Source organism: Sarcophilus harrisii, chromosome 2, assembly GCF_902635505.1.
Source record: "Sarcophilus harrisii chromosome 2, mSarHar1.11, whole genome shotgun sequence".
NCBI classification, from domain to species: Eukaryota; Metazoa; Chordata; class Mammalia; order Dasyuromorphia; family Dasyuridae; genus Sarcophilus; species Sarcophilus harrisii.
Window position 1 is genome coordinate 381,341,380 of NC_045427.1, and position 126,325 is coordinate 381,467,704.

The 126,325-nt window shown below is 34.5% G+C and overlaps 1 protein-coding gene and 1 long non-coding RNA gene across 6 annotated transcripts; both read right to left on the reverse strand.

Moving 5' to 3' along the window:
- Positions 1-4,770: 4,770 nt before the first annotated feature.
- LOC100933963 lies at positions 4,771-38,877 on the reverse strand. Its single transcript, XR_147300.4, has 3 exons — positions 36,320-38,877; positions 5,775-5,895; positions 4,771-4,793 (listed from the first exon to the last, which is right to left on the reverse strand). It is a non-coding gene; the product is annotated as an uncharacterized LOC100933963 (long non-coding RNA).
- Positions 38,878-47,683: 8,806 nt separating this feature from the next.
- On the reverse strand, positions 47,684-102,017 carry CSNK1A1 (casein kinase 1 alpha 1). Of its 5 annotated transcripts, none has more exons than XM_031953500.1 (11): positions 101,347-102,017; positions 100,480-100,586; positions 80,182-80,308; positions 77,496-77,594; positions 75,028-75,111; positions 70,052-70,191; positions 67,181-67,259; positions 64,431-64,505; positions 62,846-62,952; positions 60,123-60,235; positions 47,684-50,266 (listed from the first exon to the last, which is right to left on the reverse strand). In XM_031953500.1, exons 1-11 carry the CDS (start codon positions 101,467-101,469, stop codon positions 50,259-50,261), a joined length of 1,062 nt encoding a protein of 353 aa, XP_031809360.1. In that variant the 5' UTR covers positions 101,470-102,017; the 3' UTR covers positions 47,684-50,258. The 5 variants fall into 5 exon arrangements, with proteins under 5 accessions (XP_031809360.1, XP_031809357.1, XP_031809356.1 ...); XM_031953497.1 differs by having other exon boundaries at positions 60,087-60,235; XM_031953496.1 differs by lacking the exon at positions 47,684-50,266 and adding an exon at positions 53,942-54,140 and having other exon boundaries at positions 60,087-60,235.
- Positions 102,018-126,325: the final 24,308 nt, after the last annotated feature.

A 126,325-nucleotide genomic window follows, 5' to 3' on the forward strand; every position in this document is an offset into this window, starting at 1 on the left:
CCATATAATTTGCCCAATCTCCAAATATCTCCATCACTCCTTCCCTAAGATGGTGACCTTCCTCCCACCAGAATCCTACACGGCAATGATATAAGCACTACATTGGGAGGCAGGATATCTGAGTTCTACTCTTAGAAAAGTTCTCATGTGTCTTTCTCAAATCTCAGAATATCCTATTAACTGTATCATTCTTCTGCTCAATAAGCTTTAAGGGATCCTTATTACCTCTGGGTTGAAATATAAGAGCCTCTGTTTGGTATTGAAAAACCCTTGACCACCTGGTCTCAACCTACCTTTCCAGCCTTTCATTTCCATTTACTAGATTCCAGCCAAACTGGCTTGTTATGAGCCAGAACTTGAAACAAAGTGTTAAGTCACTAGAATTGATAGAAACAATGCGTAGGTTTATACCTTTGAGAGTTCACCCATTAGAGTTCACAAGTTTGGGAGATTCACAAGTCAGAAGCCCATAATCCCACTCTCTGAGAGGAGGAGTCAACCTTTGGGTTCACACCTTTAAGAGATCATATATAAGGAGCTCCTGGAGTCAGAAGTAAGTGAGTTGAAGAGACTGAGAGCCAGAATTCAGTCGGGAGATTCAGAGCCAGGATTCAGAGAGAGCTGGAGGCTGAAGCTTGCAGAGGACTAGCAACAAGAGCTCTTGGAACCAAGGAAAGCTGACTGGGCTATTTTGGAAGAGACAATAAAAGATTTGACCTTTTATCAGCTGGCTGCATTTGAGGTGATTATTACACGGAACCAAAACTAAGGTTGCCTCCAGAAACCTCCCCAAGAAACTGCTCCCAGAGAATGATCATATTTTTAGAGAAGAAGAACACCACACTGGCTTTTTTAGTTTTTTACACAGCACCCTGTCTTTAAGCTCAGTGAGTTTTCATTTGTCAGTGGTGCAGTGGATAGAACACAGTTAATCAAACCCAAGTTCAACTCCAATCTTAGACAATAACTAGAGCAAGTCAATTAACTCTGTTTACCTCAGTTTCCTTACCTGTAAAATGAGGTGGAGGAGGAGATGGCAAATCATTTCAGTGTTGTTGCCAAGAAAGTCTCAAATGGGAGCAGAAGGAGTCAGACATGACCAAAACAACAACAACTGAACAACATATACTAAAGGCTAATAATATGCCAAGAAGGTATCCCCTATGTTTATAATTAACATTTTCCTCATCATCAACTTTGAAGATCTCTAACTTCCTTCAAGGCTCAGTTTATTTAACTTTCTTCATGAAACTTTCTTGATTACTTCTGCTATGGCTGCCTCTCCCCATTCCCTCTCCCCTCATCCTTGTATCTCTGCTGTCAATATTTTGTATATGCCCATGTGTATAAATATATATACATATTTATGGGTTTATATATGTCTACTTAAATATATATATTCATTCAATTCCAGCTATTTCATACTAGCAGTATGATTCTGAGTAAATCACTTTATTTCTGTCAATCTCACTTTTCTCATTTGTAAAATGGGAATAATAATTGAAATTACATTGTTATTATGAGGATAAAATGAGAAAATATTTGTAAAGTACTTTGTAAACCTTGATGTGCTATATAAATATTAGCTACAAAATTAATTAAATTATCCAGGTTCCCTTTGGCTTCTTATTACTACCGTTCCTTCCCCACTGCTGACCAGCAATGAAACAAGTTAGGAAACAATCATATTTGACATTGGTATGGTGAAATATTAGCTACAAAATTAATTAAATTATCCAGGTTCCCTTTGGCTTCTTATTACTACCGTTCCTTCCCCACTGCTGACCAGCAATGAAACAAGTTAGGAAACAATAATATTTGACATTGGTATGGTGCTTTGAGGCTAACTAACTTCTTTACATCCATTATTTCATTTGCTCCTGACAAAAAACTAAGGTAGTCAGTGCATGAGATTATTGTAAACTTTATTTTATTTGATGTTATTGTTATAAGGAGAGGACTCCAACAAGCTTAGGCTAAGAGGTCTATTTCTCATAAAAGCTTACAGACTAAGACAGCCAAGGTTGTACTTTTCTATTACCCTGACCCTAAGTCAAGTAGTTAATGCTCTAAGCTTTTGATTGGATAAAAGCCTCGACGAGTTGCAAGGGTCTTGACTCATCCTTCTTGTTCTGACTTAGATAGTTAACTTGGTTTGTGGTCCTAGTAAAGAAACTCCCCCTACTAGAGCCTCACCCAAGCCTGGTAATGATAAGTGAGGCAGAAAACCACATCTGAGTCTGATTAGGAATGCCTGTTCCTGCATCTGTCACCAATTACCTGTTCTCAACCAAGCCCTTTATTAATATATACGATTTCATCACCTTTTTTTTTTTTTTGAGCATGTTTCCTCCTCAATATATCTTCCTCACTCTCCTGCCAGGTGAGTTTCATGCATCCATTCATTGGGATTAACCTCTGTCTGTTAGATGCCACTTTGTATGTGGGAGGATGAGGGGTGGGGAGTGTGCTTTTGTCTGACATCTCACTGTACCACATAATAATAAAGTTCTACCAGTTTCCTAGAAATTCTCCAACCCAGGTTTTTGCTTTAACCTGAGGTGAGAGGCCAAATAAAACAGTGCAGGTATTATTAGCTTCATTTCAAAGTGAAGAAACTGAGGGTTAGATTGGTTTGCTCACAGCTACATCCAATAAGGAGTAGAGCCAAGATTCAAATACTAACCTTTGATTCTAAACACAGTGTTCTTCCACCCACCATACTGTGCTAGAGATAGGGAAATCTCCATCACTGGAAGTGCTCACATAATCACAAAATTATATATATGGAAGGGACTAACCCATATCTAGAAAAAAGGAATTTACAATATAAACACTCAAAAGTTCATCCAGCTTTTTCATAAAGAGCTACCTCTGCTTGAAGATTTGCAACAAGGGAGACCCATTGCTCCCCAAAACAGTCTCTAATTATTAAGAAATTGGACTCCAAATTTGGCTCTTTGAAACTTTCAGGCATCATTCCTGCCCTCTGAAATGAGGCACAACAAGCCTGATTTTTCATCCATATAAATTTTCCAAATATTTTTTGGTAAATTTTTTATTTTAAATTTAAATACAAAATAAAAAGAGAAAAAAATTCTGTCATATATACAGCAGATACATGAGAGAATTCAATATAAAACAATAAATTTAAATTTCAAAAAAACCTATATAACAAATACTACATATTTTTTTCAAAGTTGCCCAGATTTTCTTTGCTTTTTGGTTTTCTTTTGTTGTCTGCTGTGCATTTTTTATTTATTTTTTCCTTCCCGTCCTCCCCCAGCTCTATCTTAAAGAAGGCTAAAATTAAGCCTGGATATATATATGTACATATATGTATATATATATATATATATATATATATATGTGTGTGTGTGTGTATGTGTGTATGTATATATATATATGTATGTATGTATATATGTATATATGAGACAGGCATATGCATATATAGATATAAACATATACATATGTACAAATATCCACTCATACACATGTATTTAAGACTACACTATGCTTATTTCCTCCTATCATCTGTTTCTTTGAAGGTGGATAGCATCTTCCTTCATAAGTCCAAGTCTTTCCACGTTTTTCTAAATCAACCAGTTCATCATTTCCTATACTACAGCAATATTTCAACCAATCATTTTCTATCTGTCAAAACAGACACAAGGATTTTATATATATATATATATTACACATATATATTCCCCTATCATATAAGCATGTAATTTATATATTGTGTATTTCTATATCTTATTTCTTTCTGAATTTAGAAGACTTTCATACTTTCCTAAATATATATATATTGTTCCCTCTTTAACCTATTTCCCATAAGAGTAAGATTTCAATACTACCAGCTCTTCTCACTACTAGATTTTTCTGAATCAATTTTTCCTTTTATGCATCATTTCTGTGAGTTAATTACTCCTTTTTATCTCTCCCTACACAGTTTTATTTTTTAGAATCACTCCATCATATTCAGCCCATGCCTTTCTTTCAAATTACCCAAATAAAGATGATAATCTTATTGTTAATATTTTCATATCTATGAAGTAAAACAAGCTGATCTTATTGAGTCCCTTATAATTGATCTTTAACGTTTACCTTATTCTCTTCTGGATATTATATGTAAATTTCCCCTCAAATTCTAGGGGTTTTGCCCCCAAACCTGAAAGGCTTTGAGTTTGTTAATTTTTTTAAATCTAGGTTTATATTTAACTTTGCTGGATAAATTATCTTTGATCATAACCCCAATTCTTTTGCTCTCCAAAATGTAGTATTCCACGGCCTTCAACATAGTAGCTGCTAGGTCTTGTGTAATCCTTACTGTAGCTCTGTGATATTCAAATCGGTGTTTTTGTTCCTTGTTGCTTCCAATATTTTCTCCTTCACCTGAGAGATTTGAAACTTGCCTATGATATTCCCATAAGTTTTCCTCCTGGAATCTCTTTCAGATGAGTAAATTTTTTCTAATTCTACTTTGCTTCTCGTTCTAGAACTTCAGAGCAATTTTCCTTGATAATTTCTTATAATATTGTATCAAGATTCTTTTTATCATAATTTTCACATAGAACAACTAATCTTATTTTTCTTCAATCTATTATTCAGATTAGTTGTTTTTCTAATGAGATGTTTCACTTTCTCTTCTATTTTTTCATTCATTTTATTTTATTTTTTGATTGCCCAATTCTAGTTTTCAAAAAATTATTTTCCTCTTATTTGATTTTTAAAGTCTGTTTTAAGTTCTTCCAAGAACTCTGTTTTTGCTTGGGACCATTTGATGTTTCTCACTGAAAAAAAAAAAAAAAAAAAAAAGAATAGCATTTTAGCTCCATTATCTTTCTCTGAATATGAACCCAAATCTTCTCTATCCCCATAGTCTATCTGTGGTTAGGTTCTTTCTCCTTTACTTACTCATTTTTATTTAACTATTTGTTGTTATTAGCATCTATTAGTGTAATGAACTTGTAGTCCTAAAGTGTAGGAAATGATGCCCCAAGACTCAGGTCATTCTTACTGTTATTTTCTGAGTTTCTGTCTCAGGGCCCAACCTTAGGCTCTCCTTTCCCCTCCTCAGCCACAGCTAGAGTCCCCAGCTACACGTCCCACAAGTGGTCTTGTTCTCTCTGGTCCTTCCTGTGGTTGCAAACTACAGTTGTCATCTCTGCCCTGGAATGAAACCAGGGACTCTGCTCTCCTGCAAATGTCCACAGCTAAGAGAGTTTCTTTTCCTAGTTACTGCACTCACCAGCTAACTCCTTCTCCCTGAAGCCACAGCCCAGGGTGCATCTGATCAACACAGTTGTGCTTGGTACTCCTCAATAGTGAAAAAGTCCTTCAATCTTTTTCTACTCAGCCATCAGACCCCCACAAATGAAAGTTTCCAAGACTAAGGTTGCCTCTCTATCCAGCTGCCCCTAGGGCTTCTTGTTTGTTGATTCTGCAGTCACTTAGAAGTGTTTGCACTTCACTCAGCTGGAGCCTCAATCCTCGGAGGTGAGGTCTTTCCTAGGATCTTCTAAAATTGTCTTGGGAGGACAACTGTTTTACCCCATTGCTAGTCTGAAGCAAATTTGGTCCTTTTTTTGTGTAGGAAATTTGGAGAGCTAAATTTTCTGACCTTCTTCACTTTCCTAGAATCCTCTCAGCCTTTCAAATTCTTGAAGATATTTGTCATGTCCCCACCCTACTGAATCCTTTCTTCTCTAAGCTAAGTGTTCCCAGTCCCTTCAACCAATTCCCCTAAGTCATGCTCCTCTCCAAATACTCACTTATTAGAAACAGAGGTATAACATGTTCACTAATACATGGTGATTCGTTAATACATGAATGAGAATCAAGACATCCATCCTTCTCTGCACTGAACAACGCATTCTGGTGCAGCCTTGTGTGCTGTCAAAAGAAAAAGAAAGCGTTAGACCAGAGAATAGCTCCTTTTGCATATCAACTCACTTCTGGCTCAACCAATTAAAAGAGGTTTCTATCATCACATTCTACCAGCCCCTCAACCACATGTGACTAGAAATAGGCTCCCAAAGTTCCACACGAGGCAAAAAGGGTTAAATGACTGGCCCAGTCACAAGAGGGAGGATTATCTTTATGTTCTCTGTTTAATCCATGAAGAAGGGCAAATCTGAATATAAAGTTGAAAAGAAGTCAATTTAGGATTGATGTCAAGAGAAAACTAACTAATAACTGAAATTACTTAGAGAAGTAATGGGTCCCCCCCATTAGAGATCTGTATCAGCTGGAGACCAGTTTCCAGATATACCAAATAGTGAACTATTTGCCATCTGTAAATATGACAGTGGGAGTCCCTAGAAGATCTTCTTCCACTTGCCTCGGGTATTTCTCCACAACTCTAATAGCTTTCTCCTGTTTAGGATTTATGTGAATCCTAGTGCCTCTTACCTCCTAATCCTGCAGTTTAACATTCCCTCCATTGTTATTGCACACCACTTCTGTCCTCTACTATCTCCCAAAGTCTGTCAAGCTCATGTATATTGCTTTCATGATACTATCCATCCATCTCATTCTTTGCCCTTCCCTTTTCTAGCATTTCCATTGACATCCAAATAGTCTCTTAGAAGACCAACCCCTAATTTGACAGGGAAGGAAATTAAGAATGGGAGAGGAAAAGTGTCCTATTAGAACCTTTGTTGCAAGATTCTCAGATCAGAGATATTTCTACTGGATACATATAGTTGGATCAGGATGGTAAAATAGTCAAGGTCAGGACATGATGGATCAGAAGAAAATGAATGTATCCAAGAGGAAAGTAATAGGCTGGGAGAAGCACACTTTTAGTGCATTGAGATGGCAATGATGTGGGAGTAATGACAGATAAGCAGGCTAGTGAGGATTGGGTCAGGTAGCCTGGAGGATAATGGGGGAGAGTAAAGTCTCTGAATTTGAGCGAAATAAGCTTCTATGAACTTTCCAATTACCTTGTGGGTTACTCATCAACTCAAAAGGAGATGGTAAGGCTAGAAGCTATTTGGATAAGTTCACCAAGCTTTCAGTAGGTTCCTAAATTGTTTAGTGCCACAAAAACCCATCTGTGTCTCAGTAACATATCCTGCCAGGAATGCTGGCTATGAATCATGGAACATCACAGTCTTTGAAGAATTAAAATAAGAAATTACCCAAAGAACAACAGAGAATCATAGGGTGGGAAGCAGCAGACTATGTCAATTATCAATGACATCTGTGTACAAGAAATGGTATGGAAAATAACATGAAAACTCATAGTTCATTTAATAAATGTTTGATGAAATGAATATATGAAAAAGATGGGGGCACATGACAAGAATGAAAGGAAACAGAGGGACAGCCTGGATGCCATGTTGTTACTCCCTGAGACACTGAGCTTGCAATATATGCAACAGATTTACTAATGAAGATTTAGGGGAATAACAATCACTAGCATTGGTATAGCACTTTTAGGTTTATAAAAGTCTTTACAAATATCTTATTTGATGTTCACAACAATCCTGGGAGGTAGGTGCTATTATTAACTTATTAATATAAAGAAATTAACATATTATTAATTTAATAAAACTGAGTCAGATCGAGATTAAGTGACTTGCCCAAGATCACACAACTAGTAAGGATCCGAGGTCACAGTTGTACTTGGATCTTCCCCACTCCAAGCACAACCTTCTATCCATACACTACCCAGCTGCCTATTTCCCTAGGAAACATGACAGTAAGATTGAACTGGAATGAGAAGGGTTATAGGATGATAGATTTAGAACTAAAGGGGACCTTAGTGGTCATCCAGCTCAAACTTTTTATTTTCTAGATGTTGAAGTGAAGTAAGGTAATTTTTCAAGGTCATAGAGATAACAGTAGCTAAATCAGAATTTGAACACAGCTTCTGTCTCTGACACCAAAGCTAATGTTCTTTCCCCCTACTATACCAACTGTAAGAGAGAGGAGCTCTGAGCTGCATGGGGATACAAAAGGAATACCTGCAGCAAGGAAAGCATAGATTCCTGAGGACATCAATGAGGAAGTTAAAATCTACCAGATTAATAATACCTATACATGGGTACATAGGTAGGTATAATCAGCATTACTGTACATATGCATGGGTATATGTGTATATGGATGGATGTATATATACACAGATATATATTATAGACTATCACAATATAATATATATAATATGTAAATGTATATGAATACTGTATATAAATATATAATTAAATATAAATATAATAATTATAGATTATGTATGTTAATATGTGTATCTTCAGGGTGTCCCCACAGTCTTAGTGATCAATCCATGTAGTTTGAAACTATTAAAACCAAATGTGTGTATAATTCTTCTATACTTATTTTTCTATGTCTATTTGTACCTAGAACTTCAAGATTTAAAAATCTGTTTCTTCACAATACTGTGATATAATGTCCATCATTTTATCTCCATTTTTATAGATGAGAAAACTGTGATCTGCATAGCTCTCTGACAGGGGATCATCCACTGTCTGCTTTAATTATCCCAGGGAAGGTTGTCATACCACCTGAAAATATTCTAGAGAACTTACAAACTATTCTGGAATCATACAGTTATCATAGCTCATAATTGCTCAGACAAAGCATTATTTTCCTCAAAAACAATATTTTTAAATTAATAATCTCATGCAAATACTCAAACTCTCCAACCCATCTGGAACAAAAGACATGCATCAAGTGTATCTTTGTCTCTGTCCTCTGAATTCTCTCCAATTTTCTCTTATCCTTCTTAAAATTCTGTAACCTACTGGGATTATATCCCAAAGAGATTATAAAGAAGGGAAAGGGACCTGTATGTGCACGAATGTTTGTGGCAGCCCTTTTTGTAGTGGCTAAAAACTGGAAACTGAATGGATGTCCATCAGTTGGAGAATGGCTGAATAAATTGTGGTATATGAATATTATGGAATATTACTGTTCTGTAAGAAATGACCAACAGGATAATTTCAGAAAGGCCTGGAGAGAATTACACGAACTGATGCTGAGTGAAATGAGCAGGACCAGGAGATCATTATATACTTCAACAACAATACTATATGATGACCAGTTCTGATAGATCAGGCCATCCTCAGCAACGAGATCAACCAAATCATTTCCAAAGGAGCAGTAATGAACTGAACTAGCTATGCCCAGAAAAAGAACTCTGGGAGATGACTAAAAACCATTACATTGAATTCCCAATCCCTATATTTATGCACACCTGCATTTTTGATTTCCTTCACAAGCTAATTGTACAATATTTCAGAGTCTGATTCTTTTTCTACAGCAAAATAACGTTTTGGTCATGTATACTTATTGTGTATCTAATTTATATTTTAATATATTTAACATCTACTGGTCATCCTGCCATCTAGGGGAGGGGGTGGGGGGGGGTAAGAGGTGAAAAATTGGAACAAGAGGTTTGGCAATTGTTAATGCTGTAAAGTTACCCATGTATATATCCTGTAAATAAAAGGCTATTAAATAAAAATAAAACAAAAACAAAAACAAAAAAACAAAAAAATAAAATAAAATAAAATTCTGTAACCACAGTCGAGCCTGGCTTTTTATTATTTTTTTAAAAGCAGCTCTGACTAATGCACAGACTACATTCCCTCATTCTTCCTGCTGTGCTTGGCAAGTTATAGAAATATATCCACTATAAAAATAGTGAATTATTATAGCTAGTACTCCATATCACTATCTCATTCTTATCTTTTTCCATAAAGAAAAATTAGATAAAAGAGACCAGAAGAAAAAAAACAACAATTCTGGGGAAAAGTTGCTATTCTGCTATTGTTCTATTTTGTATTTTATAGCAGAGGTCCTCAAACTACAGCCCGCGGGTCAGATGTAGCAGCTGAGGACATTTATCCCCCTCACCCAGGGCTATGAAGTTTCTTTATTTAAAGGCCCACAAAACAAAGTTTTTGTTTTTACTATAGTCTGGCCCTCTGACAGTCTGAGAGACAGTGAACTGGACCCCTATTTTAAAAGTTTGATGACCCCTATGGAGACTAATGCACAAGTAGATAAAAAACAATGTTTTTTTGTAATTGAAACATAATAATAGATGGCAGCAAGGTGGTAAAGTAGGTAGAGCACCAAGTTCAAAATCTGGAAGATTTATCTTCATGAGTTCAAACTTAATCTCAGACGTTTACTAGCTATGTGACTCTGGAGAAGTCCATAAAAATCAGTTTTTCATCTAAAAGGAAAATAACAAATCACTCCAGTATCTTTGCCAAGAAAATTCCAAATGGGGTCATGAAAAGTCAAAAAACAACAACAATAGCAGCTAACATTTATATAGTGCTTTAAAGCTCTTTAGAAATATCTTCTTTCAATACTCACAACACTGGCAGGTAGGTTTATTTTCCCCAATTTATAGAAAAGGAAATTAAGACAGAGCTTAAATGACTTTCTCGGAGTCAAACAGCTAGAAATTGTCGAAAATAGCTGATTTTGAACTCATATTTTCCTAACTCCAGGTCTAGCCCTTTATCCATTTTACCATCTAGCTGCCTCTGACAAAAATAAGAAAATATTAGGATATAAGCTTCTTTGACGAATCTCTGCAAGCATTCACAATTACAATAGCAGACAGGAATAATGGGGTGATGGGAACTTCATCCTGTTTCCTTGTGATTTTAAGCCTCTTACTCACATCTCTATCTCCAAAGTCTTTTGTTCCAGGTGGCTTAGAGACTGAATATTTGGTTGACAATCTAAAATATTGTTTTTGAGAAATAATGTTTTGTCTGAGTAATTATGGCCATAGTTAGAGCTATGATAACAGTATGATTCCAGAATAGCTTATAAATTCTCCAGAATATTTTCAGATCTCCATTTATCTATCATATTTGTCAGTCCATGAAAAAGAGAGATCCCAATATATAATTGGAATCACCACATTTTGTCTTGCCAGGAATATAGTAAGAACTACTTTTTTTTTTTTAACAGCGTGCTTTAAGGTGTGTTAAACACATATCTTATACAATTTTTACCATTTCTTTGTGTAATCTACATTCATTAAAAAGTCTGGGCTCCTTGATAATGCTTTGGTAATTGGGCCTGATGACCTGGTCCTAAAATGCCATCATAAATCCATGAACTTACAAACAGATCCTCATGACAGCCATTTGTTTGATGTTTCTTTATTGACATTCCCTAATTTGATGGCTGTTGCCCATGGATAGACTTTTGATTATACCCTTATTAGATTTGAACAATTTTATAGGTTCTGTTGAGTAGTAAAAGAGACTTTCAGGGGTCTCTGGAGTGTTCAGGAGGATTAGTACACCTCTGGTGGGAGGGTTTGTCCAGCCCTTTTCAAGGTTATCCATCTACCTTTGGGGTCCATCTGTCACCAAATTCTCCCTGTGGCTCCAAGAAGCTGTAGCATGTGTAGCAAACACTCCCTGGTAAAATCATCTCAGCAGACAGGATAAACAGGTTGAAGGTAACTGACAAAGCTTCAAACCTGTCATTGAGTTAAGTCTGTCCCCAAAATGAAAAGACTTTCCTTGGCAAAATGGGAAGATGAGAACAATGTGTTCCAGTGGCCATGAAGGCAGCTAAAGCAGGAGATGTGGAGTGCTTAGAGCTTGGTCAGAAATCAAAGATGCCAAGGTCATCCCCTGCATCACAGGCCATTGCCAATCATCTTGATTTTTCTCTTGCCACTGGACTTCTGGAAGAAAGACTGAGACAGATGGCTTTGCACAACTCCACTTCACATAAATCCAATGCACATGAGTCAAGACATCAACCCATGATGTCACTAGTCTTCTTTGAACATGAAGGAGAAATAACAACAATAAAATACTTTCAGCTACATTCAAATATTCAATAATATCAGCCTTTACTATTTCTTACTAAAGTTCTATTTTCTTGTTTAAAAATATTTCTGTTAATTTTTACCTGTTTTATCACATGATTTATGAATGTCTATCCTCTTCCTCTTTTTTTGTCAAGAATATATTAACTTTCTCTAGCCATCTTAAACCTGATAGACTTTCTGTTTCGTTAATATTAAAATCCAAATCCTTATTTGGATGATGTTCCAAATCTGTTGTGACTTACTTTACATTTCTGAAATTGTACCTTAAGATTGGTGCTAATTGCTTTAACAACATCTTCCCTTCTAGTTTTGACTTAAGGATGCCAGTAAGCCTCTTAACATATTTTACTAGAGACTTTTGTGATATTTTTATATTCAATGTGTTTTACCTTAGGGGAATCCAGGTATAGACATTGCCTTTATGCATTGGTTCAATATCACTTCTTGATTCAAACTCAAAGCTTATATTTGTCTTTCTTTGGAATATGATAAGAATTTTTCATAGAGTTAAAATGACTTTTTTAATATCATTGGGACAATCTCCTATAAAATAAAAGGGCTATTTAAAGTGTGAGTGGAGCTCTCTAACTTGATATCATCCATACACATCAAATGATTAATAATTATGTCAAGTGATTAATGATATGTCTCTTTTTTAATTGGAAAGTCATACTTAGTTCTGTTTAAGACAGATGATAATAGATTTAAGGCTAGATAGAACCATAATGGTCACAAGTTCTTCTTACATACTTCTTTGTACTTCTGAAAAACATCACATTTCATAACAATTGTCCTTAGCATTCCTGTGATGGTGGCATGTTTAATTGTTTTAGCATGTATTTTTAAGTTTATCTATTTTTAATAGTATTTTATTTTAAAATTTTGTTTTAGTTCCAAAATTTTTCCCTTCACACATTCTCCTTCACCCATGGAAAAGACAAGAAATATGATAGTCATTATACTTATAAAGTCATACAATACAAATTTCTACATTTACTATGATTTGCAAAAAAATAATAATAATAATAAAGTAAAAAAAAATATGCTTCAGTTTGCTTCTTCAGTTCTATCTGTGGAGATGGAAAGCATTTTTCACCATAAGTCCTATGGAAGTGTTAAGGATCATTGTATCTATCAGAGAAGCTAAGTCTTTTACAGTTGATCATTGATAAATATTGCTATTAACAAGTACAATATAATCTGTTCACTTCACTTTCATCAGTTTATATCAGTCTTCCCAGGTTTTTTCTGAAACCATCGTGTACATCATTTCCAATAGCACAACAGTATTCCATTGCACTAATGTACCAAAACTTGTTCAGCCATTTCCTAATTGATGGGCATCCTCTCAGTTTCTAATTCTTTGTGATGGTAACTTTTAAATAAAGAAAAGTTTTCCATACAGATGTCAAATACTCTTGCATTCTCACTTTACTTTTATATATTTCTAGTATGTGAATAAATTTTTGTATTCTCATTCTATTTTCATGTATTTGCAGTATATGAATAAATTTTTGAATAGAACTAAGCCAGAGCTTTGCATTATGAGTAATATAAATGTTATGGAGTTTTGGGGGCAACTTATCCAATAATTATCAAATCAATAATCAGTGGTTCATTATATCTCAGCAACCTTTTGAACCATCTTTTTTGCACCAATTTATTATTTTATGTCTACAGATTTTATTTTGTGTCTATAGATTTTTAGTGAAACAAATTTGTGAATATTTTATATAAAATATAGAAACTCAAAATTGGCCTATATTTGGAAAAAGTAAATGACATTTTCGTCTTTTAGTAATAAATGTGTAATGGCCCCATCAAGAAAGGAGGGATCAAATTCTGATGGATGTGGCTCTCTTCAACAATGAGATGAACCGAATCAGTTCCAACTGTTCAATAATTAAGAGAACCAGCTACACCCAGCAAAAGAACTATAGGAAATGAGTGAGCCACAACATAGCATTTCCACTCCTTCTGTTTTTGTCTGCTTGCATTTTTGTTTTCCTTCTCAGGTTATTTTTACCTTATTTCTAAGTCCTATTTTTCTTGTGCAGCAAAATAACTGTATGCATATGTAGACATATATTGTATTTAACATATACTTTAACATATTTAATATGTATTGGTCTACCTGCCATTTAGGGGTGGGGGTGGGGGGAAGGAGGGGAAAAGTTGGAACAGAAGATTTTGCAAAGGTCAATGCTGAAAAATTACCCATATCTTGTAAATAAAATATCTTGGAAATAAAAAGCTATAATTAAAAAAAAAAAAGGAGGGATCAGATTTTTTTTGTCTGAAAGGAAGCTGGTAAAACGCTTTACTGATTCCTCTGCTACTGCAAAACATGTAAGCCAATAATTATGGCTCTTATATGACCTTACAACTGTCTAGTTTGAAGAGTAGCTAGAATTTTAGTTATACCACTTGATATAATTATTTTGTCATTGTCATTCATTATACTAATGGCACACTTTGCTCACCATCTACAACTCTTTCAAACAGAGCCTATTGCATCAGATCATTTCCAATTATTCAAAATTATACACACATACATACATATATATCCATATCTATGTGTTTGTGTATGTGAATATATACATTAGTATAATATATAGCATAGTATGAGTACATAATGAAAGTATATTTGTTTTTATTCCATTTCATATGTACTCATGTTTTGTTGACTTTAGTGGTCAACTCCCTCTGCCCTGAAGCATTTCTAGTATGTGGCACATTGGTATTTCTAATGTTTTTAAATATATCTTCTTGGGGTACCAGAATATGAAGAACACCACTTACTCTGCTATTTAACATACCAAGGTGATCCTTACTTTATGTATGGCCCACCTGAACTCTGTCATACTCTATCTTTTTCTGAGATCCATGGGAGTCATTTCATCACACTGAAAGGGTTGCTAAGCCAATCGGGGGCATAGGTCAAATGGTCAGTGTTTCAGGGATCCTACCATATTTTCACAGCTACCATAAAAGTCTCAGGGATATAGATTCCACTATTTCACCCTGGCTGAAACCCCCTTACTTTTTTTTCCATTATCTTCCTGACACCTATATGACATATGATGGTTTGGGTTTTGGAGGGGTGTTCTTGCTGTTGCTGTTGCTAACTAGTTGATTAGGGTAACTACTTAGGTAATCCCACCAGAAATACCACCACAATTTAGTAGGAACTATCTTCCACAAATACAGAGTGATAACAATGAGAAGCTAGCAAAAGAGGGAGCACAGAATAGTGATAAAAGCACTGGATTTCTTCCTTTACTATCTTAGTGTAGTGATCTCAAGGATTTCACTTGACATCTCTGGGTCTCAGTTTCCTCATTTGTAAAATGAAGTCACTGAGTTAGATTTCATGAAAGGACCCTTTCAACCCTAAATCTGTGAATGGGCACGCCCCTGTCTTGTAGAGTTACCAGGAACACCATTTATAGATCTTCATTGACCCAGCTCCCAATCATAACAAATAGTTCACATTGTATTTAATGGTTTACTAATATTTCCCTCCCCATCAACCATGAGAAAGTACTTTTATTCCCACTTTAGAGATGAGGACTATGAGGCTCAGGGAGAGTAAATAACTCATTTAAGATCACAAAGCCTTAAGTTTCATAACTGGGATACACATCCAGGGTCTTAAATCCAACTTCAGTATTCTTTCCATTCCCCACCATATTTCTTAGACAACCTTTCCAATGCCATCTTCCCTATAAATGGATCCCAAAAGAAAAACAAAGTACAAGGCAATAAGGACTGTGGTTAACGCATGATAATTGAAGCTTTAAGAAGGAACACTTCAGAGTAATTGCCATGTTATTAGCATTGACTTTGAACCCAAGCTATTTCCTCACTCAGCAGATTTTGAAGTTCAATTAGTCTCTTAGCTCCAGGCTGAGCAGGACTTTCTGTAATAGAGCTCATGTCTGCACCCACGTACACTCCCACCTATCCCCACATCTGTACACCCCCCTACACCTAAACTCACTTATCCTTCCCACACCTACATACCCCTCTCTACCTGTACTGATAGCCACACCTGTTATCTACACTCTGACACTCCCCATGCTTATATTGCCCAACACATAGCCCTATACCACACCCTCATCTCTCACATATCTATTCCTGTACCTGTGTACCCCTTCACCCCCATTCTTTTCCTATACCTATACCTACAGGTCCACTCCTACCCCCAAAAAACAACCACGTCCATAACTAAGGCTTCTTTGCACTAGAGGACAGGATTAGAAAAAAGGAAGGAACAGCATGAGGTTCCTCTCTAATCAAGGTTAGGTTTTGCCTAGTACTTCCTTCCAGAAAGATCGACCTCCTATTTTAGTCATGAAAATGGAAGGGAAAAAGTTTCACGAAAGAGCTAACCTTTGAACTAGGGCTTGGAACTAAACAGAATCTTATCAAAAGAGATGATGGGGAACCTTCCCCAACAAAGAGAGCAAACAACCCAGCCCAGTTGAGTTTGATTGTGTAGTACACAAAGGCCATAATTTCTTGGGCTGGGCCGGAAGTCCCTAGAGACTTGAGTGATGCTACCTTAAACTATAGAGCAAACCTAAAATCAAGAAAGATTCATGATAAAAAGCAAAAATACACTTTTTCATATATATATATATATATATATGTATATATACTTTTTTAAAAGGAAAATAGCAAGAATGCTGACTCTTGAAAAGCTTCTCAGTTAGACAGCCTACATGACACAGATCCCACTTAGTGACTCAGAACCACCCCAGTGCTATGCTATGCTGCTCTTGTCAAACCTGAAACTCTAGCTTTCTCTATGACTAAGTACTCTGGCCCTGCGGGCCTGCAATGAGGTTTAGTAAGGGCTGGGCCAAGAATGAGGAGTTAGAAAATATAGGTATCCTCTCTAACTGGGCTCATATACATAGAACTAGATGGCTCCTCAGAGTTCACCCAGGTCAACACAACACCTTATTTTATAATTAAGGAAACTGAAATTTTAGTCAAGTGAATGATTTACACTGGTTACACATAGTTGAATGAGTGTCAAATACAAGATTTAAACCAGTGACCTCTGATTCCATAGCCAATGCTCTTCGTTCTATACTACTCTGTCTCCTGAACCTTTCAAGGTGGCAGCAGAAACTTAAATGGCACGAAATGTTGTTAGAACAGCAATGCTGCTGGAACATTGGACTTTTTTCTCACTTCCCCTGCTAAGCCCCTGCAATCCCACCATGGATGGACCAGGACAACTATTTGGAGAATAGGTCTGAAACACTGATAGTCTGGGGAAACAGAGCTATGATCAACAGCTTGCTTCATGAGAGTGGATCCCAGCAGGACCGCCAGGGAGCCAGCTGGGGGACAGCAGCCACCAGAAGATCCTGGGATCCTCAACAGGATCACACCAGGTTCTCCCCTTCTGAATGCCAGAGCTGAAGGCTTTTTTTTTTTTTCTTGCATTTTGAAAGACTTGTTGGGTTACCATAGGTTATCTGAAAAATATATCACTTAGATACACACATCATTGAGCGATGAATGTAAGCTAGGCAGGTCTAAGAAAAGCAGACACAAATTATTACCTTTTCAATGTAATAGAACCTGAGCTGAACTTCATTGGCACAAGCTTCAAGAACTGGGGTCACCTCCATCCCCTGGGGAGGACTTTGATGAAGATCCTGGTAGAGATCCAAACATTGCCCCAATTACCTATGTTGTCACTTTCACTTTCTGGGTCTCATCTTCCACCTCTGTAGTGATGGAGTTGAACATGACCCTCAAAAAGTCCCCTTCAATTCTGTCTGATCCTATGAGTTCTCCTTTATTGTACTTCCTAGAAAGCTGAACTGAAATCTCTGTGCTTATTGTAGAGCATATATATACAACTACATAAATCCCCTGCTTGGAGAAATGGTTTTTCTTAATGAGGTTATTTCCTTAAAGAGACTACTAAAATTTACAACACCCAGAAGTATAAACAAGTCTGACAGTCATAGAAAAAAACAAAATCACATGATAACTAGGGGACATCCAGTTTCAACTAGATATTGATACTAAAACCCATGTAGGGGTTCATTATCTATTTCCTATCTTTTATAATCCCAAATTTCTCTCCTTAAACTCTCTTAGAAATTTCATCAAGTCCTGTGAGTTTAATCATCATTTCTAAGCAGTTGATTTATGAGTGTCATCTCACAATATTGCAATTGCCTCAAACTATGTTAGTTTCCTATGTACTCATATGCATACATAAAGTCTTCCCAATGGAATATTAAGCTCCCTGGGAGCTATTTCTTTTTTATCTTTTTTTTTTTTTTGTCATCAATTAACACAATATATGATACATAGCAGATGCTCAGTATATGATTGTTTATTGATTGAATGAATGACATTTTCATTCCATAGGCAACTTGCACTCAACATAGGTAAAATGGAACTCATAATCTTTTCCCCTAAACCTATCTTTTTTTAACTTTCTTCTTTTTACCAAGGGTACTATGATCCTTCCAGACAATCATATTTACAACCCACACATCATCTATTCTCTGGATCATACTAAGAGATTTTTAATTGACTATTCTTTGGAAATTTTTAGGTCACATTCTAGGTCATTATTTGCAACAGCTTTTTAAAACAAAACACTGTTCTGCCTCTGCTTCTGTAATACTTCTTGCATTTATCTTCTTTTCACTGACATCCTAGTTCAGGATTGTGTCACTATTCTCCTAATTGGTCTCCCAGCTACCAGTCCCTTTTCTCTATACTACACCCTCTATACAACCACCAAATTGATCTAATGGAATTCCTAGCTCCCTTCAAAGTTCCAGTAAAGTGAACACTACTTTCAGCTTTTCCTGATATTTTTCAATAATGTCCATCCCACTCCACTACCTGAAATTATCCTGTATTTATTTGTCTTTGTCCTTGTTTTCTTTTAGCAAAATATAATCTACTTGAGGGCAAAGACTATTTTTCATTTTGCCTTTGTATCCCAAGTACAAAGCATAGAGCCTTACACTGTAGGTGTTTAATAAGATATTGAATTGCATTGCCCAAAGTCACATTTAAATGTCAGAAAAAGGATTTGAATCCACATCTTCCAATGAAGGATTCATTCCATTACACCACAATGTTCCAGAAGACTCTCCACTCCCCAAGACCCCATTCCATTCTCTATGTCTGAACTTAGTTTTTCCAATGCACAAAATAAGAGAGTTGCTGAGGTACCACTTCACACCTCTAAGATTGGCTAAGACGATGGAAAAAGATAATGATAAATGTTGGAAGGGATGTGGGGAAAACTGGGAGACAAATGTCTTGTTGGTAGAGTTGTAAAATGATGCAACCATTCTGGAGAGCAATTTGTAAGTATGCCCAAAGGGCTATAAAGCTATGCAATATACCCTTTGATCCAGCAGTATCACTAGGTCTATGTCCCTGAAAGATCATAAAAGAAAGAAAAGGAGCTTCATGTACAAAATGTTTGTAGCAGCCTCCTTTTTTAGCGTCAAAGAACTAGAAACTGAACAAATATTCCTCAATTAGGGAATGGCTGAAAAAATATGGTATATGAATGTAATGGAATATTATTGTCCTATAAAAAATGATGAGCAGGATGATTTCAGAAAAGCCTGAACTGATGCCGTGTGAAGTAAGCAGAACCAAGAGAACATTATATGCAATAGCAAGATTATGTAATGATCAATTGTGATAGACTTGGTTCTTTTCAACAATGAAGTGATCCATGATAATTCCAAAAGACTTGTGATGGAAAGTGCCATCCACATCCAGAGAGAGAATTATGGAGAATGAATGTGGATCAAAGCAAAGTATTTTCATCTTTTATTGTTATTTGCTTATTTTTTTTAGTGTTTTTTTCCCTTTTCATCTGATTTTTCTTGTGCAGCATGATATGAAAATAAGTTTAGAAGAATTGCACTTGTTTAAGCTATATCAAATTGCTTGCTGTCTTAGAGTAGGGGGGGGGAGATGTAGAAAATTTGAAACAAAGGTTTTGCAAAGTTGAATATTAAAAACTATCTTTGTATGTATTTGGGGAAAAAATACTATAATAGAAAAAAGAATATTTTAAAATGAAGGAATTGGACTCAGTTCCCTTTCAGTTCTGATATTTTATGAATCTGTGTTTTAGGGTCCTTTCCAAGGACAAAGAAGAGCTAAGCTAGGGGGCCAAAAACATTGTTCAATCGTCTCCATTCAAGGTTTTAAAATCACTCCAAGCTCTATAAGAGAGGCCCAAGTGCAAACCAATTCACCCACAAGTCTCAGTCTCATGGACATGTCTCCTTTTAGAAAAAAGAACCAAGATCTACCTTTTATTTTATCTGCCCCTTTCCTAACCCAAAACATTTTTCTGTTCCTTCCTTTTCTCAGAGGCATTTGTTAGTGAAGTGGATAGAGAACTGGCCTTAAATTCAGGAAGATCTGAATTCAAATCTTGTCTCAAATATTTATTAGCTATGTGAACTTGAGCAAGTCACTCAATCCTATTTGTCTCAGTTTCCTTGTCTGAAAGTGAGCTGCAGAAGGAAATGGCAAACCACTCCAGGATCTCTGCCAAGAAAACCCAAAATGGGGTCACAAAGAATTGAACACAATGGAAACAACTGAACAACAAACACAACAACCTGAGCAAGTCACTTAATCTCATTTTGCCTCAGCTTCCTCAGTTGATAAATGGGGATAACTGTGTCAAAGCCACAGGGTTATTGTGAGGATCAAAAGAGAAGACATTTTTTTTTTTTAAGGGGGTGGTGGTGCTGGTGGAGAAGAGTACTTAAGAGTACTAGGAACATACTAAGTACTATAAAAATGGTAATTCCCCTAGATGTTAAGCCCATTCATTGGCTCCCATTTTCTACCAAATAAAGTACAAAATCTTTAATTTGTCATTAAGGATCCTCCACAATTTGACTGTAACATCTTTTACAAGTCTTGTCTCTCTCTACTACTCTGCTTAATCTCTAATTTCCAGTCAGACTAGAATACTCCCCAATCCCTAAACACACTCAGCATTTTCCCATAGTCATTAAACTGTTCCTACTCTACCACCCCCATAAATGCTTTTGAAATCCTACTCTATCTTTATTTCCCATCTTTTCCAAGAAATATTCCTTAAGAGAGTCCTTCCTCCTTAGGGAAAACTCCCTTACACCCCCTCAAAAAAACTACTTTGTCATTCCTTTTCTTATGGCCCTGATCACATTGTCTTGTATTGCAATTATTTAGGGGTCTTACTTGGCTGAGAGCAACCTAAAAGCAGGATCCGGGTCTTGCTTCTTTGGGCCTCGCCTACAGCATGGACACTTGGGGGAAATTTCGTGACCTCCCAGAATCTCATTTGTAAAAATGAGGGGAGTTGAGGAGGTGGCTTCTGGGATTAGAAAATCAGATCCTATAATTCTTTCATTTCAACAAACATGTTTCCCAAAGTGAAGACATAGAAGCAGGAGGGGGAAAGGGAAGAGAGTGTTATTTGTAATTGTTTTTCTGAAGTGATCGGCTCCCTTCCCCCACCTCCTAATCCATCTCTGGGCTGGTCCTCCAGGAAAAAGAATTATTAGGTTTGGGCTTTGAGTTTCTTTCTTTCTTTTTTCCTTAAAAGAAAGGAAGCCAGAGACACCAGCAGCATTTCCTGTTGGGAAAGATTTTGGTGAAAGCAAGAGCTTCCAGGGAGAACTGCCCAAACTGGTAACTTCTATCTAGTCTGAGTCACGCCTACGCTGGGAACCATCTCCCGGGCTCCCCTCTAAACTGCTACAGATAGTTGTGGATGGGGAGAGGGGAGGATGGGACAGAGCTTCAGGCTATCAAGCCCTGCCGGGCCCAACTGGTTCCTCAGCTTTCCCTAACCCAAGTCTGGGGCCTGAGAGCATGGTTTAGTCATCGTTTAGAGAATGGGAAAATTTCATCTAGTCCAAAAGCAAGAAAAATTAAAATCTAAAGGGGGAAATCTAAGGTTACACAAGAGAGGAACAGAGCTTCTCTCATCTAGAGAATGGATTTAGATCATTTCCTAATCCTATCACGTGACTTCATAGGCTTTATGGTGCAACAAAAAGCCCTTTCACTACATTCCAAACTCCAAGACCTGCTGTTCAGATCTCCTGTTATGCCACAGTTCTCTTTAACTGTTCTGACTTGGTTTCCCTGAACTAGTTTCCTTTGTCTCAGTTTCCTTAACTGTTCTGTCAAATCCCCCTTAGTCGTAAAAACCTACTCTGGTCCTTTAAGATTGGGAACCGTTTACTCTAAGGTTATAAATTGCTAGCAAGATAAACAAGAAGAGCAGACCTCCTCCTGTCCTCAAGAATTTACAATATCCCTCTAAAATATTCCAAGATACCTCACTGACATCTTTATCTCTGGGTATTCAGACATCCTGTCTCTGGGCTTTTAGGAGTTATGGTCTCCCCCCAACCTGACAGAAGCCTTCCTGCTTTTTGGGGGTCGTTGTTTCTAGGGTTATTTAAAGAATGGGGCAGCTCCTATTCTTTGCTAGATTCTTTGAGATGACAGCCCTGGGACCAACATGGTTTCCTTGGTCCCAGTATATCTTTATCTCTGTCTGACTGGATAATTTGAGATAATTTGAGACGAGAGTCCTGTCCAGTCAATTATATTCTCCAATTAATAAACTATTGAAAAGCTCTCTAATCTCTATCCTGCCTCAGTTCCTCCGGCATTACACTCCCAGAGTATCATACACACATCAGTTGTCAGAACTGAAAGGAACTGAGAAATTAGATTTCATAAACATAAGATTCTGAGCAGGAGGAGACCTAATGATTCATCGAGTTATACTGTTACAGATAAGGAAACTGAAGCCTAGAGCGGGAACATACAGTAACTATCAGCAGGACTTAGCTTCAAACAAACCCAGTTCTTCTGATTCCAAATCCAATGTTTTTTCCACTCGTGAATTGTTTCTTGGTTCCCTTCCTTGACAAATGAATACTGAGGCTCAACAAAAAAAGAAATGAATTGTTTGGAGTCCCACAGCTGGGCTTTGGAAGGATCCAGCAGACCTAGGATGGGGTCTTTTGACTCCTAGACTAGAATTCTTTCCCTGGATCTGTAGGGGAAAAAAAGCATGACACTTATTTGCTAAAAGGTCAAAACTAGGAATTAATCAACCATCTCATCCAATATTTCTGTGGTTACTTTACTTCCAGTTATCAAGCCAGAGCTAAGAGGAAGCATGGTCATCAGCCAGCCCCTGTGTCCTGCAAGGGTAAGAGAACTTACCACATCCAGAAACAAGAGCAGAGCAGTGATTTTGAGCTAAATACTTAATGAAATTGAGAGAGTAATTTGTGGAGTTTTCTTTTCTTTCTTCTTTTAAAAGTGTTTTATTGATGCTATTTTCTTTGTCTAAATCTTGTTGCATATCAATTAATAAATCAATAAGCATTTAGGTGTCTAACATGTGTATTAGGAAAAGCAAAAACAGTCCCTGCTCTCAGAGAATTTGGTCTAAAGAAGACAACATGAAAACAATTCTGTATGTCCAGAGTCTCCAAAAGAATTCTCTCTTATAACAAGTAAATACAGTCAAGGGAAACAAATAATCACATTAGAAATGACTGCACTACCTCAGTCTACTTTGCTGGAGCTTCATCCATATAGTATTGTCCAAGATTCTATCTAGGCCCTAATCTCTTCTCACTATATACTGTTTTGCTCTGTACTATTTCATCAATTCCTATGGGTTCAATGATCATCTCTAACTGGATGCATCTGGAATCTATTTGTCCATCCTAACCTCTCTCCTAATCTCCAATCTTAAATCTCCAACTATTAGATATTGAAAAAATGATGTCTTGTAGATATCATTCCTTGAGATAATCAATCTAGGGATCGGTCATTCTCAATTCCCCACTCTCAGCTTCCTTCTCTTACCATATTCAACCAATTATGAGGTCTTCTTATTTCTGCCTTTATAACATCTCTCTTTCCACACCCTTCTCTCCTCTCCTTTAGCACCAGCTCTCATTATCTCATGCCTGGACCATTGTAATAAAAAGCCTATTGGTTGGTCCTCCTGCCTCAAATCTCTTCCCACACAAACTATGCTTCCCTCAACCATCACACTGATCTTCCTAAACACAGATGTGACTATGACACCCCATTCTTTTCAATAAATTCCAGTAGTTCCCTAGTATCTCTATGATCAAATAAGAAAAGGCAAGTGTTGGATTTGGTTTTTGTTTTTTAATTTTTTGGCATTTCTTTGTATTGCCAGGGCTTAGCAAATTATATGGTACATAGTAGGTGCCTAATAAATGGTTGTTAACTTGACTATTTTCTGAAACATCCTTCATTCTATCCTCTCTCTGCTGAGAAACAGAAAGTATGCTTTATTACTAGTCCATTGAAGTCATCATAGATTATTATATCTTTGCAGTTGTATATTCGATTAAGGCAACTGATCCAATTCAATGTCTTTTAATAAGAAGTCAATGCTATTAACTAAAGAAGCTGACTAAAAATCTATAACAAATCAGGTTCTTTAAAAGTCCTTCGTATAAATTTAAGACTTTTAATTAGCCAAATACTGACTATAGAAAGGGATTGTGGTTTCCTTATCTGAGGGATGTCCTGAAACTTTCAATCAATAATTTGGCTTTCCAATTTGGAATTATGCCAAAAGGACTATGAAACTGTGCATACCCTTTGATTTAGCAGTGTCTCTATCAAGTCTGTATCCCAAAGGGATCATAAAAGTGGAAAAGGACCCACATGTGCAAAAATGTTTGTGGCAGCCCTTTTTGTAATGGTCAGGAACTGGAAACTGAATTAATGCCCATCAGTTGGAGAATGGCTGAATAAATTATGGTATATGAATGTTATGGAATATTATTTTTCTATAAGTAACATCAGCAGAATGATTTCAGAGAGGCCTGGAGAGACTTACATGAACGGATGCTGAATGAAGAGAGCAGTACCCAGAGAACACTGTACACAATAACAAGATTATATAATGATCAACCAAGATGGACTTAGCTCTTTTCAACAATCAGGTGGATTCAAGGCAATTCTAGTAGAATTGTAATGAAAAGTGTCATCCACATCCACAGAGAAGTGGCTACAAATACAAGACTCAAGAGAAGCACAGAAATGTAAACAGGAAAGAAAAAAAAATGATGTTATTTAAGAGTTAAACTGTTTTACACTTCTACATGGGAAGGATGATACTTGTAACTTGAGAACTGTACCTTTATTAAGGCAGTTAGAAGAGGTAGACAGGGTGGGAATATAAATTGACTTTGTTGTAATATATATATATATATAAAAGACAAGGATTATACTTGGACAAGAGGAAAGGGGAGGTAAAAATGGAATAAATTAGATCACATGAAGAGGCACAAAAGACCTATTATTAAAGTAAAGGGAAAGAAGGGGACAAAATGAGCATTTTTGAAGCTTAATCTTATTGGATTAGTTTAAAGAAGGAATAACATACACTCTCATTTGGGTATGGAAATTTATCTTAGTAGGGAAGTAGGAGGAGAAAGGAGAAAGAAATGGTAAAGGCTGGATAGAAAAAAGGGCAGAGGGATAAAAGAAGGGAGGAAGGGTGATAGAATAAAGAGCAAATTGAGAGGAAGGGCTTAGCAAAACAATGAACAAAGTGAAAGGAAAGATAAAAAGTATAAACAAGGGAGAAAACAGAATGGAGAGAAATACACAGCTGGTAATCATAACTGTGAATGTGAATGGGGTGGACTTTCTCATAAAACAGAAAAGGATGGCAGAATGGATTAAAGATCAGAATCCTACAATGTTATTTACAAAAAACACATGTGAAGTAGAGGGATACCCAAAGAGTAAAGGTAAAATGCTGAAGCAAAATATATTATGCTTCAAATGAAGTTAAAAAAAATCCTGATCTCAGACCAAGCGAAAGTAAAAATAAATCTAATTAAAAGAGGTAAGGAAAAATGAGTAGAACCATGAGAACATTGTACACAGTAAGAAGATTATATAATGATCAACTGTGATTGACTTGACTCTTCTCAACCATGTGATGATTCAAGACAATTCCAATAGATTTGGGATGGAAAATGCCACCCACATCCAGAGAATGAACTATGGAGACCGAATATGGATCAAAACATAGTATTTTCACCTTTTTCAACCTTGGTGATTTGTTTGCTTGTTTATTTATTTTTTCTTTCTTTCTCCTGGTTTTTTTCCTTTTTGATCTGATTGTTCTTGCACAACATGACAAATATGGAAATATATTTAAAAGAATTGCACATATTTAATCTATATCAGACTGCTTGTTGGGGAGAGGGGAGGTAAGGGAGGAAAAATTGGAACACAAAGTTTTATAAAAATAAACAAAGAAAATTTAAAAATAAATAAAAGAGGTAAGGAAGGAAATTACATCTCGCTAAAAGATACCATACACAATGAAGTAATATCAATACAAAACATACATGCAACAAGTGGTATAGTGTAGAGAGCTTGGACTCTGGAGAAGTATACTTGAAACAAGGTGTTAACTCAATGGAATTGATGAGATAAATGCCCTTTGGGGCCCTGGAGCTGGGACCCCAGGCAAAAAAAAAAACACGGAGTATGATGGCAGCCGATGTTACACCCAGAGAGTCTTTAGAAGTTCAGTACTCAGACATGAACAATCAGCGAAGAAGCAACTTGATGGGAGAAAGGGATTACATGATCAATCAGCCAAGAAGCACTCTGATGGGAGAAAGAAATTACAATTGGGGAGAATAGAGTTGTATACAACTGGTACTACTGAGATAACCCCTGGAGAGTTCCTCTCCAGCCTATGGATCCCTTACATCCTGAAAGTGCTTACAAAACAGTGTTCATAAGAAATTGAAACTATTTCTAGTCATATGAAAAGATGCTCCAAGTCATTATTAATCAGAGAAATGCAAATTAAGACAACTCTAAGATACCACTACACACCTGTCAGATTGGCTAAGATGACAGGAAAAAATAATGATGATTGTTGGAGGGGATGTGGGAAAACTGGGACATTGATTCATTGTTGGTGGAGTTGTGAACAAATCCAACCATTTTGGAGAGTAGTTTGGAACTATGCTCAAAAAGTTATCAAACTGTGCATACCCTTTGATCCAGCAGTGTTACTACTGGGATTATATCCCAAAGAGATTATAAATAAGGAAAGGGACCTGTATGTGCACGAATGTTTGTGGCAGCCCTTTTGTAGTGGCTAGAAACTGAAACTGAATGGATGTCCATCAGTTGGAGAATGGCTGAATAAATTGTGGTATATGAAAATTATGGAATATTACTGTTCTGTAAGAAATGACCAACAGGATGATTTCAGAAAGGCCTGGAGAGACTTACACGAACTGATGCTGAGTGAAATGAGCAGGACCAGGAGATCATTATATACTTCAACAACAATACTAGATGATGACCAGTTCTGATGGATCAGGCCATCCTCAGCAACGAGATCAACCAAATCATTTCTAATGGAGCAGTAATGAACTGAACTAGCTATACCCAGAAAAAGAACTCTGGGAGATGACTAAAACCATTACATTGAATTCCCAATCCCTATATTTATGCACACCTGCATCTTTGATTTCCTTCACAAGCTAATTGTACAATAATTCAGAGTCTGATTCTTTTTGTACAGCAAAATAATGTTTTGGTCATGTATACTTATTGTGTATCTAAGTTATATTTTAATATATTTAACATCTACTGGTCATCCTGCCATTTAGGGAGGGGGTAAGAGGTGAAAAATTGGAACAAGAGGTTTGGCAATTGTTAATGCTGTAAAGTTACCCATATATATATATATCCTGTAAATAAAAGGCTATTAAAAAAACAAAAAAAAAAAAAACAAAACAAAACAGTGTTCATCCATACACTGATGTGGGACACTGGGGAATGTGTAGACAATATCCCAGTCACTAATACAAGTAGACAATGTGACATCACCCAGGAGAAGTAGTAGCATCAGATTTACTGATAGACTCCTAAAAAGCAATCTGGTGATTGTTGCCCAGATTCTGACTCCAAGCAGCAGAATCCAGGAATATTCTAGACTGCAGCTGTGACCTGGCCATCCTAAGCTCACTATCTATGTAAACAGTCTACCATTGGAAGGATTGGTAGACACTAGTGCAGATCGCACAGTCATTAGATGCCAACTGGCCCAGTCACTGGCCAAAGATTAAAGCAGACACTTATATGTCTGGTGTAGGAGGATCAATATCAGCTGAAGTTATATGCTACCCCTTTGAGATGGATTTTTGCGGGTAAAACAGGAGTTTTTACCCCTTTTACAGTTGAAAAAATCCCCATCAATTGGTGGGGAAAAGACATCTTACAATAGTTAGGATTACAAATAAGTACTTCAGTTTTTTAGGCAGGGCTGCTGTTGAGGCAGTGTGGATAAAACAGTGGCCCTTAGCTAGTGATAAAATTCAGGCCTTATTAGATATAGTACAGGAGCAATTTGACCAAGGACACACAACCTTCTCTAAGTCCCCTGTATTTGTTATAAAAAAGAAATCTGGAAAATGGAGGATATTGGCTGATTTAAGAAAAGTAAATGAACAGATGGAAACTATGGGAACTCTTCAGCCTGGACATCCATCTCCTACTCAATTGCCTAGGGAATGGCCTCCTTGGGTTATAGACATTAAGAATTGTTTCTATTCTGTCCCTCTTGATAAGGAGGATATGAAAAGATTTTTGCCTTTTCAGTGCCCAGTGTTAACTTAGCTGAGCCTTATAAAAGATATGAATAGACAGTTTTGTCACAGGGAATGAAAAATAGTCTTACTATGTGTCAAATGTATGTTGCTGCTGCTCTTACTCCAGTAAGAAAAGCATTTCCAAAAGTTATGTTATTACATTACATGTTTGATATATTGATAGATCAGGATGTGCACCTGAGGGACAAATGTTAGAAGCATGTCTACAAAAGACTATAGAAATACTAAAGAACTACAAATTGCATATAGCTCCAGAAAAAATTCAAAGATATGCTCCTTTTCAATATTTAGGATATGAAATATACCCTACGGTGCTTACAGTACAAAAACTTTCCTTAAGAACTGAGAAGCTAAACACCTTAAATGACTTTCAGAAATTGATAGGAGATATCCAATGAATGCCTCCAGTGTTAAGAGTTGACTACCTATCAATTGCAACCATTATATGACATTTTTAAGGGGAGACAGTGCTTTAAACTCACCACATCAGTTTACAAAAGAAGCTCAAGAGGATTTGAGAAAAGTTGAACTGGCTTTATCCAATGTAGTTGAAAGAGTTACTCAAAAACCCTTGGAAATATCAGTTTTTGCTACCAAAGAGACACTCACAATAATCCATCAAGGAGACAGCGTGATCAAGTGGGTGAACCTCCCAGCACAACCAGAACAAAGTTTACTTCTTACCCAATGCTTGTGGCTAGAATTTTATTAAAGGCCATTAAGCAAGAAGTACAATTATCAGGGACAAAACCTGACAAGATATATATTTTTTATACCAATGCACAAATTAATGTATGCTGTGAAACCATCCCAGAGTGGCAAATTTTACTGGCCACGGCTCCAAATTTTACACATGGGTCTTCATTAAAGATAACCCAACTATTACATAATTGGCAATGGATTATTGAAGAAAATGTTTCTAAAGTTCCTGTTAAAGGACCAACTATCTTTACAGATGCATCCAAGCATAACATTTGTGCTGTATACTCTCATGATTTAACTATAAAGAGAGTAGTCAGAACTTTTCAGTCCACTCAGCAGAATGAATTGTATGCAATCATTCTAGCTCTTACTTATTATCCAGGAGATATAAATATAATATCTGATTCAGCTTATTCAGTAGGTGTGGTACAAAGAATTGCCACAGCCCAAATAAAATTTGTAGCTTCCAATATATATCAGCTCTTTAAGGAACTTCAAGAACAAGTGAGAAAGCATCCAGGTAAGATTTATATCTTGCATGTCCATTCTCATAGTGGACTTCCAGGTCCTATTTTTCATGGTAATTCAAAGGCAGATAGCCTTCTAACCATGTTAGCCAATACTCCTTTATTTCAGGAAGCCTAAGAATCTCATTCTAAATATCATCAGGCTGCTCGAGCTTTACATTTACAATTTGGAATAACAAAGAGGAAGCTAGGAGCATAGTAAAAGCCTGTACAGCTTGCCTTCCTTTCCATGCTCCTACTCTCCTTCCAGAGAAGAATCCTCGTGGTTTGAGATCCAATGAAATTTGGCAAATGGATGTGACCCATTATAAATCTTTTTGTCATCTGTCTTTTATCCATGTTGTAGTAGACACCCTTTTTAGCATTCACTTTTGCAATACCAGCAGTAAAAGAGACAGCCCGAGGTCACTGAATTCCTTATCCAAACATTTGCAATTATGGGTGTGTCACAAGCAATAAAAACAGATAATGGACCCACATATACTTCTAAACATTTTGCACACTTTTGTGCATAGTATAAGATTTTACACACACTGGCATACCCTTTAATCCTGAAGGACAGGCCATAGTAGAGAGAAGAAACAGAGACATTAAGACACTCCTCCAAAAACAAAAGAAAGGGGAGCCACAGGTAACCCTAGAGAACTTTTATCTCATTGATTCCACTGAGTTAACACCTTGTTTCAAGTCTACTTCTCCAGAGTTCCAGCTTTCTACAGTATAGCAACCAAATTCTTGGAAGAAAAGTTAGTCAATTACAGGAAGAAATAGATAACTATACTAGTGGGGGATCTCAATTAAATAAATCTAATCACAAAATAAACCAAAAAGAAGTTAAGGACATGAATAGAATTTTAGGAAATTTAGATATCATAGACCTATGGAGAAAATTAAATGCAGATAGAAAGGAATACATCTTTTTCTTAACAGTACATGACACCCACACAAAAACTGACTGTATTAGGGCATAAAACTCTCACAATCAAATGCAGAAAGGCAGAAATAGGAAATGAATCCCTTTCCGATCATTATACAATAAAGGGCCATGGAAAGATAGACTAAAAATTACATAATCTACATAATCTAATTACATAATCTAATCCTAACAACAAATCATAGACACAATAAATAATTTCATCCAGAGAATGATAATAATGATACAACAAACTAAAAGTTATGGAATCCTGCCAAAGTAGTTCTTAGGGGAAATTTATATTTTAAATACTTACATGAATAAAACAGATAAAGATGAGATCAATGAAAGGGGCATGCAATTAAAAAAAAGCTAGGAAAAGAACAAATTAAAAATCTTCAATTAAATACTAAATTAGAAATCCAGAAAATTAAAAGAGATATAAAATTGAAAGTAAGAAAACTATTGAGCTAATACATAAAACCAAGAGCTGGTTTTATGAAAAAATCAATAAACTAAATAAGCCATTGGCTAATTTGATTATTTTAAAAAAGAAAACCAAATTACCAGTATCAAAAATTAAAAGGGTGAATTCACCATTAATGAAGAAGAAATTAAAACAATAGGAGTTATTTTGCCCAACTATCAATAAATCTGGCAATTTAAGTAAAACGAATGGATATTTACAAAAATATAAATTGCCCAGATTAACAGAAGAGGAGGAAAACATACTTAGTTAACTCCATCTTAGACAAAGAAACTGAATAAGCCATCATTGACGTCTCTAAGAAAAAAATCTCTGGGCCAGATAAATTCACAAGTGAATTCTACCAAATATTTAAAGAACGTTTCATTCCAATGTTAGATAAATTATTTGGGAAAAAATGTGAAAAAGGAATCCTATCTAATTCTTTTAAAGACACAAATATGTGGCTGATATCTAAACCAGGAAAAGTCAAAACAAGAAAGAAAATTATAGACCAATTTTCTTAATGAATATTTATATTTTAGATAATTTTAGATTAATTTTGGATAAAATACTAGCAAAGAGATTACAGTAATTTATCACCAATATAATATACTGTGATCAGGTGGGATTTACAACAGGAATGTAGGGCTAGTTCAAACTTAGGAAAACTAGCAGCATAATTGACCATATTTATAACAAAACCAACAAAAATCATATTATCTCAAAAGATGCAGAAAAAGTCCTTGACAAAAAACAGCATTTATTCCTATTTACAACAACAATAAACATTAGAGAACATAGTAATAAATGAAGTTTTCCTTGAAATGATAAGCAGCATCTACCTAAAACCACCAGCAAGTATTGCATATGATGGGGATAAATTAGAAGTCTTCCCAGTAAGATCAAGGGTGAAACAAGGACACTCACTATTTTTCAATATAATACCAGAAATGTCGATTTTAGCAACAGACAATATCCAGATGAAGAAATTAAATCTATAGTCACATGAAAAAATTGCTCTACATCCCTATTAGAGAAATGCAAATTAAAACTCTGAGGTACACTTCATACCTATCAGATTAAGATGACAGGAAAAGATGATAAATATTGGAGGGGATATAAGAAAATGGGAGCACTGATAATTATTATCTGTAGAGTTGTAAACGGATATAGCTATTGTGGAAAGCAATTTGGAAATGCCCAAAGAGCTATTGAACTGTGCATACCCTTTGATCCAGCACTACCCACTATTACTTCTATATCTCAAAGAAATCATAAGAGGGTTAAGGACTTATATGTGCAAAAATGTTTGTATCAACTGTTTTTGTAGTGGCAAGGAATTGGAAATTGAGGGGATGCCCATCAATTAGGAAATGGCTGAATAAGTTGTGGTATATGAATATTGTTCTGTAAGAAATAACAGGCTGATTTTAGAAAAGCCTGGAAAGACTTATGTGAACTGATGTTGAGTGAAGCGAACAGAATCAGGAGAACACTGTACACAGTAACAGCAAGATTCTGTGCCAATAACTATGATAGGTTTACCTCTTTTCAACAATACAGTGATCCAAGACAATTTCAATAGACATGAGATGGAATATGCTCCCCACATGTAGAGAATGAACTATGGAAATTGACTGCAGCTTGAAGCATACTATTTTTACCTATTTTATTGTTTTTTCTTTCTTATAGTTTTTCCATTTTTGTATGATTTTTCTTTCACAACATGACTGATATGTAAATGTGTTTAAAATTATTGTAACTATATCCTATTTCGTGTGTGTGTGTGTGTGTGTGTGTGTGTGTGTGTGTATAAAACCTATATCAGATTGCTTGCTGTCTTGGGGGCAGAAGGAAATGGAGGGAAGGAGAAAAACAATGGAATTCAAATCTTAACAAAAATGAATGTTGAAAACTATCTTTATATGCAATTGGAAAAAATAAAATACTATTAAGTAGAAAAATAAAAAATAAAAAAAGTGCAGATCATTCCCCATCTTCCATTTGTTTGCTAGTTCAATCCCAAGTACCCTTTTCTAAATACCGGGATGGACGATTTTGTTTGCTTAGGTTTTGTATCAAATTTTCTTTAAAAAAAATTTCCTCCCGTACAATGTTTTATGAAGCAAGTTTTGCTTCATAAAAACTGCTCATAATCTTCCAATATATTTTCCAAGTAATCAATCATATGAACAAAATTATATCGTAGTCTTTCCACTGATTTCTATATCTCTGTTCTTGGCAAAGAAGTCAAGAATTGTCTGAGTGAGTTTTAAGACTCTTGACTCCCTTGTTACGGCAACTGATTTAGATTAAACATATATATAAAAATTGCTAAAAATCAGTGCCTATGGTTTTTTTCCTATCCATTTTCTATTTAAAAAAAATAATCAATAGCTTGTTTAAATAGGTTAAGTTGCTAACTGTTTTCATTTCATGCCATTTCTTTTTCATTTTCTTTCAGCTCTCTGATTATTATATTCTTTGGTCTAAAAAGTCCATAGTACATAGACAAATGGTTCAAAAATGATTTTGCCATTAGTAATGAATCATTTCCTATTTGTAAGCAAGCAATTGTTTTAACTTGCTATAGTTTTTACTATCCAGTTCCACCTGATACTTTCTCAAAGAAAATAATCATGACACGTAGACATGAAGCTTCTAAAGAATCTGGAAGTCATTTTAGTCCTGAATCATATTTTTCAAATATTTCTTACTGTCCTTACCATTCTACCTTTGTTTTGAAGCCACCATGCAGCAAAAGTTTAGTTTGTTTAGATTTGTTTTAACCAGATTTATGATTTCACTGACATGGGGAACACCAGGATAGAAATTCCCTCCACCAATGCAGATCATTTTAAAGGAAAAACCACTTCTGGATTTCATTACTTTTAGGAATTATGTTATGAAGGAAGAAGAAAAAAAAAAGTTCAACAAAACTTATAAATACATCAAAAAGGCTGGAATTATATGCAATGTTAGACACGCACAGTCCCTAACTTCACCAATGAAAGTGAAGAAGGCCCGTTCTCTCCCCTTTGGACCCCATCTTGGTCATTATAATTTCAGTCCATTCCAGTTTTAATTGTGTTGTATTTTCCATTTTCATTGTCTTCATTGTACATATCATTTTCCTGGTTCCACTTAATTCACTTTGTATCAGTTCATCTAAGTCTTTGTATGCTTTTCTGTATTAATCATAATCTATTTTTTATTACACCAGAGTAATTCCATTATATTCACATACCATGACTTATTTAGTTATTCCGCAGGTGATCTGCCATGCTGTTCTTTTCATCTACACAAAGGGCCTGTTGTAGCACAGGAACTTCTAAATATCTTCAAAGTCCTATTCCAAGGTTTGATCCTGTTATAGAGGTTACCCAGGGTTCTAAAGCAATACCAGCCTAAGACAAGCTCTGGCATATTCTCCTATGCTTGAGAGGCTTTGAGTGCAGTGCTGGCAACAGACTAGATCTGTTTTTGGAGCACAAAACCTAGCTAAGTCCTGAGAGGCTCATCACTTTGGGATGAATTCTTTAGCCATAGCAACCTATTAAACAAAGAAAAACACAAACCATTCCTCAGCCCACTGTTAGCTCCCTTCTACTTTTGCCCTGACAGTGGCAGAAGGATGGGGCAAAGGGGAATAAGAATCAACATTTTAAAAACAATTTATAAACATTAACCTAGCTCCATTGCATCATTATATGTGAAATCTTTGTACCAACAAGTAGACATACTTGGAGAGCTAAATTCTATCATTCTCCACCTTTTTGCTATAAATGTAATTCAAAGACAGAGAGAAATTGTGTCTAAATGGAAGGATGACTCAGTCACTCCTTAGAGAAACAAATGAAATAAGTAGACTTGATTTTATTATGTGTCCCGAGGCAATCAAAAACATGATTATCATGGGTCATGCGGGGCTCATTATCAGCATAGGCAGAAAGACCACTAAGAAAATAATTGCAGATGAAAAAGCCACCTACCTCCCAACAGATATTTTTTGGATATGGTCAATATGGACATTTATTTTGCTTGACTATCCATACTTGTTTTGTTGTTCTTTCTCTTTTTCCAATGTTGGGGAGAGGTAGCAGGGGACAAAAATTAGATTTTTGTTAATTGAAGAAAATTTTGCTAATTTTGAAAAAAAAATAAGGAAAAGAATTGAAGCTTAAGTGGTAAAAGCTACTGCAAGTGATGAAGAGGTTAAAAAAAATCCATTGAACAATGGACATTGAAGGACAATTAATAGGCAGCTAGATGGATAAAATAGTGGTCTTGGACTCAGTTAAACCCTAGTTCTGATCCAATCTCAGGACACTTCTGGTTAAAAGGTCCTTTTCTTTAGAAACCCTGACCAAGCACATTGAAAACTTTGCTTCTAAACAAGAAGGTGAGGAATCTGACTCCCACATGGTAAACAGAAGCATACTTTTCACCTCATGATTCACTGTACTGCTACTTCAATCCCGTGAGCAACTGGGGATTATTGCTGTCCTGTCATCAGAGAAGCCGGGGAGAGACTAGTTATGCTATTGCCCCTCTCCATTCAAACAGCTAAAAAGCACCAGTTGCTAATCATTGAATTATCAAAAATGGGAGGAAAAGAGTACACACAGCCATAAACTTATTCTGGACACAATCTCAAATTAAAAGAAAAAAAAAAAAAAAAGCATTTCTATTCACATAGCTGAACATAAAAGATTCTATATGAAACTCTGATCTCTAATCCATTGACATATTTAACTGGCACTCTTGAGGTAAGTGGGTAGACATCAAGGTGGTCAGAAGACTTGATATCTTATCAAGGAATAGAGATTAAAGAAGACAAATATTCTGGATTCACTCAGAGGGAAGAATTGATATCTTCAGGAAGTTACAAAGACCAACACCCAGAATAGTATTCTTTCTAGGGTTTATTTAAGCCCCAGAAATGAAGCTTCCTTTCAGCTAGATGCAGAGGGCCAAGCTTTGGACCTTGCACTTGGAATGTTGAGGTTTCTTAAACATCTCTGTACTTGTCTCTAGGTTTCTTTAGCTAGGCCCTTTCTGATACTAAGGAGATAGCTATCTCTTCTCTATGCTACCAAGGCTTGTTACCTGAGGCTTTCTTCAGTAAGGGATCACTGGATTTTAAAGATTGTTTTTGCACAAGATGAGTATATCTTTCAAGCTCGAGCTGTTTTCCTCCTCTTCCTCCTCTCCTCCCAGCCTCCCACATAGATCAGCACTCATCTTGCAAAGGTCAAATAACTGTTGGCTTCTTATATCAATGTCACAATGCAAGCCCCATGGCAGATATTTCTTACTGTGTTGACATTTCCTAGCAACAAGGGGCTATTTGGATGATGTTCATCTGCTGAACATTCTGCCTGATGCAGAGTGGGCAATAACAGGCAGCTTTCTGATAGAGCACAGTATATCCCAGGCACTCCATGGGTGGCAAAGTTTAGAATGAAAGGTATAAAAATGGGGAGTCTAGCTATTTAGATGTGGGGCAGCATAGTATGGAGCCTGGCTTCTTTTAACTGTGGTTTGTACTCCAATACATATGGGATCTTATAAATGTACGGGTCATGAAATTATGACTTCTCATTAGTAAATGTTTGATTTATACCTATATACCTGGACTCATGTAAACATTTCTTGGGTGAAAAGGGATAGCAGATAGCAGAGAATGTTTAAGAAGCTCTAGTACAGAGCAGAGTACGAGGATGGAGGATTGAGTGACCCAGGCTCCAGTTCTGTTTAACTTTAAGCAATTTATTCTCAACTGCATACATCTTCACTTTTTCCCCACATCTAGAATTTTTTCCCTCCTCATCTGTACCACTTGGCTTCCTGATTTCCTTCATGTCTCAGCTAACGTAGCACTACATGCAAAAAGCTTTCCCTTAGTTCTCCTTATGTATTTACTGGGATTATCTCAGATTTATCTTCTATGTAATTTGCTTGCACATAATTCATACACCGTCTTATTAGATTGTGAGGTCCTTGAGAGCAGGGACTCTTACCGCCTTTGTCTCTCTAGTGCTTAATAGTGTCTCATACATAGTAAGCAGTTAATGTTTGTTCACAACTCATTTTCTTTCTTTGGAACTCTTTCCCTTCTCAATGAAATGGAGAAGTCAGCATTGATAACTTCTCAGGAGGACCCTTCCAGCTATGACATCCTATGTCCTCTTTTCCCCAAGAACCTTCCAGCTGTGACATTCTAAGTCTAAATTCCTTCTAGCTCTAAGGGCTCAAGACCCAATCAGATTAGTAGCTTAGTGAAAATAAAACTGATTTAGAGCCATTGCCTTTCTGACTCCCACAGACAGCCAAACATTTCTGACAATTCTAGGTGCCCTAATGGACACAAAGATTGGCTTTTAACAATTAACATAAAGGGCTCACCCGATAAAGGTACAACTGTTTCTTGGCCTGTGCCATGACTAGATGTAGAATATTCAACCTGAAGGGGCCTGAAATTAAGTTTAGTCTAGCAAAGCCACCATGGTGGCTTAGACTTACCAACACAGGCAAAGTCTTCCTCCAAAACATTCTTAAAATAATGCCTCAAGATGAGTTTTGGAGCAGCAGACCAAAGATAAGATCAGGGTGAGGTTTTTTTAAGCCCAAAACAACATAGGTCAGCAGAAGTCTGTGACATTGAGGTGGCGGCCAGCCCACAGAACACATCCATAACAGCACCAACAATGAGTCTTGGAAGAAGCTGCAACAGTGGTGATGGTGGTGGTGGCAGCAGCGGTATCAGCTGCAGTAGCTTTGAGTTCTCAGCCCAGAAAAAGATAACAGGGTTGGACAAGTCTGGAGATGATGGGGATCCTTTGTTGGCACTGGATAGAGCTGAAACTGACTGGTAACTCTATTACCCATACAATGCTGGATTGCAGTTATAGGGCAGAGAGGGGTACTGGTTGGTTTAAAGTTTCATTCATTTCAAGATCCAGGTTCACAACAAAGAAGTCACTTTTGATTTTTAATTTTCCCTGACCATCTTTCACAAATTACTTGCTACTATATTTTGCCAAAACTCTTTTTAAGCTTCTTCCTCTTTTGAGCTCATTCAACTCATACCATAACTATCCTGAGTTCAGGCCATCATGACGTCTCTTTTGCTCTATAGTCCTAGTCTCCTAACTACAGAATCTCTATACTCTCCAATACAGCTTTATTCAGTCACTAGGGAGCAGAGTATCTGGTCACAGTTCCAGGGCCAAGAGGGATGCAAGTGCCAATGGCTGCAGAGGAGCAGGGGCAAAAGCATAGACCAGAAGAATAGAGACTATATACCTCTCCTTGGATCACACAACCTTGAAAGCACTGAAAACTTGCAGACCCCAGAACTAACTCAGAAGACAGCAGCTTAAAAAAGCCTGACTCTTAGGACAGTTGCTCCCTACCTCCAGGTGAACAAAGCCAAACTTTAAAATAAAGTTCAAAGTCAAGAAATAGATTGGAGAAATGAGCAAATAACTTGACCACAAAAAGCTATAATGGTGGCAGAAAAGATCCAGACACAAACTAAAAGAAAACAATGTAAAAATAGTTATAGTTATAATCAAACCATCAAAGAAAAATGCCATCCTACATAAGCCCATCAAGAATTCCTGGAAGATTTTTTGTTTTTTTTAAGATGAGTGGCAGAGGGTAAAAATGGGAAAAGAAATAAGATGAGAAAATTTTGAAAAGAGAATTAACAGCTTGGTAAAAGAGGCACAAAAATTTATTGAAGAAAAGAACTCCATAAAAAATAAATCAAAAGAATGGAAAGATAACTCAGAAGGTCAATAGAAAAGATCTGTGGAACCAGTATGGGAGCTCAGCATGCAATCCCAGTGCCGGCCATGCCATCGTAACCCTAGCCCTGACAATAAAGCAGGAACCAATCCAGGGACCTCTGAAATTAGAAATGAGTGGTACAAAAGGAAATACAAAAAGCTAATCAAAAGAATGCCTTAAAAAGCAAATTGGCCAAATGGGAAGAAATATAAAAGCTGAGGGAAGTAATTCCTTCAAAATTAGAATTTGCAAATGGAAGCTAATAACTTAACGAGAAAACAATATACATAAAGCAAGAGCATTAAAAAAAATTTTTTTTTTTTAAAATGTGAACTATCTCAATAGAACCTGGAAAATAGACCCAGGAGAGAAAATTTAAAAATTATTGGTTTACCTGAAAGTTATGATCAACCAAACAAAATATCCTGAACATCATCTTTCAAGAAATCAAAGAAAAATGTCCCAATATTATAGAACCAGAGTTAAATAGAAATTGAAAGACTCCACCAATCACTTCTGGAAAGAGATCCCAAAATCAAAACTCCCAGGAATATTATAGCCAAATTCCAAAAAAGTCAGAAGAATGAAAAAGAGAAAATGTAAAATATCTCATCAGAAAAATGATTGGGGGGGGGGGAGGGGTGAGGGTCAAGAAGAGATAATTTAAGAATTTTTTGGATCATCTGTAAGTTATTTTTTTTTAAAAAGCCCAGACTACATATTTCAAGAAATTATCAAGGAAAATTGCTTCAATTTTCTCAATATCTTGAGGATCAAATAGAAATTTAAAGAATCCACCCATCAACTCCTGAAAAAAAGATCCCAAATTGAAAACTACTAGGAATATTGTAGTCAAATTTCAAAGCTCCTGGGTCAAGAAGAAAATATTGCAAGTGGGGGTCAAATAGAAACTGAAAGAATACACCAATCAATTCCTGAAAAAAGATCCCATGAGGGTCAAATAGAAATTGAAAGAATACACCAATCAATTCCTGAAAAAAGATCCCAAAATGAAAACTACTAGGAATATTTTAGTCAAATTTTAAAGCTCCCAGGCCAAGAAGAAAATATTGCCAAGTGGCTATAAGAAATCATGAATCATGCAAAATTTAGCAGCTTTCACTTAAAAGAAGCAAATGGCTTGGAATATATTCCAGAAGGCAAAGGAGCCAACCAAAAATTACCTACCCGACAAAATTAAGTATAATAAAAAATGAACAATTAATGAAATAGAAGACAATTATTGAAATAAGAGGATGTTCAAAAGCATTCTCAATGAAAACCAGAGCTGAATAAAAAAATCTGACTTTTACATACAAGACCCAAACATTAAAAGGCAAACACAAAAGAGAAATCAACAGATTTAATAAGTTAAACTATTTGTATTCCTACATAGGAAAACTAATACATGTAATTACGAAGAATGTTGTTATTAGGGTAGTTAATCTACATAGAAGGTAAGGGTGTGAATTGATTATGTTGAGATAATATCAAAAAATGAAGGAGAAAAGAGGGATGCACAAGGAGAAAGTTAAAAGGAATGGTAAAATGGGAAATCTTTTTTTCATATAAAAAGAGGCACACAAAGCAAAACTTGCCATGGAGGTAAAAATGGGGGTGGGAGGCTACAACAACAATACCATTAATAGGTTTTTACTCCAAAGTCAAAAAAAATAGGAAAAGACCTATATGTAATATTTATAAGCAACTTCTCATGAAAATAAAGAATTGGAAATTGAAATCAAAATTAATGCCCATCAATTGGGGAATGATTGAACAAGTTGGGGCATACTAATTATGATGGAGTACTATTGTACTTGGTAAAAAAAAAGACTAACAGGAATAATTTCAGAAAAACAAACATAGAAAACATAGAAAAAACATAGTGAGCAGAACCAGATCATTGATAGAAGGAATCACTCCTGGTACTTTTTCTATCATGGTCTTTGATTTCTCCCATTTTACAATTTTTATTTTATTTTAAATTCCCTTCTAGTTGACATTCCATGATTTCAATGAACTTACTGAACACTTAAATCATGACTGATTTTCACTTTTCTCCCAGGAACAAGTATGGGAAAAATCGAAATTTTCTTGGAAAAAAACCCAAAACTTGAATTATATATCAACAGGGTTTTAAATTCAGGCTCCAATCATTCCCCAGTAGATAAATGATTAAATTATATTTTCAAAGAGGAAACATAAGCTATCAAACAACATTTAAAAATGCTTAAGACAAATATCTTTTGCCAAAGATGAGTATACACATAGCTATCTATGTACACATATATGCACTGACATCAATACAAGTGTGTTTATTTTAAGTGAGCTGAATTATCCATTAATACAGGAATTTTTTTTTTAATACTAAAACTTTTTAATAGTGGTGAGCATGGAATCAAGACCAAAGTTCACATCTAGCCTTAAGCATTCACTACAAGTCACTTTCAGCTGTCTGCCTGTTTCAATTATAAAATGGGTTTAACTTCTACCTTCCAAGATTTTTGTGAGGCTCAAATATTACAAAGTATTTAGCAATATCTGGCACATAGTAAATGAGTAGTATGTATAGTATGTATTTCCTAGAACCTCCAAATTTAAAGGAATTTTAGAGGCCAGTTGTCCAAGCAGAACAATATTCCCAAGGTACCTTCTTAGGTTCTCGTTCTACTTTGGAGCTCTAGTTTTAATTTAATTTCTTCAAATGGGGTTGACTGGCCTCTTTGTAACCCAGAATCAAAAGATTAACGATTTAAAGACAAGAAAGGACCTTAAATATCTTTGCCTGACACCTCATTTTATAAATGACCTTGAGATTCTGAGAAATTACAAGACTAGTGCAAGTTCTCACAGGCTATAAGTCAGTATCAGATGTGAAGTCAAATCCAGTACTCTTTTTAATATTCACTGTTCTCTATTTTGCTTTCTGGGGCCAAGCAAAAACTGCCTTTAAAAAGGAAAAAAAAAAAAAAAGCAGTTAACACTTAAATAGTGCTTTCAGGTTAGCAAAATACATTACATACAGCATTCGATACATCATGTAGTATTTGGGGGATACCTTTGCAGAAGAGGGAAGCCAAGGCAAACAAAAGGATTAAATGGCTTCCAGGGCACCATACCCAGGTTGTCACTTTTTGTCCTCTAATAGAATTCAACAGGAAAACCTGTCAAAAATTTAAAGATGATTCCACTTACTGTTTTCAAAAAAAACCAAAAAACCATTTTAACTTAAAAGTAAACACTTTAATATCCTTTAACAAGTCATTGCTTAGAACTGAACACAATCCCTAGTCTCCATGGAGCTTCAACAATGCAGACTCCTATCCTGTCCCTTGCCCCTAACACTGCTTCTGGGAACACAGCCCAAGAACTCGTTGCCTTTTTTGGTTTACTTAAAGGCAGTAGAGAGAACTGATGAAGTCAATCAAAATAAGGCCAAGTTTCAGCTCTGCATTGTTTACTGTCTGAGGAAAACACTTTGAGCTATGAGCTGTACTGAGTATGGCCATGAGGTGAAAAGGCTTGAGTGAAGAGATGGATAAATGGATGGCCAAGCTCTTATTCTACACCTCTGTGGAAAGGTAAGTATAAATTAGCTAATGCTAAATCAAGCTTGAAGTGAACTAAAACTTTGAGACCCTTTCCCACATGGGCTAAGGGCTAGCTATATTGAACTTTTTATAAAACCCAAAGCACAGCTAAGTACACAATGGATTTTGTCTGACCTGGATTGGGATTCATCTTTCACTTAACCATGAGACCCTGGGGAAAACATTTAACTATTTACTTCAGTTTCTTCGTATGTAAAAAAAAAAAAAATGAGCTGGAGAAGGAAATGGCAAACCACTCCCAATTATCTTTATGAAAACTCCAAATGATGTCATAATGACAAATACAAGGGAAGCAAATGAACAAGGCATATATGTAACATCATTTCCGGGAAAATATGAGTGTGGTACTGTTAAAACTCATAAAAACAAAGCTTTACAAAACAATTTAAGGAATTCCTTTGATATCAGTTATGAATATTCCAACTTGGCAAGCTGTTTTCTCTGAATTCCTTAAGTCTTTATTTTAATACTGAATTTGCTACCTTTAAATAATTCTTCTCTAAAATGAATTCTCATTGCCATTTTCCACATTATCTTCCATAGAGCTTTTAATGAATTACACTCTATGCACACATGAAATCACAATAAACTTCAACCTATTTCTGGGAATAATACGATGTATCCCTTTTAGGTTTCTAAATGTTGAAAATATTGATTTGCATTTACTTCCAGGGGCAGGGGGAAACAAGCCTCCAATTGTAACAAAAATTACATAGTGGTATTAACACTACACCTGATGACCCATTTTAAAATTCTACGCATTTATTCCTATCCGAGTCTTTTTTGAGGCATTCTGTGCCTCAGTGGATTGCAGGTCAAAACCTGTATGGGTCTATCTAATTATGTTAGTCATCCAAAGACCAGTCTAAATATACTTTAAAAGATGGTTATCACCAGACAGGTCACAGGGTTAATTTTTTCTGACAGCAACCATTTACAAAATGGCCATAGCTCACATTATAAGTATGTCAGCACACTACTGTAAAGGACTGAAACTCTTGAGTTGATGCACTGAGGTCGGACAATAAAGCACTTAAGACTAACTGCCAATTGGACAATACTCTATTAACATATGCTTTGAAAATGGCCCTTCCCACTATTTTGTGCTGACTTTTGGTGTATACAGAGAAATGTGGGAAGGACTAGGGGGTAGAGTAAGACAAGTCATTGTCACTTGGGCAGTGGAGGTAGAAAAGGAAGGTCGCGGAGATCCTGTGTCCATTCCGTTCACTTCTACCCCTAAAGACCAAGGACTTTTGCTTATCCTGACTCCAGCTGATTCTAAGGTATCTAGGGTGTTAACTCAGTCTTCACACACTGCAAAACTGATTTTTAACTTAAAACTACTCCAAAAATACTTTTCATGCAGAATGAGCCTTTTAAAAAGGCTTCCATTTCTTGTCACCTCCAGGAAGATCTAGACTAGGTAGGTAATGCAAATCTGTCTTGCAATTGAATGAAAAATGTATATTTGATAACACCTTCACTCTATATTATTAGGCATTTAACTCCAACAGTGACTCAAAAATTTTACTTTATAGAATCTGTTAAGTTTGAATATAAATGGAAAACTGGAAAGCTTGTTAACAAGTTATGTATCACATACAATATAGTAACAAAATGTTTCAAAACAAGGCATTAAAACCTATTCAATAACAGTCTTGATTATGTTTAAAGCACAAGCCTAGGATTATTTGCAGAGGAAGGAGGGAACTAAAAATTTCTGAGAAAATATCAACCCTCAAACTAAGGATTCACTGAAGTGATCCAAAGACAAAAAGAAACGTTGTTAGTCCAGTTTTCCCCCCAAAGGAAAAACAAACACAAACCTTAATATTTTCTGAGAGAACAAGCACAATAAAAATGCCACAAACTAACTTATTTTAAGTAACAGCCTTGGTTGCTCTAAATTTTTCAATAAAAAATTTCTTCTTTGTCCTTTTTGGCAGTTAAATTGAACATATTTCAATTACATCGAAATGATGAGGGATTAGCCCAGTCACAATTTTCAAAGTGACTTCTCAAGTCAGCCTCCAGTTCCCCTTCATCCAACAAGTTTAGGTAGAACAGTGCTATCAAAAGACCCAGGTGACCTCAGTCAAGTTATTTCACTGCTTCCTTAACCTAACTTTTAAGATTTCTGAATTTTACTTTATGTGGCAAATACATCAAATACTACTTTGGACCTAGTTAAAAACCCCATGTGCTAGACAATTTGGAATTGTGAATGTGCTACTCAGGATTCTGTCGTCAAGAAAGAAATAAAAGGACTGAACCAGCCAGTGATCACTTTTCAACGCATTACAATGGAGTCATTTACTGTAGTTTTATTCTATTCCTTATTCAGTCAGATGCTCCTCTTAAAGTAACTTGGGAATAGATGACTTGCCTATTTACCCAACCCTGCCCCACCAATTTCCCATAAAAACTTTCATTTCCTCCTTCAAAGGGATCCTGAGATCAAACAGTACGGATAGAATAGCTAGGTCTTGATAGTGGGTATTTTTATGGTGGTAAAAGTGAAAAACTGGAGATGGATGATTGAGGACTCCCACTTTAGTGGAAATGACATAAAACCCAGGTATTTATAGGGCCTACAGATAAGATTATTTCTTCTACAGGATTATTCTATATTGATATATTTACATGAAATTCAAAGAATTATGGCCCTATTATAAACTAATTACATCTAACCTAAACCAAACTTATTACTGAAGATCAAGAATGAGAAACAAATGGCATTTTCATCAATGTTTCTTATTTAAGATCAAAATCTACTCTAGACTTTATGCTTAAAAACAGATTGTTACATTGTCCTCCCTGATATAAAATTATAGCTCTATTTTTGAAAATACATTTACTAATTACTCAAGTTTTCTAATTTAGTTTAGAACTCTTAAATCACGTAGACCATTCACATGCATCCTAAGAGACAAGCCAAGATGCTTATCTAGTTGCAAATATGACTAGTTCATCTAAAAAAATAGTAAGCAGAACCCCAAGTTGCTCAAAATTAATAATGATACTAACTTGTCTTCCTGTGCTGCATAAAAAGCACATTTTATAACAAATCTTTTCTATGCTCATGGGCAAGCAAAAGTCACACCCACAAATATATAATTTAATTATGACTTTGTACAAGGTTAAAACCTTCCATTAGTTTAAGTAACAGTATACTTAAAAGCAAGATTTTTATACTTAGATCTGAAAGTGGTAGATTTCAAGAAAAAATTATGCCCCCATCCAATGATAAATCCAAACTTCTGTTACAGGAATTCATGGAAACACCTAAAATGTCACCCCAAATTATAAAGGAAATAGGGTAGTGGGTGGTAATTTATTAAATTTCAGATTTTAAGAGGAGAGGAAAGAATGAAATCCTAAAATCCTAACTATTTCCCCTTTTAAGTTCTCAAAATTTTAAATATATTTTCCCAAGGGAGCTTGGTAAAGCAAAGAGCAAGTCTCTAAAGTCATCTAAATGGGTTCAAGTCCAACTTCTGACATGTTCTGAGCAAACTTGATCAAGTCATTTCACTTGACCTTGGTAATTGTGATAATCAAAGGAGAATAGCTTTGCATTATGTGTTCCCCATACCAATGAAATCTTCTTTTAACCTATACATTCATACCTATTTTTTAAAAAAGTCTTATTCCATAAAATCAAGGAGTGTTCATATTCTAACCTACAGTTCAATAGCTTTTAAAAGCTAAAAAATAGTTTTTAATATAGTGTTTTTATTAAATTCTGTTACAGACACTAATTTTTAGATTTATAAACTTACATGGATCCAAGTCCCTCTAAAATCTCTAAGCAGACTACAGAAGAAGGCAACAGGTCAATTGCAAAATAAACTAAGAACTGGCGTTATTAAGGGGAAATTCAAATATTTTGTTTCAAAGATAAAAGGAAAAGTTTTCTATTTTAAATGGGCAGTTACAGTAAACTGGTCAGTCATTTAAATAACAAATTTAAATGGACATTTCAGACTTTTGCTGAGGTATAAATCTGTCTCCCACATTTAAAGCAGAAAATATATGACAATAAGATATTTGAAACTTCAGACAAAAAATAACATTAAGCATTAGCAAATTAAAACATCCATATTCTAAGTGCATATCTTTGATAGCTCAGTAAAAGAGATTTTAAGCCTGTCTAGGTAGTTCCAGACTCCCTCTCCCACAACACAAAAAATAAAATCATATCATAGGATTGATCACATAAAAAATATGGTGGTATTCCATGTGTAAGATTATGAAAAACAAATATTAATTTGAACTATTTTTTAAACATGTGAATGGTGATGAGAAAATTAGCATAGTGCAACTACAATTCACTGAAAAGCAATGAGATGAGGTGGCATGAGGAAGGATATGACTACCTATACAGGAACAGTAATTTATTCCAGTGGCAAATATGAAACTCAAGACCTAATGAATTTCAATATAATTCTAAAAAGTTAAATCTCAAGTGAGGCACACTGATTAATTCATCGATTTATAATTGAATAAAATCCTACCACTTATAGTACAAAGATGCAAAAAAACACTTTGTGTTCCAATAAAAAAAAATTCTATTAATTTACCATAAGGTAACCTAAATTAAAGTTTTAAAATTAACCTTTTATTTCTATACATGTTTACTTTGAAAAATATACAAGCAAGTTGGATGATTCAATCAGACCTGGTTACTTACAGTTGGGGCACTGCAAATTGTGAACTAGTGATACAATGCCCTAATAAGGGAAAATAACTGGATTTAACTGTGGTTTTTTTTTTTAATTTAAAACCAACAGGTTTCAGTTTTCTTGCCTCCTTGAGGTTCATCCTATTAATGAGCCACAAATTAATCCCATTTTATCACAAGATACTTGCATTTGAGAATTTAGGGGAAACAACTATTGACTAGAGCTTTGTTATTATAATGGAACATAGGGCAGCATAATTAACGGCAGTATGTCAGGGACAATAGTAATAGAACCTCAAATTTTAAAAACTTACCAGTGTGTAAAAACACAGTAAAAAACAACCCCTTTAAAAAGGCATTTGTAGGCCATCAAGATCATATCCGCAATAATATGGGGAAGAGATAACCAGACTCTCCCTCCACTTTTATTTGTTATTTCTTCCCAAACAGACATTCAAACAATAGTTAGAATGGCCACCTCCCAACATTTTTTAAACAGCACCTCCAATGGGTGAACAAAGTAGGAATAACCTAGAGTTCAGTTGAGTAAGCCACTGTGGAGCCTTAAGTGGTCAGGTTGTCCAATTTCAGAGTGTCTCGTCTTCAACTTGTACCATCATTTTAGTGGAAAAGTATAATTTTTATTTTGTTCAAATGAGATTCCTCTCCAGTCAGGATTTGTTAGTGCATTCACTGAATTTCAAATTCTTCTTTTGTCAAACTGTGAAGAAAAGGAATGGTAGCTAGAAGATGAATGAGATTCCAGCTCCAGCTGCAGATGGAATGACAATACACTCAGGACAAATACCTACATTTTGATTTACAAAGCTAAACAATCTTAAATCTGTAACTTAATTACAAACCGACTACACCACAACCTTTTCAAATGGCAAAAATACAAAAAGGTTTAAGTGTTACAAAAATATTTCAGAAAAAGTGCATAGTCTAAGTGCATAGTAAATGAAAGCACTGGAAAATATTTGCCAGAAGCTCAACTTGGTAAAATCTTTAACCAAGCCAAACTTTTTTTTTCTTTCCTTTTCTTTTCTTTTACACAAACCATACTTAAAAATAGCTTTATGAGAGTGATTTCTAACTAAAGGACCAAAGAAAGGGTTTATTAAAGCGACTAACACCGTAACAAGCTTAGAAAGGGGGGGGAGGGGAGAGGAGAAGGAATCATTACAATAAGGTGACTACCCCCAAGAGCTCATTTATTAAAGATCCTTGCAGTATTGAAGTTCTGATTTTATATATATATATATCTTAATGGCTGAATGTGGCAATCATGAAATTATTGCTAAGGCAGTTTTCAAATTAAAAAAAAAAAAAAAACTGGAATTAAAGGGCACAAAATTATACCTTAACGTGTGTAATTTACAGTCTTAAACTTAATGTACAAAACACCACATTTACACATAGGCATCTGGTAGCATTTTCAGACAATTTTTTTTAATTTATTCTGACATGCTATATAAATGAATAAATTACACTTGTTTAAAGGATTACCAGCAATCAGTTTTTTTTTTTTTCTTTCCGCTGGGTCAGATAAAGTGAAAAAGAAAACACGCAAATAAGCTGGAAAATGCACTCACACAGGTTGTCTAGGGATAGTAATCTTAAGAACACCACAGTGTGAGGCAATCTAAGAACAAGAAACAATCTGGTCATAACCACTTCACAAGAATTTGAAAGAAAATCTCCTTTGTTTGCAAAACCCTTTAACACTTCCATTCTTATTTTCAAAAGGAACAACACAAATCAGTCCAGCTGTTTAGTCAATGGCAACACTAGAGCTACCAACACCAGTCCTGCAATTGCGCTACTAGGCATCGATGCAAGAACTTAAAAAAAAAAAAAAAAAATCAAGAATGCCTTCTCCCTTGAGGAAAAAAAAATACAAAATTTATTAAAAAAAAAAAAAAAAAAAAAGAAGAAATACAACACTAAATCTAAAATGATTTGCAAAGGAATATGACTTAACAATGGCCATCAAGTAGTCTATTAAAAAAAATTGGGGAGATGTTGATTCTATCAATGAATTAGCCAGGCATTTCTTTAAAAAAAATTTTTTTTTACAGAAACATTTTTTTTTTTAGTTTTTAATGAACTTGTAAACAAAAAAAGCTCCCATTTCGAAATAAAAACAAAATCCCAGGTCATATAGATGTTTACAGTGATTACATTGATCTAAGCAACTTACATACAAGTTTAGTTGTAAGATGTTAACTAAATTTCTGTGACGAATATGTTTTTCTTTTTATACCAAGAACATTATAGAGTTAATGCAGAGTCCTAAAGATAATCTAGTAGTCACTAAGTTTTTCTTATGTCTTCACTTTTAGATGCTGTTTAATTCTAGCACAGTAAGCAGGCAGAGTCTTTCATATGCTTAAAAACTGGAATCTTTGGTTGCTACCATGTCAGCTGACTTGCACACAGAAGCCAACAATTTTAAGAATGTGTAAGTTTACAACTTTCAAACCCTAGAAAGGGGGGAAAAACACAATTGTGAACATTTACAATTATCACAACTGTGCTTGAAAACTGTTCATGCCGTTCTTCTGAAACGAGATCTCAAAGCAGTGTAGTTCCAAAAAAAAAAAAAAAAAAAAAAAAAAAAAACTAACAAAAAATTGGCATATGCACAATTTCTCCACCACTTGTGTGTCAACCATTTAGTTAACTTTTCCACTTGAAAAAATGCAATAGAAAACTGGACACCATGTTTCACTATCTCAGTTAATATTCACAATTACAGCGGCTACAACTCAGGATGCAGCATCACCAACGCTGACCAGAGCCAGTTTATACTGAAATCAAGTTCTTTACACCAAATAAATGGTTGCCCACAACCACTGGTACGTGTACATATGAACTAAAATTTCTAGATTTGGGGAGTAACAAGTCCTGCTCTGATCATCTGCTCTGCTTCATCTGTTCCTCTTCATGTTTAGAAACCTGCCCAAAAGAGACAGAGAAAAGAAAAACAAGAGTTAATTCAAACTGGAAAAAAAAGAAAATATAGAGAACAGGGGAAACGAGCCACACTAAGAAGTATCTGAGAGAGTCCCTCTTGTAGTCTAAAAGTTAAGAATACCCTGTTCTAATTGGAGGGCTGTTTTATCTATTGCATATTAAATTTTGTGGCTCTATATAGCCCTGGAAATCTACTTTAAAGTTACTTAGAGGTCAACACACAATTGTTTAGTAGTAGTCAATCCTCAAACCAAAGGGATTTTTTGATTAGGGTTTGGCCTAAATTATACATTGCTCTAAGAACTGTAGATTAGCTAATGTTCATTAAACTGGAATAAATCAGTTTTAATAAATAAAAAAACTCATTACTTAGAATTTCTGTTTTTTTCCCCTCACTGAATTTGGTCCAAGGGATCTGGTCAAGAAAGTTTGGGTTGCATCCTTGAAGATTGCTGAACAACATAGGTCTTCCAATTAGTTAGTTTCAAAACCTATTATGAACATGTTGCTTAAACTTAACTACTTACCTATAGAATTTCCCCAATCTTACAATGACCAAAGAACCAGATTTTTAAGTCCATTATGTCTCTGAGCAAAACTCATTCTAGCACTAGAAGCCAAACCAGGTAAATGATCTAACCTGTTACTTGGACTAAAGGTGCAGCTATTTTTTGATCAGCAACTGACACTTGAATTACTTAAGTTTCATACTTTCATCTTTAGATTTTCACTTTATAGAAAATTTTTTTCTTTATACTTGATACACTTTATGAAGTCAAATTAGATTCTATTTTAGAAGCAATAAATTCAAACATTTTTGTGAAAAGGTCTTGCTTGCCTTTAAAAATGACCACTAAAAGAAGCTGTATCAAAAATCTATTTTAGCAAAAATAAAGACCCACATTTTCCAAAATCACCATGTTTAGTAATGCTAAAAGCTTTCACCATATACAATTATTTTTATTTATACTAGAAGAAACTGTGAGGCAAGAAGCCCTGTGAAACATCAATCAAATATCACTTTAGTGGTTATTTGCTCCACATAAAAGAAAAAAGCTGGCATTAGGAAGAAATGATGGAAAAAGATCTGGCACTCTTTTCAGACACCAGCATTTGAAAACTTTGAATGAGGATAGAGACAAAGTTTACACTTTTTACAGGACACAATACAACTAGAACTTCTAAGAAAGGGAAAGGAAGGAAACCCCAAAATGCCTATTACTGTTCAATTTGTACAACTCCATAGAATAAGCTCTTATCTCCACGTAACTTGAAAAACATTATCAACTCCTGCCCTTAACCCTTTCTTCACACTTAAGTAAACATTCTGCTTATTTATAAATTTTCTGCATAGGCCCTACCTCCTCTTCCAGGAAATCTTCCTCAAATTCACCCTTCCTCTATACACTATTAATTTCTGTCTTACTATCCACTTGCTTAGTAATCATGTACTTCTTTGTGACATCTCTTAATCAGTTATATATCTAACTGCTACCTATCTCTGGAACTATTTATCCTTCCAAAATTTTATGTGTTTTATAATAAGATTATTGAGGGAAGAAATAGTGTCTTATACTACTTGAAATGTATGTACTTTACCAGTATGATTGATACATACAAAACTTTGTTGTTCTTTAAATTAAGAATTTACCCAGACATGAATTATTAAAAAATAAAGCCTGTAGATTAATTCCCAAACCAATAATACATTTAAAATGGCCATGCTTAATGACCTAATTTCAAAGAATTAGAAACTGTACAATTCAAGGTGAACCCAATTCTTTCATGGCCAGCCCCCAAACTACAAGTCAATTAACTGGAAATGGCATGGATTTTCTTTTTGAATCATAAAGCCTGAAGTCATTTTTGAAAATTTTATTATAACCGGTAAATTTTTAAAAAGAAGCCTTGTGAAAATATGAAGAAATCTATATATTTAAACAAGAATCTAACATTAAACTAGAAAGGGGGTTATACTTTCTTTTGTTGACAAAATATCTTTGCAGTGTTTTAAGGGTTAAACGTTGTTCCATTTTTTTAAGGGGGAGAGGATAAAGAGGTAGGCCAATCTTGCTTCCCTTAAAAGCATGGCAAGCTATAATTATACAAGACTTCTGTTCATTTAATCTGACCTATTTTGAAAATTATTCTGTGCAAACTAAACCACTTTCTTGAGAGATAAATATTTAAGAAGGGGCCACTGGGTCTATGTTGTTAAAGGAGTGGCAACTTAATTCCAGATTTAACTCTTTAAAAGGGTCAACAGTAAAATACTCCACCCAAGGATGATCATTTCTCTAGTAAATTATCCTAGGATTTCAGTGGAGCTCAATAAACATTTATTTGGGTGGGAAGGGAGATGAGAAGGATAGGAGAGGAAAAGAGAACCAATACGCATATCCACCATATATATATATATATATATATATATAACATTTGGGCTTTGCATCTCATCTTCCAAGCATTAAATACTCTCTTGAATTCTTTTCCCAGTTAGCATAATCCTTTATTCCTTGGCTTTTATCTTTCAGTCCAGATGAAGCCAGGATCCTCCTGGCTTCCAACAGATAAAGGTTGCTTAAAGATGCCATCTTCACAGAAACTTCAGCTAAAGTAGGAGCTAAATCCTTTCCCTCCAGGAAACAGTAAAACCAGAGCCTTCTGAAGTTAAGGTGATAGATAGTCCAGAAGTCAGTGGCATGCATCTGGCTATTTCTCTATTTTGAAGTTTTTCCCAAATCTGTAAATAAATATTAAAAAAAAAAAAAATTGTTAAGTTGTATAAATTAATACAGCCCATAAATCTAAATATATACATATACACACAAACACACACATATAAATTAGACTATGTATCTGTAGTCTTTGGTAATGTTCCTACTCTATAATTTCCACATTTCTCACTTAAATCAAATAAAAACAATGACCAAATTTAGCATCAACTTATCCTTACTTATCTAATATAGGAATCAAGGTTTTTTACATATATATCTTAAAAGTTTAGGATCCCTTGATGAAAGATAAAGTACAAACACGTTAAAAACACAAAAGTTTTCTACTCTTCATTATTTAACTCTTTCAGTTTCTAATACAAAATTTAAAATTATGAAAATTCTGTAATTTGAACTATAAGATAGCAGCATACAAAAGTGAATTAATAACAGCAATGTTGCCTTCCCACAGAAACTTAAAAAAATATATCAAGTGGGAAGAGATAAAAAGAAATAACCTTATTCTTATCTTCACAGCAAAAACAAATTAAAATACAGCAAGTACATTTATTTTATTTAGCTCAAAGATGACCACAATAAAACTTAAATGCTTTCAAAGCTTTACTATAACAAAGGTCTTGATTTTACAGATATTTGTGAAATTTTTTTATTTGAAAGTAATACCTGTTGTACTGACTCCTCTCCCAACAGGAAGACACTGTCTGATAGATCGTTGGACTGATTCCTCTCCCAACTGGAAGTTACTCCACATCGTCACTGTTACCCCAACATCGTACTCCAGTTAGGTATTCACAAGGCCTTCTCACTTGTTATAGAGCTACTCAGAAATATAGCAATGCCAAGAGTATGAAAGATTCGGTGAGTTTTTAGAAAAGATGAGTTCAAATCACAATAGATTCTTTGACATTTATCTTCTTTCTTGCTGGTTTATTTTTAATTCTTTGCAATCCAACTTTATTGTTCAATTTTTCTAGATTCCGGTAAGGTAGTCACAGTTCTTCTGGCACCTCATTAGATACAAGAGATTTTTTTTTCCTGAGTAGATTAGCATTTCCAGATCTTCAAGATCTTCGCCTGTGATTTGCATTATGTTGCTGAGTAACCAGACATGTTCCTAGCAGTAACTGGTGAAGTCAGAAAAGGTTATGCTAGACAAAAACTGAAGCTGAAGTCCAAAAAACATTGGAGGGTAAGAAAAGAAACTGGTAAGGTAGGTATGATGAAATAGTATCACTCCATTTGTTTTGAATGCCAATATCCTCTCAATAAAGGGAAAAATCATCTCAAATCAAACTATATTACATACTGGCTTTGCTATCTAGATTACAGCTGTTACCTAGCATAAATGCTAAGCATATTTAAACATTACACTGGAAACTCTAGGAGCTAAACATACTTTCATGTGTGATTTTTTCACACTTGAAATATTACTTAAAACACATTTTTGCCTTTAATCTCTACTAAAAGATATTAATGGCAGTACTTTATAATACAATGCAGACTCAAATGAATTATATATTCCATTCCAGAATCCAGTTGAAATATACCTAACAGAAGCCATTTAGTTGACCCTCTCAACCACTTCAGGGATTTCCTTTATAACCTGTAACAACACTTTGTTACCTCAAGCACATTCCATTTTTAACAGCTCTAATTTATCTTTAAGTTCTTTCTTATAGTATATGCCTGAAATGTATTTATTTATTGTCTGTAGTTTCAATTCTGTTCTCTGGAACAAAGACAATCTACTTTCTCTTTCATAGGATAACTTCTCACGCAATTCAAGTTATTGTATCATCTTGCCTACACTTCAATCTCATATACTCTTTTCTAGGCAAAAACACCCCCAGATTCCTTCAAAAGAACTTCATGCGACACAATCAAAAGACCTGTAAGCTACCTTGCCTACCACTCTTAAAAAAACAATACTATAGCCTTAAGTTGATCAAGAGAGCATACTAAAAATTTATTATATTACCTCACTTAAATTCTGAGTACAACTTCTATTAATTCAGTTGAAAAGTACATTCTCAAACTTATACTAAGCCTAAAGATAACACAAATTTTAAATTCATTTTATATTAAAAACTTATTTTAAGTCAGATTTTTCTAAACCTGTATCTATGATAGATTTTTAGCCTAAATTTCAACCTTACATTTACAACTATTATTTTTATGTTGCTAATTACTAAAGATATTTTTTAATTTAGACTTTGTCAATCCAGATTATTACCTGTTCCTTCTAGATTCTAGGCTGCAAACTTACTGAGTGTTTCATCAATGTCTTCATCCAAGTTGTTGATAAAAACGTTGAAAAAGATCCTATCTGTAACATGCATTAAAAAAAGCGGTGTTCCAAAAAGTTTTAAAGCTTTGTGTCTAGAACACCCTTTATATCTTTTTTGTATAAAAAAAACTTCATAGATATCTTATTTGCTTATTTTATAAATTCAACTCATATTTTCTTTCTAAAAATCAATACTGTTCTTGATAACACCATTTTGTATATTTATTTAGGCACTCGTTAAAAATTAATGCCTGTCAAAATGAAGTTAAGCTCAGATAGTGCTTATAAATCAAAAGCCCCAAGTAAACAACAAATGGTTCTTGACTGGCAAAATCAAAATGCATTCTCTAATATAAGAACAAAAGTTGTATTTGTTTCTAAAGCACTGAGTCCCTGAATTTTTCTTTTACAGTTTCTAAGGGGGAAATGAATTATTTAGTCCCTTAGAATTAAATAGTTTTATCCTGTACCTTCTCTCAGTAAACTTCATCACTTCAAGAGTTAGACCCTTATTTACTCAGGTTAATTGGAACAGATCTTCTAATTTTTCCTTTCCTTTAGTAAACTCAAGTTCTCAAAAAATAATTCACTATTATTATGGTAGATATCCAAAGAGAAAAACAAGTATGTAACTGACTAAAAAAAAGTGCTTCCATTTCTTCAGTGTCTTCTCTGGGTATAGGACACATAGGCAGTTTCACTTCACTATTTAGTTACAATATTAATATGACAACCCAGCACTCCTGTCTTAAGAAAGAACTAAGGAGGAAAGTTATGGGTTGACAGTTGACTAAAGAATGAATGACCAGACAACAGAAAGTTTCATTTAGTAACTTGTAAAAATACTTGTTAAAGGTCTGTTCACTTAGAAGGTTCTGTCTCTGTCATAATGATTAGTTTCAAAGTAGGAAATAAAGAATGGTTTACTTAAGAGAAAACATTTTTTCTACAAATTAAAAATGGAGAAAAATGAATATATACTAAATTAGGATTTGTTTGGTACTTGTTTTACAAGGATCCTGTTTTATAGGATCCAAACAAAAGAAAAGAAAAGAAATATCGGATACTTAATCTTTAAAGGTTAATTCTGAAGGCTGATGAGCTTTAGTATAAGCACAACAACAAGCAAGCAAAGTTCAGTAGCTAGGAAAGAAATAATATTCCCTATTTTAAAAAAAAGCCAATATTGCAAGAACAGTTTTAGGCTTTGAATTTTCTTTAGCTAGCCTATATTCATTGTGGTTTTAAACAATTCAACTTCATTTAGAAAAATGAAACATAATGTGAAACATAATTTTGAAAGCAACCAAAAATGTTATCAATTTTTAATCACAGAAAAGTGACTAAAACCCTCAAATTTATAGTCTTAAAAATTCTAGGAAAATATTGTTGCGAAAAGACTATCTTCAATAGTTATGTCATTCCTTGGTACTCCAATTCTCTAATTATAAAAGCAAAAGATCTTGTAATGCCAATAAAAGATTTCCCTAGTTGCCAGCCCACAGATACTACTGCATGTCAGCACCTGACATAAAAAGGATTTCAAATAACAGCTGTTTTGTCATTTGGGATGTGGGGGCATTTTGAGCACAAGCAATATTTTACATGAGGGCCAAATATTTTTTTCTCCTAGACTGCTTTTTTGAAGGGACAGGCAATGAAATGTGAGCTCCTTCAGTTAAAAAAACAAAAAACAAAACTGGGGCAGCTAGATGATGTAATGGATAGAGAGCATCAGCCCTAGAGTCAGGAGGCCCTAAACTCATAATCTGATTTCAGGCACTTAACACTTACTACCAGCTGTGTGACCCTGGGCAAGTGTACACATACATACACATACATACACATACACACACACACACACACACACACACACACACACAAAACTCTCCCTTACTTTAGAAACAAAGATTATTGGCCATTTTTTTTTGTTAAGGTGAAGGAATAAATTTGTCAGATAAACATCACTGTACATGAATTTTCTGCAAAAGTTAAAGAAGTTTATTAGAAAAATCTCCATCACAAAAAAAGTTTAAACAATTTTTCATATTTTTTGCAAGGAAATATGGATTCAAAATGCCCAGAATCTTTTTTTTTTTTTTTTTTTTTTTTTGGAGTTCTGGAAAAGAAAGGTCTTATTTTTGTTTGTTTATTGGCAAAGAAACCCACAATATATGGAGCACAGAAAGGACATTAGGTTTACAGCTGGGAAAAAAAGCAGTAACAGTGTTACACTGTTTACTTCCCAGGAATATTTCAGGAGACTCAACCTTTAAGTAGTGATCGTAAATAATAAAATCTTTAGCTCTGAAAGCCAATGTTTTATACTAAGTCTTTTAAAAAGTTACCCAGATTCCTGAATTAAAATGCTTTAGTGTTGATATCCCAAATTAATTTGGAGCATATTCAGTTTTCAGAAAAGATGTTAACTAGCTTTTGAAATTTTCTTTAATTAAGTAACAAATTATCTTATTTGTAAGGAAAATTATACCATAACTTCCCCATCTTAATGATGAGTCCTAAGTAATGGACATCAGTTATTTCCTTCAACATTACTAATACAATCAGTATTAATCTAATACATGGAATGTTTAAGAGAATAATGTAATCTATTTCATATTAGTCATACAAAGACTAAATCAAATCATTAATTATTTCTTCAAACCTGCATTACTAACTCTATTTGTAGAGATAAATATGGAATAAGTAAGAAATATATTAATTTCAATGAATCTCAAATAAGAAAGGAACTTCAGAGGGTCACCTAGTCCAATGTCCCAATAAATCCAAGAATCAGAGTCCTATATAAAATCCACTGACAAGGCAATCAAGTACTTTTATACATTTCTAGTGATAAGAAACTCAAAAAGAGCAGAAGGCAAGGCATTCTAACTCTTAAGCAGAATTATTGGAGCTATACAAGATTAAGTTTAGTGTTTCTGCCACATGGAAGGCCTTCCAGTATTTGGAGGCAAGGATTAATATTCCCTTTTGTTTTATTTCTTCTTGGGTAAATAGCCTTAGTTCTTTCAATTAATCCTCGGAGCTCTCCTCTGGTCATTGTCCAACCACAAATTAAAAGTATACAATTCTGAATTTTATAAGAGCAATTATTAACATTAAGAAACAAAGTGATAGTCACTGGTTTAAATATTAACTTTCCTGAGAAACAATTCTAGTTATATCCAAACTCTACCCAAAAAGCTGACTCATCCAACTCCCACAGTTTCAATCCATATTTGGTTTCTCCTCTCTTTTTCTCAGAAACCTATTTTTGGTCCATTAAGTAATATGTCCTGATTTTACTATGGATTCTCTAATACCTACAAAGTTCAAATTCAGGAGTCATTTTTGATGTCACAGAAAGACCAACTCAAATCTAGCTTGGGGGAGGGGAGGAGGAGGACAAAATTCTTTTTAAAATGCTGCTAACATTTTTCTCTCCTGTTTTAAATTGGCTTGAACTTTTTGTTTACCATCCCCCCTCACTACTTTTCTTTGATAATTTCATTACAAATTTGTCATATACATTGAAGATAATCTTTTTGAGATGAGGATACACCAGTAAATTATGGCTTCTGAAACTAACTCAGAATTAAGACCTTTTATCTTATGACTTGAAAGTTGTTTTTAAAATTTTTAATCAGACTACAGACCAAGTGCAAACTGTAGACTATAATCCATACAATTTTATATCCATACAATAATAGACATTACAAACTAAAAAATCAAATACCATCACCATTTCCAGGATTGTCACAAAATTTCCAGTACGCTCCCAAGGAAAAAAGAATGCATAAAGAAAGTGGGGTCTCAAGGCAACTGATATAATGAATACAAATTGCCATAAAACCTCAACTCCCTTAAAATAAAGTAGTAGGTAAAGAGAGAAGACACCAGTTATGCAGCAGCCCTTACCCCATGAAAATAGGTATCTTCAAGTTGCAAGCTCTTAACATAAAGAAAATGAACAATGAATCTCTATACTATAACCCGAGTAACTTATTTTCCCTAAAACCCTTAAGCTGAAATTCCTTAGATGTTTGGAATTAAGAAAATAAGATAACTAGTGTAAATTATGTAAAAGCATACATATAACTCAACTCCTCTATTTTTTAAGTAGTTAATTCAGTAAAATTCTTCGCAACTAAGAGGCATACTCATGAGTATGAGCATTCCTAGTATTGCCACTCACCTAAATGAAACAAAAATCATATCCATATTTTTCTATATTTACTGCCACATTGTCATGCAAAGAAAAAAAATCTTAACACTGTTAGTTTGAAAATACAATGGCTAACCAAATCTATTTCTAAAGGGGGGAGGGAGGGGAGATAACCCAACAAGTGTTAGGTCTAGGATTTTGGATAGAATAATTCATTGATCACATTCCCAACACCAAATCATGGTTCTTGTTTGGAAAGGGGGTTAATGCACGAGTAAAAAAGATGCAATTGTTAAAAATGACCCAACATCCCAAGAGAAATGATATAAATATACACACATATATATGAAAATATATATATATATACATATATATGGATACACATACAAACACATATATATATATACATATATATATGAACAAGGACATTTTGGGTTTAAAGTTAGTAGTCAAATTTTCCAAGGACGTCTGATTTTTTTTTTTTTTAAATCAAGAGCCAAATGTGTGTGTGTATTTTAAACCACCTCCTTGATCTAACACTGTTATAAATTACTGACTGACCCAAATTGTGTGTTCAAATTTTTTCCCTGTAACGTCACTTGGTTCTTGGCTACTAACCTTTCATGTTACTCTTGGTTTTGTCAGTTTGCTTGCCTGTGGGGGTTTGGGCCTGCTGACCCTGCCCACTGGAAGAGGCTGCCTGTTGGGCTGCTTTCTGCTTTAACATTGTCCAATCAAATGTGTAGTCATACTGGTGGTTCAGAGTCCTAGAGGAGAAAAACAATTTTCTTTACACCTGGTAAGTGTTATACTCAAATACCAACAAATTCAGACAATTCATAATCTATGTCTTCACTATACATCTCCATATAGAGAACTAATGTTCTCAAGAGCATACCACAGCCTGTTTTCCTTTCCTTTTCTTGCCTTCCCTATTCCCTAGATAGCTAATTCAGAAATATGTTTAGCGTGACTTCTTGTCTTCTCAATGAATGGGGGAAGGACGGAAAAAGAGAGAAGTTGGAACTGAAAATAATTTTTAAATTTTTAAATTAATTAAAGTAAAAAAATCTTAACAGAAGAATCGGGTTTTTGTTTGTTTTTTGCTTAGTGTAAATTAATTCAAAACTAGTTTAGTAATCTCATCTTCTCTTTAGATATAAGAGGAGTGAGATTAAAGTATTCCTACAAGTATTTTTTTTATGTCTTACTAAAGTACAGAGATTAACTTTCTATACTTTTCCCTCCCCAAAAAACCCCTCAAATGATAATCCCCTAAGCCCTGAAAGTGCTATTTGTGAATTTATATGTAAATACATAAGCATATAATTGCACATGTATACATATTTTAAAGCATAAATTTGGAAGTATATATATACTAGTGTATCAAAAGATCAAAGTTGGTAATATATAACAGTACCCCAATAATCCTGGACAAAATATCATTCAATACTGAACTACTTACTGTGGGAGGAATTAATGAAAGTAGCAATGAATCAAAACAAGTGTTTCCAATTATAAGACTGATAAATCAAAAAGATGTGGCCTTTTTTTTTCTTTTAAAGCAAAGTAGTAACAACAGCTAGCATTTACATAGCACCTAATTTATGAAATGCTTAATATATTTTTTGTAATTAGAAGAGTGTGAGTGAGGTAGGTAGTATGGATATTTAAATCTAATTTACGGATGAGTAAAAGGAAGCTTGAAATAATTTTAATGTCACAAAGCTAGTGAATTGTAGCAGAAGGACTTTTTAAACTCAGCTATTATAATTATAATTCCAAGTGCAGTGATTACACCATAGCTGCATCCCACAAAAAATAATTATAAACTATGTTTATAGAAAAGAGGAAGATGTCTGTATTGCTTGGGAACACATCCAACATGGAGTTAAAGGTTTATGAGAGAAACAAGCAACATCAGCCAAAAAAACATTTTCTCTATGATTAAGGGACAGTTAGGCTACTATTCGCTCCTAAATTCCTATACCTTAAGACATACTTGAGAGCAATTAAAAAAAAAAATTTGTGTAGGGAAAGCCACTCCAAATATCTCCAAGGTGTATCTTATATTACTTTTAAACATTAAAAAACAAGAGTAAAAAAATCTGTAGATCAAACCTCAAACTCATGCTGAGATAAAGGCTAAGTAAACCAACTAAGCCTAAATTTTGTCATGAGGTAGTTAAGAGATGAAATCATTCACATGGTGGTGATCCTGTTTTTATCAAGTTACATCTAACCAGTGACTGTGAAAACACACAATCCCTCTTCATTTTAAGATGGAAAACCAAGTTGGCATGATAAAAGTATAAAAAGAAGAGAATATTAAGAACAGGAATATAATCAATGCTTGGCTCAGATAAAGACCTAAGGACTATAGGGATGTTCCTGGGAGAGGGAAAAAAAAAGGGAAAACCTTCAGACCTACGATTCTTTAGCTCTATGAGCAGTTTGTCTTTGATAGCAGAGTCGATTTGTTTCAAATTTGAAACATATTCTAACTTCAAGTCTCATACCCTTGAGAAAAAGTAAAAGTAGCCAACAGAATCCAAATAAACATTTGGAAGTCTTTAGTATGATAATACTGAACGCTTAGCAACGTTAATAATTTATCAAAATTGTTAATTTTGTATGCTTAGTAACACTAATAACAATAACCAACATTTACATAATGCTTATTATGTGCCAGGCACTGTGCTAAGAATTTTACAATTATGGTAGCAGTAGGTCTTCCCTCTAAGCTAACAAATGATGCTGGTTACCATCTTAATACATACAGCTAGGTTCAAAATTCAATGCTGCTTACCTAGAAAAGTCTGTCCTCCCCCTTTTCATTCGATAAAAGTCTATTATAATATAATCCAGCAAAAGACCTTAAAGTTCTAACTCCATGTGTATCATTTGCAATCAACATATTAGTAAAAGGCTTTATGGTTAATAACATTTTCACAGTAATCCCAAATAATATCAACAGTAGTCTAATGATAGATGTGGGACAGATATTTAAGAGGACAATTTGCCCAGTGTCAGTAACTAATAAATAGGATTATAAATCAAATGTCCTGTGTGCCAATCCTATGGACTACTATTCTTTACTGCCTTCTCAATTTTCTATGGAATCTATATTTTCTCAAAAGGTTTCCTACAAAAGCTTCAGGAATCATCATTATCACTATTTAAATAGTTTTAAGGTTTACAAAGTTCTTTATATGTGACATCATAACTTTCTGAAAGATCAACTACAGATGTAAATACATTCATCTTACAGACTCAGATAATTTCTCTTTCATTCTGCCATAGTATAGTGTAAGTAAAATGAAAGGTTGAATATGATGTAATTTGGATGGGAAGTCTTAAACAATTTTAAAACTGACCTGAAAAGAATACGAAATAGTTGCCTCAGATACATATAATCTGGTGCTTCTTCAAAACGTAGTCCACGACAATAGTTTAGATACATGGCAAATTCTGCTGGAAACCCCTATAAGATCAAAAATAAAAATAAGTGAGTCAAAGAAACATACTGCATGTTTTAACAGAAAACATTCATATGTGATTTAATAACAATTAAGTAGGATGTTTACTATTTCAAAGTCTGAAAATGAAAAGTAACTACTCTAAAACTTGGTTTGCCTACATTGTGTAACCAGTATCATGTTTCTTTGTTTACTCTTTAATACTACTTATTGCTCAATGGCAGAAAACTTCCTATCCTCATGAGCAGTAACCCACTGCTAAAATATATTTATACACATAATTTTAAAGCAAATTAGCTATAACGTTAATGCTTCTAATATGATAAATATCTTCCCCTTCTACCTAGGATTTTGAAAAGTGTTCTTTTTTAAGTAACTAAAAGAAATAAAATGCTTGTTGGAAGTAACTGGCACATTGCCATAAATACTACAAAGAATTTGATTCTTTAGCTTTGATGATACAGGAGCTGAGATAGAAAATGGGCACAAAGCAAACACTTATTCCCTGTCCTAATCCATTTTTACCTTACCTTTCTGTCCAATTGTTTGCCTACCTTCAAAGTCTTCCCTTAATAAATTCCTTTAAGAGAAAAATTCTGGATATTTAGAAGCATACAATATGTGGAATAACTGCCTTTCCATCGTAGGAAAGGAAAAGTGGAGATATGTAAAATAATTTTACTTCTTTAGACACTTTTCAATTTCAGAGACAACTTGTTAATTTAGAACCCCAAGACCATAATACCTGCAGAAATACAAACACCACAAATATGTATTAGGTCTATTTCCTAACAGAATATTAATTCCTTTAAGGCATATATCATACCTTATATTTCCCGGAATCAAAGATATACAGTAGTTACACAAAACTTGTTAGTATTTCAGGCAACTTTTACATTACACACAAATTATTTACCTATTCTTACTATATAAAATGTGTGATGAGATATTTAATAAGGTGTTTTCCCCCTAAGCTAATCTCACTCCTTTCAAATAAAATGAGTTTTAATTCCTTCAAAAGTATACAGAAATCAATAGACTTTCCGTCTACTCCTATTCTTTACTGTGTCTATCATTCATTTCTTTCTTCTTCTGATAACTCTACCTCCCAATATAAATACACTATATATCTTTTCTTTTTGAATTAAATTATACATTGTTTTGGAGAATCCTATTAGAAAAGCTTACTTTTATACCTTTTTTTTCTCCATGTCCATTTTTAACTATTTAATATGAAATTTTTTCTATTATATCACACAAGGAATTAATCCAAACAGACTAAAATATGTTGACATAATGGACTACCTTAAAATACCACCCACTTTTGGCCAATTCACTGAGAAGTCAATTAAAATACCATGGCATTTGCATAAAACAAGTTCATAAAGGTCCATCCCAATAACACATTCAAGTTTTAATGATTGTCACAAATTGCCTTTCTTTGACTGCTAATCAATTAAATAAATTAGTTACAACCTCTCACCTTACATAAAACTTCAACAGGAGTGGACATCTTCTTTTCACTAATCTTTTCATACTTTTGTTTTTTTGTTGCAGCCTATGGAATACAAGAAACACAATATAGTCAGTAATAGATTAAACAAAGGACAGTCACAGGGATAGGGGGAAAAAAGCTAATGAAATAAATGTAAAGTTCAGAACATTTTAGCCTACTGGCTTATTTTGTTTTGAAATTTATATTTTATCAATCCTGAGTTCTCAAAAGTATTCCTAAAAGGATCTCTATTCTGGCAGGTTATACAAATCTGAAAATTTTCAGGAATATACTTGTGCCAGTTGTCAAAGAGCAAATCTGGCAAAATCTAGAGGAGAGCTACATTAGTAGATTTGTGGACCACAGTTATCATTAAGTCCCCCAGTTATGAAAGTCTGCTGTTCCAGTCAGAAAAATTACTCATAAAGACTTTCATATAAATATACCATGACACTAACAAATGGTACAGCTGAATTTTCCATGGGGAACTCACTCTCATGGGTCAGTACAGTCTCTCTGTAATAGCTGAACTGACTCATACTATGGGAGAACAATATTACAGACTGTGGTTAATTTCCTTCTCTACCCTGCCAGATTAAGTACGAGAAACATAGAGATAGTAGATAGAGTGCTGGCAAGACTTGAGATAGAGTCTTGTTTCCTACCAATATTGGATTTTTAATCCTTGATTAAATCTCTTTCATCCCCTCATTATTCTATGTAACTCTCTGATGGTAGTTACAAAAATTTTTCACACACACACACACACACACACGATTTTTACAGACATACCTCCAAAAAACACTGGGAGTAGAAGGACCACAATTAAATAATGGTTCTAATTTAGTGTAATTTAATCTTGTCTAATGTTTTATTAACAAAGCAAAACACTCTCTTTCCAATACAAGAAAATAAATTTTTGATAGGAAAAAAAAAATCAAAACTAGAAGAAAGGTTTTCTCAATGCTCACTACTCGTCTTAAACTAATATAAAACAATACATTTCTAAGGATGTGTTTACACTAAAAGAAATGCTTCCAACTTTCCTTTACACAAAAAATATGTTTATTGTTCATATGACAACAGACTTAACACTTTAAAAAAGTCATTATGGCAGAGTGGAAAGAATAATGTGCTAATAGTATAAAACATATTAGGTCAAGTTTCAGCTCAATCATTTACTAGATGTGTTGCAGATATAACTTGTTTACTAGAATGTGTTGCAGATATAACTTGGCTCTCTGGACCAGAATTTTTTCATCTATAAAATAACACCTACTTATGTTGCTATGAGGGTTAAATGTAATAACAACATTAAATAAATTAAACATATAAACATGTTTAATATATAACAATCCATATAAATTATGTGTTATATGTGCATGTATACACATACACACATAATATAAAAATCTAAAAATTCCATTTGTAAATTGTAAAGTGCCAAAGAGATAAATTCAGCTCCCACTCCCATGCAAATGAAGCAACAATTAGAGAGTATATAATCTACCAATGAAAAAGTCATAAGTTTCTGGCTGGATCTCTGATTAAACTGAGCATGGGAAGTGGGAAGAGAAGTGTTGGAGGAGCCCCATTTGTGCAGGAAGAGTCCAACATCCCTGAAAACAGCACCATCTCTCAGACCTCAAACTCTTATTTCCAACTCAGTCTCATTCACTTATAGTTCAAGAATAACTTGAGGAAAGCGTGCTTGGCAATTTGCAACAGGTGAGAGCATCACCCAAAGCAGATGCATACAAAAATAGTATGGGCTAGGTAGCTTAAAGCTCTGCCATTACATCTCTTTAGATGCTAGTAGAAATAACCCAGGACACACTGAGTCTGAATCCACTCAGATAACAAAAAAGGGACTGTTATAGAAAAAAGTCTTTCCGTCCTTGCTACCAGCAGCAGCAACTACCACTAAGACAAGTAAGCTTCAATGTCCTGAGAATCCCTAACAACCTAACGCTCCAGAATTCTTTTACTTTTCCCCAAAAAAGTTAATTAAAACAGATTTAATCTATGGTCCTTTGCTATAAATCCTTATGGTACAGGAGTTATTAATCTTTTGTTGTTGTCATGGACCCCACTAACAGTCTGCTACAACCTATGAATTCTTCAAAATATCTTAAAATGCATAAACTAAAATACATAATATTGCAAAAGAAGTCAATTAAATTAAAATGTAACCTGCCTAAGGAAATAGAAATTGAGTGGACAGCCATCAACTGGGGAAAATAGCTGAGTAAGTTATGGTATATGAATGTAATAGAATAGTATCATTCTATAAAAAATGATCAGCAGGATGATCAGAAAAGCCTGGAAAAACTTTCATGAACTGTGTTGGGTAAAGTGAGCAGAACCAGGAGAATACTGTGCACATTAATAGCAAGATTATAGATTATGTGATGATTAACTATGACAGACTTAGCAAGACAATTCCAATATACCCGGGGATGAAAATGCCATTTGCATCCAGAGATAGAACTATGGAGACAAAATGAGGACTGAAGCATACTATTCTCACCTTTTTTTTTTGGTTTGCTTTTTCTTTTTCGTATTTTTTTCCATTTGTTCTGATTTTTCTTTCACATGACTAATATGTGGAAATCTATTTAAAATGAATATACATATATAACCTATATCAGATTATTTGCTGTCTTGGGGAAGGGAGAGGGAGAAAAAATTCATAACTAAAAAAAAAAAAATCCCTGCCTAGCAGGAATATGACATACCTTTAATCCTTGCCAGGGCAGGCTGGTCCTATTAAAATACATCAACACATATCCTAGAGACTCCATATCATCACGACGACTGAAGAAGAGGAGAAAGAATTTTAGGAATATATTTACACACACATACTATTTTTAAAAGAATGTCTGTGAATTGACAGGATAAACCATCAAAGAAATCCAAAAATATGAAAGAAAAGTTCATACCAAGTTGTTTTTTAAACAAATGACTAGATTTTAAATGAAGGAAATTTTATTAGTCAATGAATCATCAAACTTTCACAATGATTGATGTGACTTTAAGGAAAAGCAAAACAATTTAGACAAACAATTCTGTTGAAAACAGAGGCATTAAGTACCACAGCAATTCTGAAAGCTTTGCAGGAACACAGTAAAATTGAAATTTCAGTGTGATCAATAGTACAGCAGGATAAAAAGCACAAATTAAGGTTTTTAAGCTAACAGTATCTAGAATGTTCTAAATGCTTCTAAAACATTCCTAAGTAATCACAATCTAACAAAATCATCTCAGTGTATTTGAATTTTGAAGCATAATCTTCACCAAATGACAAAAACCTTATTACAAGTTAAAAAAAAATCTTCAAATGTGCTTTAAGTTCATACGTATAGATTAACAAAATAAAACACTTTTATGTGCATAGCAAAAGCACATAAAGTGCCACAGTTTTAAAAATGACTTAAGACAAAAATAATCACATAATATAATACATTTGACATTTGACAGAGTTTCTCATTCTTTTGTATGAGAAAATAGTAAGATATAGACTTAATTAACAATACATGCAGTGGAAAAGAATCAGTTGAATGGGCAGACTCAAAAATTCATTATTAATGATTCAATGTCAATCTGAAAGTTAATCTCAAGTGTCATGTCTCAGTCATATGTATACTGGCCTTGTGCAAATTCACATTTTTATTGATAATTTGGAAAAGTCCCAAAGTTTCAAGGAAAGACAGCATGGGGTAATATTTAAGAATCTAATTCAGAATTAAGAAAACCCAGAATAATTCAGAATCAAGCCTAACTTCTGAGAAATTAGGTGTATGCCAAAAGCAAGCCATAGCAGCTTTCCATAAGTTATAAAACAAGATTCAAACTGCAGTTTTCTCATAAAAGACTTCCTGAATCTGGCCAGAAAAAAAGAAATGACCAATAAAGGCAGACAACATTAGATAAAGGAGGAAAGAATTGCTAACATCCTAAATAAAAGATTCAAGATCTAAAAAGATAACAGGCTAGGTAAAACACTAGTTAGGATCTGTTAAAATGTGATTTTAAAAGGCATGTATTAAAATTTGTACTTAGTTTACACATACACACACACACAAAAAATCTACTTCAAAAGTACCATATTAAAAAATTGTGGCTAGACAAGAGTTTATGTAGAATCATCTTTGGAGTTTTGATGGACAATAAACACAATGAACAATTATGATGGATAGCTAAATTAAGGAAATCTAAAGGCTCCCAACCAGAAGAGTAATTTCCAGAAATAGGGAAATGATAAATAATACTGCCTGTAGTTCAGAACACTAAAGAAGTATTGTATTTAGTTCTAGGCATATCAGAAAGAATGCTGACAAGATGGTGAATAGAAAAAGAAGGTCAACAAAGAGTCCTAAAATTAAGTCCAAGAAAAAGAGCTTAAAGGGATTGGAGACATTAAGAAACTTAAATGATACATGGCAGCTATCTTCAAGTATTTCAAGGACTATCATATGGCAAAGGGAACAAATTGTATTCTGCTTGCTCCCTACAGAAAGAGGCATATTTAGTGTAAAGCAGAACTTCCTAATAATTAAAGCTATCTAAAAGTAGCACTGGATGCCTTAGGAGGTATTAAACTCTTTCTCGCTTGAATTTTCAGCTATCTTCTAGAAAGAATTATTGTTCAGGTGTGAATCAGGATAGCCTCTATGGTCCTTGACAACTGAGATTCTATCATACCACAAATTATAATACTTAGACTAGACTACTGAGTGACTTAAGTTTAGAATTTTTTAAATAAATTATTTATTACCACAGAATGATCAGTCAAGATAGAAGGACCATAAAGAAGTTATTTTACAGATGACAAAACTGAGACAAAGAGAGGTTACATGACTTCCCTAGGTTTCTAAGTATTTAAGATATAATTTGAATTCAAGTTTTCAAGACTTCAAAATCAGTGTTTAATCCACTATGCCACACTTAACTAAATATTGAGTCATATCAATATCTCACTACTAAGATGTAGTGAATTACAGAAATTATATAGAATTATAGAAAAGAAGCTCATTAGATACTAATCAAATGGCATAATTTTATTTCATATTAAATGTAAAATAAATTACAAATAAGAAAACTGGTAGGCAACTGGTAGGGCAGAGGAGGTTGTGAAGATCTAATGACATGTAAACACTTAAGAATTATAAAAGTTATACATCTACAACTATAAATATATCAAAGGTCAATTCCTCTCTGTAAATATTGCCTCTATTCAGTTTCCATTGTCAAATACTCTAAAGAGTTGCTTATATGCTGTTCTCCCACTACTTCCCACCACCTACTTTGGCCAGCATTACATTTTCCTCCTTAAAAATAATGAGGATATATTTCCTTTCTAATTTTAAAACATACAAAATCACACATTAAGACAAATGGCAGTAGAAAAAAATATATTATTTTAAGAATTCATATTATCACAGATTTAGTACGGGATAGGACTCCAAAATTCAAACAGTAGTAAAGACTAAATTTAATTCAAATTATCTGCAAAGGATATCCTCACATGAAAACATTAAATTGCTCAAAACTTCAGAAATGGCTACTGTGTAAAATGTCTGGGAAGTATAGTCAACTTTCATAATTACCTCTGCTCGATGCCAAGGTGTGCATTGATGCTGGCATACCGGGCAGTGCCAGTGAGATTTTTATCTTCTCTGTATGGTATATGTTGTCTTGTTCTGTTGTCTCTGTACTTTTTGGCCAAACCAAAGTCAATAAGGAATAACTTTAAAAAAGAAATGGAGACAAGTTAGGTTTATAAACACTTTACACTTCAAATCTTTTCTTCTCATTCATCAAATGGTCACCCTTATTTTGATGCAAACATTTCAAAATAAAGACTTATTTTTACTATCCTTCACCAATAAACCAATAAATAAAAACATAACTAGCTCAAGCATTTTGTCATTTGCACTATTCAGCATGCCAAGTTCATTCACCCTTAAATATATTTAGGCATGTAGTCTCTTCTTTTATTAAAGGGGGGGGGGGGGGGGGGGGGGGGGGGGGGGGGGGGGGGGGGGGGGGGGGGGGGGGGGGGGGGAGAGAAGCACACCACTGACATGCTAATTTCCATAATGCCATGAAACCATAACTAAAATATTATTTTTTAAGATCTCATTAATTTCACATGGTATTTTTTAATCAACAAAGTCCTATTCTACCTATTATGGCCATATACTGCTCAACATGCCCAAAATCTGATCTGAAATAATTATACGTTTAAAAGCTTTACATAAATGAAAAACATAGTTGCAAATAAAATTTATAGCTCTTCTTTAGAATCATGCATCACACTGACTAATTCAGGGTGACATTATGCATTTAAATCAGTAAGTTAAATGCCTATATATTAAGTTGGCTTAATTTCTAACAACAATTTAGCTAAGCATTGAAAATAAGCTAAAGTTAACCAAGAGACTAAATGAACTAAACACTAAAAGGTTTGTAAAAACTATTTTGGAATTTAACTGAGGAATAAAACTCACTAATTGTTCTCACAGAACCTCAAATGGATAGTCCTGCCTCACTTAACGTAGTATCTAGAATTTCTAAGTATTCTTGAAATCTTAAGACACTATTTTGGATTAAAATCTAAAATACATTTGTTTTTAGTCTTCTGAATATAATTTAAGCTTTTCATGATAATTCAGTATTATAACAAACATTATTTATGGTTTTATAATAAAATAGTATCTTTAGGAATAAAACAGTGCTTGTATCAGCTTTTTAGTTATGCCTTTTTCCTTTCTGTTATTTTCTCCCTATTTCTAATTTTCATTTGACTTGAAAAGTAGTTTATCATCAAATCTTGTAAGAAGTATAAAAAATAAAATTAACAATTTGATTCCTATGAATTTATGAAGTCAGGATATTTTTAGTGAGCTCTTTTATAACATAAAACATAGGAGATTGGTTAGGTTAGTAAGAGGTCAAATGTGGCTGTGTTCTGAACTACTGAGAATGGCAAAAATCAGACTCACAGTAAATGGAATTACATGTTTCCTTTGTTTTACTAACAAACTAACTGATGTTCTTATTAAGATATAATTGGGTATTCAAAGCTTTCCAAATAAGATAAGATTTATACTTTCTTTATGGTAAAGGATCCTAAATGCATCAAATATTAAAAAAGTAAGATCAACACTAACATAAAAGATTTTTCTTCATATGAAAACAGACAGATGACTCAAAACATTTAAACAAGTTTAAAATGAATTCCTGAGTAAAAACGATAACTATAATTTCTAACTTCGGTTCACAAAATAAAATTCAATGTGGAAAAGAATCAAGAACCATCATTCATATTCTCTCTCTCTACTTCTATTTACAAAATGAAGGTATTGGTTTTGATTGTTTTTAAAGTCATCCCTACTAAAATTGCATGACACTATGTATGTATGTATGTATGTATGTATTTATAACCTATAAATAAAATTTAAATTCCCCTTAACACAAAATCAACACTGGGAAACATATCAGGAATGAGGAAACGTAAAACAAACCTCCATAGTTGAAATTTGATATAGCTGCTCCTTTTGATACTCTAGTATATCAAGTAAGCAGTAGCAGAAAGTACTTGCTAAAGGGCCAGCCCTGAGCTAGAATCAGGAAGATTCCAGAGGGGAAGCCATGCCTCTTAGAGAGCTGTTGAGCTGCACTGATGTAGGAGTCTGTGTACTAGGAGAATTCTACACTGATTAAAAAAATCACAAGTCGGTACCCCAAAAGAGAAAACGAGGAGCAATAATTCAATTTTATAGTCAAGATATATATATAGCTAAGTATTAAGTACAATAGTTGTATGCATTGTGACAGATGAGAAAAATATCTTCAAATTGACAGTTTTATTAAAAACCAATATCAGTATTAAAAACCAGGACATCTTTTCATAGCTTATACTTGTTACGAGAATATTCTCAGTGAAAATACACTATCTTCCTAAACATCTAAATAAGTTAACCTAACTCTACCATCAGGTTAAGATAACTGAATTTCAACTTCACTAGCAAAAATCAAAGTAAATTTAAAAACTTCCTGTTATTTTCACTACTGAAAAATGTCCCGGGAAAACAACTGGATAGAACACAAAAAATTATTTTAAGTGAAGAAAAGGCAAACCAGAAAAGGGGGACCCAAAATATAAATTATGTCATGTCTCTAACCTTCACTTTAGTGATGTCAACATAATTCAGTGATTCAAAATAGTGTGGCATTGTAGACATATAACACATATGACTGCTCTGATACTGCTTTGAAATATATTTTCAAAGCAATAACAAAAGCTCAATTTATGGTCATAAAATCCCAACCAAACTGACATCCATCCAATCACAAAAGACCCATCTAACAAACCTTGCTTAAATCCATCGCCTCAACTAATCTAATTATTTCAGGTCTATCCAGTTCTCCAATCCTTCTTACTTTACCAAATCCTGTCCTCCTCCATCCAGAAACACAACTCCTATTTAAACAAATGGTACAAAATGTCAATGCAATTTCACCTAACAAACTGTTTCTAAGAAACCAAATGACCAAAAAAGGTCACGCCAGTATGAAACAATGCTCTAAAATCCTAAATAATTTGTTAGGTGCAAGTCTTTCTTGAGATTCAATAAAATAGACATTATCAAATAAATCAGGTAGGGAGATCATCAATAATGAATCTTAAGCTATCTTTGGATAACCCTACATATGTAAAATTACACTCATTTGACAATTAAAGTTATCCAAAGGTTTCTACATATTGCCTAGAAGGAAAATGTATATATGCTTTGAAAAATCTTTTTCTAAAAAGTTATCCCCGAGATAAAGGTAAAGAAATGACAACATTCTGTGAGAGGAATTTTCCATTCAATAAAAATACACTTTTCTCTTCAAGATTTTGTCCAACTTCAATAAACAGAAGAAAATAACATGATCAAACTCAATTATATATAGCCATATTTTAAATCTAAAGTTAAATTACTTCATGTTCCACTATTTCTAAATTTTATCTCTCTTGCTCATCCAGTTGGAAATATAAACACAGTTTCAAATTAATTTAAAAAAGTAAAAATGCTGAAAATCTGTAAAATTTAATTCAACTCTTAATTATTTATGCTGATGAATGGGGAACATTTAGGTAACAAATATTTAAGAAAAAATGTCTAGTAATCGATTTCATGGATTTTTACCAAGTACTTTTCTTATGAGTTTCTGCTTTGGCAAGAAAGGAATATAAAGGAAAAGTTGACCTAAAAAGTAGTTTAGTGCAATATTAAAAGCTCAGTTTGGGATTAATTGGGTCCATTTAATACACAATAAAATCTTAAATGAAAGTTTATTAATGTTCATTCATTAGGCTGGAAGAATTAAAGGGGAAACCATATTTCAGCCAATGTTCTTCATCAGCGCAGCTAAAAAGAGTTGATTGTATTTAGACTCTCAAGCAGCCTTTTAAAAGTACATGCATGATCTTATGACATGAAAGCCATTCAACTTTTAGTTTGTTCTTTTTTTTTTTTGATGGAAAAAAAATCTAATGAAGGAGGCTATTTTAATAAACAATGAAAAGATATTTTGTAGCACATGCAAGAAAGACTATAGCTCCTATTTTCTAGCATTCTATCAGATAGGCAACTTTTATCTTAACACATCTCATTTATCAGAATTATGAACATTCTAAATATATTGAGATGTGAGAGCATAGTATAAGAACATAAGGATATTGGACTTGTAGTCAAAAGACTCAAATTTGAGACCCTGCTCCACTATTTTCTTAGCTATCTGACTATTCTCCCTACAAACCAATTTCCCTTCTTTAAATCAACTTCTCACCTGTAAAATAAGGGCAATAATTGTACCACACAATATGAAACATTCTGCACCTATAAAGTATTCTATCAAGTTTGGTTACTAGTATCACTGAGATATACTAATGTAGTACTTTTTTTTTTTTTTTTTTTTTTTTTTTTTACCAAAGTTCCTGGTTCCAAAACATTTAGTGTATTGAACAGCCATTTAGTTCCTAAAGTAGAGAGAAAGGAATATAGAACTAGGATCAATTGTTTTACCAAATGCCCAAGAGCTGAAACTTAAATATACTTACCTGAAATTCATTAAGATTAGAAAAGGGGACAAAGGGGGCTTTCCAGAAGTAATTTCAGAAACAAAGTATTCAGATGCAGCTATGGTAAGCTATGTTCCCCCATGCATTAAGATCTATTATTCCAAATGTTATTTTAATAAAATAAACAGGGCTATTCCTTTAAATTCAACCCAAATAGCACTCTAAATTTTTGATACGAGAATTACAACAGCATTTTCTCATGTAGGTAGATGTTAGATATTTAAAATTAATCCTATTTACATACTTTTCTCTAAACTTTATAGTTTAAGCAACAGCCACAAGGAAATATCTTAGTAACGTTACATGTTTGCCAAGTATGTCTGAATAATGCCAACGTAAGAGGTGCTTGAGCAAGGTCTACATTCTCCAGAAATCAAACAAAACAAAAAATAAAACCAAAAAAAGCACATGAATTTGGGGTTGAGGTTGGAATAGGAGACAGTTTCAGACCTGGTTTAATCCTGAGAAAGATGGGTCCTGAGAAGTACTAACAGTCATGCTTCTTTTCCTCTTCCCCACTGGAGATTCTAAACACTAAACAGACAATAGAGGGTGGCAGTGCATCAAACAGGATTGCTTACATTGCAACAATGGCCGGCGCAGACAGGCAACACCGAGGCATCAGAGAAAGAAAAGGGTAGCCAAATGCCATCCTTCTTCCACCAAGCACTGGAGCTTCTCAGTTTTTCAAATATTGAGAAGAATCACATGCTCAAGAAAATTTGAATCCTAGAAAAAACTTAATTTTAAGTGTCACTTTATATAGTGCCACTGCTGTAAATAGGGATAGCAATGGTGACATTTGGCTCTATTTTAAAAAAGGAATTTAGTCTTTGCAATCTTTTGTACCACAAACTGCCCTTCCCCCACAAGACAGTATATAGGGGAAAAAATCTTCAGTAAGGAAGAGGTAGAAGGCATTTAGTCACCTTAAAGTTTATTTTCATAAGCATGCAGGGCTGATTATTGGCAAAAGTGAATAAATTCACCTTTTAAAGACAGGAGCAGTGACTCCTTAATATCCATTCATAACAATTTTCCAAATAATAAATTTGGTTAAAAAATCATTTACTTAAACCACAAATTTTTCTATTAATAAAAAAACTACTGGAACAAGATTACCACAGAATCCAGTCTTTATTCAGCTGGTATTACTAACTATAATATAGTAAACAGTAAAAAAAATAAGATTGCCTACAAACAAAATACTACTTTATATTTGGAAACTGTTAAAAGGAATTAATTCTTAATGTAAAATTTAAAAGCAATATCTGTTGCTTGATTTTTACTTAAACAAAATATTGCAATTCTATGCCAGATTCTCTAAAAGTGTGTAAGACAAATTCTCATACTTTTTATGTCTGACCTCCAAAATGAGAGGACAGGACTTTTAAAACATCATGGGAGTAATTTGGGCTTTCTATTACATCTATATGACTAACAAACTATTTCTTAAAATGCAAAGCAGCATTTTCTGGGCCATTACTCCCATTTAAAGTAAAAACTAGGTATTGCAATGTCAAACCCAGCATGACTGCATACAGTGGGTATTAAAAGGGATAAAGGTCAAGTTAATGAAGATAGGTTAATGAAGGGAAGGGGATTGGGAAATGGCCAAATAAGGGAAAGATTGAGAAATCGACAAAATTGCCAAAAAATTAAGTTTTTCCTTCAATTAAATTACTATCAGATTTTTTTCCAGGACATTTTAAGACCCTGGTTTTATTTGTAGTAAAAAAAAAATAACTAGTAAGTCAAAAAATATGTAACTTGGGAATGGGCAAGATTTAACAAGTTACATGTAGATTTTTGAATACTGTTAAAAAGCTCAGTTTCTCAACCAAAAAAATTTAATTCTATAAAACTAAGTCAGACCGACACTGACATCTCACACATTAGCAACCAATTCCATGTCTAATGCTCCAAGTTGGCATTCATACAGGCAAACAAAGGTAAACATTTGCAGCTAGAGCTTAAAAATATCAAACATTGTGATGGTTTAACAAAACAATGGGAATCTTGCTTCCAATTTAAAAAAAAAAATCAATGTACAGTTGTCCTGCAGTTGAGAATTTCTATCAGAACACAGCATGCTTAGTGCATTGCCAATGCTGCCTGTCTGCCCGAGCTGAACATTGAATCGGTAAATTAAGCAATTCACTCAACAAAACTAATCATTGAAGAGAAAAATTCTATACGATTATACAGTTTTTGACTGCAATCATGCATCACTAACTAAGACCCACTCACCACATAAGTTCAATAGCTATCAGAAATCCCAAAATATGAAAGATTATATGACATAATAAATTTCATTTTTCTAAAGTTTCTTTAAAAAAAAAAAAAAAACCCTCCCAAATTTAGCACCTGGGCAAGTGTATAACATGGATAAAATTGTCTATTACTTATGAAATAGGCTCAAGGAAGACACTCATAACCAATATTTAAAGACTAAAGAATTTCTCATTACCAACCATGCTCAGTCAGCAAACTTTAATGCTTTGGTGACAAGTGGGTCAATAGCATCAATGCTGGCACAAACACATATCAAGATATCCAAAAGTTAGAGCCAAGAAGTTAATATCAAATTGTAACACAAAAATACATGGGGACTTCCACTATTATGTGAATGTTGGACACAATAGTTCAAAAGTGAAACAACAGAAGCAATTAGAAGCTTTATAGAGCACTTGGACTTTTAGGTTTAACACATCTTCTATAAGGAGATCTAACTAACTTTCTTGGCTGAAGGAGTTGGAAAAGTTAACAAGTTAGGAGTTAGGTGATTTGGTTTTTGTGGCACAATCCTCAAAATTGATTACAAACAATTTTAAGTACTAAGAATTTTTTTTAAGTTGAAATTTTATCAGAAATTAGAGAGATGCTTTGTTCTTTCATGCAAAGAACACCGGACTAACCTTATTACAGTGACGCCCAATACCCATTAGGAAATTATCTGGTTTAATGTCTCTGTGTATAAAATTCTTTGTATGCACAAATTCAATTCTACTGATCATCTGGAAAAAGAAAAAAGAACTGAGTCAAAATAAAAAGAATATATTAGTTTTAAACAAGTTCATTTGACAAAAAAGTTTATAAGCATTGTAAGATATACCCCCATCATCTCCTTCATCAACCGTTTTTAGGTCATAAGAGCAGCATTTTACAAAATTATACAGATAAAGGAACCAAACACATTTTTGAAAAAAGTCACCACACTAGTCCAAGAGTTCTTAAAAGTATGGTATATTAAATGCCAACAGAACTAATGGCTAGTATTTTTCTATTAACAGTTGATAAGATCATTAAAGGATTTCTTTGTGGCATAATGAACATACACACACACACATACGATTATTGCATAAAAACCACATATTCTTTTAATTCTTATGAAAAATTTTTTAAATATCTTAAGTGAAAAGGAAGAGAAAATACTTAAAGGAAAAAAAGATAGTTGGTGGTATATAGGAATATATTATTTTGTGCCTCTTTTATACTCTCCTATCCAGTCAAAACATTGTGCTGGCTATTCCTAATATGGCTTTCCATCTCCCGTTTCCATGTTTTTGCTCATTCTGACATACAATAAGTAACTCAATAAATGCTAATTGAATTATAAAACACATACATTATTTTATTATCTGGATTTGTTTGGTCTTTCCTCTTTCATGATTTTGGCTTCTGTTTTTCAAACGCCTATTTCTTGCTAAAGAATTTTTATTTTTTTCTGTGTTTAAAAACTGGTATATCCCTCTCATAATCTCTCCCCTAAATTTTGACTTAAATATCTTCTGAAATTAGGGCTAAAAATGATGAAAAGTCTTTAATGAATACCTATTGAGTACAATGAGCTAGGATTATATTTATATATGAGTAATACTCTTTTTTTTTACTTTTAGGAAGAAAAATGCTACCATGTTCAGTTCATTAAAATGCCAATTTTCAGCATGTTAGTCAAAGAGTAGACAAATTATAATTATAGATAATTTACCTCATTTTTTATTCTTAATAAAGGAATAACAATAATCATAATGATTTTACTTAGGACTTTCTAAAGTACAAATACTGCTCCTGACTTTCCAGAAATTTTGATAGCTCAATGTAAAAATAACTTTTAATCTTCTGAGAGGTTCCTAACAAGAACTCTTGAAAAATGACTATTATAATAAAAAAAAGCATCTAACTTGGTATCAGAAGTTATTGAACTTTTGCCACATATTACTTTTGAGCAAATGAAATATTTGTTACACATGCACAGCAGGCATTTATTTAATAAATGCTTGTTCTCTTTTCTTCCTCCTTCTAACTTCATGAGCCAATTTCAACCTCTCTGCTCTTCCACTTCTAAATATATAAAAATAGTGATGGCACTTTAATTTCTACATTGTTTTTCAAGTCTATTAATTTTGTACTTAAAAATTTGCAATTTTTATGCTATTCTCACAGGACTGTTATAAAGATCAAATTTTAAAAAAGAGGTGTAACTATAAAGTGGTTTATAAATGTACATTTATCACTAAATCCTATAGCTCTGAAAAACACTCATTAAAATTTAATCTGTAAAAAAAAAATTAGTTCTTAAGATATAAAAGTTGGACTTAAGGAAATGTTTCCTTCTCCTTTACATAAACTTTTCCAAAGTTCTACCAAAAGTTTTTATTATCCCCTCAATTTCCTTCTTACTCTTACTATATTTCCCAAAAAACATCAATACTCCCTGAATATTTAGTATATTTTCCTATCTTTGATTTTTATACTCAAGTACCAATCTTATCTCTAATATCTTTCTATAATTTGCCATTTTATATAAATGTTTAACTCCCCCCCCCCCAAGATACTCCTTTCCCTCATATCACTTGTAAATCTATCAACTATTGTGTTCCTTTTTCCTATTCTTTATTAATGCAATTAATGCAATAAATGTATCTATGAAAAAAACCGGAAATTTTATTTCAATGAAGTCTGACAAAAAGTAATCTCAATTTTGATTTCAAAAGGGCCATTCCCACATTTAGGCCCTCTCAAACCAAAACCTTAAAGACCTGATTAGCAAGAAAGAAGCTCAAATAAAGATCATTCTCATATAATGTTAAAGGCAGAAGCAGTATAGCCCAAAATCCTAAATTTATAGCTGAATGACTCTGATGTTTAAAAACTTAATAGATATTTCAAGTAACTGACAATTCCCAGAAAGATTCCAAGATTTCAATTCCCACACAGTGTTTTCTACATAACATCATATTGCCTTCTCTTAACTCCTTGACCTGACAGAAAGCTACAGAATCATGATAGCAAAGTAGAGTCTGCTTTTACCCAAGGACCTTCTTACCTTACTCTAAGAAGGATAAAGTTATCTAAACATATGAGTCAGTCTTATCAAGCCTAACAAAAGAAAAAATTATTTGCTGAATGAAAAATAGTAGTTTCTTTTTTTTTCAAAATATGGCAAGTTTGACAGAACAGCTTAAATTTGTATAAAGACTTTTGGTGCACTCATAATTTCTAGACTCTGTTTTAATAACAAGTACAAATTACCAATATCGCAGAATTATGCTAAATACTGTTTTATTATGTCAATTTTAGTAATAGCTTTTCTTTACATACCTGGTCAGCTAGCATAAGTACTGTTTTCATTGTGAACCTGCGGGAACAGAAATTGAAGAGGTCTTCAAGACTCGGTCCAAGAAGATCCATGACTAGAACATTATAGTCTTTTTCTTGACCATACCACCTGCAAAACAAAGATATAAAAATGTTTATTATGAAAAATCATATAAAATTTCCCATTAATTGTTGATATGTAAACTAATTTACATAACCTCAGGAAATCATCTTTTATTTTAAAAAATGTCTCATATGAAAAAGAGCTAACAGGATATAAAGAACATCAGAAACCTGTGCTTTTTTCCACCAACTACTCACATTTTTATTTACACACACACACACACACACACCACACACACACACACAGCACAAGCATGATAATGCTTGCAAAAACACTTTCCACCTAAGCACTGTGAGGCCAAGAAGAAAAAATGCATGATTTATATTGATTTACACATGAGGTAAACTTTGAAAGGTTATTTGCCCACTCATATAGCAATTAATTATCTGAGATAGAATTTAAATCCCTATCCTGATTTCAAGTGAAACATTTTTCCCACTATTACTTATAAAATAAAAAATACTTGAGCAAGAACTAAGAAATCTTATTAAGCTACTGTTCTAATTCACTTCTAAACCCAGTTTTTGATTAGGACATAACCAACCAATTTAATTGGTCTATTTGTTCAATCATTATTTCTTAAAAATAAAATGCTATAAAAATCATTTGAAAATTCATAATAATATTATCCTTATATATCAGTATCACCATTACATTATTAAGAACTATTGTATATTAAATTAAATGAATCATTCCAAATAGGCATCCAATCAAGTTCATGCAAGATCAAACACAAATGCAATGAAAGAATATGGATGTTTAAAACATTCTCCTACAAAAAATGTTTTATGAAATTACTACATCTGCTTTCTAAACTGTCAATTTCATATACTCTTCAAATTGTTATTAATTTCATATATCAAGATCAGTGTATGCACAGCAACAAAGCAGTTCCTCAATAAGTTTTTGGTGACCGTAGACATACAACCTACTAAGTAAATATTTTAAGGAAATTCAAGACAGAAGGAAATACTTATGGTGAAACTTCTTACAGCTAAAAGTGGGTACTTCAAAATTGTTGAATATTGCTAAGCAAAGGGTTACTAAAATTCTTCAAAAGTACCCTTTAAAATCTTCAAAGTCTACCTCAATCCTTTTTCTAAATCACATGATTCTATAAGCACTAGCAGTCCAAAAAATCTTTTAATGGACAGTATTTTAACTTCCTTGTTTTTAAGTTGTGCTTACATATTTAATGGTACTATGCTCTTTTTTTGCTTCAAAAGTACAGAATTTCAATTAAGTGAGTTAGCATTAAGAACCTATTATTAGAAAACACCTTTTAAAGGTAAGTTCTGTTCAAAATTCCTTATAAAAAATTATCTCCAATGTGTTTATAGTATGTAACATTTGTACATGTTACATGTACAAATAACATGTACATGTTATTAGTCTTCCCCATTTGATTTTGAGCTACTTCCTTGAAAGGAAGGGAACTGTTTCTGCCTTTCTTTGTAATCTCCTTTGCTTAGCACAATGCCTGGGACAAAGGAGGCATTAAATACAAATACTTGTTGACTTAGCTGATCATTTAAAATTTTAGTATACAATCAAATAGAAGCTAGAAATCCTAAATTTGTCTTTTTTCAATATTCCATGTCCTCCCACGCTAGAACATAAGTGCCATACAAGCAAGACCAATTTCCTATACTTCCCCATATCACTTAGAACCATAAACAGTAGTAGTATCCAAATAAATTATTGATGCTTGAATGTCTTAATGATCAAATGGATTCCAAATATAGGTTGATCTCTATTAAGGGGAGAAAGAATGGAAGAGGAGTTAATTCTCAATATTTGAAAATAACTATCAGATACTATCAAAGTATTGGGACAATGCGGACAAAAAAGGGCAAATCACAGTCCCCCACACTCAACCAGGCTAGAACATAAAATAACAAAAAGGAATGTGGTAATAAAGCTAGAAATATAGATCAGAAAAATTCTATTTTATTCTAGAGGCAAGAGGTTTAGCCTTTGAGCAAGGAAATGCCATAATAGATCTATTTTTTACAAATATCATTTTAGCCTGAGGAATATCACTTTATGAGGAAAGGGAGTGATAGAGGCAAGCCCACCACAAGAAAGCTACCACAAAAGTCCAAGTGAGAGGTTTAAATATCGTTGGTAATGTACAAATAGAAAACATGGAGTATGAATTGACAAGCCATAGTCAACTGCTTAGGATGGGGAGAAGAAAAAAAAGGTATGGAGGGAGAATAGAAATAGAAAACGAATCGAAAGAAATGGTGAGGTCGCAACCTTCAGTTGTTAATGATGCCTTAACCAAAATAGTGTAGTCATTTAATCTATCCCTCAAATTCTGCATCTATAAAATAGGGTTATATGAAAACACTTTTTCTCCCAGACAATTTTTTTTACAAATCAGACTTTACCTGATACCTAGAGCTCTTTGCATTTAAACTTGACAACCCTATGAGCTGAGCTCCCCCTACCCTAGGCTTTTATTGTGGTAGTTTATTAGTCTCCTCTTTCAATTGTGTTTTAATTTATTTGGTACATTTCTAACTATTTTGAAGTGATAAGAGGGAACTGGGCTTGGTTAGACAAGATTTTAGCCATTTTGCCAAAAAAGGAATTCAGATTTAGGTGAATCACTTCACCTCTCTGAATTTAAAGTTAAATGAAAGTATTGGACTACTAAAGTCTCTTTTAACTATAAAGTTGTGATAGTTTAGTCCTGAAATGGAGTTTCAGAGAGGTGAAGAGACTTGCTTATAGTGACACATCTAATTATGTGTTATATACCACAGGCATTTTAGAAGCCCTTTAATTCAACCCCTATTCTGTACATTAGGGAATTCGGTAAGTGGTAGACCCTGGATTAGAGCCTGGGTTAGAATTGAGGTCTTCACTATCTCTTCTATTCCACAATCAAAATTAAGCAAAAAGATCTTACCTAACATAGGGAAAATTGAGAAATGCATTTGATCATATTTTTCATGACTAAGATTTGGCATTGCAATTAATTTGATTTTTGCTGCTTTTTAATGTTTTTGTTTGTCCTAGTCATTGTATATGCAGTCCCTTTATTAGATGATAGATTTACAGCTGGCAAGGACTTCAAAAGTCATCTAGTCAAATTTAAGCCATGTGTTGTGATTTGTCCAACATCACAGGTAAAAAGTGATAGATATAAGAATCCAGTTATTCCAAATGTAGTCAGTCCTCTTTAGTATTCTGTTCCATTCATTCACTACTGTTCTACCATGGTATTGTCAGTAAATATTTTTTGTTATTGTTGCCATTTTCAAAATTGCTGCTATGCATGTTTTGTTGTATACCTTATTGGATGTTTCTGCCTTCCATGGGATTATATGCTTATAATATTGCTGAGTTAAAGATCTATTAAAAACAACTAACCATTGCTATAAGGAAGAAATTTGTCACAGACAAGACAGTACAGAATACTCACGATTGGGAAATGCTCATTTTTACTGTTGAAATTTTTTCAAGGTTATACTGAAAATGTTGTCAGAAATGGGTTAGGTGAGCCCAAAAAATGTTTTGGAGATACCTCTGTGGTAGTCACATCAATTCCAAACATTTCAGCAACTCACTTCCACTTATTGTTTTCACTTCTTCCTTGAAATATCTCAAGATTTAGATTAGTCCACAGGACCCACTGATTGATTCTACCTTAATCTTCCTAAAAACTCATTTTATCATATAATTTTACAACTATGGCTATAATTATCTAATCTAATCACAATTCTCTACAATTTATTTCTCAGTTCCCAAGCACAAAAACCTCCAACTTTAATAATGGTCTCCTTTCTGTTCCTTTTACCCACAAAACTCATCTATAACCACATATTACTTCTCATCTATAAAAATCAGGGGGTTGTATTTGATGTCTAGTCTCTTCAAGATCCTAGATTCCAAGATGTTGATCTAGTCACTGACCTTTCCTACCTTACAATTTAAGAATCAATCACAATACTGTCAAACTAGCAAACATTTTCGTGACTCAGTTTTCTTCTTAATACATAAGGGGGTTTACAAATCATTTCTAATGGAGCAGTAATGAACTGAACTAGCTATACCCAGAAAAAGAACTCTGGGAGATGACTAAAAACCATTACATTGAATTCCCAATCCCTATATTTATGCACACCTGCATCTTTGATTTCCTTCACAAGCTAATTGTACAATAATTCAGAGTCTGATTCTTTTTGTACAGCAAAATAATGTTTTGGTCATGTATACCTATTGTGTATCTAAGTTATATTTTAATATATTTAACATCTACTGGTCATCCTGCCATTTAGGGGAGGGGGTGGGGGGGGGGGGGGGGTAAGAGGTGAAAAATTGGAACAAGAGGTTTGGCAATTGTTAATGCTGTAAAGTTACCCATGTATATATCCTGTAAATAAAAGGCTATTAAATAAAAAAAGAAAAAAAAAATACATAAGGGGGTTTAGACTAAATGACCTGTAAGATATATAACGTTGACTTTTCCCTTCCTTTCTTAACAACACAAAAATTCCTATATTACCTTGGAGACATTTCTCAATTTCTATTTCATCTATAAAAAATAGTTCATAATAGTTTGGATCACAGCCCTATTTATAAAATATTGAGTGTGTACCACATATTTTAAAATTTCTTAGAAAGGACTAGTTAGTAATTTTTGAATGTATGTATAGCTACTACTAGATAAAGGCACATAATGTAGGTAAAGTGCTGGAGCTAGAATCAAGAAAATCTGTGACTGGGGTTAATCTGCCTCAATTTACTCATCTCTAAAATATATTCTTCCATCATTTTTGAGATAACAGTACATATATTCCAGAATTTTTGAGATAAAACAATATTTGTCAAAAGCTATGTAAAAGCTATTATTTAGACAATAATAGGAGACAAATTTTCTATTCTTTTTTTTATCTAACTGCCATTTAACAGAGGACCTGACAAAAAACTCCAAAAAAGGCCAAAGTATCCTTTCCCAAAAATAAACACATCTCCCTCATTAATATAATATTAAACCATTTGCAAGTTAAGTAAGCTTGGCTGTAACAGGACTGAAAAAGCTGGTTGGTCAATGATGAAATTTCTTACCGACCCAAAGTGTGAAATCTAACAAAAAAATTTTTTTTTATTAACAGGGAGATGTTCCCAAATTTCCCCCCTACTGCTACCAGTCTGGTTCCCTCTTTTACCAGTTGAGGAACACAGTCTGCATGCAGAAATGCCTCTTTGACCTAGCTATGTCCCTACTAGGCCAAAGAAACCCAAGGGAAATGCCTTGAAAGCAACCCTTATAATAATTGAAGAACTGGAAACTAAGAGAGTGCCATCTAACAGGGACTGGCTAAATAAATTATGTCATGATATATTAGGTCATTCAAATGATAAAATGGGGTTGTCTCAAAGAAATCTGTTGAGACATGCTTAAACTCACTCAACAAACATTTATTAAACATCTCCTACATTCCAGGTACTATGTTAAGCAGGGGGATTGATCAATTTTTTCACCGAGTAGCAGCAACAAAAATTTATACATCATTATTAAAAAAAAAACAAACAAAAAAAAAACTTGAGAACTGACAAATTGAATGACAACTACAATTCTAGAACTTATTGAAAGATCCTACCAAAGACCCCACCAAAGACAAATGAACATGTAAATGTTCATATTCAGACAATATGAGATTTTGTTTTGCTTAACTAAATGTATGTTACAAAGGCTTTGTTTTTCTTTTTTCTCTCCCCTTCCCCTAATGGTTGGGATAGGAGTATAAGGGGAAACAATATAAGACCAAAAAGAAGCACAGACAAGACAGCTTTGAAATGTACAGGCTGAATATTTACATACTTGAAAAATAAACAAGCTGTTACATTATTAGAGCTAGAGTTTCATATATAATGCTTTTTCTATTCTACCATGTATTCAAAAGTATCATTTTATTTCATATTTTAAGTATAGAATTAAAAAATGTAAACAGATAGAAGACTTACATGTGGCTCATTAATATAAATACAGTAAAAACTAAAATAGATTCAGAAAGATCGAGGTCAAGACCCAAACTCCACATAGATGTTCTAAAACTACAGAGATTCCGAGATTGCCAAAAAAAAATTACATTATGTTCATTATTTAGGAAGTGATCACTGCAGTAGATACCAACTGCAGTAGATATAAGAAGGTTTAGCTCATATTTCCCCAATGTCTAGCAGGAAACATTACAAGGAGATACTTTCCAGAATGACCAAAGAAAGGATGTGAACCGACAACTTTCAGATGAAGAAATTAAAGCCATTTCTAATCATAGGAAAAATGCTAAATCACTGATTGAAGAAATGCAAATTAAGACAACTTTGAGATGCCACTTCTCACCTGTCAGATTGGCTAAAATGACAGGAAAAGATGATAAATGTTGGAGGGGATGTGGGAAAACTAGGACACTAACACACTGTTGGAGTTGTGAAATGAGCTGACCACTCTGGAGAGCAATTTGGAACTATGCCCAAAGGGCTATTCAACTGTGCATACCCTTTAATCCAACAGTCCCACTCTTGGGTCTATCTCAAAAAGATCATAAAAGGGTTACAAAAATGTTTGTAGCAACTCTTTTTATAGTGGCATGGAATTGCAAATTGAGTAGATGCCCATCAGTTGGAGAATGGCTGAATAAGTTATAGCATATGAATGTTCTTGTATTTTTTTCCCTGTTGATCTGATTTTTTTTCACAATATGACAAACATGAAAATGTTTTAAAAGAATTGCATGTTTAATCTATATCAGATTATTGATGTGTTTGGGAGAGGGAGAAATATGGGAACGAGAGAGAAAAACCTAGAATACAAAGTTTTATAAAAAATAAATGTTGAAAATTATGTTTACATGTATTTGGAAAATAAAACAATATTTAAAAAAAAACAACATCCTGGCTGTGTGACCCTGGGCAAGTCACTTAATCCCAATTGCCTCAGGAAAAAAAAAATGTAAAGACCCAAAGTCATGTCACAAGGAAATAACTTTCAACTATTTCTAAAACTTACGTGGCCTACTTCCAAAAAGGACCAAAAAGTCTCTAAGGTATAGAATCACATGGTTTTCTCCAAAAACAAAGGCTTTTTAACCTGCCAAAAAAGTTTTATGTAGAGTAATGCCATGTTTACTTCCTTTCAATTAAGTCTATCTTTGCTAACATTCTATTTGCAAAAAAGAACATGGACTTGATAGTGGCTTATAACAAAATTACAGCTTAAAAACTTGTTTCACAAACAAAAAGCTAAAATTTCAGAAATATCAGTTATTAGACCAATATGAGAAAATTAAAAAAAAAACTATATTCCATCTATTTTTTATATAGCCAGTAAGCTAAGGTGATTTTTACATTTTTAAATCAAGTTTTATTGTCTGCATTTGGTCCTTTGCTGTAGTTTGCTGACTTGTCTAAATAGGCATAATTTCTGAAATTCTCCACAGATACCGCCCCCCCCAAAATTACCTTTAAATAAACTACAAGACTATTAGCAAGCTCTCAATTCCCCAATTCTACTAATAAAGAACCTCAGACCAAAAATACTTTCATTAATGAATCCTAAGGAATATTAAGAAACCTACTCAATCAACACCATTAAATCTTTATTATTATATTAATAGAAAATTAGCAACATGTTATTGTAAAATCTAAATTCCAAGAGCTTAAACTAACTATTCTTAGGTCTTAGAGTAAGAAGACTTGGATTTCAAGAAAAGAGTAAGAAGGAGAAAAACAGTTTTGAATCTCTTCTATTTACATCCAATAGAATTTTCTGCAAATTGTTATCTTCACAGGGCCTTAACTTCTAAATTCATAAAGGGGGAGAAACTAAGGAACACATTAGAGCTAGAAAATATCTTAGGGCCTTTCTATTTATACAATAATTTTAAGATAAATTATCCTAAATCCCAAAGATTTTTATTCCCCCAAGCAAGCAGAAATTGATTATACACTTTTAACACACAATTCATCTGAATTACACATTTAATTGGTGTTCAAAGATCATATAAATTAACTATTATTTGATTAACTTTTCCTTCCAACTGCATTTCCTGGCAACATTAAACAGAATAAAATTAATGACACCATAAGATTCTTAATCATTATGATTTTTCACTATTATCAATGTAAGATTTTTTCTTTTTCTTTTCATAATTAATCAATTATGATTAATATACAAAATAATGAATTTGTACTTTAAATTTCAATAATTTATAAGGAAGGTTCTATTTATACTGGAATGCAATCATTCAAGTTCTCTATGCTGGCTGTTTCAATTTAACTGACATTTAAACTTATGGTTCTTTCAGGAAGTATTCAAGAATTCATTCTTCATTTTTAAAAAAATATGTTGAGCTCCAAATTCTCCTTTCCCTGCTGATGTTTTTCTCTCTTCCCCCACACTGAAAAGTAATTTGATATGTTATATATGAACAGTGGAATAAAGCATAATTTCATATTAGACATGTTGCAAAAGAAAACAGACCAAAAAAACAACACAAGGAAAAAAAAAAAGAAAAAGTATGCTTTTAATATGGATTCAGATTTACTTTTTTTTCCTCTAGAGATGGATAGCATAAAAACTATTCCTTGAGTAAGCTTGTAGTCCCCAATTTATCTGAAATTACCCAATTGTCCCTAAACAATAGTAGAAAATTCCTAGACTGGATAATGGAATCAAATCCTATGATCCTATTTACAAATTAAATGAATGTTTATTTTTGATAAAATTTCACATTTTGTCATTTTATTTTTTTTAGTATGTTCCTCTCAGGTAAATAACCCATAATCTATTAGAAAATAGCCAGTACAAATACCATGGATCTTATCCATGGATATCCTTAAAAAAAAAAAAAAAAAAAAGATAGGGAAAGAATTTTCTGACTTTTTTTTTCAGCTTATTATTCTTATTCTTTTTGTATTTAAATACAATAACCAAACAAAGCCAATTTCCACGTACATAACACTGCATAAAAAGATTCAACAGGATCATGAATTTCCATTTCAACACTTTTTTTTTAAATTATGTAATATTTTCTTTCTCGTGGCAAAGGGAAAACTTTTTGGTCTGATTTTTCTCGCACAACATGACAAATATGGAAATATGTTGTCTCGACGAGGGAGGAGGTATGGGAAGAAAAGAAAAATGAATTCTGAAAACTATATATGTATTTAAAAAAACAATATTATTGGAAAACTTTTTTTAATTATGTAATAAATGCTGCATATTATTTTCAAAGCAGCCCACTTTCATGTGGGCTTCCTTCTAACTTTTTTTGTTCTCTGGTGTGCACTTTTTTATCTTCCTCCCTTCCTATCCAGCCCTAAGAAAGCTATACAAATATGTGTATTATATATGTAAAGTTATACTATACATACTTGTATTTAACATTCTTTCTCTAGATCTGGATAGCATCTTCCTTCAGAGATCCTCTGTAGTTGATCTGAGTATTTACAATATTCCAAGATGACTTTAGTCATTCAAAGTTGTTGAATAATATATTGCTATTACTATGTATAATGTTCTCTTGGTTCTGCTCATTTCACTTTCCTTGTTTTTGTAAAATCAACCAACTTATCATTTCTTATAGCATCGTAGTATTCTAATGCAATCATATGCAGCTTGTTTCTGATTTCCAAACATTTGTACCATTCCATTATACTGCCCTTTCATAGGGCCCTTCACCAGCATCCAAGCAAATACAAGGTGTCCTAAAAGTCTTGGTGCAGTTTTAAATAACATCAAAACTACAAATGATAAACATTGTTTTTTTTTTTAAATTAAAAGGTTATATTTTAAAATTTTAAAAGTACTGATGTGTTCCTCATTAAAATTTAACTAACCGAATTATCTATTGCTTTTATCAGTTAATTCCACAGTAACTGAAAAAACTGCATTTGTAATCCTTGCCTAAGATCAACCAAAGGTTTTGACATAATATATAACAATTCTGACCCAACCCCACAAGAAAACTAATGACAGACATGGTCAAAACAAAGGATTCTTCTTTATTGATCCACCTAAGAAGCTTCAAAAAGAAAAGTAAATTAAAATTTATTAAGTCTGACCAAGAAAATAAGGAAAGACATATCTTCTCCAAACAACTTTAAAATACAAGCTCTAACTGAATTTTGGAACCAGCAGAACCTACAAAAACAGGATTTTTTTCCAGACTAAAGAGGTCAGCAAAAGTTCTGGGACACTGGAGCACATTCAATGCAAGTAGGACAGGATCTGGAAGCAGATGCAACAAGCCACAGCAGCATGGGAGCTCTCTGTCCAAAGGTGGTAAAGGATTCTGTAAAATGATGTGGAAAAGATTACAGGAACTCACTGCACGTAACTGGCAACTCTATTTAACCATCCTCAGTTTTTTGTCCAACTCACAGCCCAAGAGAAACGCTTGTGGTCAGTCACAAGGAAATAGGGGACCTAGTCACAGGGTCCAGAGCCTGGAAGAGTTCTAGCAATTTTAGGTATAGAGAAGGAGGGGTGCTTTCCCTAGATAAAGTCCAAAGCACAGATCAGGAGAGCAGTGAGATCACACACACTCCCCAATCATACCATTTTGGGAAGTACCAAAAACTTGCGCAAGCTCCCAAAAGGAACAGGGCAGAAGTAGCCTGAAAACAGCAGTAGAAAAAAGTATGAAACTTTGGACAGTGCCAAATTTTAAAGTCAAGAACAAAAAGAACTTGACCATAAAAAACAGAGAACAACACTAAGACAAAACTCAAGACACCAATGTGAAAACAGCTAGAAGCAAAACTAGTTGAACCCATGCCCAACAAGAATTTCTAGCAAAGTAAAACAAAAAGCTAAAAGTAAAAGCAAAAAAACCGAGAAAAGAAATGAATTATGTAAGAAAATTATGAAAAGTGAATTAAGAGCTTTGTAAAAGAGGCATCAAAAAACTAATCCCTTAAAAAAACAAACAAAAACAGAATGGTGTCATGCTAAAAGACGCACAAAATTTACTGAAAATTTACTAAATGACGGCAAAATTTACTGAACAGATTTTTTTTTTTTGCTGAGGCAACTGGGGTTAAGTGACTTGCCCAGGGTCACACAGCTAGGAAGTGTTAAAGTGTCTGAGACCAAATTTAAAACTCAGTCCTCCTAACTTCAGGGTTAGTACTCTATCTACTGCACCACCTATCTGCCCTCTGAAGAACAGAATTCTTTAAAAAACATTTTGATAACAATGAATGAATGAATGAAATAGGCAATGAAATAGTATCAAAAAATTTTATGGCAAATTTTCATGATATAAAGTTTCTTTTCCCAAATACTAAGTCAAAGTCTTAAAAATTATGAGCTATTTCCCAATTTACAAATCGTCAAGCAATCTGAACTGGCAGTTTTCAGAAGACAACAAAGATCTCTACAATGATGTGAAGAAAGGCTAAATCGCTAACGATTAGAGAAATTTAACTTAAAACAAATTTTAGAAGTATTAGTATCAAATCTAGCATAAAATAATTAATGCCATATACTAAAGTTTAGTTCTTCAAGTCACTGCACCCCTCATACCTACCGGAAGTAACAAATGCTAGAAAGGATGAAAGAAAATATATACACTAATGAATTGTTGATGGGAGTTGTGAGCGGTCCAACCATTCTAGAAAACAAGCAGAAATTGTGCCCAGAGAACTATAAATCAGTACATACCTTTGATACCACTCCTAGCAATACCACTCCTAAGAACTTATATATACAATAATATTTATAAGCAGTCTCTTTGTGGTGACAAAAAAAATCAGAAATTGAGGGGATTCCCATCAATCAGGGAACAGCTGAACAAGTTGTGGCATATAGTTATGATGAAATACTATTGTCCTATAGGAAATGATGAGATAATTTCAGGAAAACAATGAAAAAACCTATGCAGAGTAAAGTGAGCAGAACCAAGAGATCATAGTACACAGGAATACTACAATAATGATCAACTGTGAAAGAGGCTCAGTTACTCTCTCATCAACACAATGATCCAAGAAAATTGCAAAGGATTCATGAAGAACAATGCCATCTACACCTCAGAAAAAGAACTGATGAACTCTAAGTGTAAACTGAAGTATAGTTTTCTATTTTTCTTGCTTTATAAAAAACCTGGTATGGCTAATACAGAATTTTTTTTTAGTAATTTCTTATGTATAAATAATATATGGCTTTTGCTTTCTCATTAGGTGTGTGGGGGGAAACAGGACTTAAAGGAAAATTTAGAATTTAAAATAAAAAAATATTTAAAATTTTTATTCAAAATTCACAAAACTAAATAATTATAAAAAATTTAAATAATTTAAGCTTTCAAAATGATTTTTTAAAGTATATGCCGCATTTACACGTCTGTAGTTATTAAAACTCAAAAATGCATTGCGTTTTGAAGCATTTAAAGAAAATTGTACAAGCTTTAAATAGTCTTCAGAAAGCAAATACCATTTTCCCACACAAACATCTATAACAGTCACCATATGCAAAGTGCTCCGCAAAAAGCTGGGGAACACAGAACCTAAGCTCTAGCCTAAATGAACTTAAATTCTACTGAGAAAAATATAAAATATAATATAAAAATACAAATAAAGTTAACTTTAATAGAATAAAGTGCCTGGAGATGACTTAGGGGGTGATACCACCTAAAGTGTACTTTGAAGGTTGAGTTCAGGATTCTCTAAGGCATTTGAGCGAATTCCAGACATAGAACACAGAATGTTGTTAGAAAGATAGAAAAGTAATATCAAATAAGACTAGAAAAGTATATGGAAAAGCATTAAACGTCAGGCCGAGCAGTCTTTGAGATTTAGCCTAGAAAACATAAGAAGGAACTAAAGATTTTTAATTGGAGGGACCTGTGCATTAGGAAAATCAATTTGGCAGCTGTATGGCTTTGGGGAGGAAAAGGATTGTAGTTAAAGAAACCAAGTAGGATTATAAAGAATAGTAAAAATGAGGGGTGATTAGAATCTGTACAAATTCAAATTTCTAGCCATTAAGCCCAATGATGCATAATCTTTCTGATTTGATAATATTTTTTCCCAAAGGACCGCAGCTTTGGGAATTGAAAAGGGGGGTTAAGAATGATTCAGTCCAACAATTCTGAAATGTTTTGGTCTCAGAACCATTTACAATCTTAAAAATTATTTAGGACTCCAAAAAGCTTTTTACTTATGTATTCAACACCTACCAATATTACCCTATTAAAAACTAAAATTGATAGTTTTAAATATGCATTAAATTCATTTATAATAAACCGATACACATTAAACATACTTTGAAAATCACTGAAAAATAATTTTTCCAAGGTCTAAAAAAATTTACTGAGCAGCACTTACATTAGCATCTATTTATCTATCTATATTGCAAAGTTCTTTTACATCTGGTTTAGTAGTACACAATTGGATTCTGCTTCTGCATTCAATCTGTTGTAACATGTTTAAAAGTATTATGAAGATGATAAATGTGGAAATGCGCTTAGAAGAATTGCACATTTGGCCTATATTAGATTGCCTGCTCTTTAGAAGGGGGAGGGAAAAGAAGAGAAAAGGAGGGAGAAAGATTTTGAACACAGGATTTTGCAGGGGTAAATATTGGAGACTAATTGTTCATATATTTTGAAAATAAAGCTATTATTAAATTTTTTTTTCTTAATGTCAAGAAACTGGCTCACAAGGATATGTAATTACAAGACAATTGAAATTGACTTGGGATAGGAGGAAATGACATTCACATCCAGAAAGAACTGTGGAGACTGAATGTGGCTCAAAGCATAGTATTTTCACTTTTTTGTTGTCTGTTTTTTTTCTTTCTAGTGGTTTTGTTCCCTTTGATTCCCTTGCACATGACAAAATAAAATATGTTTAAAAGAATTGCAAATATTTAACCTCCAACAGATTACTTGCTGTCCTAAGAGAGAAAGGTAAGGGAGAGAAAAAAATCTGAACACAAAGAAATGTTGATCAATATTAATATTAGAGAATTGCAGATTAGACAACTCTTGAGGTACCACTACACACCTCTCAAATTGGTTAAAATGACAGGAAAAGGTAATGATAAATGTTAGAGGGGATGTATACAAACTGGGACACTAATACATTATTGGTGGAGTTGTGAACTAATCCAACCTTTACAGAGAACAATTTGGAACTATGCCCAAAGGACTATCAAATTACATGCCTTTTGATGCAGCAGTGTCTCTACTGGATCTGTATCCCAAAAAGATCATAAAAGGACCCAAATGTGCAAAAATGTTTGTATCAGCTCTTTTTGCAGTGGCAAAGAACTAGGAACTGAGAGGATGCCCAACAACAGGAAATGGCTGAACAAGTTATGGTATATGAATGTCATGGAATATTATTGTTCTATGAGAAACGATCCGCAGGATGATTTCAGAAAGGTCTGCAAAGACTTACAAGAACTAATACAAGTGAAGTAAGTAAAATCAAGAGAACATTGTACACAACAAGATTATGTGATGATCAACCTGATGAACTTGGCTCTTTTCACCATGAAGTAATTCTGGTCAATTACAATAGACTTGTGATGGAGAGCCATCTGCATCCAGAGAGGTTTATAGGGACTGAATGTGGATGGATCACAGCATAGTATTTTCACCTTGTTGTGATTTGCTTGGGGTTTTTTTCTTGTTTTTTTTTTTTTCCTTTTTGATCTGATTTTTCTTGAACAGTATGATAAATGTGGAAATATATATACAAGAATTGTACATGTTTAACATATATTGGGTTATTTGCTGTCTAGGGAAGGAAGGTGGAGGGAAAGGAGTCAATGTTGAAAACTATCTTTACATGTATTTTAAAAATTAAAAGATATTTTAATTTATTTTAAATGTTGAAAATTCTTTTTACATGTATTTGGAAAAAGAAAATATTGTTTATAAGAGGAGGAAACCAAGGATATGAAATTAGGAAGGAGGCTATTTTAATAAACAAATTACATTTGACTATTTTGACCATCTGACCCATTAAAGACCCTCTGAAAAGGTTTTGAGGTGGGGGAAGATAAGAGAACCAATGACCTAATAGTCCAATCCTTCATTTTACAGATAAGTAGAAGATAACAGAGGATTAAAGTAGTTGCATACAGTCACATAAGCACTGAGTAGCAGAGCCAAAACTAAAACCCAGGTCCACTAAAACAAAATCTAATGCACTTTCCACTATGAATAATAGATTGCCTCCCCTTCTAACATTTCTTATTCAACAGAAAAATCATTTTCCAAAATTCAATGTTCAAATTCATACTAAAACTTTTGAGGGGAAAATGAAAATTTATACATAAATTGCATTGTAAAATTAATCTATACTGGAAGGATACTGGATGTCATCAACATACTATCTTCCATCAATATAGATCATAATCACAATACAATTTAATACATGGACTTTGGGAATTTCTGTGGCAAATATTAAGTTTGCCTTAAGTAAAAATTGGAAGAGAATTAACTGCTCTAAACTTAACTACAGTGATCCTCAGAGAAACATATATAAAGTCCATAATCAAGCCACAATTCACCCAGTTTACCAGTTCCTTTTCCAAAGGCACAACAATTGTCAACTTGGGATCACCTCCACACAAAGCAGCAAAAAAAAAAAAAAAAAAAAAAATCCTTTAGTATAAGGATGCCCATCCATTTACTTTACAATGACTCATATAATTCCTTCTAATTTAGACCCCAAGGTAAATATATCTATTCCATTGTGGTCATTCATATAGCGATTGATAGCTAGTGGTATAATGGGCTCAAAGAGAGTGATCTAGGCTCTCTAGTCACACTGGCTCACTAATCCGCTATGAGTCACAAATTTTTTTTACATCTGTAAAATAAAGGATTTGGTTAGATTATCTTCTTTTCAGCTCCAAAATCCTTTACTATTGAATTATTCCATTCTAATGCACAAGTGGAAATTCACCATAATGCATCTAGTTCTCTATGTGATCTCCTATTAACAAACAGGGTGTCATTTAATCCAGGAAAGCATAAAGGGGATTACAGAATTATCTATTTATTAGATTACTGAAAATTTTTTTCAGAGAATACCACATTTTTAAATTATTTAAATTTTCAAAGGAAAGAACTATTTTTATTCAAAATTCTGAAAGTACTTCAAAGACTTCAAAATTCTCTACAAAAAAATTTATAAATCAAGTACAGAAGAAAACTTATTTTTTTAAATGAATTCTTTTTTAGCCCTCACATCAGGTTTCATCCAAGAGTAATAAATGCTTTACAAACATTTAAATCAACCCCGAAACTTTCGTATTTCCTTCATTCATGGTTTCTCAGTCATATCCCCAAAATTCAATTCATTAATAGCAGGTAATAATAATGATGATGACACCTAATATTTATGTGGTGTTTTGTGGTTTCCAATGCACTTTACAAATATTATCTCATTTTATCCTTACAACCCTGGGAGATGGGTGCTATCATTATTTCCATTTTACAAATGAGAAAACTCAAAGGGAATATTGTTTCCATTGTGTTACTACATAGATATCTTCTTTTAATTCCCATCAAAGACATCATTAAACATTTTAATTCCCTGTAACAAGATTGAGATTCTCCTAATTACAAACTTTGAATTTTTCTTAGTTCCCTTCTCCCAAGTTTGGAGGCTTAACATTAATGAAGTCAGTACTAAATGTCAAGCATCTTGAGATGGCCCCAAAATGTCAAGAGAGAATTTTGCTTCTGCTCTCTAAAATAGTAATATGCTTTTGATTCTATGAGCAATCCCCTCAAATTACCCAATAATGACCCTAACAGAGAAGTGTTATGTAGGTCAGTGACTTACAACCCATGTTTAGGTCACTTTAGGTCATTCAAGGCCATCTCAAATTATCTCTATGGGATGCCAGAAACTATTGAAGTTAAATTCATTAATAAAATACACATGACTTTTGTGCTTTTTGAGGAAGGGGGCAGTGTAAAACAGTAATAAAAGTGAACTTAAATCTTCTAAAAGTTTGGAAATTACTTCCTTGTTTAATTGTGCAAACCTATAAACATATTTAAAAAAAAAAACCTCAGAACCATAAAAAGGAAAACATGTCCCAACATAATACATCAAAGGTTAAGACTAATCTTTCTTATAAAATCCTCCATTTGAACCTCAAAATATTTTTATTACATCAATACTGCACTAACCTTACAATTGTGGTTACAAAGCCACATTTTTTTTTTTTTTTTAAGGTTCCAATTGTTGAAGCCTTGGAACGATCTATCTATCTGGAGTCATCAATATTTCTCCCTCCTAAAGAGTCCCTAAAAACCAAAACACCTAGGAAGCCAGGTAGTAATTTCCCCTCAACCTCACGCAACTTAACTGCCATGACTCCACTTCACTCAACTATTTAGTACCTCAAGTCTTAACAGAAATTAGAGGGCAAGATCCACAAGGTGCTCAAATCCTATATATCACTAGCAGACCACTTAAATGTTTTGTTTTGTTTTGTTTTTTAATACTGACACCAAAAATTCAATTGAAGCAGCTTGAGTATTGGAGAAGAGCAAAGCATTTTATCAATTTGAAGGCGTGAATTTGCATCCACATCTCCTTAGGCAAGTAACAACTATATTAATTACCACTAACTTCAGTAAAATAAAGGAACTTTTATTATCACCTCAAAATCTATTTTAACCTATGATTATTAAATCATAAAATAAGCCATCAATTTAGGAAAATAAAATAAATTTCAAGATTTTCATCATTTGAGAAAAGTAAAGTAATTCCAGGTCCAGTGCTTGCCCAATATCCAACAATATCCTGTCAACTTCAAGAGAAAAGAAGACCCTTATAATACTGAGGCTTCCCCCAGAGAACTTGAACAATAGTTGCAAAGATGTGTTGCAATTTCTTTATCATTGAAGGGAACAAGGACATGGAAGAGACAATTTTGATGTTTTAGGGTTTCAGGAGAGAGTTAGAGAATAGATAGTTAGAAGGAAGTTTTAAATCAACTGAAAAATTAAGCAAAATACAAACATTTTCCATTTTGTGCCCAATGTGGAAATTCTCCATTATATTTTGGATGAGAATTCTAATGACTCTCAAACATGACCAATTAAAAACTACTTTATTCAAACTTTAGAATATTCTATTAAGAAAAAAATAATTTTCCTAGGAAACTGAATGCAAATCAACACATTCTATGTTCACTTTTTTTTTAATTTCTCCCATGTTTTTCTCTTTTGTTCCCAATGATTCATATAAAGTAATATGTATTAAAAATAAATTTTTAAAAAAGCAAAGACTTTTGTTTTTTAAGAAAATAAATTGGGATTGTTATAAAAGAAACCTGAAAAATCTTTTCACTACATTTTCTTCTTAAAGAAAAAAATAGCAAATCAATTTAAGTCATTCTGCACTATGAAATTTCACTTTTTGGACAACATAATCAGAGAGGAAAAAGGATATGTAATTCAATTTTTTGTTGTTCAGTTGTATCCAATTCTTTGTAAATTCCATTTGGGATTTTCTTGGCAAATACTAGAGTAATGGTTTGCCAGCACAATCTTGAACTCAGGTCTTCCTGACTCCAAGCCCAGCATTCTACCTCTTTGCCATGTTTTAGGATCATATACATATTTAAAACTACAAGGAACCTATGAATTCAATTAGCCCAGTTCCTTCACATTTCGTGGGTGAGGAAAAACACAAGGTCAAAAATGTTAAGGAAGCAAGTAATAGAATCAAGATTTAGTGTTCTTTCTACTCCACCTTCTCTCATTTCTCTTCTACAGGCAATATAAAAATTGCTTTTCATAATAAATGCTTTTCATAAAAAAAAAAAACTTGGTGATTATTTTCCAATTACTAAAACCCATTTTATTTTATTTTCCAACAAAAACAACTGACGATTAACCAAAGTGGCTACTGAATTTTCTGGTATATACAACTAAAGAACTTACATTTTTATATGTGTATGTAAAAATCTGATCCTTAAGTAAAGACAGGCTGTTTATTACTTACTGATCATTAACTACCTGAACTCTGCAAATTTCACATTAAAAAAAACCCAACCCAGAACAAAACCTGTATGTGATAAGGTATAGTTGTCATTTCATTAGTTGGACTATGGTCAAAAGGATCTTCTGATAAACCCCAAATCCAAACTTTGCAAAATCCATTAAGTTTAACAGACAGATGGGAAAAAAAAAAAAAATCAGATTTTTAACAAGCATTCCTACTTGAAGTCGGCCTACTTTTTTTCCTCCGACATGCACTTTTACAAAAAAAATAATTCAACAGGTTAATTTATCAAGATGTGGAATAGTGATCAAGTTTTTCTCTTCAGGAAAATGAACTAAGCTCAGATGTCCAATTTGCACCAAGGAGAAAAGCTTAAAGGACATTTACAGTGAATTGATGAATGAAAATTATTAAAAGTGGAAATAGCAACCATGGTTCAATCTGACAATTTCATATTGCATCTAGTTCAGAAACTACAAGAGTAATCATTATGCTGCTCCTAGACCCCCGAAGTTCTATTCTCCACCTTTCACAGGTACAATTCGCTCTAAGGAAATGAATTAGACCCAAGGAAGAAAGACTTCTTAACAGAGTAAGAGAAAAGGGCAGGAAAATGGGATTGAGTCACGTAGATCCGCCATTTTCTAAGCGGAGGAGGAAGACATGTTGGAACAAAAACACAACAAAAGAGCAGCCATTTCCCAATCTAGATCCAATAGCAATCCTAAACGGATAAGCCAAGTCCCGGAACCTTCCAATTCACTGCACAGGTTAAAGTAAAAGTTATAAAAAAATCAGACATAACACACAAAAAAACCAATAATCAATTTCTCCCCACAGGAATGAAAGCAATAGTTCCTGTAAAATTAAAAGCACAAAGAAATGCCTCAGTAAGCATGCTGAAAGCCAAAAGAGAATCAGGAATAAAATTGAGCCATAAATTCACACACAAAGCGTGGTTTACTCGAGAGTTTAATTGGGAATCAAAGCAAACGGCTACCCATATCATAACCTGAATGCGCCAGCACAGAAACACTTAAAAGGTTATGACTCAGATGTTCCCGAACATAGACACGCTGAGAGAAGTCCGATTCGGGTATTCCCGTTAGATGCCTAGCTGCCCACTCTCCCCATTACTTCTGCCTTCAACGGCTCATCTGCTTCTGGGTTCTTACCGTATGTGGGGAATGCCAACCCCACCTTGAAGAATCTTATAGAGTTTGCTCTCGTACAGCAACTGGGGATGCCTGGCCTTCTGAGATTCTAGCTTCACTGCCACTTCCTGTGGGGGAGAGAGGGGATGGCATCAACACCCCTAATACCCAAGTTGGGGAGGGGGCAGTTAGGGGTACTGAGGGACAACAAGTCAACTTCCAATTCGAACAACCGAGGGACGCTGGGGATTTGAGGGAAGAAAAATCTTTTCTTGAATTCATAAAAACGAGGCAATTGGCCTCAATAGAGCCTCTTCAGGCCGATGACAAAATCGTCCCGATTCATAATTATAGGGATAATAACAATGCAAATATGTTCAATGTTTTCGATCATACGCAGTGAAGCCTATGCAAAATAATTTAATAGGGGGAGGGGGATCGGAAGCTATCCGAATTAAGTCTGGAAAAGGGAAAGGGAGGTTTCAAGAAAATAAATCTCGATGCCAAAAAAATCCTTGGTTATATATCAATATTTAACGGGGGGGGGGGGGGGGGGGGGGGGGGGGGGAGGCAGGGAGAGAGCAACGTATTTTTTTAAAAGAGATTTTAAAAGGCTTGGCAACATCGTAGCTGTCTCCCCCTATCCCAACACGAAGCTCACTGGGATTTTTTTTTTACCCTTTAGTGGAAAGGTCCACAGGGCAAAACGAAAACTTAGGCCGGGCCGGGCCGGGCCTCCTCCCATGGGGCGACGACGAGGTACCCACGTAGCCGGGAAAGAAGGGCAGGGATTGTTCTCCAGAGAAGGGTCGTTGCCCCCTCCGCCACCACCCCCGCCCCTGGCCTAGAGCGACCGCCCCCCTCCCCGCGCTCCCCTCGAGTGATTACCTCTCCGTTGGTGATGTTGATGGCCAGATAGATGTCCCCAAAGGAACCGGACCCGATCTTCCGCACCAGTTTATATTTCCCTCCGACAATGAATTCGGCCTTGGAGCCGCTGCTGCTCGCCATCCTGGCAACAGGAGGGGGGATACGGGGACCTAGGGGTCCCGGGGCCAAGGGGGAAAGGGACGGGACCGGGCGGGTCTCACCCACCAGGCGCGACCTTTTAGACACCGGAGATGGTGGCACTTAATTTTCCCCCAAAAATACAAATTTCAAAAAGAGGCTCTTTCCCCAAGTTAAGACGACGCTAAGGCGTCCCGGGGGAGCCTTAGAGCTGCCGTCGCCGACGCGCCGAGTTCCGGCTTCACCCTCCTCAGGCTCCGGGGAGGGTAGTGGTTCCAGGCCGGGCAGCTTTTCCCGGGCGTCCCCCACCCCCGTTAGAAGGTCCCTGCGGGTGCAGGGCAACCTCCCGAAGCAAAAAAGGCGCAGTAAGTGGGCGTAGCCCACCTGCTGCTAGCGCCGCCGCCGGGTCCCGCCCGCTAGGACCACGGTCACTCGGCCGACGCCGCCATCTTGTTCCTTTGGCTACAGCCGACACAAAATGCCCCCAGCCCACAGAAGCCGCTTCTTCACGGCGCAAAGGACCCTGGGAAGGGAATAGCCGGGCGCGAGACACCGTGGGTGACGAGAGGAAGGAACTAGATTGGTGTGAGCCTCGTCTCACGCTGGTAGCGTCAGCCCGTCGCCAGAGGGTTTGCGCATGGGCGTGACTCGGGACGAAGCGGGGGGAGGGGCCGAAGAAAGCCGAGGGCGCGTGCGCGCTGCCTCCACGGCGAGTACTTGGGCGTTTGCCCCAGGCCTAGGGCGTCGTAGTCGGTGCCGCGGCTGCCGCCGCCTGGGAGGGTTTGTGGCGTTAGTCATCGACGGGCCCCAGCCGGCCTCCCTCCTTCCCTTTCTCGACAGTCTACTTTTTGTGGGCTCAGCCCCCGAGGTGTGGGCATGACCCACTCAGGCTTCTTTAGTAGCGATGGGTAGCAGGCCCACGCGGCGGCGTGCGGCTGGCGCGGACCCCCCGGCCCGGCCCGGCCCGGCCCGGCCCGGCCGTTGGGAGCTCTCGGTCTGCGGCCTCCGCCCCGCCCCGCCCCACCCCGGGGTAAAACGACGCCGACTCTGGGCGGAGGTAGGGAGAAAACTGCCGGCCGGGCTGCCTATCTAGGTGGGGAGCCGCGAGGAGGCGGCGATTCCTTTCCAGATAGGGCAGGTGAATCATAGAGTCGGTCTTGCGAGCTGTAAAGGGCCTTGGCCTACGTCAGGGAACCCCACCTCTCTCATTTTCCAAATGGGGAAATTGAGGCCCCCGGAGAGGAATTGGCCTTTTGAAGGTTGAGCAGCGAGTCGGTGACGGCTGCTTGGAGCCGCGCGGCCTCTTCGCGGATCTCACTCTCGTTTGGAAAAGAAGCTCCCTGATGAAACTTGGACAAGGTGGATCTTCCCAGGGAACCACCTCGAGGGTCACAAACCCCGGCCTGAGCCTCTCGCTGAGCTTTTTTATCCTCCTTTGTTCCTCCCCAGGTTTTGCCTCCCGCCTAACAACGCTGACGGTGCCTCGCCTTGCACAGTGCTTTGTAAGCGCTCTACAAAGGTTATCCCTTTGATCATTGCCTGGCTCTGGGCTTCACAACCTAGCCGTGTTCATTGTTCCCACGTCAATGCTGTATTTGCTATGCAAAATGACTTTTCTGCAGTGTTTGTGGCCTCATCTAGTCAAGTTACAGCCTGACGGAATTCTTGTTTATGAGAGTAAGATAAAGATAAAAATCTTTCTACTTGCCCATAATAGCAAAAGAAATTTAAAATTTTTGAAATTTAAACACTTCAGAAAATAAATGATTCCGCTATGGACGCTGTACCACTTAAGGATACAAAGCATAAGTGATAGGTCAAGTGATGGAAGGTAGCAAAAGATGATTTTGAAGCCTGACCGAAAATTCAGAGAACTGAAAAGAAGCATGACTTTATATAAAACTCACGTTTACATGACTCTGGATTTTACAAAGCAATTTCCCCACTACAAACGTGAGGTAGATAGTCCCTTTTTACAACTGAAGAAACAAGTGTCACAGACTTTTCCTCAGCTCATACAGTGGTTCAGTGGCAGAGTTCTGGCCTTTGAAATTTTTTTTTTTTTATTAAAGCTTTTTATTTTCAAAACACGAATGGATAATTTTTCAACTTTGACCCTTGCAAAATCTTGTGTTCCAAATGTCCCCTCCTTTCTCCCCAACACCCTCCTCCAAATGGCAAGTAATCCAATGTATGTTAAATATGTTAACAAATATGTTAAACCAATTATGTATACATATTTATACAATTATCGTGCTGCACAAAAAAAATCATATCAGAAAGGGAAAAAATGAGAAAACAAAATGCAAGCAAACATTAAAAGTGAAAATGCTATGGTGTAATTCACACAGTTCTTACAATCCTTTCTCTTGAGTGTAGATGGCTCTCTACATCATAAGATCATTGGAACTGTCTGACCTTTGAACTTAAGGAAACCCAAGTTTAATACTGGCTCACACACTGAGTTAGCTTAGTGACCTGTTTCCTAATTTATAAAAAGGGATAATAGCATCTACCTCACAGAAGTTAATACATATAAAGTGCTTTACACAGCAAAGTGCTATGAAATATTAGCTATGAGAGGATCTGAAGAATGACAGAACTAGGATTTGAATTTAGTCATTTCTAAGTGTATTTTCACATTTCCTCCAAAGTAGGTCTGAAGCAATATAATCAAAGACATAAGGATAAAAAGCCAATAAACATTTTGATACCTGTTATACTTCAAAGATATTTTTTGTATTTAATAATCTAGTAAAATACCAACTCAGCTCTATGGTACTTAACCAAGAAGGGATTAAAAAAAAAAAAAACTCCGTTCAAATCTCCAACAACAAAATGAAAAAATTAACTTCAGGTTTTTCATCTTTAAAATAAGTAGTATGACTACCTCCAATAAGGCTATTATGAAAAATGTGCTTTGTTGAGTAAACTATAAAATGTTACATAAATGCAAGATATTACAGTTTATAGAATAGAATGGAAATTTGATGCCAACCTATTGATAATGATCCCTTCCTTAGGAAATACAATTTCCCAAAGCTATATTCTTCACTTTCATCTTAAAAGTCTCTAATTTCTTGAACATTGAAAGGTCCTGCTTCTCTCATCAATGGCTCTTCCAAACCCTAACAGAGTACTCTCTAAGGCTCTACTCACAGGATCACAATTGGATTGGATGCAGAAAGGACTTTCAAAGCAATATAATCCAACTTCCTCTTTACTGGGTGTGGTGTTTTCTTCTTTAAAATATAATAGTTCTCTCTGGGAGCAGGTTTCTTGGGGAGGTAGCCCTAGTATCAATTCAGATCAATAATCACCCCAAATGCAGCCAGGGAATAAATTTAGTACAGTCTTTTATTGTCTCTTCCAAAATCTTATCTCCTTCACTTGGGGCTCGGCTAGTTTTCTGAAGGCCTTCTCTCTCCTTGGTTCCAAGAGCTCTTGCCGCTAGTCCTTTGCCTCTGCTCCCTTCAGCCTCCAGCCAGCACAAAGGTGGAAAATGGAATGAATCTCTTTGTCTCCTTGCCTGGGGCTGGGCAGCTTTCTGGAGAGCCTTTCAGAGCAGTCTTGGTCTCAGTGGGGAAAGTGCAGGAGGCCAGCCACCACGGTGAAAGTTGGAATGAGTCTGACTCCACCTCCGAGAGTGGGCTTGTGGGCTTCCTCCCAGAGTGCTCTCTGGCCCTAAGAGCTTCTTGCTTATATGAGCTCTCTAACAGTGTGAAAACAAGCATTGTTTCTATCAGGTCTACTTAGTACCTCGTTTCAAGTTCTGGCCCATAACATCTCCTCATAGGATCAGATCAATCATACTGAACCATGCTAAATTAGATAATTATTCTCTTTATCAACTCTAATGACTTAACACTTTGTAAGGATTCCAACAACTGGGAAGTAACTGAAGTTGGGGGTGGAGAGGGGAGGGAGAGAGGAGGTTTACATCATTTACCCAGAATCGACACACCTTGTCAATGCCAGAGACAGATTTGAACCTAGTTCTTGCTGACTTCAACATTGTAAGATGCTATAATGTCTTTCTTACTCTTCTCTCTTTATATTTTCTCCAAAGTAGACCCATTCTCATGACCTTAACTGGCATCTTGATAGCTTATACCTTTATGTAATGGCATAACAGTCAATGAAGAGCTTTCCTAATCTCATAATATAGATAGTACAAGTTCTATTTATTGTTTACTTTAGAAAGAAGGCTGAAAGATTGTGGCTTAAGCATAGCAACCCATAATTTACAGATTGAGGATATAAACTTCATCTAAATCCCATTTTTTCCTACTGCACAGATGTGTCCAATTTCATGTCCTATCAAGATCTCGCTTGTACTCCAGTTCAGCATCTCCAATTTTACTGAACTATCTACTTTGATATCCATCCACCTAACCTACCTTCCCCTAAAAATCATGTCCCAACCAAAAGCTTATCCTCTCTATATTTTCTCTCTTTTATACTTTCTTCTGCTTCTTTCTTCATATCAAAATAATCCCTAAAAAAGCAACAGATTAAATGAGATAATATGTGAAAAGTGCTTGGCAAACAAAAATTTTGTAAAAATAATAGTTATACTGGAAAACAGCTGGACTTGGTATCAGGTTGAAATTCTGGCTCTCTCCTGAATTCATTCCATCACAGCCAAGGTGGCCTTAATGTCCCAGTCTGATCCATGCTATTCTATCTCAAAAACTTACTCTTGAATACTATTACTATTACTCTTTCATATATTCTACATTTCAGCCAGACTAATCCTCATTCCCAGATCATTCTGCCCTTTTTCACTTTTGTACCTTTGCATATACTATACTGCCTTGCATAGAGAGGCTAGTCTGGAGTGAGAAAGACCCAAATTCTAATTTAGTCTCAGGACTCTGTGTAGCTGTGTGTTCTTGGGCAAGTCACAGAGTTGGATATGACTGGAAGATGAATGAACAACTAAACAGATTGTGTGCCAGGAGTCCTTTTTTTATATTTCTCAGCATTCCATAGATATCAGTATATCATATAATTTAAGCATTTTCCCTCTTCCTATATTAGTGACCCACAGTAATACTCCAGGTACACATCTCTTCAATAATATATGCTTGTAGTGTGTAGTTTCCCCATTTGTAATCCTCTACAGGCCAGGCAGTTAGGTGGCACAATAGATAGAGCTCTGGGTCAGGAGTCAGGAAAACCTGAATTCAAATCCAGCCTCATATTCTTAACTAGTTGTGGGACCCTGAGCAAATCATTTATCACTTCCCCACTTTCCTCAACTGTAAAATAGGAATAATAAGGCCATCTATCTTCCAAGGGGTGATAAGAATCAAATGAGATGATATGTGCCAGACATTAGGATACAAAGGAAGTTATAAAATAGTCTTTGGCCTTAAGCAGCTCATAATCTACATAAAAATAAGATGAAAAATATGAGAGGATAATCTAAATCACTATTGATCAGAGAAATGCAAATTAAAGCACCTCTGAAGTATTACTCCACACCTCTCAGATTGGCTAAAATGACAGGAAAAGATGATAAATGTTGAAAGGGAAGTGGGAAAATTGGGACACTAATACACTATTGGTGGAATTATGAACTGCTCCCACCATTCTGGAAAGCAATTTGGAACTATGTCCAAAAGGCTATTACATTGTGCACACCTTTTGATCCAGTAGTGTTTTCTACTGGCCTTATATCCCAAAGAGATTTTAAGGGGGGAAGGGACCCACATGTGCAAAAATGTCTGTGGCAGCCCTTTTTATAGTGGCAAGAAACTGGAAACTGAGTGGATGCCCATCAATTGGAAAATGGCTGAACAATTTATGGTAAAGAAATGTTATGGAATATTATTGTTTTATAAAAAACAATCAGCATGATAATTTCAGAGAGGCCTGGAGAGACTTACATGAACTGATGCTAAGTGAAGTGAGTAGAACCAGGAGATTATTGTACATGGCAAAAACAAGATTGTATGATGATCAATTCTGATGGACATGGCTCTTTTCAACAATGAGATGATAGATACCAGTTCCAATGATCTTGTGATGAAGAGGCCCATTTAAACTCAGAGAGAGGACTGTGGGAACTGAGTGTGGTTCATAACACAGCATTTTCACTCTTTTTGTTGTTTACTTGCATTTAATTTTCTCATTTTTTCCTTTTTGATCTGATTTTTCTTATGCAGCAAGATAATTGTATAAATATGTATGCATATATTGGATTTAACATATATTTTTGACATGTTTAATGTACATTGGATTACTTGCCATCTAGGGGAGGGCGTGGGGAAAGGGAGAGAAATTGGAACAAGGTTTTGCAAGGGTCAGTGTTGAAAAATTATCCATGCATATGTTTTGAAAATAAAAAGCTTTGATTAAAAAAAAGGGAGGGGGAGGGGAAAAAAAGATGAAAAAGGTTGGATTACTTGCCAATTAGGGGAGGGCGTGGGGAAAGGGAGAGAAATTGGAACAAGATTTTGCAAGGGTCAGTGTTGAAAAATTATCCATGCATATGTTTTGAAAATAAAAAGCTTTGATTAAAAAAAGGGGGGGGGAGGGGGGAAAAAAAGATGAAAAAGGTTGAGGCATTACCAAGAAGAGGCAGGAAAATGATCTAAGGAGATGAGAGTTTCTTAAATACTGATGGATATGGAAGGAGTTTTCCAATCCTCATCTTCTACCCTTTCCAACCAGAAGGAAGGAGGTGCTCCAGGGGCCCAGTCTAACATCTCCAAAAGACTTTTAGACATTTTGAACTGAATGTGCCTTAGATAACTTAAGTTCATCACGTCCAAACTGAACTTGTTTCCTTCAACCCTTCCCCCTTCCTAACTTCCTAACTATCCACCAAGGCTTGAAACTGATGTCATCCTTAACTCCTCCTCACCCTCCTATGTTGAAACAGTTGTCAGGACACTAAGTCACTGTTAGTGGAACTATGGACTGATCCAATCATTTTGGAAAGAGATGTGGAATTATATCCAAAGAGTTAGAAAACGGTTTATACCCTCTGACCTAACAATACCACTATTAGTTCTGTTTCCCAAGGAGATTAGAAGTGTAGGGAAAAGAATTTATATGTTCTAAAATATTTATTTCAGCTCTTTTTATAATGGCAAAGAACAGGAAATTGAAGGGATACCTATCAATTAGGGAATGGCTAAACAAGTTCTGGTATGTGATTGATAGAATATTATTATGCTATATGAAATGATTATCTGGTTGATTTTAGAAAAACATAGACTTTAATGAAATAATGAAAAGTAAAATGAGCAGAACTATGAAAATGTTATACACCGTAATAATGTTCTAAAAACAGCTTTGAACAGCTAAATCATTTTGAGTATTATAAACACTCAGATCAGCTACAAAGAATCTATGAAGGAATATGCTATCTGTATCCAGAGAAAGAACTATTAGATAGAAATATGAATAGTATGGTTTTATATATATCTATAGTTGCAGCTAATGGTAGTTTTCTCTAGGATAAGGTGAGGAGGGAGAGCTGGGGGAGGGGGAGAGTAGGGGAATGCATATTAGAGAACAAAAGAAAACTTAGAAGGAAACAGAAAAGCAAGGCAGCTTTGAAAATTATATATATTTATGATAGTTTTTCAAAAAGTAAATGGTATAAATAGAAATTCATGATTTTATACTGAATCTTCTTTTTATATTTTATTGTGTACATGGAAATGGCCTTTTTTTTTTTTTTTTTTTTGGTCTTTTTTAATATTTAAGTTCAAAATGATTTTAAAAAAAATTTACCAATTCTTGTCATTTATACTTCGATGTCTCTCTCATATATATTCTGCTCTATTCTGTAACATTGCTACCACCTTGGTGTAGAACCCTATCACCTCACTTTGTACTGTTATAATAGTTTGCTGCTTGATCTCCTTGCCTCAAGTCTCTTCCCCATTCAGCTAAATGCTCCATTTGACTGTCAAACTGATCTTCCCAAAGCAGAAGTCTGGCCAAGTCACCCTCTGCACCCCTACCTCCTCAGCAGTAAATCCCAGTGACTCCCTATTCCCTCTAGGAGCAAACTTAAAATTCTTTGTTTGACTTTTAAAACCTTCTATAACCTAGCCCTTTCCTACCAACTTAATCTTCTTATAATTTACCCTTCCACATACCCTTAAATTCCGTGACACTGGTTCCTATGAACCAAGATAATCCTGGGATTCTGTCCTTCCTCATCTCTGATGCCTAACTGCTCTGGCTTCCCTCATATCTCTGATAAAAAATCCCATTTTCTATAAGAAGCCTTTTCTGATCTCTTTAATCTTAGTGTTTTTCCTCTTAAATTATTTCCAATTTATCCTGTGTATATCCTGTTTGTATATAGCTGTTTGTTTGCATGTTGTCTCAGCCATTCAACTGTGAGCTCCTTTAAAATTACAGGCTGTTTTTTGCCTTTATATCACTCATAATAGTGATTATTAGCACTTAGCATAGTGTCCAGCATATAAACATCAGTGTTTATTGTTGTCAAGGAACAACTTTTAGATTAAAAGTATTACAACCCCCTACCAAGTGTCTGATAGCTATTTCCTATCATCTTCCAACTCAATTTTAGGCCTATACTCACAATTCTGATACAGATATAATAGATTGTAGTCATATTAGGAAAGCTTCAATGCAAATTAAATTTTTGTGTTATTTTGCTAAATATATGTTAAGTTTGAAAGCCCATAGCTATGTAAATAAAGGAGTGCAGTATTTCCCAGATCTATGTCCCCATACTGCTTTATAGTTTTTGATTGATTTGGGGGAGAGGCAGGAAGAGATAGGTTAAAAAAACTCTTACATATTTTCCTCTATGCTTCTATAGAACTTACTAAATGTAGTACTTTATTAGGAAGCTAATCTGCCTTGTATCACTAATTATCCTAATATATTATTACAAATTGCTTCTGATCATAGTTATTCCTCTACATTTATTATAGCTCCTATTCCATTGGAAGTTTCTCAAGGGCTGTGATTTTTTTGTCTCAGACGTCTTTGTATCCCCTAAAGTACTTTTTGCATAGCAATACTCATTGCTAAGAATCCATTGAATTTAAAAAAAAAAAAAAAAAAAAAAAAGAGAATCTGTTGAATATATGGCTCATGAATTGGAATCTTCAGTAGAGAAACTGAGATCATATGCAACTGAGAAAATTACTTGAGTGTGTATACCAGGAGAAGAATAAGAAATAAAAATGGAAGAGAAGGAGCTTACAAGCGAGCCAGAGAGGAGGAAAGCCAGGGCAGTACAGTGTATCGGAGCTGGTTCCTAGTATAGCTATAAACATTAAGCAAGAAGGAGGAGAGATTATGACCATATGCCCTGGTAAAAATAGAGACTGCTGTGAAACTGAAGGCACGTCACTCAAATTGACAGTTCTGACAGTTGTGATTCTGTCACCCTCCTCCACCTTATTCTAATACCCAATTAATCCACTTCCTGGAAACTGCCTACATCTCCACTTTCATTTGAAAAATTATTTGTCCTTGAGTCCTTGAAAATGCCCACCTTCTTCTGTCTTCCTGGGACAGAACCCAACCAATTTGTCATGGAATCGAGTACCATCAGGCTTATTTTTAGGGACTTGGAGATCATCTAGTTCAATCATTTAATAAATGAAGTGAAACTCAAGGAAGAAAAGTAACCTGGCTACAGCAAACATATTGAACCAAAACTTTAGCCAAGTTTTTTGCCCTCAAGTCCAGTGCTTTTTTCCACTATACACATAATTGTCCTGGTCTCTGATTTGTATATCACTGACACCTGACCACAATCAGCAACATTTACCATCTGCTTCTTTTCACCACCTCATCAGTCAGAGAGTTTGTAGGCCAGTCATATCTGACCTAAGGTCCTATAGGCTGAGTTCCCATTGGCATCCCCCTTAGCCCACTCTGTTTGTCCCTACAGGAAGGGGGCCTCTGATGGAAATAGTGCTTACTCTGCAGCAGTAGCTGGCCACTCAGCAAACTCAGAGTGTTGCTTGCCAAAAGCAACTGACCCAGCTCACAAGAGAATTCCAGAAAACTCAGTGAAAATGCTATGAGCTAGGCTACTCCCACTTCCCTCTGAGAAGAAAACAAATGCTTCAAGAGCAGATAGATACAAATGGATCACTTTTCATCAAAGTAATCAATATACTTGAGAAGGTCTCAGGCAACTTTCCAGACCACTTCCTAAATTTTCTGATCTAAACTAGATTACTTTTTAGCCAAAAAGATTGTTGTATCTTCACCGTAATTGTGAAGTGGTGCTGCTGGTGGTTGCCCGCATATCAAGAACTCTTTGCTGAGGTGCTGGAAAAATTTTATTCAATAATTCTGGGAGGCTTTTCATGACCTAGTTTACTACCTTGGAGTTATCCTTGACTTTTCCTTTTCCTTAAACCTCTATTTACCAAGACCTGTATATTCTACCTCTATCCCTCACATTAGTCTCCACTCAATGAAAGACTAGTTCAAGCCTTCTCAGCCTTTACTATTGCAATATCCCTCCTAATTGGAATCCTAGCATCCAGTCTCTACTCTTTCCAAATCATTCTCCATATAGGTGCCTGTTTGATATTGTCAAAATACAAGTATGCCCAAGTCAAACCCCCTTAAGCTGAAATTAAACATCCTTAACAATTCCTACTGTCTCTAAGACAAAAGACAAAATCCCAACATTTATCATCTGACTTCCACCTACATTTTCAGTCTCATTTCATATTACTGTCCTTCAAAAACTCTCCATTTCGGTTAAACCAGCCTGATAATCTCAGAAAAGAAATGAAACAACTTATAAGTGAACTTTTAAAGAAAACTCTCAGGACCAAATGAATATACATATGAATTCTAGCAAATGTAGTTGATAGAGAAAAAAAAAAAATAAAAAAGAAAAACTGTAGACAAATAACTGTGATAAATATTTAAATTATAGGGATATCAGTGGCAGTACAATCAAGCTACCAAAGGATAACTCTGTAGAACTAAAAAAAATAGCCAGATTTATATGGAAGAGCAAAAAGTCGATAACCTTAAGAGAAACCATGAGAAAAGTAAAAATGAAGTCCTAATAGCATTGGATTTTAAACTCTATTACAAAGCTTTAATCATTAAAACTATTTGTTACTGGTTAACAAATATATAGGAAAGTCAATTAGTAGAACATTAGTAATTCAGAATCTATAGAATATAATACAGTGTTTGATAAAACAAAAGACTCTACCTTCTGGGATAGGGACATGGTATTTAGCATAACCTTATATAAAGGGCCTTAAAGATCCAAGGCTTTCAAATCCAAAGATTCAAGGAGGCCTAATCCTGACAGCAGGGGTGACCTAGTTTGAGACCAAGCAAGGCATACTATTACATCCAAAAACATACCAGAGAGTCGAGCAAAGCACTTGCACAAAGTCCCAATTCAGTAACTAAGGCAGGAGAGATGAGTAAACAAAAGAATACACAAATGTCCCAAGAATTATAATTGATCCAAATATAGCTTAGGATAGAAATACAGAGATGTCCAAAGAATTATAATAGATTCAAATATAATTTAGGATAGAAAATGGCAAACCTTACCTAAGTAATGGCCTCTCTGAAAATTATGACAGATTAATCAAAAATCAAATGATTCCATAATACAGAATGAAATATTATAACAAAATCAAAAAACAACTGACCTAAAAAACAAATCAAAGAGATATAGTTTAAGAATCATTAAACTTCCTAAAAGCCATGAGAAAAATTTTAGACACTATATTCCAGGAAATCATAAGTGAAAACTGCTCAGATCTATTAGCACCAGAGGGCAAAATGAAGAAAGAAAGAATACATATGCAACCTACTATAATGAACCCCCAAAAGGTAAGTTCCAGAAATGCCATAGCCAAAATCTAGAACTTCCATGTCAAAGAAAAAATACTGAAGAAGCCCCAAACAGTTTAAAATACTGAAAAGTCATAATCAGAATCACACAAGAACCACTTCTAAGGGGAAGTAATTATATGACATCCTGAGAAGCAAAATATTTGTGCTGAAAAATCTGAGTATTATACTACAAGTGAAACTTTTTTTTTTTTTTTCCTGAGAAAGAACACCTCAAAGTTAGGTATAGAAATATGCTAAATTCTACAGGAAAACAAGTGGACATGTGGAAAAAGGAAACAAGAAGGAAGACAATACCAAAGAGAATCCCTGGAGGCAAAGCAAATTTCTCAATCCTAAATGGAGAATTAAAAAAAAAAATAAGTAAAGAAATGAAAAAAAATCTGGAAATTAAGGGGGTGCTCATCACCTAAGAAATAGTTGAACAAATTATGATATATGAATGTAATCAAAATTATTACACTGAAGAAATGATGAAAGAAATTATTTCAAAGAATCCTGGGAAGTATAAACTGTTACAGAGTAAAATAAATAGAGCCAGGAGAACAATTTATACAAAGATAATAACTAGTATTTATTGATTATTGTTCTATGAAATGATAAAGATAAAAAGGACACAGTTCTTGAGCTTAAAATGTCTTTTTTTGTACTTAATAGTATTTTTCCAATTACATTTAAAGATTATTTTCAACATTCATTTTTGAAAGATTTTCCAAAATTTTCTCCTTCCTTCCTTTCACTGCTCTCTCCCCAAGACATGAAACAGTCTGATAGGTCATACATGTACTATCATATTAAACATTATAAAAAAGAATCAGAACAAAAAGGGAAAGCCGTAAGAAAGAAAAAAACAAAATGAAGTGAAAATAGTATATACTTCAATCTATATTCAGACTCCATATTTCTTTCTCTGAATGTGGATAGTATTTTTCTTCAATAGGATCATTGTATTGCTGAGAAAAGGTAAGTCTATAGTAGTTGATCATCACACAATGTTGCTGTTACTTTATACATTGTTCCTTATTTTGCTTACTTCATTTAAGCATCAGTTCATGTAAGTCCAAGATTTTTCTGAAATGTCTGCTCCTCATTTCTCATAGAACAGTAATATTCCATTACATTCACTACCACAATTTGTCCAGCCATTCCCCAGTTGATTGACATCTCCTCAATTTCCAGTTCTTTGCCACTACAAATAAACAAGTTGCCATAAATATTTTTGTATATGTGTGTCCTTTTCCCCGCAAAACAAAACAAAAAAAACAATTTTGAAAGACTTGGGAACTCTGATTAAAGCAATAATCAATACTGATTCCACAGAACTTCTGACAAAATGTTTTTCATTTTATGATAGAAAACTTATTGGCTCAGTTTGTGGAAGGTATATATATATATATATACACATATATATGTATATATATATATATATTTGGAAGTGGCTAATGTAGGAATTTATTTGTTTATTACATTTTTCTTTTTTTCAATGGGTAGGGTTGGGGAGAATCAAAGAGAGAAAATAAATACTTGGTAATTGGAGGAAAAAAATAATAATAATTTCTGTGATCTATGATTATAAGTTCCTTCTATTTCTAAGATTCCATGATTCTATTTTCCCTGACCCAAACTATAAAAAGGTTCCGAATCTTCAATATGGAATTTATTCTTGGCAAGCACTATGATTCAATAATGACAAGCAACTAAACTAAGCATGTTTCATATCCTTTTTTAATAATATATTCATTAACCCACCACTCCCTTCTTACAGCTACTTTAAAATAATGCCAGAGGCTTTTTAAAACTGATTTGCTAGTAGTCAGCAAAACAAAATGCAAGTATGAAAACATCTGAGTTGTGTCCTGACAGAAAGAAAATTCATATTATTCATTTCCCCCCCCCAAGTCATTGAAACTCTGACTTTAAAAATAGCATAGCTTACAGAACATAGGTAAAGTCCCAACTATTATGATTGAAATAATAAAACAAGTTGGATTTATATATTTTTGTTTTAATCTTAGTAATCATAACTATAAATTCTCAGTGAAAATTTAGGTTATTCTTTTTAGCAGTTTTCATTTGGCAGGAATTTATAAATAGTATGTTGATGTCTGAGTCTTTATAAATGCTTTCTTAGGCTAAGGAAATTCTTTACTTAAACAAAGGGAAGATAAAAGGTTCTATAAATAGATAGTCAACTAGAGTTCTTATATCCGTGTGTCATTCTCCTCTCTAGCACTAAAATAAAATATAAAAAGAAAAGAATTTATGATGAGAGTGGGGGTGGTAATTTTTAGCATTGGAAAATACCTAAATGCCTTAGTGTGTTCATGGCCACATAGAGAAATTATTCAATGTCACCAAATAAATTAGCATCTCTAAAATGATAGTGTGAATCAATGAGAAAATAGGATTAGATTTATAATAATTCACCTTCAATCCATTTTTCAGGAACAAATTTTTAAAGTGTGCTTAAACTAGATGATCATTGAGATCCCTTCCATCTGTAAATCCAATGAGTGTGTGATTATTAGATAAAGTGAGGGATATATATCTGTATCCTCAACTTCTGCAGCATCAAAAGCTCCAAAATAGTTATAGGGACACCTGCCTGTGTCTCTGTTCCCTCCTCACTCAAACTAAAGCCAGGTTCCTAGAGGAGGAGCTGGTCAGCCCTGCTCTTAGGAAGGATCTGGCTTAACCCAAAGACTGAATGAGATTCTTAGAAACTTTAGTGATAAGAGGAAATACAATGTAGTGGAAAAATCCTTGGAGCTCAGTCCAAGGAGTTCTCCACAGGAGAAATAGGTTCTAGTTTAGCTTCACTGTTAACTTGCTATGCCATTTTGGTCCAATTATAGCTCCCCCTTAAGCTTTAGTTGTCTCTGTAAAACGAGGGGGATGGGAATGATTTCTAAGCGCCTTTTCAGCTCTGACATTCTACTTCCAAACAAGTGCCCTTCAGAAGGTCAAGAAAAGAATGTTTGTTCTATGGTTGTCAAACCAAACTGCTGCATGTTAAAATATCTGCAGCAAAAACAAGTGGGAGAAAGCACCATTTCCAGGGTGAGCATTAGAAATTTAATTCAAGATAATAGAATATTAAAATAGCACAAGGCTTTAGACTCATTTTGAAACAAAAATATCATCAAATACACCTGTTAGCGTGTCCTTGTGTTATAAATTGAGTTATTATTCAATAATACAGGTAGGTTCTCATCTTTGTATGGTCCTCTTCAAACTTCAACTGCTTGAAGTAAGTTTGGGCCCATGTCTAGAGAGGTATTAAGAGACCCAAAATGTATTTATCAAGGTTATAATGCAATACATAGAAATAAATCAATCCTAGGGAACTGGGGGACTCTTTCCCCCACTGCTGTATTTCCTATAAGAGAATTAATGAATATTTTATTTCTCTTCTTTTTTTAATTTAATATTTTATTTTTCCCCAGATACATGTAAAATCATTTTTTACATTTGTTTTTGTTGAGTTCTGGATTCTTTCCCTTCTTCTCTCCCCACCCCCTGCCCATTAAGAAGGCACATGTGACATTATGAAAAACATTACCATAAAGGTCACATTGCAAAAGAAAACATAGATGTCTCCCCACTCCCCCAAAAAAAACTCTTAAGAAAAATAGTTTTTAAAAAGAGTATGCTGAATAGGGTGAACTCTCCCATGAAGTAGAGGCAGATAGTAGACTGGATTCAAAGCCAAAATATAATATAATAATTCAAAGCCAATAAATCCTATAATTCCTTGTTTACAGGAAACACATTTAAAGGAGAGCGATACATACAGAGTAAAGATAAAAGGCTAGAGAAGAATCTATTATGCTTCAGGTGAAGGAAAAAAGGCAGGGGTAGCCATCCTGATCTCAGGTCAAGCAAAAGCAAAAATTGATCTAATTAAAAGAGATAAGGAAGGAAACTATATCTTGCTAAAAGGTAGCATAGATAATGAAGCAATATCAATACTAAACATATGTACCAAGTGGTATAGCAACTAAATTCCTTTTTTTTTTTTAAATAGCCTTTTATTTACAGGTTATATGCATGGATAACTTTACAGCATTAACAATTGCCAAACCTCTTGTTCCAATTTTTCACCTCTTACCCCTCCACCCCCTCCCCCAGATGGCAGGATGACCAGTAGATGTTAAATATATTAAAATATAAATTAGATACACAATAAGTATACATGACCAAAACGTTATTTTGCTGTACAAAAAGAATCAGACTCTGAAATATTGTACAATTAGCTTGTGAAGGAAATCAAAAATGCAGGTGTGCATAAATATAGGGATTGGGAATTCAATGTAATGGTTTTTAGTCATCTCCCAGAGTTCTTTTTCTGGGTATAGCTAGTTCAGTTCATTACTGCTCCATTAGAAATGATTTGGTTGATCTCGTTGCTGAGGATGGCCAGGTCCATCAGAACTGGTCATCATATAGTATTGTTGTTGAAGTATATAATGATCTCCTGGTCCTGCTCATTTCACTCAGCATCAGTTCGTGTAAGTCTCTCCAGGCCTTTCTGAAATCATCCTGTTGGTCATTTCTTACAGAACAGTAATATTCCATAATTTTCATATACCACAATTTATTCAGCCATTCTCCAACTGATGGACATCCATTCAGTTTCCAGTTTCTAGCCACTACAAAAAGGGCTGCCACAAACATTCGTGCACATACAGGTCCCTTTCCCTTCTTTATAATCTCTTTGGGATATAATCCCAGTAGTAACACTGCTGGATCAAAGGGTATGCACAGTTTGATAACTTTTTGAGCATAGTTCCAAACTACTCTCCAAAATGGTTGGATTCGTTCACAACTCCACCAACAATGCATCAATGTCCCAGTTTTCCCGCATCCCCTCCAACAATCATCATTATTTTTTCCTGTCATCTTAGCCAATCTGACAGGTGTGTAGTGGTATCTTAGAGTTGTCTTAATTTGCATTTCTCTGATTAATAATGACTTGGAGCATCTTTTCATATGACTAGAAATAGTTTCAATTTCTTCATCTGAGAATTGTCTGTTCATATCCTTTGACCATTTTTCAATTGGAGAATGGCTTGATTTTTTATAAATTAGAGTTAATTCTCTATATATTTTGGAAATGAGGCCTTTATCAGAACCTTTGACTGTAAAAATATTTTCCCAGTTTATTGCTTCCCTTCTAATCTTGTCTGCATTAGTTTTGTTTGTACAAAAACTTTTTAGTTTGGTATAGTCGAAATTTTCTATTTTGTGATCAGTAATGATCTCTAGTTCTTCTTTGGTCATAAAGTCCTTCCCCTTCCACAGGTCTGAGGGGTAAACTATCCTGTGTTCCTCTAATTTATTAATAATTTCATTCTTTATGCCTAGGTCATGAACCCATTTTGACCTTATCTTGGTGTACAGTGTTAAGTGTGGATCAATGCCTAGTTTCTGCCATATCAGTTTCCAATTTTCCCAGCAATTTTTGTCAAACAGTAAGTTCTTATCCCAAAAGCTGGGGTCTTTGGATTTGTCAAAGACTAGGTTGCTATAAGCAACTAAATTCCTAAAGAAGTTAAGAGAGCTACAAGAAGAAGTAGACAGCAAAACTATAATAGTCGAAGATCTCAATCTTGCACTCTCAGAACTAGATAAATCAAACCACAAAATAAATAAGAAAGAAGTTAAAGAGGTAAATAACATACTATACAAATTAGGTATGATAGATCTTTGGAGAAAAGTGAATAGAGACAGAAAGGATTATACTTTCTTCTTGGCAGTTCATGGAACCTATACAAAAATTGACCATATATTAGGACATAAAGAACTCAAAATCAAATGCAGAAAGGCAGAAATAGTAAATGCATTCTTTTCAGATTACAATGCAATAAAAACTACATTCAATAAAAAGCCAGGGGAAAATAGAGCAAAAAGTAGTTGGAAACTAAATAATCTCATCCTAAAGAATGAATAGGTGAAACAGCAAATCATAGACACAATTCATAATTTCATCCAAGAGAATGACAATAATGAGACAAATATACCAAAATTTGTGGGATGCAGCAAAAGCAGTAACAAGGGGAAATTTTATATCTCTAGAAGTTTACTTGCATAAAATAGAGAAAGAGAAGATCAATGAATTGGGCTTGCAACTAAAAAAAAAACAAGAAAAAGAGCAAATTAAAAAAACACAATCAAATACTAAACTTGAAATTCTAAAAATAAAAGGAGAGAGTGATAAAATTGAAAGTAAAAAAAAACTCGAATTAATAAATAAAACTAAGAGTTGGTTTTATGAAAAACAAAAAAACCTTTTGGTAAATTTGATTAGAAAAAGAAAAGAGGAAATCTAAGTGCTCTTGGATAGGTCGAGGGAATATAATAAAGATGACAATATTATCTAAACTAATCTATTTATTTAGTGCTATGCCAATCAAACTCCCACGAAACTATTTTACTGACCTAGAAAAAAATAACAAAATTAATTTAGAAGAACAAAAAGTCAAGAATTTCAAGGGAACTAATGAAAAAAAAAAAAAACAAATGAAAGTGACCTAGCTGTACCAGATCTAAAACTATATTATAAAGCAGCGGTCATCAAAACCATTTGGTACTGGCTAAGAAACAGACTAGTTGATCAGTGGAACAGGTTAGGTTCACAGGACAAAATAGTCAATAACTATAACAATCTAGTGTTTGACAAACCCAGAGACCCCAACTTTTGGGATAAGAATTCATTATTTGACAATAACTGCTGGGAAAATTGGAAACTAATATGGCAGAAACTAGGTATTGACTCACATTTAACACTGTATAACAAGATAAGGTCAAAATAGGTTCATGATTTAGACATAAAGAATGAGATTATAAATAAATTAGAAGAACATAGGATAGTTTACCTCTCAGACCTGTGGAGAAGGAAGGAATTTGTGACCAGAGAAGAACTAGAGATCATTATTGATCACAAAATAGAAAAATTTGATTATATTAAGTTAAAAAGTTTTTGTACAAACAAAACTAATGCAGAAAAGATTAGAAGAGAAGCAATAAACTGGGAAAACATTTTTACATTCAAAGGTTCTGATAAAGGCCTCATTTCCAAAATATATAGAGAATTAACTCTAATTTATAAGAAATCAAGCCATTCTCCAATTGATAAATGGTCAAAGGATATGAACAGATAATTTTCAAATGAAGAAATTGAAACTATTTCTAGTCATATGAAAAAGTGCTCCAAATCATTATTGATCAGAGAAATGCAAATTAAGACAACTCTGAGATACCACTAAGCACCTCTCAGATTGGCTAAGATGACAGGAAAAGATAATGACAAATGTTGGAAGAAATGTGGGAAAACTCGGACACTGATAGATAGTTGGTGGAGTTGTGAACGAATCCAACCATTTTGGAGAGCAGTTTGGAACTATGCTCAAAAAGTTATCAAATTGTGTATACCCTTTGATCCAGCAGTGTTACTACTGGGCTTATATCCCAAAGAGATCTTAAAGGAGGAAAAGGAACCCATATGTACAAAAATGTTTGTGGCAGCCCTCTTTGTAGTGGCAAGAAACTGGAAACTCAGTGAATGCCCATCAATTGGAGAATGGCTGAATAAATTATGGTATATGAATATTATGGAATATTATTGTTCTGTAAGAAAGAACCAGCAGGATGATTTCAGAGAGGCTTGGAGAGACCTACCTGAATTGATGCTGAGTGAAATGAGCAGACCAGGAGATCATTATACAAGGCAACAACAAGACTATATGATGATCAATTCTGATGGACATGGCTCTCTTCAACAATGAGATGATTCAAATGAGTTCCAATTGTTCAGTAATAAAGAGAATCAGCTACACCCAGAGAGAGAACTATGGGAAATGGGTGTGGACCACAACATAGCATTTCCATTCTTTCTGTTATTATTTGCTTGCATTTTTGTTTTCCTTCTCAGGTTTTTTTTTTCTTTCTAGATCCAATTTTTCTTGTGCTGCAAGATAACTGTATAAATATGTATACATATATTGAATTTAATATATACTTTAACATATTTAACATGTATTGGACTACCTGCCATTTAGGGGAGGGGATGGGGGGAAAGAAGGGGAAAATTGGAACAGAAGGTTTTGCAAAGATCAGTGTTGAAAAAATTACCCATGCATATGTTTTGTAAATAAAAAATTTAAATTAAAATTTAAAAGTATGCTTCAATCTGTTTTCATATAAAATCAATTCTTTCTCTGGGTACAGATAGTATTTTTCATCATAAATCCTGCAGAATAGTCTTGGATTATGGTATTATTGAGAATAGCAAAGCCATTCACAGCTGGTCATCTCACAATATTTGCCATTTCTCTTCTGACCCTCACAAAACCTTTAGGGTTCAGGTGGCAGTAGAATTATAATCTCTGATTGTATATTTGGAAATTGAACTTTGGAGATCTTCCTTGCTCCTTCCCTCTTTCCCTCCCAGTGTCTCTAATCCCCCAAGATTCTTAGTCAGAAGGTCTCAGAGCCCTTCTAGAATAGACCATGCTCATTCATATATGAATGGTAATCTGTGGTAAATCATGTGCTTTCTCTGTGCTCAGTTTCCTCATGTATAAAAGGGAGTTAATTTGGAACAACATAAAGCAAAGAAAAAAAAATGAAATTGAATGGTGTTTTTTTGGTGTTGAGTTTTTTTTTTTTTTTTTGCTGAGGCAATTAGGGTTAAGTGACTTGCCCAGGGTCACACAGGAAGTGTTAAGTGTCTGAGATCACATTTGAACTCAGGTCCTCCTGATTTTAGGGCTGGTGTGAAATTGAATGCTCTAAAATAAGAATGACCAAGTTTGAACTTGGAGAAGAGTTTAGAAACTATACTTCCCTCTCTTCTCTGCAGAGGTGGGGAAGATAGATATACAAGGTTGTATATATTGTCAGACATGAAAGGCTGAACTGCCTTTTTATCTTTCTTTTAAAAGAAAGCTCTAGAGGATCCGTCACTGGTTAAGAGAGCGAACAGGGATATATATTTAAGAAATGAAGGTCATTTAGTCAAAAGAATTTATTAAGTATCTATTTTGTGCCAGGTTCTATACAAAGCACTTCAGATTCAAAGAAAGGTAAAAGATAATCCTTGCTCTCAAGGAGATAATAGTCTAGTGACAAGCAATGTGTAAACAACTATGTCCAAACAAGATATACATATAACATAGATTGAAAATAAGCAACAGAAAGCTAGCACTCACATAGTACAAAAGCAAAAGCTATTAATAAAAATAAAATTTTTAAATGAGGGAGTTGGATTAGGTGACCTCTAGGGTTCCCCTTCTGAATCTATGATTGTAGATATGAGGTTATTTAACCTCTTCTTTAAAAGACTCCCTCTGTTGTCTCTGCCACAGAATATTTCACTTTTGCACAAATTAAATATTATGTTTTTATTATATCCAGCTGAAACTTACCTCTCTGAAACTTCCACTTAAGTTTTACTTCTATCCTCTGGAGGCAAGCAGGATTAACTCCAATGCTCCTAAGAAACTCACTTTGAAAGTCAGTGATGATGTGCTGGAGCCTGCTCTATCTGGCTTGGGAAGTTGATTGTTCAATATTCAATGTAAGCATTTACACTTAGAAATCCTAATCATTACAAATCAAGGTTTGACTATTTTTATTATCTAGATTTAAGAAAGCACATATTAAAATTAAAAGTATGAGTACATACTCTCCCCTTTATCCCCTCCCTCAATTTAGGAATTAAACATTTACCAGTATACTCCTGAATTGCCCAGTAAACATTGAACTCACCAGGACTACAGTAGAATAAAGCTCAGAGATTGGAAGTGTCATTAAACCGAAGGCCTGGTTATTGTAGGTTAATGATGATCATGAGGATGATAATAATAATTATGATGATAATGACAACTGGTATTTATACAGAGCTTTAGGGTTTGCAGAGTGCTTTACATTCATGATCTCATTTGAGCCTCAGAACAACGCCTGTACCTAAGAGTAATAATCCCTGCCACTAGGGAAGTTAACACTGGTGGACTACCCCAGCTCACAAGTTCTAAAACAAAATGAACTAAGCCTTTGTGCTGTCCTTATTAACTCCACCACCTCTCAAGAGTGGGAGGGGCATGTCACCTGGCTACCTAAGGAGGGATAAATCAGCACAGGTTGAAAAAAAACTGTGAGTCAAAGCTCTCCTGCCCATTAGTAGCATCATTTGGTCTGTGAGTGGTTCTTGCATTTCTAGACTAGACAAAATAGGGAGACGCAGACTCAAAACCAAAATACTTGTCACTATCATTATCTTTAATAATTAATACCTATGCTTTTGAACCAACTTGGATAACTGTCAAAAGAATGTCCTCCAGTTCATCAATGTTATGCCCAATATATGTTCAAACTAAACACCAAGACTCAGATGAGGTTTATGTAACGTATGGTTGTGTATTTCCAAAGTAGGTTATGTATATGTTCACCTAAGTTATCTAAATATGGCTCTTTGGAAGTCATAAATAATTATTTCTGACAGCTTGCCTATCCCTATCCCTATTGCCTGTTCAAGACACACTGATTGCTGCCTGAAGGAGAGCTGGAGAAAGGGCCATGAGGTTGCTCAGTTTTCTTCTGATAGAGGAATAGCTCTAGAATTATAGCTTTGTTTATCTACCCCTCTAAATGTTGCTAATCTAGGGAATGATTTTTCTTAGGTTCAAGTCATTTTGGTTGCTATCCCTTAATGAGGAAGGGGTACCCCAATCTTATAGACAAAGGCTTAATTCCTTTGCACTATTATTAGTGTAAGGAAACTCCAAGTATAGATAGACCCATGGGTGTGAGTCAAAGAGAAGATTAGACGTCTCTACCCTTTTTTTCCCCTACTCTTCTCTAAGGAAGATTTTCATTCCTTCTAAGAGGAAAAACAGGAAGTTGGGGCTAAAGTCACTCAGTTTTCAGAGAGAAAGGATACCAGGCAAGGATTATATCTAGCTTTCCCTTAAATATTATTAATCTAGGGAATATGATCAAATTCAATTTAGCTTCTGATCACTCTGTCATTACTGAAGGGGGAAAGGACCCCAAGTTCTATATCCAACACTTGACCCATGGAATACCAGTTCCAGAATTAACACATTATAGCAAATAGCAAAGAAACCCATGTATCCAAATCCTAGCAAAACAGAAATCAGAGAAGGAATGATTAAAAAAAAATATGTATCACAATACTGAAGGGAGCAACTCTCTTCCAGTGGCAGAACTCTCCCATTAGATAACACTCCTCAACCACAGAAAGTCTTTAATTTCACCTAAGGGAAAACTCAGTACAGTTTCTAGAACAGCAAGCTGAAGCAAAGTCATGATGAAGACTGCCAGTTCCATTCAAATCTTCCTAGGGTCTTTTTCTTCAGCAACAATAATTAGAGTTGGCCTTTTCTGACCTCTCTCAAAGCTGGAACCCAAAAGCTTCCAAAGCAATTTGAAGCTCAGAGGAGACTTAAATCTTGAGAAGTCCTGAAAAATACTGCCCTTCAAGAATCCTCAACAGGATGGGGTCTGATTATGGATCACAATATAGTATTTTTAAATATAGTATTTTTGCTTTTTTATTGTTGTTTGCTTGACTTTTGTTTTCTTTCTCAATTTTTTCCTTTTTGACCTGATTTTCTTGTGCAGCATAATTGTGGAAATATATATATAAAATTGTATGTTTAACATATATTGAATTATCTAGGGGAGGGAAAGGGAGGGGAGAAGGGAAGAAAAAACTGGAACACAAGGCCTTGCAAGAGTGAATGTTGAAAATTATCTATGCACATGTTTTGAAAATAAAAAGCTTTAATAAAACAATTAAAATAAACCAACTCTATGCTGCTTCTCATGCAGAATGGGGTATTTATTTCCAACACTAAGCAGAGATTCCCATCCTAAAGGGCTTTGAAATGAATTACACTAGTAATACAAAAGACCATCACAAATATTGAAGGGTGTGTAAACTCATTTGTTCAAAAAGATAGCAAACAGAAAAAAGAAAAATTATACAGATTACAATACACTAAACAGTACATAGAGGCAATGAGTTCCCCTATTCAGAGTAATATATTTCTGCTCAACCAAGAAAGAGAAACCTATATCTTACTCAAGAGGAAGTTTTCTAAAATCTCTAAGGTTTCCTTACATGTGTGCTTTCCAAAGTTTGTAATGTCTAACTGGAATTCTCCCACAAATTAGAAGATTTCTCTTAAGCTCTCATTAATGCTGCCTCTATGAAGATATGCACTGATGAGTGATCCTCATTCACCAGTGAGGAGAGTTTTAGACAGATTCTCCAGGTTTGAGACCTAGCTTATTCCAAGGCAGTCTATTCACCTTCATCCTAGATATTATGACCTAATTAATGTGCTCTTAGCATATAAGAGACCACGTAGTGTAACAAAAAGAACCTCAAATCAGTAGACCAGGGTACAAATTCTCCCTCAGTTATTTACAGGCTATAGTGACCATGAGTAAGTCATTTAACTGCTGATAATTTTAATTTCCTTAGCTTTAATACAAAGATAAGAATCCCTATACTGAAAAGCAGTTTGGCATAGAGAATCAGTAGTCAGGAAATGAGTTCAAATTTCAGCTGACATACATTGGCTATAGGAGCCTAAGTAGTCATTTACTTTTCAATATGGCCTAGGCAATTCTGAAAGAAAATAAATAGCTGAATATTTGCTAATCTCAACTGGCTAAGAAAATATCCTCTTTATCAATTTCCCTCACCAATGAAACATAAGTTTAGACTAAAAAAATAAACCAATGTGTACATAATGGGATTGTAATAAGGAAAATGCTTTATAACCCTTATAACATTACAAAAATGTAAGATATCAAGACAGCATTAGCTGATGTTACCTATTTTTGGTTGCCCCTCTATGAAAACTCTTAGATCTTTTTCACTCAAATTTTTGCCTAGCCAAATATATCAAATTTGTATTTGTAAAGAGGATAAAAACAAACCCTAAGTGTAGAATATCATTCT

What these genes read in the sequence shown, in the direction of transcription:
- CSNK1A1 (XM_031953496.1), bottom strand. Translation starts at nt 101,469, where the DNA reads ATGGCGAGCAGCAGCGGCTCCAAGGCCGAATTCATTGTCGGAGGGAAA. An exon ending in TACTTATGCTAGCTGACCAG is followed by an intron (nt 77,595 to 80,181) that starts GTATGTAAAGAA and finishes TTCTTTTTCCAG; the next exon opens with ATGATCAGTAGAATTGAATT. An exon ending in AACCAAGAGTAACATGAAAG is followed by an intron (nt 54,141 to 60,086) that starts GTTAGTAGCCAA and finishes TGACTTCACCAG; the next exon opens with TTACTGCTAGGAACATGTCT.